The following is a 144179-nucleotide window of genomic DNA, read 5'->3' on the forward strand; positions in this document are numbered from 1 at the left end:
TGTAAGTCGTTGATCTTTGCGTCAATTGGTCACTGACGCGACGGTTTCTATTTTGAATGAAGCCGAATTTTAAATGAGTTGGCAAGAAGAATACCGCTTTATCTTTCCATACTTTTCGTCTGTCATTATGTATATCCTTGGCTCTTTTCTCAACACAAATCCACGATACGATTTCTGCACCAAGTCCAAGGGCGAGTCGCCAGCAATACAGTCACACCACAGTCGCTCATGAATCTTAAAAACGACGGCCGATACTTTTTTGATGCATCCCACACAGCGGCCGTCGTGCCATCGATTCACAAGCGACAGTGCGTCACACCTCGGCCCGCCGTCCAATAAATACCGCAATGCCATTTTTTCTGTTTGGCCTATGACAATTTTCAGACTTAGCATCAATTTTCATCGCCCGTGGTTGGGGTCATGCCCTGACCCAGTTCGGGAATTATTTAATGGACTATTTTTATCACCGAATTCAAAACATCTTTTGTCGGGAGTATTGATGGCTACCGTGGATCGATATCGTGACCGAAAATACGTCGATTGCCTACAACGAGCGAGAAATAAATTCATTCGATAAGCTAAACTATTTTTCCATCAATTCATCGCCTCGCTTTTTACCCAACTGAGATGGCCCGCAAGGAAATTGCTCATATTTATGTCGACAGAAAAAAGAGTCGTGTGACCGACACGTGACAATGGCTTGAGTTCACTTGATATAAGCCCTTTGAAGGCCGAAGGGAAATGAAGTTGTCGAAATGTTTGTGTGTCATTCCCTTTTTTGTGTGAGTGCCAATTTGTCTAATTGAAATAGAAGTACAATGGATGGGATAGAAGCGAGCAAATTTAGAGGTTTTGTCAGAGATATTTGGTGGGGCGGAGGTGTACGTAGTTTCGAACTAGATAAAGATTACGTGGTAGCAAATTGAAGGGCCGTATGGGTTGTGTGGATCAAATAAAAGCACATCTACTCACTTGGTCTGGATCAAGTTATCACTTCAGCCAGGATGATGGACAATTATTTATTTAACAGTCAAACCAAGAGAAGATAAAATGCCCGATTATCTCCATTCAGGATTTTCGGTAACTGGGACAGAGTCACTTCCTTGTCGTCTGCGCTTTGCTTTGAGAGTGACAGGAGGCGCTTTACATTTCAACTGAAGTTACAGCATGTCGTCCACCTCACACCTGTCAACTGGGAAGATACCGATTATGGCCGCGCGTCAAAACAGGTGCGGGGTCAGATAAAAGGGAGTTTTTTTACGCTTGACCACAAGCAATCTAGCGGTTCTTGGCCTTCGGCCAATTCGACAGTTGCCATCCCAACGATCTTCAGATGATGAAGAAAATTATCACATGAAAGGATGTTGATTTTTCCAAGAAAATAAACTTCAGATTTTTTTTTTTTGAGTCAGCTGGTGAATTAAAAGTGAAATATGTCAGAGTGATTTTCCTTAAATTTCATGTGGATATTTATGTTCGTAGAATCTTGCCTGCTGGAGGATACCTTTAACAAATGAAGATATTAAAATGTTACAATACCAAAAACGGAGACAGCTCACGTTCTGAATTAAGTCAACTTAATAAGGGTGAAGATTGAAATTTTGCAAGATTTACTCCACTTGTCCATTTTACGTAGACTGAATTCCAACGATTATGTAACATTTTGGCGTATGTATTCCATTCGAGCGTTACCTCAGAAAACAGGTCATGCCTTAATCATAAATGCTCATTCCGTTGGCTGTTACTGCTTTGCCACTACGTGAGGACAGGTTAAATTAAACAACTGCAGAATATAACACTATAGGAATTGGAAATTCCGTGTCTAAACCTTCAATTTCAAACCGATTCATTAAAGACAGTACGAACAAACCTAAGACTACTTTCGAAGCCTGCTGTCGGACACACGGCCATTGGTGACGCTGACATAATTATTGACTCTTGAAGTGTCGAACCATAGATAAACTCAAAGGTCCCTCAACAAAAACCAAATCATCAGAGCATTCAAAATTGTCACTTCACTTGCTTGAAATTTGAAATCATTCTGGCACATCTGAGAGATTAAATCTTATATCAGGGAAATTCTTAAAAATAAAGCTACTAAATAAGCTAACCAAAATTAAAACATGCAAACACGAGAACAACTTTTACCTGTCCAACTCAAGAACATATATATATATTATAATATATATATATATATATATATATATATATATATATATATATATATATATATATATATAAAATTATACATATGTTCTCGTGGGAAAATTACAGTGCTCGATGCTAAAGCAGAGCGTTATAAATAATAATGCAAATTACTTCAAGTACAAAGTAATAATATCTGTTACTTAAGTTTCATGCATCCTGTGTAAGGCTAAGAATCCTTTCACTTCATCTGTCTGAAGATTGCAGGTTGCATGAAACTTATGTAACATATATTATTACGTTGTACTTGAAGTAATTTGTAATAATAATAATAATAATAATATATATATATATATATATATAGAGAGAGAGAGAGAGAGAGAGAGAGAGAGAGAGAGAGAGAGAGAGAGAGAGAGAGAGAGAGAGAGGAGAGAGAGAGAGAGAGAGAGAGAGAGAGAGGATGGGGGGAGTGAGAGAGAGATGTGTGTGTCATCGGCCATATAGACAGATAAATAATTAGATACATATATAATACATACAACCATCCATCCATCCGTCCGTCCATCGTTCCATCCATCCATCCATCCATGCAAGCATGCATACATAGATACATACATACATACATACATACATACATACATACATACATACATACATACATACATACATACATACATACATACATACATACATACATACATACATACATACATACATACATACATACATACATACATACATACATACATACATACATACATACATACATACATACATACATACATACACACACACACACACATACATACATACATACATACATACATACATACATACATACATACATACATACATACATACATACATACATACATACATACATACATACATACATACATACATACATACATACATACATACATACATACATACATACATACATGCATACATACATACATACATATACTCATAAATCAAATCATCAATCTACCAATCCATACATAATTACTTATTATATTAGAGCATCGGGTAACTTTCTGTGCCGAAACCAGAAATCAGAACCTTTGATTCACCTCAATCTACCAACAAAAGAAATGAGTGCCGACAAACATGCACATCACAGTGCTGTATCCGAAAACAGATCCACACCCATCGAATCCCAGCAAATATGGTTCCTAATGAGTAATGTGGTGGCCCTTGTTTGATTTCAAAGTTTTCTGAAAAGAAAGGTTGCACTCGGGCTTTCATCTTAAGGGGTTTCAAGCTCAGGAGAATTTTTTACGAGTACTGGGAAAGCAGAGGAAGAAGAATAAATGTAACTGTTTAACGCCCTGGCCGGGGAATAATCTCCATATTGGGAGATGTGGGTGTGAGCGGATGCGCGCTTAATTGGCATGGCCAATCTAGTATAAGAAACGTATGCCCATCTGCGAAAATATTGTAGCATAACAAAAGCTTATTGCTTCTCTCTCGTTGGCTATTGTGTATTGATTTCAGTCCCTCGAATAGTGTATCATCATGAAGTCGACACGAAAACATTGTCTCGATAATGATTTGACGATTCAGGGTGTCTTGACGTCACTGAAGGTTGCGTCATCAGCGCTTCTTGCCGGCTCACACACGTTGTAAAAGTCCCACTGGGTCTATATCAAAAGATGTTTATGACTCCTTTACCAGTAATCTCTCTGTAGCCGCATGTCTTTATCTCTATACTATTGTTCCTTCTCTCTCCCCTCCCTCTCTTTTTCTCTGTTTGTTTGAACCTTTATCTTTCTGTTTGAACCTTAATCTTTCTATCTGTCTGTCTGTCTGTCAGTCTGTCAGTCTGTATGTATGTACATGTCTCTCCATCCATCCCCCTCCCCTCTCTCGCTCTTGTCTGACTTTATTTTTCTATGCGCTATGTCTATCTATCCGTCTGTCTGTTACTATCTATCTATCTATCTATCTATCTATCTATCTATCTATCTATCTATCTATCTATCTATCTATCTATCTATCTATCCATCCATCCATCCATCCATCTATCTATCTATCTATCTATCTATCTATCTATCTATCTATCTATCTATCTATCTATCTATCTATCTATCTATCTACCTATCTATCTACATACCTATCAGTCTCTGTGCCTCTCTTGGTCTATCTATCTGTCATACTGGCCATCTAATTTACGTATCTGTCCATCTATTAAGCTATAAAGATATTATATCTATCTATATATCTATATGCCTGTCTGTCTGTCTGTCTGTCTGTCTGTCTGTCTGTCTGTCTGTCTGTATGTATGTATGTATGTATGTATGTATGTATGTATGTATGTATGTATGTATGTATGTATGTATGTATGTATGTATGTATGTATGTATGTATGTATGTATGTATGTATGTATGTATGTATGTATGTATGTATGTATGTATGTATGTATGCATGGTTGGTTGGGTGAGAGGATGGATGGATGGATATGATGGATGCACTGTAATTTCCCACCTGGACATATGTATAATTCGTAATATATATATATATATATATATATATATATATATATATATATATATATATATATATATATATATATATATATATATGTAAAGCTTTCTGTCTATCATTCTAGCTGTTTTGCTTTCCAAATAGAAATATGCTATCACCAAAACTTATGTAATTTAGCGAGTTCTACTTTGTCCGAAAAACTGACCCTTAATAATTGGCTAGATTTATTACGCACGTTTTCAATAATATAATAGTTCATACATATGTTCTGTCTTCAAGGTTCATTTCAGGCAGATTTTTTTAATATTATTGTATGCATATGTATAACGTATATTATTGTAAAATTTAATACATTTCTTTTGACCACCAGTTAAATGATGACAATTTTTGTCCAGTTTTGGGTTGGAAAGGCGGAAAGTGTACTACGGTTTATTCAATGCACCATCGCTTTCGGATGGTCAGATCACTGATTAAAAATAAACGCCTTGCTCCAATACAGCAACACTAACTTATGCCCGCCATAAAAACAACAACCAAGGATCTGCGAAAATTGACACTGCGTTGGGATAATTACTCCCAAGAAAGTTTTGCTGTCGTTTGGCAGCATTTCAAATGAATTAGTCAGATAGTCAGAGCTCGCAGACTCTCTCACGACAGCTTAAATGACAACACGGCGTTAAAATGAGAAGTCTTTGTGTTTCCCTTGTGAATTCTTGTCTTGTCCATGTAACGTTTAACGGGAAAATAGATGTAAGTTTTGTTCTATAAAAAATACAAATGATCTTATTATTTTCTCTGGCGTATGCAGTGGTGAGACGCAAAGTATTAGCCTTGTGTACACAAGGCGTTGCGTACAATGTGAAATGCTATAGACCCCTTTCCGGCTATCCCATAATACATTGCTGTGGCTGTGTCAAACACCGTATACACACACACAGAACAACACAATTATACTGATTTTGTGTTGTTCAACCGAATGATATACAAGAATGACACAAATTTGCCATGCCAAAATTGCCTCGTGTATATTGTATCCATGGGCAACTAAAGTATAGGTCAGTGTATAACCTGCCCTAGTGTTCTATGAGTAACTTACTCTGTGTGTACCCTACGGCTGAAAAGTCCTACGAGTAACGCACACTTTGTATACCCTGGTGCGCACTGCATCATGGAACCGGTAAAAGAACAATTTGACAAATAAATAGTAGACACTAACTTGTCAACAATAACTATGGAAACCGAGCACAGACATATCGTGTTCACAAGTTGAACACAGGGCAATTAGGCTTGAGAGTTGAACGGGGAGGCATTTCTACTGACAGGATAACAACTCTTAGAAATGCATCAGAAGTTACGGCTAATGAAGATCCAATATTACATCGTCTGACACGTAATACACTTTCATAAAGTGTTTTGACCAAGATTAATATTCGGGGGGCGAGTGAGAAGAGTTCGTAAAGGCCCTCGCGCTTCAATTTAAAAAACGTTACCCTCCAATCAACTACTGACGCCTCTCCAAATCCAGGAAAAACCCATGCTGGCCGTCCTTGCCACTCCGAAAATCTCCGCTACTGACCTCTTCCCATCATATGAGTTGTCCTCGTAGGTAAACATCTGTAAACAACCGACCCCCCCCCCCCCAATCCCGCCGCCCGCATGCCGAACGTTTTTTCAAAGTTGCTCACACGTCCCCTGAAGATAAAAATATCCTTCCGCCCCTTTCCGGCCAACTTACCAACTGGCCGCGCGCCTGTTGGAAATCGCTTGTGGGCACTTTTTTTCACACGAACAGCCTTGAATTATTGGCTGCTTTTGCTCCATCCTGACTGCTTTGTCTGTTGCGTTACTGCAGCCTGTCACGCCACACATGTACATGAATCCGAAATACAGAAAGCAAAGATTTCTCCTTTGTTCTTTTGAAGACTAGGGAGTCGGAGACCGCTTTATTTGACATAACTGCGCCCGGTCCCCGATATGTTTTATTACCGGTCAATCACATTTGATGAAACGTCGAATATTTTTTTTTAATTGAAGTTAATCTGCTCTGTGAGTCGGCTTTAGCCGTCTTGCTATTGATATATGGCGATTCGATGTGGGTGACAAAAATACCGATCACGTGTATTACATATATGGGCACTGTTTAATAAGTTTTAGCATAGGCTCTTTGCGTTACAGAAAACACCTTTTGCTTTCCAAAGCTTAAGGAGAATGTCTACTTTATTAATTGCTGAGACTGCGTTTGGTATTTTGAATGACTGGTTGATATTTGTGTCGAAATTACAGGGTTTCAGCGATAAAAGACTCGAAATGCCGAACAAAATATCAGTGCAAAACTGAGGTGACTTTCTTGCAACGACATCGAAGTATTTCGCAAACAGTTTCCTAGCTGGAGTATCAGGCGTTTGAACTTCGTTTCTATGGCAACGCGATGTTTACTTTCCTCCCACTCTTCATCACCAAAACATCATCAGAGACGCGTCCCCTTCGCTCTTCGTTGCTCATTTCCAAATAGTCGCTCTGTGTTGTGAATCGGTTGGGCGAATGAATGTTGCATTGGCATGACATGTTTCAGTTGGTTACACTAAATCGAGGGTTGTGTGTTGAGGGTTGTATGTTTGCAGAGTGTGCGCAGTTGTTTGTTTTGTCATTTTGTTGTGGGCTATTTTACTTTATATACTCAAATGGAGGTAAAAGATATCGTTCAAATATTTCAATTTCTAAGTCCTTATCTGTGGTTAAAAGTTACGGTCTTGCCATAGAAAAGTATTGTTAAGATTTTTGTTTTCAGTTTGGCAGTTGCTCATCCTCTTGCGAGCTTTTAATAATGTTCGAAATCTCCTCGATTCCAGTCAAATCAAGTTAAATATGCACTGCTAGGAATTCATCTCAAATGTGGGTCGGAAAAAATATCGCGATGAAGACTCAATACAAGAGACTGCGAGTCAAACACCATGCTCATCCAATTAATTTCAATCAATGACGCGAGAATTCAACGGCCTTCGTTAGTTAATCAAACGCCGAGTCGACGCGTGACTGTCCAGCCTTCGTGAGTGACTGACTTTTAGCAATCGCTTTCAGGCCACTGGCTGAAACGAACGAGTGTAACCGACAATGAAATCACATTTCAGCTCTGGCTGGCTTCCCAGCTCCTCTGAGCGAAAAAAATAGACGTTTGACAGCTTGTCACAAATGGACGAGGGGGAACGAGAGCAGGAAAAAGGGGCTTTTGTGGTCGCGGCGGATGGTTGCGAGACTGGACAGAAAAACTAGGTCTAAATTAAACCTTAATTGGGCGCACAAAGCAGGCAATGAGCACAGCCAGGAACGTGGAACACAAAAGAGCGAGCTATCCACAGCGAACTGCAACACCGTGTATTACCATTATCCGACTCGACATATTCATTTCACATTGCGCATCGCCAATGCATCTCTCATCTTCGCGCCTTTCATTATCTCCGGTCTTGGGAGTGTTACGTAACTTTCTCAACAAGCCTGATAAGAGACTAAAGCCCCTAAGGTGCTCGACAGGTAATTTTATTTCGGAAATTTGCCAGATTAGCACAGATCTTTTTTCCTTCAGCTGTCAAATATAGGCGGACATTTCCTTTTCAGACTGCGACGCATTGCAAAAAAAAAAATAATCCTGCTAAATGCTCCACGAAAGAGGAGTCCGAGGCCATGTTAGAATTTTGACTCCGAGAAAACACAGTTTATCGCATGTGCGTATATCGCTGTGTAAATTTCACGTATGATGAAATAACAATTCATTTTTTGGGGGGAGGAGGGGAACCTTCGTCAGGAGGTTACGGAGAAAGAAAAATAAAACGCTTCACCGGCTCATTGTCGACGTCACCGTGTCACGAATTTGGGATGACCGGTGATTCGCGATGACATTTTGGCTTTTCGTCAAATTCAAGGCGGCACTTAACTTGGTACAGGTCCACAAAGAGCGACGAATGACTGTGCACATTATCTTTGCTTTTTATGGATACCTAAGTGATGCTACAAAGGTGTTTGTTGTGGCAACGATGTTTGTGGTACCAGTCGTGATGATGATGATGATGATGGTGGTGGTGGTGGTGGTGCATGGTGGTGGTGGTGATGATGGTGGTGGTGGTGGTGGTGCATGGTGGTGGTGGTGATGATGATGATGATGATGATGATGATGATGATGAAAAATGCATTTATTTTGTCATGATCGACAGAAATTCACGAACGTTTCAGTCAAATTCACGGAAGCCGTGCATTTTCAATTACAGTGAATGTTGGCGGCAGATTACAATGCCAGTTTGTCCTAACGACGCTAACACTAACGACTGTAAGAAAATATCCATAATTTTCAAGTATCAAGCAATCTCTGCCAACGTTAAAAGCGGGGCCATTGAAAGAAACTACTTCCGATGTTTATCTTTCGAAACCACATTACAGTACATTACAGGTAGAATAAAAAAAACTCATCTCATGCTTTTAAATTGAGATCATAAAATAGAAATCGTTGTTTCGCTTATTTTCCAACAAAGTTTACAGAACAACCCTTTTCTGATTTTCTTCTTCAGAAATGTCTTTATCTTTTGATTTCTCTGAAGGTGATATTTTGTTGAGGGGAGTGGGTGTGATTATTTTGTCTGTACCATTTTCTTGCCGACGTGTTATGTTGTGATGCATGTCTGTCTCTTTCTTCGTGTCTCTATTTCTGTTTGGCTGTCCCCTTCACTCCCCTGCCCCTCTTTCTGTCTCTGTTTCTCTCTGTCTCTCTCTGTCTGTCTGTCTGTCTGTCTCTCTCTCTCTGTCTCTGTCTGCCTCTCTCTCTCTCTCTCTCTCTCTCTCCTCTCTCTCTCTCTCTCTCTCTCTCTCTCTCTCTCTCTCTCTCTCTCTCTCTCTCTCTCTCTCTCTCTCTCTCTCTCTCTCTCTCTCTCTCTCTCTCTCTCTCTCTCTCTCTGCTTGTGTGCTCGTTAAAGCCAATTTCAGCGAAGGATCCGTACAACTGATAAGATCTTGTAGTACCTCCAAGTATGGAAAAGAACAAAATGACAAGATGAAAAGCCTCCGGGGATTTCTTTATTTATCTTTGTTGTCTGAACATCATTGTTGCGAAGAAACAGATTGAAGTGACCGCGTAGACAGTTCGACGGTTGCGGCTGGAACAAAAGACAAAATCCCACCCAGAAATCACGGCAAAAAATTACACAGGCAAGCCAGTTCCATTTTCGGTAATGAAGAAAATTGCAAATCAAGAATAAAACGTGCAGTCTCGGTTGGCCTCTTTCCGCCCGGTGCGTGACCAAGGGGGAAATAACTCACTTCCCAGTTCGGGGCCTCTAGCACTTGCCACGGACCTCGACACCTTTTTTCCTCAAACGCTACTTTAAATATCATTTCTTCGGAGGCATCGCTCGTTTCACTGGTATACAGCCCTAATTCATTGCACGTACATTGTTTGGAGTGCCCGACGCGTCGATTTCGTATAATTTCATCGAAGTCGGAAGTCTCGGATAGCTGCCCTGGTTCTATAACGCATTCCACATTCGTTAAGGCGATACACAGTACAAAGGAAAACTTGAACATTTTTCGAAGGAAAGATACTCGGCCTTTGCTTTCAGGTAGATTTTGAACAGTTAGAGCGAAGAGGAGTGTTGCCAACATGCACATCACAAAGGAAAGACAGTCTCTCATCTCGACTGAGCTCGGGCGATAAGATTAATTTCGCAAGTTTCCATAGTAGGCGCACAATACCTTTGCCCTCCAGTACCTTCGTACGCACACCGACGCGAATAAATATAGAGAAAATAATATTCCGCCATGAGAGAGACGGTGCGCCGACAGCTCCATATCGTGTACAGAGATAAAATTACACTTTGCATCGGCCCCTCTGTGTTTAAAGGTACCCGTTTCCCCTTTCACGCTAGTGGTTTGTCTCGTGGATTATACTGGGATGAACAGGTAAAGCTTATTGTAAGTAGGGACTCTCCATCCAACGCTGTACAATATACTTCATTAGCGCGATATGTAAAGAAACCGGCGAAATATCTAGGATGTCTGTGCGTGATTCAAAATCCCACCTTCACGGCCCGTGTAATTTTTCGCTGAAAATGATATATATTGTTATTGCTTTCGAAATAAAAAAAATTCATAAAGATACCGTTTTGACATGCGTGTATGACTGTGGTTGCGAACCGGTAATTTTTTTCCGCGAGTCCAATTCGTACTACAAGCCCCCTTTTTCTCCCGATTTTGTTTCCCTGGGCTGCCGGTTTTTTCACAGAGAGGGGATTTGCGATGCTGCCCCTGCACGTGAACACGGGTTTCTGCACCTTTTGAAATTTTCATGACGGTAAAATGGGCCAGGGAACCCCTGTCGTGATTATAACAGCTGCCGTGGTATTATAAGGACAGTCTTCGCGAGAGGGAAGGGTCGTTTTCATTTATCGACAGCAAAGCTATAATAGATGCGCGCCGACCGGGTAACATTGGAAGACAACCTCACGCTAGCGTTGTAACCCTGGAGACGCGTTTCGATGCGTTAAAAATCATCTACAGGCGACGTAAGGTGACCCTCAGCTCTGAATAATTTTATAAAAGTAGCCCCTCGCAATATTGTGTGAAAATAGAAAATATAAGGTTAGTCCACTGCCTTCGACCGTAGAGCGTGTTGCAACCATGGCCGTCCCGGGATGGTATATTTTCTTGGGGGGTTGTTAGGCTTCGATGGTGGAAAAGCAATCTTTTGTGTTTCGGTGGGCGCTTTCGAAATTATCCAAGGCGGACGGATCTCAGTAATATTCCAATATGGGACATCTGTGACTGACAGGCCGCCCGAGATTGGTGGCTTTTGTGTGCGCGGACCAATCAACGCCCTGCATCGGCCAGATGACACATCGTTTACAATAGGCCAGTCTGATTACAATGCGTGGCTCGGTTGCTCCGTACGTTGTACATATTCATTGTATTGAGTGGTTGCGAGCTATCAGGCCGTACGCAGTGTACTGTTCTCGTACTGCTACCGGGACCCATTACACGGCGCACCGTATAGGAAATTTTAGCGGTCGCCTTGGCCACATCAATCGCGACTCCAGCATCGCTCTCCAGGCGCCGGGACGCTCCGCGAAACCCCTTTCCCCTCCGAAAATGGAGAACGCCGAAACGAAGGCAGAGATGTTCGACCAGTTCCAGACGTGGGCTCTTCGAAATTACGGTGACAGTGGCAAAACCAAGACGGTGACCAGGAAGAAACACGATCGGATAATGCGATTCCTAAATGGCGAGGAAGCTCCCACGACGGAGAACGCGAAATTCCGTTTTTGGGTGAAAGCAAAGGGATTTAAACTGGGACCGGGCGAAGACACCGAAGCCGGGAAGGATGTCCTATACGTACCAGTCAAAACAACGGTAAAACAGAGTTACTTTTTTCACGTTTCATGTCCATGATTACTTTCAACCTTGTTCCGCTTGTTTACATTTTCTTATACCAGGTAGCGAAGGATGTCGAATATGAATGACACCCAGAGCATGCCAGCTGAAAGTGCAGCCTGGTGTCGCATTTTAGCGATGAAGACCAGGTCGCTCTCCCGCTTTCAGGCTCGCCGGTGACAGCAAAAAGCTTGAGCTCTCATCTAATATAACTGTGCCTATTCGCTCAGAGAATACGCAGGCTGGATTCAACTTTCGCCCTGGGCTAATATCCCGGCTAGTTCATTTACTAACCGCTGCAAAATCTTCAATAGGCAGAAATAAGCTTGCCACTCTCCCCTGTGTTGACCAAACATTTTTGCATTTCATACCGATTTTTCAGCGCGCCCAAGAACGTGTTTGCGCCCTTTGTAATGCGGTGGCCCACGTTTTTTCTCTGATGAAGTGTCAATATCGAACTATGTTTGTACGAGCACAGCGGGATCTGTTTGTTCTGAAAACTTCCACTTATGGGTTTTTATTAAAGTTGGAATATTGCGGAGAACTGGCCTGTCGCATTCGACCTATATATATTTATCAATAACAGTAGCTGTATTTTCCCACACTTTGAGTGTTGCATCGGGCAACGGGACCGTGTGCGCGTGTCAACCCCAACCCCGTGTCTATAGCTCTTTGCAAAAGCGCCATGTGTGGTACAGGCCCACAGACGTCACATGCTCAAGAACCACCGTAGAAATCTCTGTCAAATCTGTAGAAATCACATTGTGGGCTTTCTTTCCAAACAGAATGATAGGATGTTGAATTTTCGAACCTTTCTCACTTCAAAGATTATGGGATTCTGTCAATCATAAAAAATCTTCAGATTACATTATTTTTTATTTGGCGCGGAACGAATTATCCCGGCGGCGGCGCGCGACAGTGATGGGTCACCCGGTTTCGTAATCATATTAAAATGACGTTGTTGACCGGGGTTGTGTCTGATAAGGAGACTTAAGGTGGCAGGCCAACACAACGATGTGTCGTTTATTCCCATTTATAGAATACCTAATTAGTACTCTTTTTTAACCCTGGATGCAAAAGCGAGTAGCACACATAAGCATTTCTCTGGAGCTGACAGAAGAAGCCCAGTGCGAGTGCACGGTATATGACATTTATTGTCAGATACTGTCCATTATCGAGATGTATGCGTCCGACTTCTGTTTGTCCAGTGCCCCCCGTCAGCTGCATCACTTCATGTGTATGCGTTTTGTGGACACTGACCGATCGATGCGATTCGTCAGCGGCCCGTAATTCTGGCCTAATTGAAGGAAACACGAACTGTCCCGGGACCGACGTCGTGAACGTTTCCATGACCCCGCTGAACCGTTCGCTCGGTTCGCTGAGTAATAAATTTGACTCCGGTGCTAATTTCTTTGAGTGTAGCTGTATGGCGGCCGGGGATTATATTGAGCCCGACAGCCAGGTTTTCCCCCTTCAGAATGAGCTATACCTGAATTACGCGGGACGCTCTCGTCAGGTATTGAGAACTGGCGCCTCGCGTAATCTGTCTGCCGCGTGAAACGGGAATGGAAGGCGGGCGCAGACTGGAAGAAGTAGTCTACGGAGCGAAATTACCGGTAAATATTCACCAAAACCAACAGAAAAGTCGCCATCCGATGAGAACACACACTGCGCGTGTGCGTGAGTGAACACATGAATCGTGCCTAAACTAAGATCGACGACGACATTTTTATGTCCCATGTGAAAGCGAGTTTGGCGATATCAATTTATATACAAAAAGGAGAAACCTCAAAACTGTCCGGGCTATGTTGCAAATTGCTTCTTAAATTATGCACTCTTTGGGAGGGAATAAAACCGGAGTATAAGACGTCCCAAATGAAATTTGTGCATATTTTTTTAGTTTCCAATATCGACATGGCCGGCCATCTTGAGGTATGGGCTGAGCTTCGTATCATGCCACTTCGCCTCTTCACTCCCTAGTGTGATTTCGATCGAAGCATGAAATACAGAACCCCTGACACCGAAGTGCTTAATGGAAAAATACAGAACTGTGGATTCCAAACAAGTGCGCTGCAACGGGCACAATGTCGGCCAACCTAACATAAGGTTGGGACCCGAGTGCAAAAGACGAACCACTTTTAGTGAGTGACGTCTAGTTCTTTAAAAAAAATGAGGTTTTTTACCCATGTGCAGTTGCATTAGTTTGGAAGTGCTTTTGACAAAAAACCCGCGCCAAACACAAAGACTTTGGTGCGTTATTCTTTGTGGCGCGAAGTACCAAACTACAGCCTACATATGGCAAAACTGATTGTGGGAATTGCCGCTTCGTATAGTATTAGTGGAACATATATCAATTTTTTTGGAAATTTTTCCCCGGCCGTATGGTCGTCATAAATGCGATCCACTGGGTCGTTTGAACCACATGACTTTCACACGGTCTCAACTCACTTCTGTGTACATTATTTCCTCCCTTTTAAAACATTTGGGGGGAGAAATGACGTCACGTTGGAGGAACATTAGGCTTGCATGCTTCTCACAGAAGACTGTGTCGCTCCCTTCAAGATGAGAACGGGACCTGTTTTTATTTTGGATTTGCATAGCTTTTGAAAAGTCCCAAGCCTTCCACTTTGTTCACCAATAAGAGGCACTCTCGAACGTTTTGTGTATAAACGAGTCGTGTACAATGACGCACATAATCATTTGCTATTGTTCGGGCCGGCTGTTTGGGACCAGGAAATGAAAGCGAATGAGGTAACGGTCCCTCTTGGTAGACGCGGCCACCCCTCTATATAATAGACTATTCCTCGTCATCACTGATCACTCGACTACCGGCCGCAATTATTAGAAGCATTTATTTTTCTTTCCTCATTTCTGTATTGTTGTCCCCGTGCAACGTTTACGTTTATAGAATGGACAATGTATGAAATATTCTCTACCCTCAAATCTGAAAAAGGGACCTTCCATGTTAACGACGTCGAAAATTATGATTGAATTTAACGAGGTTGCGTGTAAGGCGAGAAGACGGCATATTTTATACGGGACAGTGCCCGCACGAGGCCCCTCAATGATGTAGTTGACTGGTCCGTTTCGAGTAATCAATATAACATGTTCAAAACCTCTACCCTGTCGTTCATCTTTAATAATCGAGTTGCGGCGACCAGGTCTTTTGCGGAGATTTGACCCCTTTTCCTTTGTTGGACGAGAAATTATTCGCGCAAATGTAATTTTGCTCTCTGCCTCTGGTAAAAGCGAACGCCGTAAGCCACTGACTGGGCTTTCCCCACTATCGCCTTATTGTCTCTGTCACGCGTGTGTTCAGTATTTTTATGCCGCTCCGTCTGATTTAAGCCCCCCTCCCAACACTGTTTCGCTGGAACTGAATCATATTCCGATGGGGTTGCCAAATATACGTATGGAAACTCCTTCAGTGGGAATCCCTCCGGTTTCGCCCGAGCTTGGAATCAAGACCGTCTCTGCATTATACATGAAAGAAGAAAAGGGGGAAAGGCGGGAAAAACACCTCACTGAGTAAACTATTCCGCACATCGAAAACGCAAATATATCAATTCAGTAGATTTTACGCACTTCCACCTATTTGAAACTCCCTACTTTTTCAACATAGACACGTGACTTGACTCATTTCGTCGCCGTCCGCAAGTAACACAAGAGTTGCCAGTGCGTGGTAAAACGAAATATAAATCTTCACCTTCGCAAATTTCGTACTTCGTCGTCACCAAGCTTCCAGTAGTGTGCCAAACAGGAATATATATATTACAAAGTAGAGGCCTGTTGGCGCCATTTTGGCTGGACGATATCGAGTCACGATTTGAGATTTCAACCTTTCGTAGTCGTACTTCACCAGCCCGCTCTCTGCTCTGGCGGCCTGTCGGGAAAATAAAATCCAAGAAATGGAGTGAACACATATTCAATGCTGTGGCGTTATATTTTCTTCTAGCGAATGAAGCTGAGCGCTCGGAGATTAAGTAGTAACACCGTGTCGGATATTCACATCGAGAATGGGGTGAAAGCATAGTAGCAGACGAAAACGAGATGGATTTTACAAATTCTGGCCGCTGGCAGAGAACGACCCATTTTGGAATACAATAGCATATAGCTCGCTACACGGCTACGTGATCACATATGCTGACATCACAGACTCAAACATCAGCACGAACTACATAAAACCAGAAAAAAAATACTCAATTACTGTCAAACTCGAGAATTTGCCATACCGTTGGAAATTTCCTGCTGGGATCGACATTAAGATCCACGAAGAGTGATGGGGTTTTATAGTTTTAATCTTGAGTAAGAAAAATCGATCCCGCTCACATTTGTAATTTCGAAGCACGTTCGTGCGTGTCCCAGTACCTGGTTCGCGATAGCTCATTAAAAACTTAATTGGCCGGTCGTATGAATTTTTTCAACCGTGGGCCTTGTTAAAAAGCTTTGTGAAAACCCATAAAGCAAAATTAATCACGGCACGCGAGACGAGATACCAGGTATAGGACTCTTGTGCTCAAGGGTCTTGTCACACAATCGTCCGACAGCGGCCGTAAATTATTTTATCAGAAAATTTACTAAAGCATATTTTGGACATAGATTTATACGGCATCTAATAGCATCTGATTTGTGCAAAATAGCGCCAAGAACAGATAATTGGTTTGTTGTCTATGCCATCAGTATTCTACCATTGTACGCCATCAATAATACTTCTCTTAAAAATGCGTTGACCCTAACCGGTATCGGTGGAGAAAAAACACCGGCAAACGTACATTTTTTCTGGCTGTGCGCAACTTTTTTCGCCATGACCTGGACGCCATTTTGGGACAAAATGACAACTCGCCTAATAAGTCATAAATCTTCATTGGAACAAAGGCTCAAGTAGTCCGGATTTTCTCGTGTCTTTAATGCATTTTTTTAAAAAAGGCCGATTCGGGGTCACAAGCCTGTGTGCATTTTAGTAGGTTCTTTCTGCCGTCCCTTTACCAAGGCAACTAACTACAATTTATTGCAGTTGGGTTAATTTCCCACGTAAGCCGAGATTGAGTCAATTTATGATGACTGTAATATGCAGCTCCGAACATATTGGTTTATCCGCTAAAATAATGAGACACACGTACTACAATGGAGGCCCGGAATGAAATAGCGCGGCCGAGAGTCCCGCGCAAGCAGAATCTGAAACCTCTTCTTTTCATTCGCAGCTGATTGATTTCTGCGAATCCCTTACCGTCATGCAGTGCGAAAACCTGCCTCAGAGCCTATACGAGCTTCAGCTTGTGTCACTTATTTTCACTCTTTACCACAGACGAAAACTTCGAGCTGTTTGGTTATCGTGCACAAGTATGACTATTTCACGCAATCATTTTTTAGGCCCGACACGAATAGATTATTCTTTTAGTGAGACCCGGGGCAAGATCGGGTTCAATAAAACTAAAACAACGAACGAAATTTGACCTGATTTTAGACAAAATACGGACTTCGATAAATTTCATTAAAACTGGCACAATTTAAATGGAAAGGGCGTGTCTCTGTATCGGTGTTTATCTGAGGGTGCACAATACAGTTTGCCCTGATAGTCGTCCCTTCACACATTCCCTCTTTGAGAATAACGATGCAACGGTAGGGATATTGACGTCACGGTAGATATGGTCCGCTCAAAAATAGTAAATTTGCGTAAGAATCGGAGAATGTGTAATTATAGCCTCATGGCCGGTCATTCGCACTCATTTTGACATGTTCGGTTAACCGGATGAGCTCTAGTCATATATCACATTTGAAATGTTTAAAACTCACTTAGCGCCTTTTGGTTCAGAAGTATAACAGCCGCATTGAAAATGTAAAACAACTTTAAAAAAAAAAATTGGAATTCGTAATTTATCATGGTATATTTTCCCGCGTTCCAAGATTCCCGTAGGCCAGCTTTCTCATCGAAGTCGTGCTGCGTTGACAACTAACGCCATTTACAGCATTCTGCCGGGTTGAACTTAAACAAAAAGTGGAAACACTCGTAAATGGAAATCGACTTCAGCGATATGAACTGATATGCCTCACGAGAGTTTGAGCATATTGATCACAAGGAGTGTATGCAAGCGCGGGTCTTTCATACCTCTTTCGCTGCAAATGGGCCACTATTTTTATGCGCTGATCATGCGATCGATCAACCCACCATATTGAAATTTTGTCTCTGACAGAATCTCCGAACGAAATGACAGCACGCTAATCTAATATCGCAGATTTGGGCTTCCATCGGTGATTTCTCAACTGGTCGCCCAGCGTCCCGCATTTGACTGTTTTTCCCCTCATTAGCGATGCGTGCCAACAGCCACGAGCCGCAAACCTAGAAAGCCGGGTCATTATCTCTAGGAGCAAGCGCGCAGTATCCCTGTTATTCAAAAGGTAAATTCGATGAGAGTGAAGAAGAGAGAAAGTCGGACGCTGTCGTTCTTAAAAGAAGTGAAGTCGGCCGTTCATGCCAATAGGATCCATAGAGAGTCTATTCAAGAGCAAATTTGCATGTGTATACACGTTTGCGTGGACCAGACTAGAAATCAATGCTGATTTCGTATTCCGCTGCCGCCACAGGACTTACCTATGATTCAGACATGTAGCAGGGCACAGGATCTGCCCCAATTACCGTTTTTTTCTTCCTCTCGTCCTTCCCGCCTTTCCCGGTGCCGCCTCAGCGACAACACCCCCCCCCCCTGCCAAAAGCCGACATAGATAAAATACCAGTAGGTAATTCTGAATCAAATTTCATCGCCTAAAGTTTGGAGCATTTATTGATAGAAATAAAAACACGGTAACACAGAGTGCCCCGGGATGTTTCGTTTAAATATCGGCATCGGGTTCAGATTTATTCTGCAACATACCCTCGGATGCTAAGCATGAAACAAAGATGTTATCGACACAGGGTCGAATTACTGAGATTATAGTTGTATTTAATATGAAATAATTCATATTACAATTTTTACATATTTTTTGAAAGGTGAATCATTCTTCAGTTGGGATATTAGATTGAAAGCCGGCGGGAAAGGCTGGCGATAAGGCCGAGTGTGAAGAATTGGCCTGGGCGTTTTACTAAGCCATGGACCGTACGAAATGCGAAAAACCGTTCAATAATTAACGTTGGGAGGACTAGCAGGCAAACCAATGTATAATCGGGCCAACGGAACAGATGAACTAAAGATAAAGTGAAATGCAATGTCTAGCACGTTCCATTCAGAGACAGGGATGTTAGCTATAACTACTACGCGCACATTATTGCACGTTATGAGCAACGTATTTCATATTTACATTTAATCTGTGAAAACTCGTCTTTGGGGAGTTTTTATGCGTTTAATAATCTCCCGATCTCAGGGGACTGGAAATCAGAGCAAAACGTGATGTGCGTGCATCGCGTTGGATCGCGAAAAAAGAATTCTGCATTGCTGTGGTAGCGTCTGCTGGAACGGCGTCTTGCAACCCCTCCCGCGTGCGTTTCGGGACCGTCCTAATCTCTCGCGGCGAGTGCAACTCATTTTCAGGCGACCGTACGGTTCAGGGGGAGTGAGTACGGAACCAGTTTTATAGATATTGATTGGAGCAATTCCGTTTTACTCACGTTCAGCCCAGTTGCTGCACTCTGAAGTATTCCGTCTCGGCGCCATGGTATGGTCCCCTCGGACAGCTCTCGACAAACTTAAGATACTCGAAAGATAGGGCTACCAACATTCTGTGTCAGAACCATTCACAGGAGAAATCCATGGAGTAGCTCTGTCGCTATTGCACGGGATGAGGCTGAAAGCGTTTTTATACATCGTTTCTATGCAAACGACGGTTCATAAAAGGACTCTCTGAGAAACGATATTGCGTTCGTTCCCCTCTTCCCCGCCAAAACCCCTCTTTCGCCGGGTTATCTTCTCGCCCAAGCCCCTAACAAGTCACGCTTGCCCATCATAAATCGGTAACACAGCGTTGTCTGTTTTCTATGAAAAACAGATTTTTCGTCATATTGCGAGGAAACAAAAGCCCGGAAGAAATTTTGCATCTGAAATAGTAGCTTGAAAATACGTATTTCGTGTTGTTTCTCTCCCGCGTGTGACCCACTATTGGCCATCGAACTTCACCAAAGAATAGGACATCCTGTGTGTACAAGCCGCATCTGCAGTGTGACAAAAAGTCTCTCTGATGACGTTGTTCAATTTCTATATGCAGAATATTCCTTTGAAATCCCTCACTTAAAATTAATTCTGGAATGCCTGTTTTCCATCGCTGCTTTTTATATGATTTTCCGTTTTCAAACTGCATTTTTATTTCAACAGTTTTAATGTCCTCTTCAGCTCGTGCACATGCGCAAACTTTCTCAATATAGTTTTCGAAATCTGAGTTTGTACAGAGTTTTCCCGCTCTCCTGACAGGATGCACTGACAAATCACGGACGACGTTTTGTTTTGACGTTGGCAAGCTCACACCACATTTTGGCAAACGTGCCGAGGGGAAAATGGCGGGAAATATCAAGTTAGACTTTAATGTGCGACGGTGAAAATACATGTATGTATTTTAATACCAGTTTCTTTTATAATTTTCAACAACGTTGTCCTCATTTAAAACTTTATAAGAGTGAAAACCCTGTATCAGGGCCGGATTTTTGCACACAAATTTACTCCCGCGAACATTAACTTAATACGGCACTCCAACGTTATTGACATATCTTGTTGATTAGGTTATCTGGCGATTAACAGCTCCAAACTAAGTACCTCATTTATCGAAAATAAGAGGACGAACGGCAGTCTTTGTTCCTCAAATGTTGCCGGGATAAGTGAACTTTGAATTTCTTCTAAAATATCCGTGCCAAACGAAAAGGGCGTGGAAGTGTTTCTGTCCGAATGTTCCTTGACTCACGGTTTGGGTAATGGAGTGGCGGAAACAATCGAAAAAAAGAACAAGAAATAAGCGAAGAGTTTTAAAATTGAAAATAAAACCGAGTCGCAAACTTGCAATGGTTAGCCACCCACAGTGCATTGTAATGCATCCGAAACCGACACAATTCGAATTGTGCTTCACCCTTTGAGTGCTGTATTTTTATCACCCGTGCAACATTTTACCAATTTTATGACTTTTCTGTTTTGTTTTGGTTTTTTTTTGATAAATTTTGACCTAAGGTATACCTCTTTTCATTGGCTCAAGATTTTATCAAAATTTTGTCAAAACTCTGAACAAAAATTGACTTGGGTATATTTTATAAAGGCAATAAAAATTTACTTTGGCGTTCAAAAGGTTAATCTCATGCCCGAAATGGGGACCGATTTCCCGACGGTGACCGACGAAAAATTATTTCCATTTATCATAATCAAAAGGCAGAAGCATACGACAGCTCTCTTGAAAATGTGTCTTTGCGCGCGCGCATGTGTTCTGCAATTTTACGCTGTTCGGAAAGTGCAATTCATGAACGCTCAGCATGATGGTATGTGGTAGAAATTGACTGTCCAGATTTATAACAGTTTTGGTGTCAACTAAATGGGGCCCGCATTTTATAGTACTTAAAAGATACCGATGCTTTCGATCCCAAATAAAATCGTGTGTTTCCAGGAAAACAGCTCCAAAATGGAGGGGGTTGATTGGAAAGTGTGTTTAATTTCCTCATTTCTTGTTTTTTAAATTTCTAGAAAATACAACCTCAAAATAATTGTAAATTCTCGCATTGCTTTTGATAAAGTAAAAACGGTTTAGATAAAACAGTACAGATTAAACGATTTAATTCGATTTACTGGGTTAGTTCTCCTTGTACTAAGAATGGCTGTTAAATGGCGGGAAAAAAATATTCCAAGGATTTTCAATTTGTTTTATTTCCTGAAATGCCCGGCAATATTCAAAGTGTTAATCTCCTCATGACGTCATCATGTTTATTTTCCATCTCACGTGAAAGTTGTTATCTGTTCGTTGTTCAACTTTTCACCGATGTAAAATTGTTCCTCGCCTTTACCCAGTAATGTGGTCACTCGGCCTGCAGTTGGTCGTTCAAAAGCACGTGATTTGACGCGCCGAAATCATATGAAACGAATGAGCATCGAAAATTAACGTTGTGGCGAACATCGCATACGATATTCTGGTAAGAAAACGTGACTTTGAAAAATTCAATAAAGCGTACGCATATGAAATATAGTTTGGAAAAACAGAGGTATATCGCCATTTAATTTGACTTTCGGACGAGGCTGGCTTGGTGTTTGCAGCTTCTGACACAGTGCAATACCCCTGAAAATCCAAAATGCTCCCTTGGTTTTTTTTTGCGATTTTCAGTGTTTTAATATTTTTTCTTTTTAAGTTTCTCGTTGCAAAACCGAATAAGAATTCTTTGGAAGCCACGTAACTTCATCGACATCATGCTGATGAAAGTTTTGATTTATTGGCTCGGAAGAAATTAGAAGATTTCCTTGAAGTTGGGCTAAGCGTAATCTCCACTTTGTTGTGGGTCGAATATAAGACCATGAATTTCAATTAGAAAATACGACTTTACAAAATCGAATTAAAACTAAATATAATTCTCGCCGCATGATCAATATTCAAGGTGAGACACTAGTATTTTGTGACGAGTATATTCTTGTTGGTGGATTTGTGCAATAGGCTAAATTTTTGTAATTTCCCGCGTTTTTTAATCACCATCCCGTCACATAAGCTTGTACATTTCATTTGTGTGATGTTTCCTTTACACGGTACAATGTCCCGTCATTATTCGTCAATTTCTAGTGATCTTATAAAAATATCCGTTTTGCACTTTCGACATTTGCCTCGTGATTCGCCGGCTAAATTCATCGCCATGGAAACCGACGCCTGTGGTGAAGCGATGTCTTAGCTTGTGTTTTGATAGTGTTTGCCTACAAGACACAGTCTTCTGCCCCGATGGCCGCCGCTTCGATGTTCGGTCCAATTGGCACACCAGTCACGTCACATTCAGTGTTTGAATGCATTTCCTCTGCTTCCAGGGGTCAAAAGTCATTTACTCTGCCAGCCTTTACGAGATCTATCTAAAAGTGTCATTATTTCTCGCGTTTCTAGGAGAGGTGCGTTTTGCAATTTCTGCCCCGCTGAGACCCGATATTTGTCGGCCGAGTTGCGATGTCTTGGAGTGCGCGCGCACTGTTTCCACGGTTACAGAGGTGACGAAGTCCAATCGAGTGCGCGCGTGACGAGCATTCTGAGCGTTCTCCCCTTACCGACGACAGATGAGGTAATTTTGAAGAATGTGCAGACGGAAGAGACTTTCATTTGAAATTGACTTTCGTCCGCGACCAATTTGCATGCTGAAATTGACCCGTGAGTCGCATTAATTTGTGTTGTGCGTACAGAAAGCCCGCACAGGACGACGAGCTTTGCAGAGCCGGCCAAGTCCAAGTATACGACAATTTCACGACAAAGGTGTTAGCTTTTAGGCCGCAGGGGATAGTACTCACAGTTCGTCAAGACTTGACTTGACGTTCATGAAAACGGCACAAAAAGTATACGACACTATCATTTTTGTACGCATAAGTATGGTTGTCACCGATGGGGTATAAGGACTTAAATAAAATCGGTAAAAATGGCTATTCTCTTTACTGAGATTACGCTGGCCAGTGAACACCATAGGTAGGCTTGTATTTTTTGTAATATCATCATTAGTGAGCGAGCCGTGCGAAGGCTGACCGACACCACTTAAACGCTCTCAGGCAGCGTTGTGAAAAATGGGAATGGAATTGTTGTCAATTTTCTGTTCCAATTTCCCCACTAACTTTCTGCATGAGTAATTACCGAGATCTGGCGGGCCGATCGCTGATCGATCAATGGGAAGCACGAAGCCTGCAAAGAACGATTCCAAAGCTCTTTGTGCGACATCGTATTGCGCGGCGATACGCTCTGTGTCATCCTTTTCAGAGTGAGAATGGAAGGAAATATTTACCAGACGGTCACCACCTTCGCCTGAGCAATCAAAGCGAAAGGGCAAAATTTATCGTGGAACTGAGGAAGCTATCGCAGTGAATGCGACTGAAAAGTTGAAGTGCGCAGTCGGATTGAAAAACGATTATCCCCCGCGCACTGTACGAGCGTCAGAGTCTTTCATGTTCTTTACATGAGCCGAACCAAAGATGGCGGATTAGCGGAAATTGGTGGGGGATTTAGGCGGGAATTGTGAGACTGCGTCAGGTGGTAAAAGTTTAATGAGATCAAACATACAGGCTGTAACCTGTTCAATGGAATAGGTATACAGAGCGGTTGAGTAAAAAGCCTGCACACAGCGGCGCCGGACGAAAAACCTAAAAGATCAGTCGCGGCATGGAAGGTAAAGTTAAAACGAAGGCGCTCAAGGTAGGAGAACGTAAGATTTTCTTATCGTTCGCGCGCGAAACTCTCGATCTCCACATTCTTTCGTATATTTTTAAGGAAAGAAACGTTCGCTGAGTAACGCGAGAAAAATCGTATCGTGTCGAGTCTTTATGTCATATATATTTTTTGTATTTCTCAAAAGACTATCACCGATAAATAATCAATATTTAAACATTCGTTTACGTCATTAAACATAATATATAAAAAGTATTGAGGCAAATTATGAAGAAACATCGATACGGGTTTTCTCTTTATTTCTTTTGAACAAAGGCGCACAGATACACACAAACAAAAGAATGAAAAGATGACACCAAGATCTGAAAAGTCTTCTCTCAGCTTCTGATGTATTCCGATCATGATCATATTAGCTGCATATTCTTAATTATTTACTAAAGATACGCGTATGCACGCTTACTTACAAGAAAAGCATATATATATATATATATATATATATATATATATATATATATATATATATATATATATATATATATATATATATATATATATATATGAAACGCTCTACTTTTCGCATCGAGCACTGTAATTTCCCATGAGGACATATCTATACTTATATATATATATATATATATATATATATATATATATATATATATAATATATATATATATAATTCATTTGTATGTACATATGTGTGTCTGTCTTTGTTTGTCTGTGTATAGTACATACATTTATCCGCAGACTTATACATATAGGCTACATTATCAACTGCGCTTAACAAGGGCATGATCAGAAGCCGCGTTACATCACCCAGATAAGCTCATGATAAGAAACTCGATATTAGTGTTATTGGAGGGAGAAGCAGTGTACCCCGGATGTCAAGAGGCGGATATGTTACCTCTTATGTGACGGAGAAGTACGTAGGAAGAGCAAGTCACATCAGAACAGGCGGACGATGAGGATTTGAAGATCAAAGGGTTATATTTTCCCTTTCATTTCCTGTATGCATGATGTCAACGAGTGGTGAACTCTGGTTTTCAAATTATTACTCAATATGTCGTGCATTTGAAAAAAAAATACGTGGCGATACGGAACAAATTCCCCTCCTTAGCAACGTGGCATATGTTACTTTACTAGGAAAACAATCATGGTTTTACCACGCATGTCACGCGCATGGTCATCGGATTCAAGCAAAAATCACCAAAATAAAAACTGTAGCCCCTCGCTTTCCTGGTACATATTGGTGCCTAAAAGTTTAGACGCTTGATTTCGTCGCCGGATCGTTTTGTATCGAGGAACTTGATCTTCAGCGTCGACTGCAATGATCAACGACCAGACGCTAGGTCACGTGGCTTATTCAAGTGACTAATGCCGAGCTGACAACTTGTATTGCGATGAAACCGATTAAATTCTCTCTATTCTCATTGTGTCGTGTTACAAGAATTTTCAAGTTCTAGCCCATAGAAAGGTGAAAGGGACTGCCTATTCTTTCTTGGGGCGGCTTTGAACTCTCCATTGAATCAAGTTGCCTAGCAACACTTTTTGTTGTTTGTCGTGTATCATCATGGGGTGCTGTGCGTCTGACGTCGTTATTGACACCTCCGTGATTTATTTTTTATCATTTGCCCTGGCAAGGCCCGTGCCGTACGATAACCCGTGTGAATGCCAAAGTTTAACGTCCGGTCATGTTCACGCCAAGTTTTAAATGTTTTGCCCAATACGGCGAAGAAATTCTTGGTTTTTTTTTACTCCTGATCATCAGTTTTCGGGGGAAAAATCTTCAGATGAATCGAAAACCCCCAATAATTGCTTCCTCAACTCTGCGCTAACTGCAGAAATATTCAATTGAGCTATGCATGTGGAAATTAAGGAAACCATATACCATAGTTCGGAATTCTGTCTTCCTCAGGGCTCAATGGGAGTGCCGTGGTGCTATACTTTGTAACCAACAATGAACAATGAATCTGAAACCAACTTCAATATTGCAATTCGGATGGCAAAATATACACACATGTATAAATTATTCTCCGACTGAAATAAACTAGCACCGTGAATCAATACACGGTGCCTTTGTCGGTCGTTTTACATGGCGAGTCGCCGCCGCCGAGGTCTTTGTGATGATAGTAAAGTGGGACCTAGGGTTTTCTAAAGAAAGGAATACGTGGTCACAGTGGTATGATTGCCGGTGTCACAAAGAATAGAAGTATTTTTGAGACTGCGCAGCGGGTTTGGGTCATGCGCATTCACGGCTACTTGTGTTACGCAGCGCGCGGTGCACTGGGATCAGCGAACAGTATAGAAACCATAGACTCTATACAAAGGGAATTTTCTAGGGTCTACGGTAAAACCCGGGCCTAATAGAGACAAATTGGAGGAATTAATGTGGCCTGTGTAAAAATCGCTTTTTTTGAGCCAATAGCCGTCGGTGTTGTCGGGAGGGTATCGTCTACGGTAGTTGCCTCGGGGCAAATGTATTCCTTAGCGCATTATCGTAATTGCAAGCTGTTCGTGAGTTTGTGGAGTGTGCGCACGCGCATTACGTTTATCACGCGGTAGACGATTTCCACACTGTTCAGGCAGACGGCAAGAAGTCAAAAGTTTGTTAGTTTTGGAGGATAAGTCTTAGAATTGTTGATTTAGTTTATGCCGCACAGTAGTTCCAAGCTACACGGTTGTTGCAACACCAACATAATTTGTTTTCAATCTCGGGAGCCGGAAAAATACAGCCGTGAATTTAATAAATCCGAAGACGTATTAACTGGCTCTTTACTCGAGGTAACACTCAAATGAATAACAGCAATCATAGGAATGCCTAATATACGCGATAACAAACATTTCTTAAGTTGAGAGGGCCGAGCATTCCAAATTACGTGTGTGACGCCACCTTTTTCGGTAACCGTTTAACCGAATCAGTTGGAGTATTGACAACCGGAACCGCGAGGTCTGTCCTCTGAGACGTAAGTAATACCGCGACAGAAATCTTGGACTCGCGTTAAAGTGATAACGAATTTTTGTTTTATCAATGGTCTTTATAAATAATTTGATAACGAGAAATCATATTTTTTCCACACAGGATATGTCAGTCAGTCTACGGTAACTTCTGCGTGCCTACGTTGGCGCGTGTCACCGTCCACATATTTGCGTCTTACTCGTATGAAGGTTAATTATCGTCTCGGGCGGTGGTCAGCAACCTGCAAACGCAATTCCGTGCTTCAAGAGGCAGATCAGTCATACTTAAACTTTTTAAGGGGGCCAGTCGCCATCCTTTAACTTTTAATTTGATTACGTTGTTACATATGAGAAGTAAGTTCAGCCAATTTGATTAATTTTCAGAGCAAACACGGGATGGTGCCACGCTATAGAACTGTAAGATTTGGGTCGTGATATTTATTTAAACAAAATTATGCTACACAGCTTTCCGACGCGTGCGTTGTTGTTTTTCTAGTGGTTGTACCAGCGGGGCTGATTCGACGTGTCCCGGTCGCCCACAAACTCAGAGGAATGTACTCAGCAATGATGTTAATGCGCCAACAGCCGTTGCATTTGTGTATTTATTACCTGTGTTCTTTGTTTTGTATGTAAAGTGCTTTCTTTTTCTAATCCCAAAAACTATGCAAAAATGTCCAGTGTAACCTTGTCGACTACTGAGTACAGCAACAAATATTTTTTGTTAACAGATAAATTTTTGTCGGGACAAGAATTTTTTTGTCAATGATAAAATTGCATATTTTGCACATTAAGGTAGAACGCGCCTCGAGGGCAGATACTCTGACCCTCAAAATTTCTATAATTCTTTTCTGATCTATCACTTGTAGGGGCTCATTTTAAAGGTCTTGAAGAAAGAAAAACATTCACGGTCTTATATTTTCGAAAATCCAAAATTTAGTTTCCCCCTTACAGTTAACACAGGGATCGCAGCCATTTTGAATTAAAATATCGCAAAATATTGAGTGATTTGTTTTTTTAGTTCCAAACTTTGCACGGTGAACCCCCCCCCCCCGGTCGCGATTTTTATTGTTGATTTGGTAAGACAATGGTTGGAAGTTTCAGTCAGGAAAGTTGGAGCAAAAGTTTAAGCCGAAGCGCATACTACCTTAACACGTCGTCCTTGCAAGGCTTACGTTTTCTGTTTCAACGTCCCTGCGGGAAAAGGAGGGAAAAAATGCTTGTATTCTAGAACAAAATATGATCAAATTATCATCAAAAGTTTCAGGTTTTGTCCTTGTGATTAATCACGAGTATAATCGTTGCAAAGCGCACCAAGTCTAATCAGATGGTTGCTTCTCATACCAGCTCTCCACATTGCAGAACTGCTACAGTCCGTTCTGAGAGGGGCATTCGTTAAGCAATGTGCCCGGAGGGTTTGCGCACCCTGGCTTCAATCCCATTCATGGAACTCTGTAGAACGTTTACACCTGTCTTGCGAAATCAACTCCAATTTTGAGCCGATCGGTACTCTCGCTTAGGAATTTTGAAAGGAATTTTAAAAGCGACTTGCATGTCAGTCTGACTGTCAGACGAGGCGCTGAATACACAGTCATAGTGCAAAATTAGTATAATAATTCCAAACTCATGCTTTCCACACAGTTACTCGCACTGTTGCAAATGTGCAAAACGTGTCAAAATAACAGTTGTGGTAGGGTTTTTTCATATGAAATGTATTCATGTGCAATTTCTTTGCACGCAATATAGAATGAAATACATACGCATGCACAGATGTTCTGTTTACTCACGATACATAAAAAGTACAAGGACCCCGATTGGATGAAAGAGTTTCAAAAGGGAAGATCACGTGAACAACGTGTCAGGTGATGAAGAAAAGTGACATGAAAAGAACATACGAAATATACATGAGGACAGAAGAGACATACCTGGTTATAATGAATTAATATCTTGAAAAAAAGAAGATTGTAAAAAATACAATTTTATACATTCCAAAAATACATATTGGAGACGGGGAACAGTATGGACATGCGTTAGTTGATTAAACGAAATATTCTAAAATGAGATGTCGATTAAAAATTACACACGTACTGCTACTGGCAGTGTATTCCATTACTGTGACGTCATAGAGACTGTGCTTTATCGGGACCATATCACCGTTTGCGAAGCATCCATGATACGGTCTTTGAAAAAAAGCTCATCCTGCGACGCGGAATGAGACCCCTCCGTCCAGCTCCCGTATGAAAACTTTGTACAAATTCTCTACACGTGTTTCACAGAATGATAGATCCATTTCCTCCCGTCGTGTAAGTTGTTCACACAATACCTCGCTGAATTCAACAACATCATGTGCACTTTATTTGACAAGCCCACCAATAACATTTGCTCACAAACGCATTTGTCAGAATGCCGTAATCACGCGATACTTCTGCGCTCCAAGCCGTGAATGAGAATTCTGCCTTGTTAAACAGTATACATATATTGCAAGTTCTTCGCAGAATCGTTCAATACGAGAAAGTTAAGAGATCGAAGGTTTTGTCTGATGGACGTTCAAATACGGTGTCGTCGCAAACGATGGGACGAAGAGGCCCAATCACGTGACGATTTCGACCAATGGCGAACATTCGCATTGTTTTTAAGGAGGAGTTCTTCCCCACCGCAGAAATAAGATCGTCTACAGCATCAACAGTGATCTAGCAGCGGATAATTGTTTAATATAATCCTCGACGGCAAAGCGGATCACTCGACTGGCTGACCTTTGGTGTCGCATGTTCTGGTATCACGTATTTTTACTCGAGTGCAGATTCTCCGCACATACCCATCTCGCCAGCCCCTGGTTTTTTTTTGAAGTTCGGCGCAGCATATGTTTTTCGATGAATCGACTTTCTCTGGGTTCCACCGTCCTCAAGTTTTTATATTGATCAAAATTGGCATTTGACGTCGGGCGAACACAATAAAAGTATTGATTTTTATAAAAGAACCGAGCGCAGCTGTGTTACCGCCAGTGTTTCCAACGGCGTATTGCGATACCAAACTGGCAGAAACCTGAACGCGATCCAACGATTGAAGTGAATGCAACTGCGGGGAAACCTTGAAACGAGATTACGATTGCGCCCTCTGTTCCCTGAGCGCTATTACGTCATAATTGCCCTCCCCTCTTGATTAGCTCTACTCCGAGGCAGGGCAAAGTAGCACGGATCAAGTTGATATCTAAAAGATTCCAAAATGAAAGGTGAATAGAAGGACCAGTAAACTTGCCAGTCTAGCCACGTGATTCGTTAATATAGGTCACTGGGTACCAATCACCTTTACCTCTACGACTCAACTTACTATTTTTTTCCAAGGTGAAATGTTCTCAAATGGTTTTTATTCGAGCATAGGTTTAGAGAACAGCAAAATGGAAATTACACAGCGATCAGTTCTGTTTGGCATAAGCTCCCATCTTTCCGTCATTTTCGGAATGGGATTGAGTCTATTCTTGGTTGGTCTTCAAAGAATCATTGTGGATGTTGGTATCTTTCATATCGTCCCAGCTGTATGATTTTCATGAATACTAAGTTCTGTCTTCTCTTTTTTTTCCGGATAAAATTTTAATCAGCGGCAAGAATTCGCATCACGATTAATGTAATTATAATCGGTCTCTCGACGCTACGATGTTTATTACTTGCCACAGAATGTATGAAAAAAGTAAATATGTATGCAAAATGTAGATTGTCAGAAACGCACGTTCATCGGAGTAAATAGTTTCCTTCAAAAGGGCCGCTCGTTTTATTTTTCAAAGAAAGAAAAACACAGGCAAACCGCCCCATGAGATTGGGAAGCGCAGTATAACGATTTCTTTAACCCTGGAAGCCCCAGGCTAACTCTGGAAACTGCTGCAGCAGATCGACAAGAAACGGACGAGCATGGAGTCGTTTTTTCTGTATTCTATTCAACATCAAAAGTAAATATTCTTGAATCCACCCAGAGCGAAATAATGCTGATTTCTAGCTCATATATGATTGGTGATTGTTCAATACAGAACGGGGCAACTGTTGACACACAGACGCGATAGATAATGTATAAGTATTTGCATAATATGCCTCGTCGGGAGCTACCGTCACTTCAGTTTGCCGTCTCCTCGCGTCAAAACTGGCTCGCTGTTGTAAGACTCTATTACACGACTCGCCGGCTTTGGGTAATCGATCCATGAAGAGTGTTGACGGCGAGTTCGTCACTTGCCCAATCCAATATCATATTGACTTAGACAGGTGATAATAAGTTGAAAATCGTCAATCCAGCTAATGGAACTAGCCTGGCTTGATCGCCGTTATAGGGCTGGCGATTCGCATCGACGGCGACTTTTGAAGCGGCGCGCACCCAGCTTATCGATAATCGCTTTACTTTTCCATACACGTTGATCGCTATCTCCCGCTAATGATACTTTTAATAAAACCCAAAAATGTTTCCTTCGGCTCGATGGTTACCTGGTGCCACGCTCTATCATCACGACATTATTTTTAATCTAAATTCATAATGACCATAATGCTTTATCGTTTCTCCGAATGCATAATTTTTTTTGTCGTGACCAATTTATCTTCCACGAAGTACGCACCGCTGTGTATCATAAAATTTCGCTGTTTACTACGTTCTTACCGACGCGACAAATTTTTGCAAAACAAATGCATGGCGCACATGCACAACCATACCATTACGCGCGCTAGTAGAGTATGCGTGCCCTACGCTCCCACCTACGTGAAGACACTTCAACTCTCATTAGAAGGATGACCGTTATGTGACCGGCGTCCGTCACTGTTGCTTCCGGCAAACTACATTGTTACTTTCGAAGAAAGCGATCCAAGGATGCTCCACTCACACAAGGTACTCAAAATAGTTGAAACAGGGCGTTGTAACATCGTGCTTGTACGTGTCTTTTCTTTCCCACCTGACAGGTAGACACTGATGTGTTAGATGCTACGTTTCCATGACAACGCTTAGCTGTCGACTTTTGCCGGTCTTTATGTAACCACGGAGACGCGACTCTGGACGTCGGGGGCTGTCATTCCAAGTCAAGTTTCCACGCATGAACGAATGTGCGAACGAATTAATGAAGGAACCACTCTGCTAACCATAAAGAGAATTTGAACAAAAAGCCGTCTATTAGGAAAAGAATCGGAAATCGAGTTGTAGCCACTTTCTCTCAATACAAAGACGCGGCGGGCCGGACTCAATAGTTGAGGCTTCTTTACGAATGTGTCTTTCGATAGCCTAAGATATTTGCGCGAGGAATACACACCTGAGCGCAAGAGGTCGGATATCACATATGTTTAATTGGATGCATCTCTACAGGGGGACGTTGGCTCGACAGATGAGAACACATTAAAATTGATTAGTTAGCTGGGTAAATTGACGGGGGCAGACGCGCGGATAAAGAGGTCGATCGATGGGCAGACAGGAGGGTGATGCTTTAAGCGTGCCCCGATCTAGGATAAAGTGGAAGGCGAAGCAAAGCCCCTATCTTGCGTTCAGCCTGTTGGTGACTGGCATAGCGCAAATTGGATTAACAGTGCATTGTGGGTATATGCAGGGGGAGAGGTGAGAGGTCGCGTTTGATTTCCGACGGGAACCGTCGAGCTGCATGGGAAAGGTGTTTGCAACGTGCATTAATGAGACTCTGCTATTCTGGAGCATGTGTGTAAATTTACACATCCCTGGGAGCCTGGTGGGATCATACACTGATTGGAGATGTCGAGCCGAGTGGGCAAGTCTGGGAGCGCGGGTCGCCAATATCGTAAAGTCGTGTCCATGGCAACAGGATGATCCGCCACCTCAAACGAAAATTAGCGTATACAGTTGAAGAAATTCACGATCACATATGGCATTACCCAAACACGCAATGACTAGAAAAACGGGTCGGGTCGGGGTAAAATTTCAGTGTCCAGCGCTACCTTGAAATTTGCAAAGTTGCATATGGCAGCCGATGACCGGCCAAGAGAATTCGGGCGTACAGAGGAAAAAATACCACATGCTTCCTTGTTATCATCAACACCGGTGCAGAACCTCTTACATTAAACGAGTCTTGTCTAAAATAACACGGCGACAGCTTGGTAGGAAAATTAAGTACCTAGTTTCTTCTTCCATATCTCCTTGATTACCATCTGCCCATCTCCTCAAGGTCATATGTTCCCTTGTCCGAGCTCAGAACCACTTTACAGCAGTATAAAAAAGAGGTGATTTTCTGACGCATGCTCCCTATTTAAGTCTTCGAAATCATCAACACATGCTTTAAGACGTTGTTTGTTTTATTAACGTTTGTAGTTATGATAATAGTAAAATAATAAAATGGCTGTCCTCTTATTCCATCGCCTGTGCCGTGATTAAAAATAAAAAAGACAATTATTGAAATGTTTACATGTTCAAGTGACTAGTATTTATTTAAGAGGAATGAATTATGTACTGGGATGGAGCTTTCATTTCATCTTTGTCAGCGTCGATTTCTGTCCCGTGTTTTCAATCGAATTTTCAAAAGTCCTTCATCCGAACACACGCTATCATGTGAAACGCATAGCTTATAGCTCAGAGCGATCTGTGCGGGTGTACATTCGAACCGGTAATAACGACGTCTGGGACGCTATGTCTGTACCGTATAAAATCATTTGAAGAAAAACCGGAAAATAGCCGTTCACCTATCGCCATTGTACGTCTGTTGGCGGTCTCGACTGAACGGTGCTTTACAGGAACACCTGATGCAATGTTTTCCTGGTTTTCGAAAGTCTTAGGACTGAAACGAAATGCTGTTCTCCTTTGTACACATATGCTGGCACGTTGCCAGCAGATTGGGAGCTAGGCGTTGTTGTTTGCTACAAAACACGAGGCAGAAACATGAGTGTAGATAATGACAAAGTTCTCAGCTCATCGCATAGTGATATTCGGGAAGTAATTACGAATCGCAGGGTATGGTAATGTTCAAATTATCCAGGGCGGTAACAAAATTCTGTGGGTACCGGTAAAATAAAACCAAAACGGCCCATGTTCGCTTCGTGAACGTAAATTAAAAATCGGCAGAAGGGCGAACCATACCACCAGTACAAATAACAGACTCTGCTATAAATTAAAAACTATTAAACCAGTGACATCTGATCTGTTTTTGAACCATTCGGACGGAACCGTTAAATGATTGTCTTCAGAATTTAATTATTACTGTATAGGGACCCAAACGTCTTTTTGTTTTATATTTAACTTTACTTTAGGCAGTTCCTATTGTGGGTTATTTTCACCAATGCACCACTTCATATGTCAGTTTGCTGCTTTGTGTAATGGTTATTCTAAGACTGATCCGTCGCGAATAGTCGTTGGCTTACATCTAATCGCACAACAGGACTAGCGCAAAAATCAATGACCTAGACGACACCTGTAGTATCTGCGTATTTTTTTTCAGAACTCTCTGGGTTCTCAAGTAATATGTCTGCAATACGTAATTCCTTTGACTAAATTAAATGGAATCACCAAATACATCGTTTTTGACACACACACACACACACACACACACACACCTACATACATACATACATACATACATACATACATACATACATACATACATACATACCTACCTACCTACCTACCTACCTACCTACCTACCTACCTACCTACCTACCTACCTACCTACCTACCTACCTACCTATATACATACATACATTACATACATACATACATACATACATACATACATACATACATACATACATACATACATACATACATACATACATACATACATACATACATACATACATACATACATACATACATACATACATACATACATACATACACACACACCTACATACCTACCTACATACATACATACATACATACATACATACATACATACATACATACATACATACATACATACATACATACATACATACATACATACATACATACATACATACACACATACATGCAAATATATAAGGATATAATAATAAAAGCCTGTTATGTGTTATATATATATATATATATATATATATATATATATATATATATATATATATATATATGGCAGAATATTAAGACAGAACGTTTTATAGGTATATTTAGACATCTATAAATTCGTTTTGACTACAATATGAGCAGGTATGTCAAGAAAACCGACCAGTGTTTTGCGGACAGAGCCGAAGTTTAGAAACGATATTTTACAGCAAGTACTCAACTGACATTTCTTCATCTCAGGCTCTGATTAGTGACACCTGGCCGCTTGACGTACATACGTAGCCCATACGATATTGATGTTTAATCTTGTGGCAAGTCTTGGAGTCTCCTGCGAGTGACACGCTGAAAGCAAAGTAGGCCAGCTACAAATGTAACACAAGTACCTGCAAGCTATCGTCAAACTATCCCGTGTTTTTCAACGACACTGATGAAAACTCTTAGCGAGGCTGAAGGTCAAAACCCGAGTGTTTTAACCTCAAACATGCAGGGCCGTCATTTGAATTGCAAATTGCTTACTTATAGCTGCAGGGCACGGCCCGACACGCTACTCGATCCATGCCAGTTGCATTAAGGGGACGGCATCTATGCACTCTAAACGAGGCCCGGACTGCAGATCAAATTATGCTTCAATGCTTGGTTAAATTGGGCAGAAACGATGGGCAAAAGTTCCAATTTTCGCAGCAATATCTCCTCCCTCGCCAAGGACAATATGCTCTCTGAAATAGTCCCTTTCAGGCGCTTTACCGGCAAGATTTAATTTTAGGGTTATTTGAATTTCAATATTTCTTTTCTTTCGCATTAAATCCCGGATTTTTCTATCAAAGAAATTGAAATTAATTCTCTTAAAAAGAGTTGCTGCAGCATGGTACAGTACAACGGATTCTCCACCACTGTTCCTTTATTCTGGACAATCTGAAAGGAAACGAACCTGTTCTTGAATATATCAACTTTGCAATTGAGATGAAAAAAACTATTTTCTTTCGTCGCTTCTCTATTCAGTTATGTTGGGGTCTTTTAATGATTATGTTATTTATATATCAATTAGTTGACCGGTTGGTTGGTCGTTTACTTGTCTACGATTTCTTTTTATTTACTTGCTACTTCATTACTTATACATACATCAATATATACATTTATTGGCTCATCCATTATTTTATTTATTTATTTATCATACAGAAAAAAAAACATCTTTAGTTAAAATAGTAAATTGGATTAGGTAGCCAAGATCCATAAAATACGGTAAAATTTACTCGAAAGTATTAAGAAATGCGAAAAAAGTCAAGGGTCGGCGGGGTTTTGTTGGATAGGTCGGGTTACCGGAAACATACATATTTTTTTATTTGGCTTAATTGAGAATGTATTTGTTCATCTTTTGTATTCGAAGCATGTCTTTCAAATATGATTATTATTTGGGGAATGTTACTTAAGCGTGTGGTAATACCTACAATGTTGTAACAATGTTTTAAAAAGTCAGCAGTTTGATTGAACTTTTTTCTCCTTTCTTCGCAGTCACATTCGGAGGATACTATTATCATCGAGAAAGGCTACAAACGTGTCGCAGTGGTAGAGGACTTTTTTGATATCATCTACAATGTCCACGTCGACATGGACGCGCGCGGGGGAAAACATGCCGGCCAGAAACGCACATACAAAGCCGTGAGTATAACAATCTTCCCCTTTATCTGATAATACTTGCACTACACGAATGAGCGACATTAAGGTAGAACGCGCCTCGGGGACAGATATTCGGATTCTCAAACTTTTACAATTTTTTTCTGATATACCACTTGTGGGGGTTCATTTTAAAGCTTTTGGTGTAAGAAAACTTTTCAACGGCTTAGATTTTCGACATTTGAAAATTTTACTTTTCCCCATAGAGTTGACACAGGGATGGCGGCCATTTTGAATTTCAAATGTCGGTAAATCTAGTACCAAAATTTGCATGACGACGCCGATATTTATTCTTTATTTTGTTAGAGAATGATTGAAATTTTCCTTAAGGAAAATTTTAGCAAAAGTTTAAGTCTTTCACTTTTCGAGGCGCATTCTACCTTAAGCGGGCAAAAATTATTTCATTGAGTGAAAACTTCCATCGAAGAGGTCACTCTGCCCGACTAGTATCTCGCACGGATCAGAAACTCTCTCACTCAGGACTTGCGCGGCATGGTATATCCCATAATACTTATTTTAATCATGGAACCTAAATAAATATTCAAAGCTCGCCGTTTCTTTCCTTTTGTTACAAAATTTTGATTTCAAAGTCCTGCTAAGAGGAAGAACGACCATTACGAGACAGTCTACCCATTCTTTGTAACCATGACAATACGTCGTTTTGGGAGTATTGAACGTGTCTACTTGATATACGCAGGCAATCTTATCGTTCATTGCAGGGTTATTTTTTGTCCAGTTTTTCGTCGCCATCGCGCCAATGCAAACGAAACTTAATAAAATATCTCGTGCGGCACAAAATTAAAAACCGTGGGTCGTGTAACAGTATTGATGAAAAACGATGCTAATCTGGGCGAGCAGAATTGGACCGAACAAAGGACTAACGCTATTAGCTTTACAGCCCGAACGAGAATTCACAACACGCCCAGAAAATTACATGGAGTACATTGACTGGTACAGTTGTCGTTCCTCTCAGATTGCAGAAAATTACGCTTTTCTTCCTCGTGAGGCCGTCACCAGGTTCTTAATGAGCTGCAATGAGTGTCAAAAGAGGATGCACTTGTCTCCAATAGCAACCAACGAAAACAATCATATTCTGGAGGAAGCTCCCGCCATCGACTACAGTCTCCCGATCACGACGACCTATCACATCCAACAACAAAAAAGAAAATTATCGGCAACCTACGAGGTGAGTACCCCCCAACTCCTCGAGGAAACTTGAGAGTCGCTTTCCGAAATGGGATGCAAATCATCTGGTCGTCCTGACAACGAGCGTCAGAGCCCCCTATACTCAACATGCACAGAAAGCTCAGCTCCGGTCTATTTGAAGTAATGCGCGTTGGATTAGCCTTGGTCCAAGAGAATAGCCACAATTAGTTGATTTTATCAAAAAACAAGTGCTACTCAAATACCGATGAAGAGCGAGACTCCCATACCCCCTCTACCATGTAATTTGTCAGCACTTTACGAAGCGGATAGATAACTGGGGAACGCGACTAGGCCGGTGAATTTTGTCTGGTCTATGCTGGGGGTAAAATAATGACGTCACAGTGATTATCTGGGGGTGGGGCAAGACACCTTGCTGGAGAAGATTCTAATCAAAGTGTTGATAAGAATGAAATATTTGCATAGCGGCTTACTTGTAATATGCAGCACAAAATCTACCGGCCACCTTGTGGCATGACCTTCTTTCGTCACAGATCTCCCTGAGAATATTAATACAGAATGGAGCATTTTACGATTGGTTTGTCTTTCCTTGAAGGTTTTATGTTGTGTGCAATTGATAGAATACTGTATGGTCGTGATGCATGGTAACAAACCGACTGGGGAATGTATGTAGAACAAAGAAACAACTTTCAACGTGAACTACAGACAGCACAATGACATGGCGGTAAAATCCACAACAGAGTACTTCAAGTACTTGGTGTCATGTACCGGTGACCCCTAAAGCGAGTCATTATTAAAAACAAATAGCAAAGGATAACACGACATAAAAAAGTCCCGTCAACTCGCAATGTCACGGTGATCGACCGCGCACACTTGAATCCGACTTGCAACTCTGGCACGATAGTTTGACTTGAATGGAAACTTCAACTTTTGTAAGACTCACAGGAGATACAGCCGCTGTCCTCTTTTTTGCGTCCCCTCGGCTGCAATTTTCTTCTCCCTTTTTGACTGAAATCCTGAAACGTGAGATGACCGTGAGTGGACGATGAAATTCTCTGATTGGGAACAATTTGCTTGTAATCGTCCAATGCGGCTGAAATTATCCCTCGTTCGTAAAGGGCTAATGAGCACATGAGACCGGTAAAAAAAAAACTAGCCTGGGCGCACACAACTGCTAATCAACCTAATTAACTTATTTAACGAGAAGTCAGTGAAAATTGCACGCTTCTCTCGCAACGTTCATCGAGATCTGACTTTGTCTTTTATTTCCCCCTTTTCTGTCTTCTTATTTCATCTTTTAATAGCGATCGGGTTATGCCGATAAATTATTCAATATGAGATACTGGATACTGACAAAGCAGTTCTTAATTGATAGTGTGTAATTCGATTATCCGATTTTGCTTCCCATGTCAGGGAGAGGCGGGAGGGAGAGGGGGGGAAAGGGATTGAGGGGAAGAAATGTGAGCGGAAGCGGCAGATAGCACAAAACACAAAGTATTTTAAAATTTGGCCTGTTGCTATATTCTTCGAGGTTTCTATACAGCGATCATACCAACTGACAACTGGGAGCGGAGCGTATGAAAGCGACGAAAGGGCACGATCATTGTGCTATCACTGAAAACCATCATTTATTCGCACACTTTTGTAACCATGCGGATAAACACCATCAGAATGGAAACTGTTACCAGGGTAATAAGAGGGATATAAATTAGTATAAATAGAAGTGAAGAAAAATCAGTGTAAACAACAGCAATAGATCATCATCATCGTCGTCGTCGTTGTCATCGTCGTCGTCGTCGTCGTCGTCGTCATCATCATCATCATCGTCATCGTCGTCATCATCATCATCATCATCATCATCATCATCATCAATCATTATGCATCGTTATCACAATGACCATCAATACTTAGTTGTGTTCCGTCTTACCGTCCCTATATGAACAGATTGTCGTGTATAACAGGGATCTTCCTTCTATACCCATCCGCTCTATACCCTCTGCAATGCACGCGGTCTTATCGTGTGCTCTTGAAGTCGCCATATATTCACGTGAAGCTTTTTTTGTCAGAGCGCAATTCGGCGGGCTCCGAGTGCTTTAATTCGCACTTTAGTTGGAGCAGCGCTGTGATTGGCTGTACATATCGCAACACTCGTTGAACACCCGGCGGAGTTTCGGATAAGCTCTGGCATAACAGAACTGCGATTCTAAGTATTTCTCACGTCGACACGTCACGCTCGGGTTTAGGAGTATTTTTCTGTGAAGCAGACAATGAAAGATAATGGTCATATTTATGCTGTGCATCAAGAATGTAGAGTTTTTTTGGTAAAATGTATGGAATTTGTAAATATGACCATGCCTTTTCCAAGATGACATTAAAGCCCAAGCATGCTAACTTTTGATGATAATTTCACCATTTTTATTTTGAATGTGAACCATAATTCCTTGTTCTTCTACCCAAAGAATGTTGATATACACAGTATCCAGCTTGTCAATTCAACCCCTATGGTCGTAAACTGCATTGTTATTGTTGAAAACTGACTTCTGGTCCGGACTAGAATTCAAATGTAAACAATAACCCTGCATTTTACACATATAGACGCTAAGTTGACATTCTTCGGGAAGTAGAATAAGAAGTTGCAATTGATTTATAAAATAAAAATATAAAAAAAAATCATCGAAAGTTAGCATTACTGTGGCTTTAAAACACTTTGTTTTGTTAACTTTGTTTTTTGGTTGAGGGATTCTGAGAAAGATCTGCGGGTCTACTGATCAGCTACGAGATTGATTTGTCGCTGCTAATCGATTTTCTCAGCTACGGGAACCAATAGGTAGACTTTTATCTTCGTTATGCGTGAGGGGCTTGCCAAAAAAAGAAAAGCAGAAGTCAAAGTAAACAATATTGTTCAAAGTACTTCAGCACCTGAAACAAAAGCAGTAATTTGAAGGGACGTTATAATTTTTAAAAACAAGTACAATTAATTTTTTTTTCGGTTTGGTAAAATACAAAAATGTTAGCCTTGCATTGTGTACAATCTGCAATCGTATTGTCGACAAATATTCACATCCGGTCTACAGTTCGGTTGACAAGTTGAACACAGGGTATCTTGATATGGTTTGGCGCGTAAAACGAGACACCTCGTCTTATGAGTAGAATATATGTCTCCCTCAGAATAATTCAGGTCCTGGGGGTCCTTTATAGGGCCACCTATATAGGAGTTAGAGGGTTAATTTCAAAAAATGCAGCTATTGCAAGTCAATATTTGATCCATGAAAAACTTGCAAATCGATATCGGACACTCAGGCACAGTGTATGATATTATGCCGCGCGCATCGACAAGTTCAGACTCAATTGGGGCCACGTTATTGACCAGCAGAATACTCTATATACGAGCATATTCGAGGCCCGTGAACGTGTATAATATTCAAATAGGTATTCATGGTATTTGAACAAGTTCTACCAAACGTATAAACTTGGATTCATTTGATCTAGACAGACAATATGTCATACATCTGAACCATCATCGCGCTTTTAGTATAAGAAGTATCCCATTTACTAAATTTTCACTACGGCAAACCAGCAGCAGACGACACACCACGACCGTAATGTAGCGAATAGAGCATGTTCACCATTGTACACACAAGACGTTATCTTGATATCAATATGCTTAATTTTTACACCTTTGAGAGGAGTGGTCGGCCTGACAGTATCTAGTTGTTTCATCGGCTTCTCACTTGTACAAATGAGGAGAAAATCCAAGTGTACGGATTTGTTTGAGTATGCCACATACAACTATTCTAGCACACACGTCACTATAAGCGAACGGCTCCGTTGTTGTTCTGTATATTTCACATTTTGTGTCCATCGGCCAGAGGGCACATCTGGCTCTCGCTCGCAGATCGTAGAAAAATTGATCATTTTTATTTTTCGGTGTTATAATAGGAAAACATGTCTCCGCACTGGACAAATTCCATTTATGGGCTAGGGCAAGAGAAAGCCAAATTCAGAGCTCGACCGCTCCTCAATATTTGGCTTTCCTCCCGCCCTTGTCCATAAAGAAACGATAATGGACGGCGGGTTGCCTCTTTTCCCTTGAATATGCGGAGTAGTCATCGGATCTGCTCACCGCATTATCACCAAACTCGTCCCTGACCCATCGCTTCGTTTACTCACCGCCCGTCCCGCCAATCACTGCCCACTGCGCATGCGATAGGGACGACCAGAGTTGGCCATTTTCCATCGGAAGCGAACTGAATTGTACAGTACAATCAACCGTTATTCTATAGAGAGCAGATTGGGTAATCCCTTTGAATATTAATACCGGATTAAAAAAGACAGCAATGGGATTAAGAGATTTCATTTTCAAGAGTAGGGTAATCCTGGAGGCGGACGGTGGAAAAACAGAGCGGACACAGACGGGGAATCGAAGCGATTCCCTGAAGGGCCACCAGCGTTTACTTTAGTCCAGACGCGCGGTACATAAAACATTTGCCGTTGACCATTGTTTTGTGAGTGTTATACGTTCAGTCAAGATGCCATGTCGTGTAGCACCATAATACTTTTACATCAAGTGGCCCGTTAAATCGCTTTCCTCAAATGTGCTTGATGTTTCCAATTAAAAAATACAAACCCCGAGAAAATTAAATCTCGGAAGCCTGGTGCTTGCCAGGGTCCTTGAGAATAATTCCCGGCACACGTATTTAGCGACTCGTTTTTGTTAGGCTTCTGTTAATCGTGCGATTTTGACCGTCCTTTGTAACTATAAGTATTGTCCGGGTTAACCAAATGCAAATTTAAAATTTACCTGTTAGCACAGTGAAACTGATAATGTCCGTCGTTAAAGGTATACATGTTCAGTTTGTTCCCGCGCAATGTCATCAGTTACACACTGCGCATTCTACCTTCAAGAGCATAACCAGGTCAGGTTAGGGTTATCGGTGTGGGACATCTATATACATTAAAATTTTTTCAAGAACTTAGACTAAAGAGGGAGTTATTTTAGAAAAAAGGCAAGCGAACAATTTGATTGAAAGCAATTCGTGTGGGTTTTTTTTACAAATTTTGATTCAAAAAACGTAAATTAATGTAGCCCAACAGCTGTTTGTATGACAAACGCTTTACCTGCCTATCTATGCTATAAAATTCGTCCCGTTCAGCATGTATAGGATAACCTGGCTTTATTTTGCGATTATCGGTTACTGGCATAAAGTTTATTACCTGTTTCACGTCACAGATGCTGATCATCTATTCAGGGCCTCCCAAACGTCTGTTGTCTACGACATGAATGCCTGTCAGTCTAGGTGGCGGCGTTTCTCTCGTGGACAACACCAAGTCTCGAAAAAAGCAAACTTCTGAAAGGTGTTCCAAAATGGCGGGCAAAAATGGTGGCAGTATAGAGAGTGGGCGGGAGATACTGGCGGATTTGAAATACGATCTGCCTCTGCACAATCGGTAACATTGCGTTGATCGTTTCCTAATGATCACGACACTAATTTCGGGAATGGCGGAAAATTTTTCACGAATTTTCCAAGTTGATGGGACGTAAAAGTTGGGCACAGGTTAGGTCACAGCTCTAAGTCATCGCACACTTGTTCGTTCAGCTCTATAATTGAAAGTGTCAGACAGTTTGTTTTACGGCTTTGTTCATATAGTTAGAAAACACGAAGGGAAGCCTAGCATAGACGTGTCCTGATATATGTAAATCATTTCCAGAACTTCCGAAAATACAGACACACGATTTTCAGAATGCGACAAATGTCATTGCCTTGTTTTGTCCGCGTTGTCGAGTTGTCCTGCCAGCTCAACGTCCGTAATTAGTTGCGCGCTTAACTGAGCCACGAGATATGTAACTTATATGTACAAATGTTATTATTTCGTTTCGCACAATGATTCATTCTGTCGGTCCAGTGACGTTATTCGGGACGATGGTAGTCGGTCTCACACGGCTAGCCACCAATGTAAATATAGCTATTCAACGGTGATTAATTCCGAGTCGCGCGGACGTGATTTGAATGGCAACCGAACGTTATTTGGGCTGTGTAATTTGCACCGCTATTCGTTCAAGATATCGGAATGGCTGGCTAAGTCCTATATTGTGGGTATTTGTGTGCATACGTACGTGCGATGGGTTCTAATTCCGCGCAAGGTGCTTATTCGAACTGGGTTGGTTTCGAAATCTCCACGCCATTGATGGTTGTTTTTTAAGTGCGTAGTTTCTTTAATAGCATCCGCGTGGCAGAAATCCATATCCCTGTTCATGTGGTACTACATGTAGGTTCACTTCAAAAATTACACCATCGCTTCTGGGCTGGATAAGCTTCGATATCCCAACACACCGACAATTTTCATTCTGCCGTTTTATTGACGACCTTGGGGGGGAAAACCAAGTCTCACAACGGAATACATGCACGTCCCTGAACTGACCATTTCACTTGAAGCGATCATGGCGTTGCCATAGTAATCAAATCACCTGTGGCAACATTTGCCAATACGGTTGTTTTTTTACAAGGTGAGGCACGGCGACTATATTCGGCCTGGTGCACCAAAACGCTAATAAAACCCAATCACAAGATGCGACATAGTGCTCCAACTAGAAAATTACGACTAGTTTCATAATGCAGAATTAGGTGACGGAAGGGTCCCGGCGCCTCATATCAAAACCGTTCAAGTTTCCCATCAATTGTGCCCTCAAGAGCGCCACGGGCGCGATGGGACTTTCATCAAGTGCAAATGAAAATTTAAACGCAACAAATCGTTCTTCATCTCAACAGCAGACCCCGTTGATTAAGAAATGCCCACTTTTCATCGTTTGCATGAATTAAATAAAGCGAGGAAATGAAAAATGTTCTCAATCGTTTATTATCTGGAGTTCATATCCAACGTCCGAACTGTGTTCGGCGTTAATCCTCTTCTCGTGGAGCACAAAGCATAGATGAGTGATTAGCTCTTTAATTCACATCCGGGGTTATTGCTGTTCCATATTAACTGCTAGCACCGAGCGATGCTGTTGTTAGCGCACAAGTACCCGAGACATAGGAGAGCTTTGTCCGGTCGCCGCTGCACGCATGCGCACTGCTCCCGCAGAGGACAAGTGGGTATTCGCTGTGTACAACTTGAAAGAATTGTGACGTTGGACGTCGCAGTAACAAATCGGAAAGACATACTCTGTCTTGAATACAGAGCGGGAGCAGAATAACGAAAGGTTATAAGCAAAATGTTTATTTGATGTGAAGGGGAACACTAGGCGGAAAATGTTTTAACAGACAACCTGTAGCCTGTGGGCCAGTGAACTATGCGATGTATCGGTACTTACTGATCTTTTCATCGTATGCCGTACTTATAACCTGCATTGCTAGTACCCGTGTTTTGGTGTCGAACAGGATAATTGAATGTGCGACCCACTCCAGGATATGGGTTCTAACGCCAAAATACCCAAAACTGTTCAGTGTCGTTCATAACGAATAAAATTTGAAAAATTCGAGGGGCTATAAATAGCAGTACGTCTAATATTTTCCAAAATCTTCCAAAGTATACCTTAAACATTGTATGGCCTTTTTCATACCTGTATGAAATCAGGTCTTTCACATTTGAGTAACTGCCACTTTTGGACTAAATGATAAAAACTACCTCGTTTATGTCGCTTTCAACACGGGTGGCTGGAACGAGGATAATTTGATTGTTAGGTCACAACCCAATTTTCCCGCGTCATTTATTTTGACGACAGGAGATCGTTACTGCCAGAACTACAGCTGCCGTGCCAGCGATCGAATCCACTCAAGGTGAAACTGTCTGCTGTAAAGATATTTCCGGGGGACATCAGAGTGTTTACCATGACAGTGGTCGCTTGATCTTGAAACATTTTTACATGTTTCATGAAATATCTATAGTTTGATATAGTTAATATAATTTCTTCCTAGATTTTCAATATTGCAGTAAATTATAAACAGGGCGAAATGCTCATGCATGTCCCTGTAAACGCGTAATCCATAACTGAGAGTAACACATCCAAACTTGCATTATAGACCCTCGAAGGTCACTCTATGCTTAAACATCTGAATACGATAGCAGTTCGATGGACCCTACATCCGTAATGGGTGCACAGTACGCCGATGTCGTAAAGAGACTCCAACGTCATCAGTCGTGACTACGAAGGAACTGTACGGAATGAATCTGGATGTTTACGAAGCTGGGAATAAACATGAATGCAGTGAACAAGAATGTGCCTTTTGGTTCCACGGCACAACTTAACGGAAGGGACTCGTTGCGTCATCGTGACAGCTACGCCGAACATTCACAAATTGAGGAAATCTGAAACTTGCTTTTGCAAGCACTGCTATAAAAATCAACTCTACGCCTCAACTTGGGGGTTGAATTTGGCGCGGAATAGTAAATACGCCTGGGGATATAATGTACGTGACAATCTAGTCTGATGTTAGTTTGTTGAAGCGTCTACACGACTAAATTCAACAACCAATATAATGTGCAATACTTGAAGCACATTGCACGTTCTCACGCCTGAAAAGATACGCTATCGAATTTTCCCGCTCAAACATGTCGATGTGGGAAGTTGGATTATTGGCGCGGAGCATAATTTTATATCGACTTCCATAGAAAATAATGGACCACGAATGAATGGAGTTCACTTTCAAAACTTGGTGACAGGAAAGTAGCCTGAAATTCTTCCCTTCGTCTTAATCAAATATCAACAACTCAAAAAGGGTCTCATTGCTCAGGGACTACGAGTAATTCGCGTGAGGTCAGTCCAAAAACTCTTAATGTACCAGTCTTTGTCCAAAAAGTGCGCCAATTTCCGTTGCGCGTGAATTGTTGGCCACGAAGCCATCGATTAACCGGTGTAGTTTGCACGACGAGAGAACATACGATACTATGAAGCAGAAAGAGGAACGGTTTCGATAACAGCGACGTTGAGACATTGTGGATGACCCGTCCCGTGTCTTTGTCTGCAGCCGATGACATACGCTAATCCCCTGCCGTAAATTACAATCGCCTGTTTTGAAGTTTGTGTAAAAAACGTGAGACCTTTGCCGAGTGTGTCGCTATGGTTACCTGGTGATGCGCTGTTTAAAGTGTCAGAGTATAGAATGGTGTCAAGATGACACAGATTGCAAGGGTGGGGTCGGTTAATCGTCTGAAATGGCTCGCTCAGTCCTCATGATGGTTTGAAAATCGTGCGTGGCGTGTTTTTTAGATCAGAGTACTTTAACAGGGCTCTTTGGGACTAGTTATGGTAATTTCAACACATGTTTGAAAGCGGCCTAATTATTCATATTTCCCGCGATGTTTGTATGGCCATACTGATGTCTGACGACGGTACGGGGATGTACATAGAAAGAGTGGATTACTTGCATGTAAAACGCCAGACTGAATTCCCGTCAGTAATTAGTGTCCGGTGGGTATTATCTAGAAACGCGTAATTATATCTTTATACCTGTGAATTTTGAAATTTTTTCAAAGTCATGGATTACCTTATTAATACACTTCTATTTTATCTATTAAATAACATAATTTTGAATATATGGGAGCTTTGCTATGGCGTGATAAAAGAGCGCGTCCCTTACACATTCAAAAAAAAATTATATAATGTGGGTAGAATGTTGTATTTATTTATTTATTTATTTATTTATTTATTTATTTATTTATTTATTTATTTATGTATTTATTATTTATTTATTTATAATTTCTTTATGTATTAATTCCTTTATTCATTCATTTGTCTAATATTAAAAAATGTCTATGATTCACCCTGTCGAAAAAATAACACTTTTATATCGTAATTTCGCGCTTGCAAAAATGTCATTCAGCACATTGTTCATCAGGTCTTAGTACACAGTTGCTTCAGCTCATCTTCAACTTTCCCATGTGATGGACTCGACATATAGACATCTGATAATTCCGTTTCTGTGAACTTTCTAACGAGTAGCTATTTCCCTGTTAGTTTATTGTCAAGACCTAAACTGTCAAGGAAAGCATCACAACGATCATGATTCTGCTTAGATGCACTTTAAGTTGTCGTCTGGTTGCAACACAGCCGGAATGCAAAATAAGAAGTGGCCCTTTCCAGGGTCGCGTTTGACATGGCCACGATGTGCGCCGAAGAAGCGCCGATCGTTTCTGATTCGTCGTGTCACTCGTGTAACATATACGCGTTCAAATTTCTAACATTTATTTTACTGCACGACCAACAACATCCCGCATCAGTGAAGTTTCCAGCGATACCTTGAAACAAAACAGACAGCAGAGCTATTTACAATTAGTTAAGCCGACATTTTAATCACATCTTGCACCTAAAAACTTTTGGATGGGATATAAGTTTCATGCGAGCGGATCCCTGTGGCCCAAAAGGAGGCGCTTCAGTTCAGGTTAATGACGAAGCCTATTTTTTATCAAAAATAAGTACCCTACAGAAAACAGAAGCAGAAGGATGCCCTTTCGATGTGGCGTCTTTAAACTGGGCAAGGGACACGTTTAATGACCGTTAAAATGAATTGTAAGGTTAAATTACCGAAAAGAATGGCACTGCACAAGATAATCTGGTACATGGACAATTTTTTGAGAGAGTCTAACATACCGGACAAAGTATAACCAAAACAGAAGACGGTACACGTGGCATATCATGTAAAAATTTGTTCATTTATCAAAATGATTGGTGCGACGCCAAAAATATTTAAGTTCGCTACGGTCGATATTTCCTCAGTCGGTCATTAATCGTTTCATTGCGATTTGATGAAAAATTAAAGGTCATATGTGGGCACTGAATATTTGTTTACGTATTTTTAAGTACAAATCGATGATAAATTGCGCCGAGAATTTGAAAAATCGGCACAACCAATAATTTTTTGGCGGGAAGGTATTTACCGCGCGCATGAGCGCAAAAGGTTTCAATTGTGTTCGCTCATCCATTGGAACATCACAATTATATGCAGGATTCTATAGTGCGGCGTCGCCTATTTATGGAAATAGTGCGTTCAGTTTTCTTCTCGGGGTAACTGACTGTTTCTTTGTCCGCTGGCCCAAACTCAATCAGGATATACTGAACCTATGGACGAGGTCACAACACATACCTCGTGTCTTACGGAGACATACAATAATACCAACAAAGAAATTCCAAATAATTCACAATTTTGGTGAAGCCCTAATCTGCAGCTTTGATTGGAAACTAAAGCATATGAAAATAACGCTAAATTGCTAGCATTATGGGAATTTATTACTATTTTATAAGTAATAAAATGTCTGGATAAAACTACTGGTAGGGAGGCATTGGTGTATCGGGTAACGTGATATTTTTGCAATTAATTTGTTACGAGTTTTATGTCGTGACGTGCGGCTGAACGTATGGTGGCAAGCTATCTATATTCAAATTTCGTCCATTACAACCATTATTGAGGTATTATAGGAGGACCATAATTTTCTAGGGCACTCATGGGTGCTTTTTGCCGATATCTGCTCTGGAGCATGAACTAAGAACAAAACGATACAAAATTGTTGTTGGGAAAATCGGAGTGTCCTGTCGTTTTCCCGCCTTTCGTTCACCCGAGCGACCGATAGAAAATTAAGTCTGGCATTTATGACCGAAGTTATATGATAGATGACTGTGGGTAAAGCATGACCTGATAAAAAGATGTAAGATCTGTGAAAAATGAGCAAATTATGATGGAATTGTGATTTTATTTAGATATTCTTCCGATTTGGACTTGTTTGCGATCCGATAAGCCGATACCAAGACGCCCTTTCCATTCGATAAAGATGCGTTCGATAAAATTGTGGCAATTTCATTGCTTAGCCTAATCGTAAGAATCTACATATTCTTAATGTGAACGGCTGTTATCACCCTTCAAGGTGCGTGTGTTTACATTTTTCCGTTCATAACTTAAGACTATCAGATTACTCCGGAAGTAAATTAGTTCACTGAATTACAATTGAAAGTGAAGACATCTGACGACACATGTTTAGTCTTCTTTATCACCCACGCCAAGCTCGATCAAAGGGATTTATTCGTTGAGTTTCAACTCTAGGGAATCGGAAATCCCCTCCCAATAATAGAACCAACCTTCCCCCCCCCCCATTAATAGAAAATTCCAAGTTGAATAGCCAATTTCTCTGGAGCGCCCTCACAGGATAAGATATTGTGGAAAAGCGTTTATGTAAATTATATACTGCGTTGATTGCCTACAAGGGCTATTCTTTTATTGGATTTGACCTACAAAGACGAACTCGAGAGCAGAAAAATATATTGTAATATAGTTAGAATTTTACACAATTGTGCAGGTTATCGCAAAGATAACGAAACTGAACCGACAAGCAGATAACACCTTATGCCATTTACTGAACTGAACACTTTGTGTCTGATGCAGTGCACGAAATCTGAAGGTTTTGTTTGTTATGGGAAGGAAAGGGAATGTTTTATACTTCAGAGAAAATGCTCAAACGTAAAACTTCACGTTGTTGGACAAACCTACAGATTTCCTCTTCGGCGTCGTACAGAATATTCCATTTCTTGAGGCAGTTACCAAAACATATTTGGTTCTAGCTTCGGCTATCGGTAACGCTACGACACGATCAAGTCACCCTATTACAACAATTCTGCCGTCTGTTACTGAATATATAATCGTTTGTGTCGTCGAAGGTGCGATTTAGTTGTCTTCGGCAAGGGTTATTCGTGAAACTCGGCCTGCTTCCTGAATATGTTATGTCGAAACATTCAAACAAAATAAAAGTTAGTGAGATATAGGAGCTGTGCATTGGTGTGGTGCAGTTTCATATGAGTCATGCAATTTGTTCCTAAGTTTGAATATAAAACCATGACAACGTCCCGCACTCTTACCATCCTAAACCGTGTACACGGATTCTTCACCACAGTCTCTCTCACGAAGCGCACTCACACCGCTACTGTGGATGTTGCCTGTGGCTACAAGACTCATGCTATCGTAGAATTTTATGTCGTTTGTATTGATTTTCCGCTTGGTTTTCTTCGTCGTGTCAAAGGTTTAGATTGGCGCCTTCGGGCACTCCAAACTAGAGGGTTGACAAATTCAAAATGGCGTCCCGTGGTACTCGGTCGCTGCAGAGCGTTCCGCTAGTAAACTAGGTGGAGCAAATTAGATCAAACCGAAGATTGCATTTCAGGTATATTTGCCGAGTAGCGCAAACCGAATTTCAACTGAGTGTTTCCTAATGCAGAAAGACTCTGTACTTTGCCGCTCAGTGACTTGGTAGCTTATTACTTTGTAGACGGTCTACAATTAAAAAAAGTCGACAAAAATGTTTGCTTTCATTCAAAGCGAGTGCTAGATTTAGTGCTTAAGGAGGGACAGCTGGGTATAATTTCACTCTTTCTAGATTGCTTCATCATGCTCTGTCATTTTGATGAAAAAATTTTACTTGGTTCTCATTATTACAGGAAGAGCGTGTAATTGGCTGCAAGATTACTTACTAATCACGGTTTCCTGTTTTATTTATTTCCTCTTATGGTATTCTTTCGGGTATGATGAATCTTGACCTTGGTTGTAATTTTGGCGCAAAATTAACCCGGAGGATTGCGATTCCGGTGATTACATCTCGTTCAGCTTCTTGGATGGTGTTGTAATTTTGAAAAAAAAGAGCCTGTGAAAGATGATTCCCCGGGGAGAGAAAGTCGGCACAATTCTATGCATAGATATTACGACGGAGAATGCCCGGGAACCAAAGTTCAGCCCCGCCAATGAATATGGTGGCGGCTGAGCGAGCAGACTATAGAAATTTTCTGTGACCTCTTGATTCCTCAAAGCCCATCTGTGATGTGAATTTATCCACCTTCTCGACTTCAATATTGAAAGGTAGAGGATCCCTTCTGTCAAACACATCACTTCATTCCTTTGACCTAGCGAAAAAAAAGACATGACCCTGTCTTTCGGTGGGCTAGCAAACCTTTTTAATGATGACCCAGTTCCGAGTCCGTTTGTTTCCTGTTCATGGCAAATTAAAGTACTTGGACGGATGTTTGTTGGACAGATGTCACAACTCTCGAATCGTTCACCAGAGTTCTGCTCGCAAGGACGCACCCAGGCGATCTTAGCGTTTGAGAAGCACGTACATAGGTTCCCATAACAAATCCTACCCCCTTGCGCGGCACTCTTATTGCTCGCTAGAGCAACGTGGCTCTACCTGTCTAAACGTTAATCACCTTTCAGGCAGTATCGCGACATGGAGTCTGATTGGCTGGCCCCTGACAGGCTCAAAACATTCAGTGAGTCCAGTCACCATGGAAACACCAATTCTTAAAAGCTCAAAATCGCGTTGTTTTCAACGGACGAATCGCAAGTTTGATCGGGATTCCTGACACTTACCCGTTCATTTGTGTCCTAAAAGTAATCAAACCTCGAATATTTGCTTTGGCATTTTTTACGCTTGTTGCTCGATAGGTTAGCAGTCCATGTTACGTCCATCCAATTGCATCCTTGAATTATTTTCAACACTAATTGACAGGTTTAATGCGACAGATTAATTACACGCTGGTCGGTGACGGCTGAATAGTCAACGACCACACAGGGAATTAAAGAAACCTCATAGATGCGAAGTCCTCAAAAATGAAGAAGTGCTCGAGTGCATCTTGGCCTTAAATATGTCAACAACCTTGTTTCCATAACGGAATAGTGCACAATTTTCTTGGCCTTTGTATGATAATTTCGCTTTTTTTCCAACTCGGTCTTCCGGCTTTGATGGCAACCTTCATCACTGACAATGTATATTAAGCTCACCAAGGAAATTTTCATAACATTAATCTTCATTTTTTGTCGTACCGATTCCAAGTACACATGATTCGGCTGTCTTCTAACTGTATGGGCGCCCATCGGCCGGTGAGAAACTTTTTTCTCGTTCAAAGTTAAATGCAGACAAATGAATATCTTCACTTACACAATTGGTGTTCGTCACTAATTTGCGTTTATCATACCGTTTGTGTATTTACACGCTTATCTATTTATCTTTATTCTATCAAGTACACACCAAACAAATTGATCAGTTTAAATGAAATTCGTCTGGCGCTAGTTGGCATCTAACCGCTAAGTTGTTCGGGATTGACTGGAGTCATTTTATGCCATCGCATGCGCAACACAATCACATGCGCAACACCATCGCATGCGCAACACATAGAAATCTAGATCGCAGAGCCGGGTTGACATATTTCCCACCAAACCTCAGCGACAAGGTTCAAAATCGGACGTCCGCGTTTCGACTGAGCTCAGTGTGTTTCGAAACAGGCCAGACCGACTCCTCGTTCATGCAGAACAGCATGGGCCTAGGGATAGGTAACTTAGTAATGCATGAAATATTGAATTGGAATTTCACGTTTTTTAGCTGGCAGCAAGCTCTTGACGGTTTCTTTGAGACGCACAATCTTGCGTATTCAGAGGTCGTTCACTGCTTTGGAAAATCACAGAGCCAAAGCGCGATCACGTGACGTGGCAAAGGAACAGAAAGCTGACATACAACGAGCGGCGATGTGTATCGTATTAGGAACTACATTCGGCTCCAACTTCTAGAGTTACACTTCGCATCCGGGAGCTTTACCGATGTACGAAAAATATGTTTGTATTACTGAGATCTCTGCAAAGAATGTGAAATTTTCGAAGACCTGGCATGATGGCGCTGTACTTAAAAACAATTGGAAGTTCATGCTGTGCACCAAAAAAATACTTGAACTGGCAGGGCTGATTGAAGAAAAATGTGCCTTTTCATATTTGTCGGTCGCCCGATTCTGAAAAAAAAATCGTTCGTTCCGATTTATATTAAAGGTCCTCGAGAAATTTCTCGAGAGACTATGTTTATTATCTGAAAGGTGAAACATCAAACAAGCAGCCATGTAATACGAAAGAAACGAAAAAAAATGTGTCCTAAGTCGAGTCTGAAGTGAAATTCTTGACACAAAAACACTCAGCTTAATACCTGCCATCCCACGTTCGCTTACCCTTCAAGGCTGATTGTTAATACTTCATAGCTCGGCTTGTTTATGCCAATCTGCCATGTTATTCATCCGAGCACCGCTTCGATTACTGGATAATAAACGAACACCATTTCCAGTCACCATGGCGACTCCACGGATGAATCGTAGGTTTTTCGCCCCTTAAATCCAAACTGACCGAAATTGTCATTTGCTCTCTTAATTTCTACGTCACTTTACGGCCCCGGTTTTTCCCATATTAGCTTAGCGTCGCATTACGCAAATCTCAAATTTTTTGAAGTGCATCACCACAGGTAGGTGTGATAGACACGTACACAGGAAGCATTGCTCGTATTCTGATATACGGTATTTCACAACTCTCGCTTGCATCTTGTAATTTCATATTTTTTAACCCACTCATTTCGACGTATTGAAAGAATAAATTTTCTTGGCGTCAAGATGCAACTTCCCAGACAATGTAGCGCGCCCACAGTGTTTGCATTGAAATGGTTTGGCTAGTCATTTGCCAACAGACAAAATAGAAGGGGGCTGATTTTTGGCGGGATAATGATTGCGCAGACGACACTTACTTGTTCCCTTTTCAAAAGGTGGGTACGGTGAATTCAGCTCGGTGTGCGCTTTGTATCGAGCCGAGTAACAAATCATGCGCATATGGTGGCATTACAATCGAACAAGATTAACGAGCGGCTGACAAAGCCACACGACCTCTGCAGAATCGAAATAGAAAGTCCTGAAATCTGTGGAATTTTTTTATTATTGGCGAGGATGTTAGCCCAACAGCAGATAGCGATATACCGTATAATAAATACGACTGGGATCGGTCGTACGCTATAGTAGTGGTTTATCGTTTCCCCTGGGCAATAACGAATATTAATAATCGCAAAATATATCATCGGTGGCCGCCAAAGGCTCATGTCCCATCATTCTAGAATTTAGAACCGAGAATTCAGATTTGAGCATAGCGAGCTAATATGGTTGGTTTTTGTTGAAAGCAATTTGACGATGAATTCGCTCCTGTGGGCATGTTGATATTTTGTTGACCTAAATGGTATTGACATATATCTCACCGGTCTGTTTTGTGAATGACAGATTATGGATGAAAGAGAAGGGAATCGGGCCGTTCGCTGGTGCCAATGCGTGTTAATTTTACACCTTAGAGTTTGAGACGAGGAATATTACTCGGCTCATAAATAAATCAACCGCACACGGAAATTTCCACACACAGGCGCCATAATCGCGCCCGCGAAAAACAGACACGCGCGCGCATGTGTACCAGTTGTACAAGCGGCTCATACGCCGTCTCTTACTTTGTCGGAAGTGTTGTGTAGGGGAACTTGGCGTTGTTTGAAGGAAATGTAGCTTTATTGATCAAGGTTGACCGCCAAACAGTTACGGGTCCTTTGATTTGAGTTTAAGTCAACGTGCGGTTGAAATTCCATGTTGAGTTAAAGGGCCAGTAGCTTTAACTTTCGAACACTTTCTTTCACTATTTTCGTTTTCAATGTCAACTACAATTACTTGTTCTACTCCCCAACCTATGTTCAGATACACTATTCAGCTTATCAACTCACCCTGTACATGTTTAAACGACATTGTTATTGTTGACAAATGAATTCCGGTCCGGACGATAATTCAAACGTTGACAATAACCGCGAATTCTACACGTGGCGTGCACAGGGTGTGTTGGCAAGCTGATGGGCGTTTAATTCAAGTTCTTTGCATTAGGTCATAAGGATATTTGAGATCAAGAACCGTTCCTCCAAGGCTACACCTGCGTGGAACAGCCGCAAGACATGTTATTTTGTCGAACGATCCGTGATCATCTACTGTCGGGTAAAAAGAGACATTTACAAAAAATGAAAAATAGGAAACAATCATTTGCTCTTTGCTTCGGGCCAAACGCAACTTGTCATCTCGAGTATAAATTCCCATGGAAAAAAGTCATCTTTAGATACATTGCTATGACTGCCAAGGTTAAAAATCTACAGCCATCTATTGAGATCTGCACCACAACTTAGAGTAAGGAGTTGAAATTAAACTCGCTGATATTACCCGTACTATTAATACCTCGAAGAAGAACCGTCGTCAATGCGCCGGAAAGCTCGTTTTGCGATGCGGTGGGAATGCCAAAATTTACCTCATCTGCTCTCGTCGCTGAACGAAAGCAAAAGGACAGAAGACCTTTTTTTGTAAAACTGACGGAAAATTATTGTTGACGGACCTTAAAGACTCCTCGGGAACTGACCCCTTGAGGCTGGCAATCTGTAATCTATTTGCGATGGAATAATGTGTGTTAAGATGGTAGGGCGTCGCTTCTACCCATTATTAGTGATATAAATTGCTATAGTGATTTGGTGCAGCGTTCAGAGAGCTTTGCGTGTTCCCCTGGGAACACATGGAATTGTGTCCGATTCGTTATTTTGGACCACGCTTGAGAGTTGGCCTTGCTGATTTCGCGAGGACAAGAGAGTTTTATTCTGGGTGTAAACTTTGTCATAGAGCATGCGCGCTCTCACTGGCATGATCAGTCCAAAATGAATCGCGAATGTGATTTCCATACCTCGCCTTAAGTTTTCCGTTTTCCGGCATTATGCTGTCGTTTGATTTAGTTTATGTGTTACCGAGCATAGGTGTTAGGTCAGTCGCAAATTGATGGCATCTCCCTCTTTCATGTCAGACTGTAAAGCGCAGGGCTTTAGCAGGTTAGGTATCAAGCCTCATGATGGCGCTGTCGCTGGACGATGGATTACCTCGCGAATGACAGAGAAGCCGGGGGCCAAGATCTCCTTCGAAGCTGGTACTTTTGAAGAGCGGACCCCTGCCGCATCTTCTAACACAACATATCGAGCTACCTTTGCTATGATCATGACAAAACATCAAAATTACTCACACTTTTCAATCAGTATATTTTTCCCTCTTTTTAGAAACGCTTTTGACAAATAACCGCCCCAGCAGCGCGCACGTGTTCAGATCAGTTGGTTGTCGGGCGATGGACGATGTAAATAAGTTGCTCTCCTCGATCACATAGATATATAACGACGAGTGGGAAATTGAAAAGTCAGATTTGTGTCACTCCAAAAAATATTGGCTCCCATCCTCATTAATATAATAACTTCCTTCAGTGCCCCATTAACTGTAGCCGATTCAGCTGCGCAGGTGTGCCACTGTAGTGAACCGCGCAGAATTGTACCACGATGTCGATGCACCATCCCCCGCCGCTGGAATGTCCGAACGCCACCGTGTTTGACTCAATCGGTTGCTAACCCCAATGTTGCTAATAAGTACACCAAAGTATACGATAGTTCACACAGAGCATAGTAGTACACAAAGATTTTACGCTCAAACTGAAAATTTTGGTATATATTATCATTCTTTATTCCTGTTTATGACGACATTTTCGGCGTACCCCCTAACTCATGTTGAAATACCCACCACTCGCACACACATGGTGCATGTATGTTTCAGTCAACTGTGCAATGTTTTCGTAGGGATTGGGGTCAGGACAGAAATTTCACGGACAACGCAACCTAATATGTTGAGTGTGTTCTTATTATTGACAATCCTTTCTATCCGTACTTGTCTTCCTCCCCAATTTATCTTTGACGATTAAAGAGACGGTGTCGTTCGAACTGCGCATGTCATATGGGACCTATGCGATCAATGTAAACACAGTATCCAAGGTATTGATGAAAGTTAAAACAGGTTTGTGATAATGTAAATCGTAAGTTGTTAATGTTGAGACTATGCATCAAGATATCGTGAAATGCATTGTTTGTAAACAAGAAAGATGCTTAGGCGCACTTCCGATGATCTCCTCCCTTTGAAGTCAAGGAGGGACCGAAATTTCATTGTCAACTACGACAATTCATCGAATATGCCTGGCTGCGTTCGATAGTCTTGTATATGGGTAGGGGAATTCCACATGTCGTTGGGAGTACACAAATGAAGTGTATAACTAAAAAAACCCGAGTTGCAGTTATATGCGATTTAAAGTAACACCAATCGCCGTGTTGACAAAAAAATAAACGAAGTCAAACCAACGCCGGAAAGGATATAGCCTGGGCGTTTCTTAAGATGTTGTGAGGCTGTGTTTCCACATGTTTGGGTCTTATAGGCAAGTGAAATTTGAAGACGGCATAAAGAACTGAGAAGGCTTGCAAGGTTAACGCCGATCTTCAAGCCTACCGATGGAACGTCCGTGAAAATATTATCAAATTACCGCTCGCACCCAGAAGTACATCGATCGAGAAAATATCTGTTTCACTGTCGCCATAAATTCAGCGAGAGACTTGTAAACGATTGGCGCAGATTTCCCAAAACACCGATGGGGTCGCTGTTAACTTTCGCTCCAGGAATCCACGAGCCTTAGTCATCGCCTTGTTGCACATATTTCATACCGAACGGACGACATGTTTTGACAAAACATCCGCTGGTTAGGCTGTTGAACCCATCGAAATATTTTTCTCGGGGTCATAAACATAGATACGCCTTCTGCTGGCAAGGATACGCTTCATCGTGAGAAACATGATAAGGTACAAAACAGTCACATGTACACGAAACACTGAGCAGATACGTCCTCGCTGAGCAAATAAATCGTTTGCTTCAACTGCAGAGGGCGCTTTCCAGCGTACAACGAACTTTTCTCAGGAAGACCCCACAGTCGTCAAAAAACGGTAGCGCAAATGTTCATTCAATATCGACAACATTTGCTTTGTCTATAGATGTTCATGTGGAGACGATACATGCAAGAAGAGCAAGATCAAATTGAGGACAGGATTTGTCAAATACAGCATGCATTTATTTTGCGCGAAGAGCGTCATGTTACAACTATTGACAGCGTAACAAACCGGTACAGGGTAAAGCGAGTTCATATATATATATATATATATATATATATATATATATATATATATATATATATATATATATATATATATATATATATATATATATATATATATATATATATATATATATATATATCATAGAGAACCCATAATGACATAATGATATATATATATATTTATATGTATATATATATATATATATATATATATATTTATACCACTCCAGGTCATGTGACCTATTGTTCTTGCCATCCATTTATTCCTGAAAACACGACTGACACCTATTGTTCTTATGCAAAATAAGTAATCAGTCATACTTTTATTCATATGTAAATAAGTAATCACCACACTTTAATGAAAGAAAATCATTATCATATCAATAAAAGTGTAGTGATTACTTATTTAAATATGAAAAAAAGTATGACTGATTACTAATTTGCAAGAGAACAATAGGTCAAGTCGAGATTTCTAAAGCATTCACACACATTCAATAACAAAATAAAGACAATTTGTTCAACTGATATGTTATAGCATCACATTTTATAATTCAATTTTAACTTTCTTTTGACCATGCTCAAGGTAAGCAACATGATTTGTTGATGAAGAATGTCCATCTTTAGATTCGGCGTCTTCTTGGGTTGGACCAATCTTGTCTGTTTTGCTACATTGTTTTGTCGTAACTTGAGAAACTGGTTTACTTACAGATTTCTCTGATTAGACACTAGATGGAGGTGGTAGTAATGTATTCGACACATGCTTTTGTTGTGCAGTAGACATACATTTGAGGCGCGTACACCGTCATCTGATCTGTGACCTGTTTGTTCTTTGATAAGCTGCTCATCGAATCCCTGATGGTACAGAGATGTTGCCGCATTCACCTGAAATTATCAAACAAAAGACATATGTGACAAATATCATGGAAATAAGTGCAGCCTTTTTGTAACGTTTGTGGAATAGGTGAAAGAAATTCTGTGATACTGCCGCACACACAACAAATTGTTTTGGTCAATGAATTTAATTTTATAACTTTACAGAATTCGTTCTGTGTATAAATATTTTAGTAAAAGAATAAATTACCTTGCCAGAATATCCAGTGTGCTCTCAGTCTGGCAAAGCCATCTTGTACATATGCTTTGTGTAAAGACGTATATTTCCTGGCAGGAGAACTTGATTATCCCTTGGCAAGGGTCATCGATAGTACAATCCCGTCCGGTGTTATCATCGCCAAGTACTTTTTTATATGTTGAAGTACACATCGTGGATTTTATGCGCTCCGTAGTAGCGGCTGCTCTTATAGGGCAGTTTGCCCGTGTAAAATCCACTTTGGTTGTTTTTACATGGCCGTCCATGGAACTCTGGCGAGTCTCTTGGGTCATCAGATCAGACAAGTTGACAAGGTCCATCTTGACCAGTCGAAAAAACGAAAATGGTTTTGAAAGCCTGATGCATCCACGTGGCAATCACATGCATCTACAGATTGAATTCCTTCTCGCAAGCCAATAGCCAACAAGATAGAGTAAGGCAAGCCATTTTATTTAACCAATCAGACTAAAACAGTTTCCTTCTCCACAGGTGCATTATACCACTCTGTAACCCTTATTCAAATGCAGATTTGCAGTTGTCCAGAGCCCTTGTCCTACTTGTCTGGGATAGGTCATTCTCCCCGGACTCGCATGCCAGGTGCATGATGACCTCTGTGAACCTTTCGACGTACAATGGGTCACTCAATTCCATTGTGGGTATTCAAATCAAAAGTAGACGATTTATTGACAGTAATTTTCAAATTTTAGAGAAGATTGGCCTGTTTTTCGTGGTATAAGTCGTTAATCGCACCTCGTAGGTGTGCTGTTACAGTTGTAATCACCACACTTATGGTCAGAAACTTGTAAACATCACTCGGCCTTCGGCCTCGTGATGTTTACAAGTTCCTGACCATAAGTGTGGTGATTACAACTGTAACAGCACACCTACTCGTGCAATTAACTATACATATATAGACACAAAATGTATACAATATGATATATATATATATATATATATATATATATATATATATATACATACATACATACATACATACATACATACATACATACATACATACATACATACATACATACATACATACATACATACATACATACATACATTGTTTTCTTGTAGCATACCATTGGGAGTCAATTAGAAATCATAAGACTAAACCAATGTATTTTGAAAAGTCAAAATAGATTCTGTTCCATTTCTCCATGATAAGGTTACATGTAAACGACTGGTTGGTTGCGGGGATCTAAAATGGTGTCACAGAAATATAAAGTTGGACTTCTCACTTAATTCTTATCTGCGATTCTTGATCTAAGATTGTTTTATGGTACAATGAGAAGCATAAAAGACTCACGCCGTCCTGTTAAAAACGCCCTTGAAAATCTTTTTTGCCAGAAATTACTATTCGATATTTTATCCGTTGCCATGCAAGTAGTTGCAATTAAATCGGAAGCCTAAGATTACGAAACTCAGCAAATCTACCGTTTGAAGTAAAAAATCAAATGATTTTTTCATCAATATGCTAAGCTTACCGTCTGCATTGGAACGATTGGCCAAAACATATAGCTGGAATGATATTTTCTCTGTGAAAAGGAGCAGGTAGTGTGTCGGTGTAAAACTGTCCGTTCACCTTGCTTTCCAAGCGTGTTGCTGCATGTTAAAACATGTGCTGTGTGAACACACCAAATGCCCGATCGACAACATCATCGCACACCCGATTACCCGTTCAATATGGAAAGAACAAAAACTTTTACGTATTCCTTTTCAGTAAAAATTGTGTAATTAAATCTCAATTTAGCTACAAATTAGGAAGTGTTGTCCATCGATCATTTGATTTTGTGCCGTCTTGAAAACCCTGTTCAATTGCATGCATAATATCAAACTTGTCTGAGCCTGTCACTTGTCCGCAGCCTGCAGTGTGTATGTGCAGTGTCCCAATTTACTGTAAAACGACTGAATTTTCGTCCGGGCCAGAATTTATTTGTAAACCACAACATTGCATATTGTGTGTACACAATATGTGATGTTTGAATGCATATTCGTTGGGTGGGAATAAGAAAATATAATTGTTTTCCGGAAGCAAAAACAGTAAATATTGTATGGAAAGTTCAGCTATCGGCCGTTCCACACTGAAGCTGACCGTACCGTGGATAAAAACATTAAACACGTGGGTCTTTAATGTTGATAGCATTTTATACTGCACAGTTGACTGATAAACTGTGCCTCATGCATCGGTTCTGTAGCTATCTGCTTGCCAATATTTTGTGCCGTATGTCCCTGCTGAGGCGGAGATAACTTTTGTTTTTTCAATATTTCTGTTCCATGCTTCGGCCATTTTGTCGAAGGTTTCCTGTAAAGCTTAGACATCTCTTGCACAGTTGTATGCGTGGCGTGCAGTCACGTGATGCTTTTGGAGAAGTTTTTTTAGGCTCAACATAACCCAAATGGACAGAGCGTTTTCACGGTCTGTACCATATTTTGCCACGGGAATTCATCGCCCGATATTACTTCATTTATCCGCAGTAACAAAGTCTTACACATTGTGTCGATAAAAGTAGGAAAAACTGATCCGTCTTCACCGCTCAGGGTATAAAAGCCAGGCCTTGCATGTCACAAAGCGATGGCGCAATTTTTTTCTGTAGCAGGATATTGTGACGACGCATCCAACATGTAATTCCGCATACTAGGAAACGACCAGCACAGCTTTGCCTTTGAAGCTCGAAACAGCCGGCAAAATATGGTCACCAGATTGCATATACCCTCAGATAAAACCTTTAGTCTGCCTCATGCAGCATGCACCTTCTGTATGTCACAGGGCTATTGTGGATCGTGGTGAAGCTAGTGTCTGTGAATTCCGTAAAATCATCTCAAAATAAATCTACATGTAAACTCAATGAGTCCGCGTACATGTATTTTGGGGCGATCTTTTCAACACAGGCGCAGGGGCAGAAGATGGGGTGTTCTCGTACCAGTTAGCTGCATTGTTCTCAAGGACATTAATATTAAATTGTCGTCGATCTTTTTTTTTTCACTTGTCTCATTTTTCATCCTAATTAAAACATCTTTTGAAACGGCGTGCCATTCACGATTAAAAACTTGCCATAGCGCCCGTATAGCCTCACGCATGAGCGAGGCATGCGTGTACGCAATATATGTGTCGAAATGATATTCTTGAAATTATGGTTTTAAAATGGAGGAAAAAAGTTTTAAGGAATGCCCGACAGTGGCCTTTCTGTCAAAAGTGCGGTTATGGACACTTAAGTTGTTGAGTTCCACTTGTCGGGTTTGCATATCCATACTTATATTACTTAAACTTTTTACAGACCTTCCAAACAGAATAGCACGTATTTTTGTCGCCAATACCTCGCACGATGAAATCTGATTCGATGCCAAGTTCTTATCTCGTTAACAAACGTATCCTGGCCCCCGGAGGAGATCACTTTACCCGCCGCATTTCAAGCTGACCCCATTTCCCGACAACGCAGTAGCACGCGACACTTTGTGGTGCGCATTTCCCGCCTATTCGGAACATTGAGTCTAGCCGTGCAAACCTTTGAAAGCATACGGGTCACTTTAATTTAGAGTCACTCTATAGGGGATTTGGGAGCCTTTTTCAACTTTTTTTTTAATTTCTGGTAATAGAATATCGCAAATGGCAGAGGGGAGTGAAAGAGCTATGTAGCTTGTTACACGGAGTCACTATTCAATAATAATTAACTTCGAGGGTGCATCCTGAACTGTCACCGTCGCTTAATGCATCGAGCATTCACCGTTAAAAATATATTTAAAAACACCCTTTTCTCTCAGACTTTAATTATGACCAGTTGCCTTCACACAGGCAAACTTTCGCTCTAGAGTAAATTTTTTGTACCGTTTTAGGAGCAGAATCCCCGACAATTACAGCCGACAGTGGCATCAATTATGTTAGTGCCGGCTCGTGCAGTTGATTCACCGGGCGAGACCTCTTTCTATTGACATTCTTACACAATTATTCCACGCATAGTTCCCCAACTGTCCAAGGACGTCGGACAACCTCCACTTACATGACCGATGCTCATTCCTATTTTTTAATCCGTGAGAGACCCACTCGGGGTGTTTCCGCAGCAATAATGTTTTCTCTGATTGCGTTAAAGGACTTAGTATGTCCTCGAAAGACTCTGTATTCGTGCGCATAAACACATCTGAAGGTTCCTCTGCAATTTTCATGTTCGATTTTCATTATTAGGCCTACCAGTTACCTGCCTCATCAAGAAAGCATGTAAAGATGGAAGATGATTTGTTAAACCCAACTTTATATCATTTTATGAGGATTGTTGCTAGTATTTCTTCAATTTTGCAACTCATCAAAACACGTCTAAGGTTCATGTTTTTTAAACGATTTACTTGAATACAATGTTGCGTAGGGGCGTAGGGATCGGGACGATTCATTAAAATACAAACGAAAGGACAAAAAAGATTTCGCGACAGTTTTATGAGTGTGCTTTAAACGGGGAGGGGGGGGGAAGTAGAGGGTGAGTGAGTGAGCCTGGCAGAGACAGGAGAGATGTGAAATCGCGAACTGCAAATATGTCATTTTACTACTCAGTTGAAACCTTCTGCAAAGTCACTCGATGGCAGTTAATGACTTTTCAAAACTGCGCAGTTTTTCTTTTCACGTGTGGGTTACTGATGATGAGTGGCCATGAAACCTCGTTTGTTATTTCAGAGAGAATGTATATCGATTATTTAATACACTGCATGGTTGCAATTCGGTACTGAAGTCCCCAGGTGATGTTCCGAAGGTCAAAGGTCAATCACTTCGATCATGGACGCGCGTCGCATGGTCGATATACCATATATCTTGAATGCTGTCCTTTCAGTAGTCAAACTGGTGATACTATTTGTTGTACGTCAAAGGTCATCATGTTTGTCACTATCGTAAGCTAAGTATCAACGTGATGTAAAAATGCCATCGTTTTTATTTCACAAACGCGAGGTCATTCGTTATCCTATTATGCTGAATCCCCAGCTGAGTGCAGACGACAGCCGAGCGCAACAAACTCATTTTTGGCGGGGGAACAGGGGTGGGTTGTTCCATCATCTTTACTGCGTCAACAAATAATTATGCCCCTGCATCCGCGTTCCAATATTGCGATAATCTCTCTGAACGTTGCCTTCGTGATCACACATGATGCATCGCTCGAGGGCGTATGTGTCGAGTTGTGAAAGAGTTGACCATTTTGTCTATGATTTGTGAGACACGTTTGACTGGCGTTCGAAGTACTTTAAATTTTAGATAAATATCAGTAACTCGATCTATTATGACACCGTTAAAAACAAGTTTTCAAGAATGCACGGAATTAAAACATGTGCTCCTGTTTTTATGGGAAATATGTCGCGGCCAATCACGAACGAAATCAAAATATGTAATCAGAACTTTAGTTTGGTGTCAATATTAATGCCCATCATGATTTGATCTGTCGCCCCTAATGAGATATTGAACGACGGAGAAAATTAATCTAGAAAAATGTCCTTTCCCATTTATTAATTTCGTAGAAAGTGTCCGTCTAGTTACAACGGGGCAAAAAGACAACTGCGACCCCGAGTCAACCATGAGCTTTACATTAAAGCTCCATTTACTGTAAATGTTTTCCAACATTTTTAGCCACTATGTTAAGTATAGTCTGTTGCTGTAGCGTCCTCTACAAGTCATGTTCCTATGGCTGATGTTCAATTTGTCAACTCATTGCCAGCCTATCAGAGAGTTTTAATGTCATGTGTGACTGTTTAAGTCCGGAATGGAACAGTTTGTTAACAATATCGGACGCGATGCATGTCATTTTACCATGTTCTCGGGAGAATAAAAAAGGACAAATCTACTTGTTTTATAGAACAATGCTACAAACGCAGCTGCCTTTATTCCCTTTTGCGAAGAAACACTGACATTAATTACCGTATAAACATTGCGACGATTGTATTGTAAACGGCACTTGCCATGCTGCGAACAAAAGTGTAAAAGAGCGCTTTGTTGAGCAGTTGTTTACGTTTTCTGAGTTTCCGAGGCGATATTTTTCAAGGTAAGGTCGAGGAACGGTACGATAACAGAACAAACTATAAACAGTTCTTGAAGCAGGTTGCCTCCAGAAGCGTCCAAACTGCGATTTCCACGTTGTTCCACAGAGGAACATACTGTATCATACTGTATATACTGCATCGCGTCCGATATTGTTAACAAACTGTTCCATTCCGGACTTAAACAGTAACACGTGACATTAAAACACGTACTCTCTGACAGGCTGCCAGTGAGTTGACAAGTTCAACATCAGCCATTGGAACATGACTTGTAGAGTACGCTACAGCATACACTGTATATATATATATATATATATATATATATATATATATATATATATATATATATATATATATATATATATATATATATATATATATATATATATATACGTATACAGTATGTGAATGACACAGAATCTGCTGGAAGGGGGCATCTTTACGAATGGCGGACCAGGTGTTTTCGCAGTAAAAGAGAACTCTTGAATGCATCCTCGTCCGCGCAGCGGTTGCTTTCTTCAACGTTTGCATGTTCATTATTTTTTCCGGTGGATATCTTATGTTTGAGAAAATATTATCTGTGGTACCGATTTTCAATAGTTCGCGATATCATTGGAAAGAGGACAGATCTATAGGTCGAAGTCCTCTGAGTTATGGGTTCTCAAATTACAGAAGTGACGGGAATGTTATTGTTTCCCTTTTTACGCATGCGCGGAAGAGGTTTTCTTTGTCATTCTGCGCTATCCTTTCAATGCAATTGGTTTCGCAAAAAACACGGGTTTGACATACATCCAAATGGACCGTCCTTTCCTAATGTTCAATATATTACACTTATTATACCAGATCACTCAATTTTAAATGGAAAACCTGTTGGTAATATCGTTTTCCCAATCTCTACGCATGGCATATTTGTTCAGACGGTCCGATGAAGGCCTAATGCGCGCGCAGTTTCTGATCATCTTTTCTCAGTCACCTCGGATGCACCGAGCAAGTCGGACGCGAAATTTGAAACTTTGCGCGCATTGGAGACCAGACGACACCCGGAGCCCAGCCATGCTGTAGGTGTCAAGCGCATCTGCCGGGCCATGATACGCATAACTCAGCCCTCGAAGGAAGGTACCAACGGTTTCTTGAACCTCGGCGGCCTGGACTCCGGAGAGCGCATGTTCCTCGTCATTCTGTTAGTCTGATTTTATAGACATTTTGCGGATGTAGAAATGAGCGACCACTCGAGGACAGAAGGGCGTGGGCGCACACACACACAAGTGCCCAAGTTCAGAGATTGCCATAAAGCCATTATGGTGATAACCGGGAGGGCACATTGTATACATTTTTGTGTGTGTGTATATATTATATATATATATATATATATATATATATATATATATATATATATATATATATATATATATATATATATATATATATATATATACATCATTTTCATTGTAACTCTAAGCGCCACTGAGCATGTTTAACTTTGGATATTAGGCGCTATACAAATTTTCTAGATAGATAGATAGATAGATATAGTACTTCAGATGTACAGATAGCTCCCAGTGTTGTTCGTAGCGTGGTTTGGTAATAGCGGATCAATAAATTTGCACACGTCTACTGATCTGCTCGTATATTTTCTGTTTATTTGTTGGTAATTTTGATACAACGTTTCGTCCTAAAGTAGGACTTCATCAGGTTGAAGATGTCTACAAAAGGAGAATACAGGCAAATACAGAATAATGTAAGGCTAGTGTTGATCTTCATTAAATGCTAAACGGACTTTATAGGCTGAGTAAATTAGAAAGTTACAAAAGAAACGATAAGAATTGTCATACCCTATATCTTTTATAACTTTCTATAATAACATTTGTTTTGGTGGCGACTTATTGCGACGTGTACGTTTTCTATAATTATCCCAGTGATAAGAATTTTAATACCAGTCAAATTCGCGTTTCCTTCACATGCGACGTTTTGAACTTAAAATACAATAGTATAGGCGCATTCATCAACTTATTACAAGTGTTGCCCGTGACATTGTTTATATTCGAGGATTCCAAGTCGTTATAAAGCAGGTTGTTACCAGCTACACATATTTCAAGCCATCACGTGACAATTTATGATCCCGGGATGATCAGCTGCCCTGTCAATAAAGAAACTTCTGATTCTAAAAAAAACTAAACCCAGTTCGTCGATCATTACGTCATTTTTCGACTGCGACTTTGGAAAAGAGCGCAATTATATCTTTTTTTAATAATTATGTTTCCTGTCGCGTTGGAGGGGATTATTTGTAACAGTTCTGCCCTAAATTCATGTGATGAAAATCACGATCGGACAACCTCTAAGGAGTGACCAGAAAATGTTATTTTTCAGATTTGCTGTTTGCAATACGTGGTGTATAAATATTGCGCATAGTTCGAATACAGCGGCACCGTGGCAATATGTTGTTCAAGATTAATTTAGTCTGAACTTAAGGTAGTATGCGCCTCGAAAGTAAAAGACTAATACCTTTGTTCAAATTTTCCGCAAGGCATCTTTCAATAATTCTCTTTCGAAATCAAGAATAAAAAACCGGGGTCACCGTGCAAATTTTGGTACTGGAGAAACAAATTACCAAAGATTTACCGATAATTTGAAATGCAAAATGGCTGCCATGTCTGTGTCTATGGAGACAATTGAGTTTGCGATTTTCGAAAAACTAAGATGGTGATAATTTTTCTTACAGCATCACGAGCTTTAAAATGAGTCCTCGCTCGTGGTGGCACAGAAAAGCATTATAGAAGTTTTAGAGTCCGAATATCTGTCCCCGAGGCGTGTACTACCTTAACCCTTCCGACAAAGATATCACAGGGCTGTCTGCACCACCATCCGGCTCTCCAATTGAAAGTCGACACCAGGTGTTTAGATGTCTGTACGGGTGAAGAACAGAAAGCTGGTGTTTTACACATGGAGCCGACGATTTAAAATAAAAAGAAAGCAGTAAATAAATATTTCGGAATTACCCTTTGCAAGTTCTTCGTCACGGACGCGACGTTCGTGATTTGGGCTAACATGTCACCACGGCTAAGTAAAACGAATTCAATTAATAGGAATTCCCATGCCATTTATCAACCGAGTGCTCGATTCAAACAGGAATCAATACTGCATGTGCCTATTTATTGCTCCGAGTGAATTGAAAATAACCACATTTTCGTGTCTTTCCCGGAATTCCCAATATGTGCACTGACCCGGCCACGCAGACTAAGCCCTTCCCCGACGAATATTAGCCCGCGAGTCTCTTGTAGTCGTGTGCTCGATATAAATTCTCAAAGTGAGATTAATGAAACGAGGTTAAGAGGGTCATATTTTTCTTCCGCAGTAATGTCTCTCGAATGACTTTTAAGTACCCGAGAATCTGGCCTTTATCGTGTGGGGGCCATGTTGGATTTGAGAACAGGTGTGTCCAGCCGAACCTTTGCGAGAGAAAGAGAAAAAAGTAATATCTGAAGATTCGGTTTGCATTCCTGAGTTCCTGCCAATTTAAATTGCTGTCTTGACTACAAATGTCTTCTCGACGAGCCCATTCGTACGTCTCTTTTGTCTTCAGAGAGAGGTAACTGGGTCTGATCAGGTTTGAGGCCGCGCATGCTCAAAAACGTTTAGTCGTTTGGCGAGCGCCGCGAAATCCGAGCACATACATTCATCGGTGTCGTCTGCAAATTGTTGTCCCGCTTACGAGATTGTGATTCCATGTAAAGCGATTTGAAAATTTGCATAAAAACAGAAAATATACAAAATATAAAGACACGCTCAGGTATTCTGTGTAATGTCGGAGACAAAATTCGTGCAGTGCAGTTAAGTTTATGCTTACAAAATGCAAATTTCCGTAAAATTACTTTCGGTACTGTCACTGAAATGAGAGCGCGATCTTCTGACTTCACCTACAGATCACAAGTGTGCAGGTACAACTTAATAAAGGTCTTGATAAAGGATTTAAACGTAACTGGCCATATAGGAATTCGAAGTTTTGTTAGCCTCTAAAAATAAAATCTCTCAATGATTTCATGCTCTTGGCTAATGGTTCTTTGGTATCACATTTGGTTTCACCATCTAAACTGACTCGAAGTATACCACGTCAATTGCAAAGCCGTGGTTCTCTGGGAATTCATAAAACACGGTATATTTCTGGCAGAATCACCAGTTAGGCCTCAGTCTGCGCGGCGATTATTGTGACGACGGAAGAATCTTCAAATGATCACAGCGATTTGCTAAAACAAACACTGATATTTTTGAGCTGTAGCGTCAGGAGGTAGAATTTGGTGATTTTGTGATGAACATTGCAAGTATGAAGTATTACACAGGTATGATGGGCGTGGTCTTAATGACGGTGACTGGCGAAGCCGTAGATCGGAAAAGTAATAAACCGGCAACCTTTCAGTCGGTCATGGTTCAATGTATGTAAGTATATTAAGACCTTTTCAACAGAGGCTTTTCAAAAGTGGACAATAAATATATTTTCTTGGTGACGTAAGTTTTGCAGATCTGATTTGTTCTTCCGTTCGTGTACTGCAACTTAAACCTACTATGTAGGAAATTTTGGCGGTAGTTTTTGGCGGACTACTTTTTGGCGCGACCCTTGATTCATCATCTGCTACTGTTCGTGATATAAATGGTCACTCAGTTGAGTTTTGTCGATTCCGTGCCTTTTATTCCAAAATCCATCCAAATCTTTTTTTAAAACACCAGCCCATACAATGCTTTGTAGATGCATTCGACAAACACGCAGCCGTTGCGTGACCGATGTTCAGCGCTGGCCTAATTAGTTCAGGAGAAATAAAGAAAACCGGTTGGATAATTCACTTGGTGGCTACACAGGGCATTTCCATGAAACAAATCACATTCTAAAGTCACGTGACAGGTACGCATCTCGTGGAGAAAATGGAGAAAATACCCAGCGGCAATGCGCATATTTACACCCATGGTGTGAGACACAGCATCAAGTTCATAGCCAACCTGGTGTGCCTTCAAATATGATCATGGACGCATCGAGATTTTATAATGCTTGATGATCCAAAATCGCATGTTTGAAATATCACAATGTCCGATCGATCTGCAAACGTCACATGGTGAACTAACTGGGCGATGGGTAAATCACAAATAAAACACGGTTGTAAACATAAGTAATTCCCAGCATCTTTTAGTAATTAACTCCCGCGAAAATTACACTCATGCGCAGAATCGTGGGGTCGATATATTACCTTGCCGTGCAAAGGCCGTTTTATAATCTGAACAAATCGCTTTGTATTTGCATTCTCGCGAAGTTATCTTTTTTAGCTATCGATGTCCGAACGTGTGTGGAGGTGAACGTGCAAAGAGTCATTAAAATACGTTATTAAAATACACATAACCTAATAGATGCCTTCATTGAACCTGCGGGAGAATACAAAAACACGCTCTGAAATGCAATGACGACGTTTGAGTTCCGTGGTATGGAAACATGCCTATTTTCCCGGCGACCGATGGAGAGTTTCTTTTGTTACCATAACAACTGGGAAAATTTGTGGCGGCTGTGGGTGTCGCTATGCAAACGAAGGCAAGGTGAAAACGATACCGCACGACTGGGAATACAATACGCGACACTGGCACCCGGTAAGACTGATTCGGTCTCAACGGGGCAGCTTTCTGTGCCGTACCTATTAATAAATAGCGCGCAGTGTGAGCCAATTTCGACCGGTTTCTCTATTATATTGGCGGTCTTTGATGACGGGTAAGCGTGCTACCGGTGTGAAAGCGAAAACTGGCGACGTCATCTCAATAAATAACGAGGGGGAACTGACACGTAGCTGCTGGCAGACTCCGTGGACCCATTTTTGGGTGATTCACTCTGCGACATTCCTCAGTGCCTTTAATGATCGATCGAAATTATTGTCGAACGCAATAAACCAGTCCTTATGAAAAAATTAGAAATTCGTCTGCACTGTGGTGTATATTGGGTCTAAGACTATCCAAAGCTTTACAAATATACCGACTGGTTGTCTTATAAGACACGGAAATATTTTGAAGAAGGAAAGAATTTTGGGTGTATTTTGCATTTCGACTTACAAAGCTGCTGCTATCTTCTGTCGCTGCGTCGTGTGGACCGTTGCCAAGTGGTAGGCCTCTTTCCTCGCAGTTGTATTATATTTGTCCCGCGTCTGTGCAGTTGCTATACTTACTGCCCTAGAGTCGTTCCAAGAGCCAAATTCTGAATAATTAATGGCGACGAACAATCTTTAATTCACTCTGCGCTATGGGTACCCTCGCGAGGGAAAAAAAAACAGCAGACGACCTTCGTCGAAGAACGAGGCCTGTGGAAAGCCCGCCACAACTATCTTTGTCTGCCCGTCTTAAAATTTCACAAATGGGTTTCAGATTATATGATTATAATTTGAAAAAAAAAGCGATAACGACATGTAGAGTTTATAGCTTTTCAATGCAGAATGGAAACCTGTACATATTCATTTTATGATTTTTCTAAAAATAGTGAATGGAACTTTTTTGTAATATTTTTTGCGATGGCAACTCTGGTCCCAGGGAAGGTAAGAGATATGCCGACAAAATATTGGTACTCAAAAATACATTTGTGCGGAATGAAAGGGAGAGAGGTTTGCCCAGCTTTTCATGGGATTATGAACCACCCGGTGCTTTTTACAACCGACGGAAAACCAACAACAGCCCCCAGAATGAACACAAAGACGACAAGTAAATTGAATTCGCAATAGGAATTGTTTGCGCAGGTATTAGGCATAAAACGCAACATGGAATATTTAATGGTAAGATTTCCCAGACCCTCCGAACACAAACTACAGAATGTCAAGAATTAAACAAAATATGGAGTTTTTCTAATTTGACGATGTCGCTTTGCAAAAATTACGCGTTAAACTTAAAAATGCAACTATTTTTTTCTCATTTCTGGCTCTTTTCTAAATCGTCATATTTTATGTCAGAAAACGTTTGCGCGCAAAGGAAAAGGATCGGTTTCGCCTGGGTTATGAGGGATCCAGGCGGTGGCGTCTCCGATACCACGATACGAGAGCACATACCTCTCTTTGACCATTTTCGGGATGGTATGTGATCGCAATGCGGGACTCTAAACATACGTGTCAAGCAAGAGCACGCAACTGCTCGCTCGAAAACTGATTTCCTTAGGTATTCGCCAGTGGCGGTTCGTAAAATAGAGATATGGGGCACAGGCTCACGCTGAGCTGACCAGCCCTAACAGAGCGGCCGTCGACGCCGCTAAAAATTGTGGCACGCACACCCCCCCTCATGCCCAACAGTGCGCAAAGTACAAAAAATGTTTATTTTGTTACGTTAAAAGCATCACTAGTTGTACGAGTGAAAATCGGTATCCCTTTTCTATATCAGAACGTTTTCGAACATGACCTCTCATCTGGTGTGCAGAGCGGCGCTGTAATTTTCTGACACGGATTTCTTGACGGGAACAAGTAGCGTCGACAGAGGTGGCCACACCAAAGGTGGAAATAGCGAATAGTGAGGTCATTTTTGTTATGTACTTCTCATAGGAGATATACCTTGAAATGAAACTTCACTCAGGTACCAACAAAACTGGCGTATATTCCCCGACATGGGTCTTATGCCCTCCTCGATTCGTGTAATTTTATTCCCTTGGCCCCCTTCTGTACCCCAATGACGTCACTCATGGAACCACTTGTACCCCTACGCATGCTCAGATGGGCTCAGACGTGTACCCCTGAACAAAAAACAGACACCATTGCATCGCACCGGCGTAATTAGTACATTTTTTTCGGAGAGCAAGGGTTCCCGCTGAACGACACCCCGACAAATTTTGGCAACCTGAAAAATACCTTCTCAACGACAAGCTTCGAGTCCAGACACAGAAAAAAAATTGCGACGGCAATCGATCGGAGCGGGCAGAGGTACATGGTCGTTCCCTCCTTGTCAACTGTGTACGAGCGCAGTGTACATACTGCACCTATTTTTTTAAAAACCTCCGATGTCAACCAAGTCTTCTCGACGGAGGAATCTGAAAGCGGAGGTAAGAAATCTCAAACACTGTCAGCAATTTCGTCGATGGTAGGAGTGAACAACGAAAAACCGCGAACCAATACGCAGTGTCTCTCGAAAAGTATTTTTTTCCTCGTCTTAAAATTGAGACCTCATTTGATATGCAAGCGTTGACCGCTAGTTAAGTACAGCTGATTCACCCTGTTCCATACTTTCACGTTCGATATAGATGATACCCGCTGCAAATATGGCGCCCGATACGGAGCCAAATATTACATGTCAGTTGACCACCATCCGCCAGTATCTTTAATCGAATTTAAGCGATTTTTGTTCCGAGTACAGGTTCGATAAATGTGGTTTCACTAGTCTCGTAATCGGCGGCTTTTGTCTTAACCGAATTACGCAGCGATAGGGGTTGCCATATCGCCAGTGTCGCGCAATAGCGGGGCCTGCATTTTCGCATTAGGGTGATGACGTTGCCTGCGCACATTATAATAATAAAAACCGCCGATGCTCCCCGAGTCCCAGTTGATATGCAAATATATTTATGAGCGAACATGATTACTGCGCTTTGTACCGGCGGCTCACAGCCTGTACAAAACATATTCATAAAACCTCCGAAGGACGGCCTTCATCCCCCACTCTATAAATTATGTAAATACAGGGACGAATTTTTTATGTTAATATTGCCGATTCCGCCTTGCCTCGTTATGTTCGTGCCGCTGTATGGGGCCCGTGTTCAGCTCAGGAGGTGGAACAAAAATTTGGAGAAAAAAAATGAGCACGGTTAATTTAATGTACAAACGATAGTCTATTATATTTGTATCATGTGTAATATTTTAGACTTTCAGTATTGTTTTTTTATTGGGAAATATATATATAACTGGGATTAACCCAATATTTAAATACCCACGCTGTTAAACCGATGTGACCTTTATTCGTCGTTTGCTATACCTTTCGTGTGTTTATTTGGCTGTGACGAGTGCGGTGTATGGATGCCGCGGTACCACGGCAAGTAAAGCCCACCTATAAGGGCAATACAACGTGAGCACCGAATAGTGACTATGTCGCGCCTGTCCACCTTCGATACTTGCCACTTGAGCTGTTGTATTCTCTGTTGAGGAGCCTGAGTGTCTTAGATTACATTTTTCCCGACCATGGAATAAATGCTTTAGTACGGAAATCACCTTCCTTGCTTCTCCTGCATATTTGTGATATCCCAAAGAGATTTCGGTGACTGGAATTTTAAATGGCTGGCGTTTATTGTTCTTTGAGGGAGGACAAGATAAAGAAAACGTGGACAATGGCTGATCTCAGAAAACGGTTTGCAGCCTTTTTCGGAAGGAGAATAAAACCGTGACTGCGTCGAAGACAGTTCTTCACACTCCAGTAATTTTCTGTGTGGGCACAGAGCTGATCTTGGCATGAAATTCACAATCATCAACAACGATCGCGATCGATCACAGCAGTTGCGCCAAAGCCGCCCGCAGAATATCATAATCATAATGCCTGCCGGCGCCCACCGAGATGGTCGTGAACTTTGACCCGGACGCACGGCCGCGGCGTTTGGCCTTTGTTCCCCTATATTGGTTGCGTGAAGTCGAAGACAATGGACTAAATTTATCCATTGTCTGCTTTCAGACGGTTAGATGTCAGAACCGTTAATGATCAGAAAAAAGGACCCCTAAGAAGGCGACTCTCAAAGTATTCTTAAGAGGTACAAATTCGGTCAAGGATGAGCACTCTCCTTGTTGACATTCTACTCTTCAATTTAGAGAGAAAATTAATCTTCTTTCCATGAATATTTCTGCCGCGACTCTGCCCAGTGGAAAACCGTCGAGCTGTTCTTAATATCTGCATTTTCACATTTGATTCATAACTGCGAGTATTTTTAGGGGTAGGTATTTGAAATTCGAGCATGTTGGAAGACGTACCTTCTCAAACCTACTACAGCGCGCCCCCACGTTCACGATTTACGTTGCTCATCATAAACTCGATGAATAAAATCTCACCGTGGCCGCTACGCCCGGCGTCGAACGGCCATTTCTAGGTGTACAGCGGCCTTGGATGTAGCACCAGCAGTCCGCAGTATCAGCGGACGCCGAAGGGAAGGGGGTTTCACAAGCATTCATGGCCACGGGCTTTTCTTTACGAAAGCCGTGTAACAAAGGGAACACGCGAAGCTAATTACACGGTATAGTTCGTCGGTATTGTGCGTGTCACGGAGGGTTAAAAAAGCAACACAACTCTCGCACAACAACAAAAGGCTTAGCGGGCGTTAAATTGTACAGAGGGTATACAAGGTGTTCTTTTCATCATTTTAAGCAATACTTTTGTCAGGCGGCACACTTTCCTATCGGTAACCACACTTAGACAGTGATAAATTTGGATTTAAGTAGGTCCTGCGTTCAGTGCGAGAAAAAAATAAAAAAATTCACTGTAGAACACTTCGATTAAATCTTTGTACATTATTTTTTTTTCATAATACACAGCTCTGGATAAAATACGGATATGAAAGTATACATTGCTTATTTGTGAGGGGTTACCAGTTTCTGCGTGCGCACGCGCAATAGGAACCAAGTTCCCTTCTGCACCCCAAAGAATACATTTGCTCTCATTGTCGAAGGTTTAGTTATTTAACTATCTATATATCTATCTATCTATCTGTCAGTCTCTCTATCCATCTCTATCCGTCTATTTATTTATCTATCTGTCAATCTATCTATTCAGGGTAACCGACGACAGAGCGAGACTTATCATAGGACAATGTAGGCCTACATGTTCTGTAATGAAGTTTCGGTACACAGATAAGCATAACAGAAGAAGAGAACAATTAAGCATACAAACATATTGCTGTAAGAGATCAAATTATGCCTAATTCATGGCAAATATAACTGATGCCCTCTGTTAATCTTTGTTGATATCTCTGAAAATAGTCACTTTTTTAAAAATATTTTTTTATCGAAGTTTGGATGCTTTGCGTTTAGGTATTTGGTATTTTAGATTTCGAGTCCGGCGTACAATATCCCGTGCCAGCTTATGTCCCAATCGCAAGCTGCTGCCACCGTGACCGCCAGGGGCATACACTGCAGCAGTTACGTTTGATTTCGTGGGGTCCTTATAGTTACAAGGGTCGCCGTCACAAGTGTGTCACAAATGCGAGTATCGCTCCTCCCAAACCGCAAAAATCTTAATCCTGGCAAATACATATACTAAATGAGAAATTTCAAATTTTGTTGTTGTGTCATCTTCGATGATGCGTTGTAACTCGCTGTTTTTGCTGTTGCCCCCCAACAATGGCAAACGGGATACAAACTATCTTCTAGGGGAGATTGGATTGGGGAGTCTTGGAGATTAATGGGAGTACATTTAACACTCAAAAATTAAAAGAACCTATTCGGATATAAAAAAACCCAACTGAAATCTTTGAAAGGGTCGGAAAAGGGAACATCGCAAAAGGATCGCAATCGCACCAGTAGATGACGCATAAAAAGTCCGCGAACCACTTTGAGTGCCCCATCACACTGTTATCATGGCCCTAGTTCTGCTTTCATCATTAGCCACGGTTCATTGTTTTCCCACTTGCAGTGCATAGCAGCCGCGCTCGCGATTTTTAGTGTCAGCGATATCCCTTGCATAGGGATGGACCATCATTTGTTTGGGGGTTTAGCGAGAACAATGCCACGCATTTAGTTTTTTTTTCGCTTTTCAGGATGTGATATATTTGCGGAGATGACAGAACACTGCACGGATACATTTATCCCACAATGAAGCACTTTTAGTGTTTCAAATCATGGGAATATTTATTCTTTTAAAAAGTCCCCTCTACAAATTTATTCAGAGTTTTCCCCCTCCGCCCCATGACGGTCGGTCCCTTATCGCGCCTGCGGGTTTTATCTTGTCGATTTTGTGAATCCCATTTGTTTAGACTGTACTCATGATATCAATTATGTATTTGTTGTACGCCTACATGCGTCTTTCAATCAAGCCTGATATGACTTTGCTTCCCTGCTGCCCATGTGGGCCGAAATTACTGAATTTAAAAGAATTGTGTATTCGTTCAGCTCTGTAAAAATTGCATCTCTGTTAAATATTTTTGTAAAAATATTGAATCTATAAATTGCAAAGGGTAAAAAATTTGACGGAATACTTTCACGATATTTCATTGCTCTACTACAAGTAGTACAACAGAACAACGCTTTTAATAGTCTGCGAATGAAATTACTCTGTACCTGTCGGCGACTAGCCCATGCGGTTGACGCATTGCAAACCGTCCGCTTTTCGACAGGAATCGTAAATTACTCGTGCCTTGCCCGCAACGCAACAAATAAACCCGTGAAGTCCTAAAAAAGCGTCACGATGCACCGAGGCATTGCAGCATCGCGAAGCACACCGGATGGTCAGTCTGAGCACGTCGACAATTTTACCGTCCGACAACAGAAATATCACGGGCGTACGGCGTATCTGATCCTGATTCCTATCGCGTTGTTCAAAGTACTTTTTTGTCATCTGCTCACACGTTAGAATTTTCATAACTATATTTTTATGTTTTCATCACCAGGATAACGAATCTCTGACCAGTGGCGACACAGAAGTTAGCGAGCCTAGTGTGAATTCAAGCGGCGATCTCACCGCCGACAGTCCGCAACCGATGGAATTCAAAAATGGAGGTTAGATGACGATGCTTTTCAAATTTTGTGTACTCTCCTGGAGCCATGTGTCCACATTTTTGTTGCATTTTCTGCTGCTTGATAATATATGCGATTTTTTTGTATGTATTTCAGACTGAACCTCACCTAGTCGTGACGTAAGGGATATATTGCATTTCGTGTTCAAATATATTTTGAAACGTATTTTCCAAACAGCTGAGCAGCCCCCCCCCCCCCGCCCCTTCAAGTCGCCTTCTCTCCTCCAATGACCGCTCACTGTTGCTCTTTAAACGCACAGGCTTGTGTTGGTTGCATGTACATATATCGGCTAGGTTGGCGACCCATCAGTATGTCGGCTGGGTTCGCGACCCCTCGGTATATCGGCTAGGTTGGCGACCCCTCGGTCAATACCTTATCCGTCTAATAATGTCAAAATAGCTGCAACATTATCACTTGTAAAATTTACGGCAGACTGTATTAAAAGTCAATTACACACGATTGCGGCAAAGAGCCACCAAGTAAAAGATCTATGACCGAATATAAAACAAGCTGCATAGCATCGAAACTTTGACTTAGTCGATGCGTTTGTCACTGTTTATAGCAACCTTTCTGTAGATATTTTTAAAATTTTCAAAACAGCACTTTCTTTTTTTCTGCTGCCAGTGTAGACATCACGAAACAAATAAGTTAATAATTTTGTAGCATGTTTACTTTGACATAGATCGGCATTTTTTCCTCAACATGTCGGCGCTGTTTTTCATTGTCTTCAAGCTGGGTTGCTGCCATTTATGTTGAAACTGTAAATCAAAACCTCTCTTCGGGCCATGGCTGCCGACAAAATCCTCAAAAAGAACCCGCCATAAACATCAACTTCTCATTAACCTAATATTCAACAAACCGCACGCCGACTTTTCACCCCCACAGATGACATCACGGTAAACGGAAGTCGGTCATCATCGCCGAATAAAACGAAAGAAACGTTATCAGGGGCACTCGCAATGGACATGTCAACTACATCGAACGGGGATAATTTCGACAGGTCACACACTTTGACCTTACGGAGTTCCGGGTCAGAGGTCAAAGCAGAAATAAATTATGAGGTGAGTTAATCCTTTTCAGCAAATAAAATTCATAGCAATAGGAAAAGTAGGTAAAAAATCATCGTATGATAGACATTTTTAAAAATTCTCCTCCATTTTAACGAAACATCATACAATTATCCTAGTGTATTCATCAAAAGACTGAATTTAAGAAGAAATTGGAAATCGTTCTTATTCTGGCAAAGTAGCAATTTCCGTTTTCACCGTTTTGAATAAATTATTTTCTCTGGGGTCAAAAGTGAACACAACCTGAAAAAGAAGTAAACTGGTGTCAGTGACAAAGAGTAACGATTTCCTCAGCAAGTCGCTGCTCGATTTACTTGCCGACCTTTAACCTTTTGTAACCTAGACAACAACACCGAGATAACATATTCAAAATGGGGGAAAAACTAAAACAGCAAAATAAACATTGTAAAGATACAGAAATAACCAAGAAATTGCCATGGTAGGTATGTGTGACTTCCCTATTAATATCATTCTTAATTTTTTTTTCCAGTCTAAGGTGCATAAATCACTTTTTTGTGTCATTTTTAATATTAATGCACAAATACTTATCAGATTTAATAATTTCTCGCTAGGCATCAACAAATGGGCATCTCAGCTACATCGGAGCAGTGCGGCAGACAGAAACCCCCGAAGACTTGACAGTCGGGCGAGATGATGACGACGATGGCGATGATGATGACAGTGACAAACTTGTCGACACACCGCCGCATGGGGTAGATCCAGAAAGACTGAAAGCTTTTAATGTAAGTGTAGGCAAAATATAACTTACATTCAAAATTCTAGATGGAATTTTATCAATTGGAGTTTTACTGTACAGTCCTCCTAAGTTTATATAATTTTTATCTCAAAAATAGATTATTATCAGTTTCCATATGCTGTCCTGTTAAAGGGACCTAAGCTGTAACCTACGGCAAGTTTTTCAGTATTCTGCTTCTGTATATCAAGTACCATGTCTGACCCTAATCTGTTTGTCATGCTGAAATTTCGAGTTTTCTTTTTGTCAACACGGCTTGTATGTATGTAGTGATCATTGTTTATTGTTTACAAATGAATTCTAGTCTGCACTTGAATACAAGTTTCAACAATAGTAATGTAGATTACACTCATATGGGTTGTGTTGATATGCTAAATACTTATCAATAAATTACAGTTTTGGGATTCAATGCAGAAAGTGTGCGTAGGGAAACCACAAAACAAAATTCTGAAAAAATAGCCAAAAGATACAGCTTATGGAGCTTTAAAAGAAACATGTAGAGATTGGAAATATGTGACAAGACAGCAACATTTTCCTCTGCATTTATTTCGCGAAAGATGTGTGTTTGTGGATGCATAGGGGAAGGACTCGTATTCACCTAGTGTTTCATTATAATTGATTGGGTAGTTTTGTTACACAGTTCCTGTTCATGTTGTCATTTCATCTTTCATAAATTAATGAAACTCTTATAACAGTAACATTATGCGACATGATGACAGTTATCTCACGTCGTTAGGTTTTCCCTTCAAAACTTGTATTTACAAATCACAGTACAGAATATTGATAAATGGACAGTTTCAAACCTATTGCCACGACAACATCCTCATAGTATTTAAAGTTCTACATTTATTCGTCCTACGGCCCCAAAGATGGGCCTCAACTCGACCCCTGGGGCATAACGCGATTGATAAATTATAGTTAATAGTAAACATTTGTGATGATAATTTTCTTTCGGTTTGGTTTTTAAATGTGAAATTTTTGTTGCAATCAGCTGTTTGTCACTGCCTTGGAAGTTCTCTCTAGTTGCCACAAAGGCTAAATTCATGAAGTTTGTGGAAATGAAAAAAATATTTTGGCATGTCTGCCTGTTGAAGTCTTCCCTAAGTCACACAGGAAATACAGTTCACTGACTGGAAACAGAATAATTAACAGCTAGTCATGGAACAAACGAGAAATCAGCTTTGTTCAGAATAAGTTAAAGACCCTGCAAGATCCAGCATTTCAACATTTAGTCATACCTAGAGACAATGTGGTGTATTTGAAAGCATCTTGTCGCAAATTCTATGTCAGAGCCAACTGTTCTTCATAGGTTTTGTTCACATTGTTAATTACAAGATTTTTCAGTCCTTCCGTTGATCACAAAATATCATTTCCTGTCTTTTTTGGAAGCTGGATGAAAACTTTGCTATAAATTTAGTCCTTCCCCTCTAGGACAACAGGATGTATCTGTCACTAATTTTAGCCAGATCTGCTTTCATGAAAACACCGCTGCCGAGTGTTTCCTCCATAGGTTTGGAATGAGTAAAGACAACAATAATCTTTGTCCGTCCATTAGGTTTCACTTCTTAGTCTGTGTGAAAAGCTGTACAGTCGGTGTTTTATTGATTATATGAAACAATGCCTGCTCAAAGGCATGAATGGCATTCTGTCTGGCCATCACTGATTTGACACATTTTCACTAACCTTGATATCATTCTCATCTTTTGGCATTTTTGTAATCATACTTTATTCCTATCTATTATCACTGTTCAACATGTTATTTTGACCTTGAAACTGTGTGTATGCCGGTCTTGTACCAAAACGTCTGTTCAACAAAAGAAACTGGTGAATTAACGTAGGCATTTCCTTCACAATATTTTGCATACATAATTTGGTAATTTACATAAATTATCAACCTTCACCTTTGACCTCATTCTTTTGTTCCCCTTTCTTATTCCTTTCTCCTATTGCAGATGTTTGTTCGTCTTTTTGTTGATGAAAACCTTGATCGAATGGTACCGATTTCCAAGCAACCGAAAGACAAGATTCAAGCCATAATTGATGCCTGTTACAGGCAGTTTCCAGAGTTACACGAGAGAGCACGCAAGAGAATCCGTACCTACCTGAAGTCGTGTAGGCGAATGAAGCGAAACAGGGATGCAAATGGTCTTGACGTGGTACGTAGGTCACGCTTTAAGGCATCTTCTGGTAAACAATGTGGCCATGATTTTTAATTGCCTGTGCAGTGTTTTAGAACATTGCTTTCCACTAGTTGAAGGTTACAATACCTTAAAGGGACAATGGCTGTAAATTGTGATGATATTTTCATTATATTTGTCCCATGAAACAAATACATTTTTCTTTTCTCCTCCCTAAAGTATGTTGAAATACAGTGTTCACTTTGCACATGATGCACTGAGTGGAATTTGCAAAGTTTTTGTCGACCAATGAATTATAGTCTGGTCTGGAATTCAATCATTAACAATAACATGAGACATACCGTAATACCGTACAGACTGTATGGACAAGTTGAACGCCAGGTATTTTGATGTGATTTTGACGGTAAAAAAAGAAACTCTTTTCATACACTGACCAAAAATAGTACAAAATACATCAAATTATGGCTGGTATGTTAATTTTTATCAGTCCAAATATTTCCTAAAACTATCTATACCTTTATAAATGCTGCCCCAAAATGCATATTGTCATCCCAAATTTTACCATTTTTTAGCTCACATTTGGTGTACCAATGTGAGGTTATCGTATAAGCTGAATCAGTCATTTGCATCTGATTTGCATGTCTGTATGTCTGTATATTTGTGGGTATGTGCGGATGTATGTCCGTCACACACAAAGGCTCCCATACCGCCAAAGCTACCATCTTAGTATTTGGTGTACAGGTAGATGCAGGGGTTGAGATGTGAATTTGTTCAAATGAACACATCAGTGTCAAAAATGTGCAAATGAGGTAAGAAAAAGTGAAATCCTGCAAATGTGCAGGAGGCATGGCAGTGAGAAACAGGCAAACTCCACTGATCTTGACTCATATCCTGTCATTGTTTATGAACTGTTACATATTAACAGACCAGCTGCAACCATAGACAGTAGATGGGGGAAGACCGTTTATACTAAACTAAGAGGTGCTTGTTTCTGCTATGAATGTTGCTAAAGTTGACCTCCAGTACCTAAAGTTAGACCTTAATTACTTTTGTCATTCTTGTTTTTCTGGTTGTACTGTGCAGAAATCATTGCCATAACATCAACGTAGAATTTTCCTCCACTGAACAACATTTATTGTTGATCATTGGTAACCCACACTGGTATATACCAATTCTGATCAAATTTGAGCGACGCCGTATAATTGCGGTATTTGTTTGTTTTTACAGAGACCAACACCACCTCATCTTACCTCAGCAGCTGCCGAAAGTATTCTCTCGGCAGCCTGTCAGAGCGAAAGTGAAAATGCAAAAAGAATGAGGCTAGAATTGGAGCAACAACAACAGCAACAACAAGTACAACAGGTGGGTATCTTTGTAAACAGTCTTGTAAACAACTTTGTAAATGGGTTTGTAAACACACAACCTACAAAACACACACATTCCAGGTTGAAAAAATTTGCAGAACAACTCCAAGCTAAATTAAAAATTTCTAATAAACTTGCACAGAGTAAAAAAGGTAGAAATATGAAGCTGTGCACTTCATTTACCTCATTGCTTGCAGAAATCTTGATTGATTTAAAACCTATGAGTTTTCTCACTGAAAATAAAGATGTTTGAGATATGTTTTATATCTGAACTGAGAAAAACTATCTGAAATCTTGATGCTAGATAATAAAGTACACCTAAACGGTTGAACACTTCAAGTATGGCAAAATCTACACATACAACAACATTATTTTTAAAATTAGACTTTTTAGTTAGTTTGATAATTTGTGTATTACAAAATGATTATTTGCTTGTTTTCATGACTTAATGTACAATAGACCAAAATACAGAAAGGAAACATTCAATCATACGATCAGACAGACGGAATTCATAAATTCTGAAATACTATTATTAGGCTCCATTCATGTATTGTTCTAAACTTAACAAAGTGGAAGCTTTGCTACTCTCCAATAGCCATCCCCCTTCAGGACAAATGGCCTGACCCCTTAAACAGACCTGACATGCCATTACGGCACAACGTTAAGTCACACTTAGTAATGGATCACTTACGCTCAATTATCAGACTGATAATCTGGTTTTTTCTCGTGTATTTTGTTGATGACAGGCGGAGATAGTCGCCACAACGCAGAACCATTACACTCATGATCTTCTGAGGCAAGACAGAAGACCAACAGAGTTCAAATTTGCAAACGGAGGGGTGTACGACACTTACACTGCCATGCCCCCTCCGTCAACTGCTCCACATCATGCAGGGATTATACAGCATGCACAAGCTTTAACAAATGGTAAGGCTGTCCCAACTAGTAATCTCACTCCTCCTACCTTTTTTCAAATGCACACAAGTACAACATCTTCAAATATTTCCATTGTTATTTTGATATGTTTTGAAAGAATACATTCATTTCTGTAACTGTAAACTAAATTATTCTATACAATTACAGCATTTCCATTAAAGTCACTCACTCATTGAAAATTTTCATATAACATACACGGTATATGGTAATAAAGGTCCCTTAGCCATGTTAAAGTGAGGGGGTCATCCTGTCTACAGCTGCGCACATGGAACCCACACAGTGGGTGTGTTGCTATGCACAACATATCCCAAAATCCTTTGTGCATAGCAAAAGGTTCAAGTTCTAAAATGGGGTCTGTACTGAAACTTTTGACTGCTGCTGAAGCAACTTCGTACCAACATCAGGGACGCAAGTGTATAAATGGCAAAGCTTCAAACCTGGTGAACTACAAATGTGCATCAAATGTTGAATTTGCTTCACATGTGCTCGGCATTCATCACCAATCTCTGGAAAGAGAAAAGGTTTATAAACAAGAAGTCGTGCAGCTGCAGACAGGATGACCCCCCCCCCCCCCCCCCCCCCTCCCTGTACTATATGGATTAGAAACACCATTGCACAGTTTTGGTGCGAGACATTTTTGCTGATTGATGATTGAGTATTTGAAATGTACTTGAGCCCCTATCTATCTAGGTGTGTCTAAAAATACATGTACTCTTAGATCACTGTAACATACTGTATCTGTGAAAGAAGCTTGTAGATGTATGTAGGAGTGTAATGGCTAGAAGTGCATCTTTTGTTTATTTTCATTTTGGTGCAGTAAGGTTTTAATAATAATACTGAAATAATAATAATAATGATGAACCTTAAGAGTTGACAGTCTGTCTTTCAAGACATCTTTATTTCACTCTCTATTGTTTGAAGAGCATAAAATTCACAGATATGGTTTGATGAAGAGAGGAGAGAGAATTTCTCTTGTATAAACAGTTACCATTGATGTGACAATGAACTTAGACCATCTTGGACAAAACAAAAACCTCTTTCTAATGTGTATTGTTTGTTTTTTTCATCGCAGGTCCAACCGACTTAAGTATGAAAAAGAATACAACTTCCAAACCGCAGCTCAACGCGTCCGAAGTCCAAACCATCAAGCAACTCATTGCTGGTTACAGAGAGTCAGCTGCGTTTCTCCTCAGGTCGGCTGACGAGCTCGAACAGCTGCTCCTCCAAAGCAACTGACCTTGCCATCCCCCTTTAGTCTGACTGGGCACAATGGAACGATCCAGCAACCAGTGCGTGTGTGTGTGAGACTATTCTAAAATATTTTTTTTGTTTTAGAATTGGGGAAGGAGCAAACCCGTCCTGAGGGACTCAATAATTAATGCATGCATAATAAATGCAACAACAAAATTTGAATTTCAAGTTTCTTCACAAATTGAGTTGAGTCTGTGGGTTTTGCCCTATAACCTAATTTTGGTTTAATTGCCTCGTTGTTTTTATATGAAACGCTGTCTAATTTATGAGAAAACGGGGGTCAAGAAAGGCGCAAAGAGTTCACTTAATTTTTTTCTATACCAAAGAACTGTCTGTCATATATTTTGTGTTAAAGTTACGTGGTGTATATTACAGATAAATTCCCTGTTTTCAGACTAAAATGACCCCTAACAGTGCAAAACAGACACTGTGATTTGAAAAAAGATAATAAGGTGCTCATATTGACACACTTATTCGTATTTCTCGTAGTGTACGATTCTATTGCACTGGCACAGGTATCTTGATTTAAAAATGTGGGAGAAAACGGGTTTACAATTTGTAGGATATACTCTATGCTAGAATTTAGAGCATAGTTTAGAAAAGCTTCTCTGAAGCAGCTCAACAAACATTCAGTGACTTCAAGAAAGTTATTTATTCCGAAGTCCAACGGGGTGTATTCCTTGTTCAATTTTAAGATTATGCACCAAAGTCAGGGCATCTTCAGTACTATTACAATTACTGGAGTACTGAGGGGAAATGCATGCAAACAAACAAACAAACAAATTCTGATAACCTGTGGGTCATTTTAGGTTGACAACCTCACATAAAAGTCACAGATAGTATATAAATAATTTCAAACCGTGATTTCCAGTTTGTAACACACTCAGCACACACGGTTTTATTGAACAGACAAAGGTGATAAAATTGACTGCTCCATGGCTTTTCGAGAACAACTACTGTAAGAGGAATTACATTTTGTTTTTTGAATTATCCTCCAATTGTTTATCAAGGTTAAGGGTGGTATGGCAGCAGTGTTGTTTGGCAGCAGTGTTGTTTCAACGGCGTTGAAAAAACTCTAAACTTTACAAGATCAATTAATTTATGGATGGAATCCTTTCCCATGGCTATATCATGAAAGAAAAAAAGCATGATTTGTAAATTTATCATTGCTTCCTTGGGGAATTGTGTGACAGAGAAAGTTATTGTTTTGACACATAGCCACATGGAAAATATTTGGAGTCACGTTTCAGTTGAAGCTATCCTGGCAGTCAATTGTTTTCATCTGCAGGTCAATATTTGATCTGCTACACAAGCAAATGATACTGTTTACCAACTCTGAGTCAGTAAATTTATTGTTGACCTGTTCGCCAGCTCTGAGTCAATAAAAGTTTATTGTCTCCCTCGAGAATACTGTACAAGTATCAACCACATTGGAAAACCTCATGTCTCTTTTTGGCAAAAAAATAGTCAGAAAAATGAGAGTATCATCAGCAAAATGGAGTGAAAACTAAAACAAAAAATGCTGTAAGACAACACTAGATGTAATATGGCGGTAAACTTCTAGGCATTTAGCACGGGAGAGAATTAGGAAAGCTGTCTGTCTACGATAGAAAAAACTTCACATTTGTTTCATGTGTTCAAATCTTTATACCACACTCACTTGTGTACACATTTTTTTGTGCAATATATTTATTTATTTGTATATTTTTTCTAGCATGATGTGCAATAGATTTTCTTCGACTGGTTTGTAAATTCAGTAAAAATTTAACATATATTTGTGTGTTTTTTGGCTTGCAAGCTAACGCTCTCCGGAGAGAGTCACGTACTTCTTGTTGTGTTAGTTAATACTCACTGTGTAATATTTTTAATGACGTAGTTAGATTTGAAAGAGATATTATTTTTCAGACTTACTGCTAGCGAAAGAAATTTCAAGCAAATGAAACCCAGCAGGTGAAAAGGGGAAATTTTTTTCATTTGCTTTGGGGAGATTGTAATGTATAATTTACTTACACTCGCACAAAACACAACTTTATTCAGCCGCTCTGTAACAACTCTTTGTCGATTTTGAAATGATCTTATCGTGAACTGAGTCAAACTCTGAGGTCCCATAATTGCAGTAGTTCAAAGAAAGTCACCCGATTTTTGCACAAAAAAGTGTTTTTTCAAGACTTGATTAGGTGGGTATGCAGACGATTTTGTACAATTCATGACCAATAGGCGATAATTTTCCTATCGCAACAGGCAAATTAGATGAATAATTTCTACTGTACTGTACTGACGGACTGCTTAACCCTTTCACCCCAGTTCCCTGTATACAGGTCCAACTTTACCATAGAAAACAATGGATTTGAGACAAACCATGGTGGTGAAAGGCTTAAAGGAACTTTGTGGCAGAAACAGTCAACAGATCCAATGTAGCGCCAGTAGCTGTAGCTTATTTGACGATTTTTTTTTCAAAATTTTTGTTTTGGATGTCAACAATCCAGTTCTTGTTCTACTCCCCATAGCATGTTGAAACACCCACTGTATAGTATGTCAACACGGCGTGCATATGCGTAAAATGCATATTTCTTGTTTACATTTGAATTCTAGTCTTGACCAGAATTCACTTGTCAAGAATAGCGATGCAGTCTACACATGTACAGGCTGAGTTGACAAGCTGAATACTGTGTATCCCAACACGCTTAGGGAGTAGAACAAGAAACCCTAATTGACATACACATCAAATATAGTGAAAAAATATCACCAACAGTTGCAGCTAGTGGCCATTTTAGGCATCTTATGTTTTAGTCAGAGAATTGTGAAACAAAACAAAGAAATTTAAAAATACCAGCATGTTAGTCTAAGTTTTATATCACGATTCAGTTTGATGAAAGTTGATTTTCACATATGCCTACCTAACCTTGTAATAATGATATTAGCTAAGTTAGGCATCAGTGGTTTCTTTCAAGCAAAGTTAGGCATAACAAGGTGAAATCTGGTGTACTAAACTTATATGAAGTATAGAAAACCAGTGCCACACTACCTGTGCATAGGATGTGCACTGTAAAGGGATTTACTTTACCGTGTTTCTATGTAAAACCCTGTTTTAGATGATTATCACCTATTCTATGCTATATGCCATTTTTGGCGCCATCTGTGTAAAAGATGTGGTAACACAACCACTGTGTGAGAGTGGCTGTTCACTGAGTCAACTTACAATCTCCAGTCAAAAAAAAATTAACGAGAAACTCTGCAATTTCATAAAATTGTTACAATTGAGACAACTGAGATTTGCTTGAAGCTGAAAACCTCAACAAGAAAATTGGTATGTGAAGGCATGCCAAATTCAAGATGCACATGTAAGATACTGACATCATTTCAAAAAGCCACTTGCTAATTGGCTGGTGCATGTATTCATGCATCCCACTGACCAATCAGCAACATTTTTACTAAAACATTCAGGTCAACCGTTCTCATCTCTTGTAAGTAATTAAAATTTTCAGGTCTTCGCATTACCAATCGGAATTTGGATTTTTTTTTGGCTTTCATGCGAAAAGAACGCTGCACTGCCTTCCATGGAATTCAAAACAGGACATTCTCAGTAAGGTACACTGTATAATCTTTAGAGATTAACAACTAGATCTCCTGTAGGGATAATAATTCTCAATTTTTAAATGCAAATTAGAATATCCTAAGACCCTTTCACAGAATAAGATGTAATGTAGAATATGCTAATCACTACACAGCATGTACCGCCATGAATGGTAGCAAGCAAGGACATCTGCCCGTTTACAATTTTGAAACTGAATAATTTGAGAATTACTGCTGTAAGATGAAAACAGTTACATTTTAGAATCCTGCCATCGTGAGGAAATTTTTGATCATTCAACATAATCACCCCTATTCCCAGTACACAGGTCCACATTTACTATTCACAACAATTGGTTTGGGCTAATCCATTGGTGATAAAAGGGTTAAACTCAGCCTAGATATTGAAGTTATGTTATCAAGGTTTAATTATTTGTCCATAAAGCAAGTTTATTTTTCAAAGCGGAGTCATCAAGACTGGCAAATGTTTACTCTCTGTTCACAATACAAGTCTGACCGTAACACCTTTTTACTTTCAGAAAAAGTAAACTGTTTTAATAATAGCAAAACTTTCAAGAAATTACAAATCAATCGTTGGACCAAATCAATGACACCACACAACAGAAAAAAATATTGATCACTTGAAATTTTACATTTTGAAGGTTTGAAGAAAATGGACCAGAAAAAGTGCTCTATAATAAGGAAAGGTTCAAAGGTCAAATTGAGTATAAGCAGTTGGATGCAAATGGAAAATTTCACCTCACAGCATTTCAGAACTGATTTCCTTTCATAACAAGATTCCGCATAATTTAGTGGTCGTATGATTTTGGAAAATGTTTCGTAAGTTTATTTCTTGTCACTGCCATGACATGCACTGCCATTCTTGTAAATGAAAAAAAAAGCTGCCACCTTGGTCAGGTAGCTGAGAAGTGTAGAAAAAATTGTGTTTTTTCAGACTTAACGGAAGCAGACTACTCTTCTGTGGCAATGTCTTTTGCACACTTTTTACCGTGATCACCCCCAATTTTCTGTACACAGGTCCGTATTCACTATTGATAGCAATGGATTTGGGACAAACCATTGTGGTGAGAGGGTTAAACCCTGGTGTGACTCATCTTGGCACAGAGTATACCGTGCTTAATCAAAGCTTGTCCAAACATTGGATGTTTATCCCTGCTCGCCCACTGTAATCGCAGTATTTTTCCTTTCAGTAATGGTGGACATGCGTTTTATCCCACAATGTACACGTATCCAATCCCGGCCCACATTTCCAAAGGTCCATACTTGTACTGGGTGTATAGCCCCAACTTTGACCCACTTGCTAAGGGTTTTAACAAACAATGACACCCATTTCCACCCACGATACCTTGAATCCCAGCCTGGTGTAACCCTAAGACACATGCACTTAATAGTATTTATACCCTTTTTTTCAAAGTCCACACAAGGTGCTGAGCCCACTTAAACCCACACAGGGCCCCATTAGTCAAATTGCACAATACATCACATAGCCATTTCAAAAAACTTGCAAAAAAAACTTAGACATACAAAAAAAAAGTTTTTTTGTAGAAATTTGGAATAAAATAAACCATGCATGGATGGATTGATTTCTATGGATATTAAAAGATGCAAATTTTTTTATTTAAGTGTTCTTATAGAGTTTAATATTAATATATCATAACCGACTGTATTTGAAAAGTATTCAAAGTTGACAATATTGTACTATGTTCCTGATCTTCTATCTGTACAACTTGTGTATTTATTTGTACTTTCCGCAAAACACAACGAACTCAGAAATAAATGAATAAATAAATAAATGTTTGAATTCTCTTCAGAAACGTATTGTTTTGTTTGTGTATGTGTTCAAGCCCCATTAGCTGCTGTTTTCAGTGTTCTTGTTCTGTGATGCGTTTCTTATCCTACTGGCCCAAAATGATGTTGAAATGCTTAGACCCTGCAATTTTTCAACACAGCCTCTGTGTCCAATGTCCAATAATCATTTTTGGCAGATAAATTTTATTCCTGGCCAGAATTCATTTGTCAACACTAACAACGCATAGATTAAAAAGTGTGTTGTGTTTGCAAGGCTAAAGAATACTTAGTACATTGATATATTTTCCGTGAGAAGGAAAATGAAATGTGCTCATTTTCTGGAACAAAAATAACACTAATATTATCAAAAGATATAACTATGGTCCATAAATGGTAGGGTGTACCTCGGGAACAAACATTTGATAAAGCTTCACAGGTCATATCTTGGCTCATTTTAAAAGTATTGTGGATGGCGTCAATGAAGTTTTCAGTCTTGTTTTGGTGAAAATCAAAACTTTGCTTTTCCCCTAAAGCGTTAACATAGGGATAGCCTCCATTTTGGATTTCAAATATCAGTAAATTTTAGGTAATTTCCTTTCTCTGGAGCTAAAATTTACACAGTGACGCCTTACTTCAATACTTGATTTTCAAAGAGAGCAGTTTACAGTTTGCTTGAGGAAAATTTGAGCTGAAATTTTAAGCTTTCAGTAACGAGGCACACAGTTCATTTCATGTCACTCCGTGCTTTTAGTGGCTTTAACTGGGTATGAGTTTTCCAAAAGAGGAAATCTACCGCCAGCTATTTGTGTTATTTTTGGCAAATTCTAGTATTGCATGGAAATGGTGCAATGCTACGCTGTTCCTCTGCCAAATAGTGTCCCATCCAGCATCACAGAACCATTTTTCTGCAAATGGTGACACTGAACGTAAATAGCAGTTCGATTTTGGCTCTCTACATTGTCTGTAAGGGTGTTCTTAACCCTAATGACTGCCATACAATGAGGGTAGAGACTCTGGAATGTTGTTTGGACAAAATTCAGGAAGGGATTGATCAAAATAACTGAATGTAAATAGCAGTATTATGTACTCTAAAAGACTACAAATCAAAGTAAGGGCAACTAACATAATGCTTGAGTATCCTGTAAGATGTCTCAATGACAGAGGAAAAGTAGGTCAGAAATTTTTTATTCATTTTTTTTTTCTATTATTTTTATTTACCATTTATTTATTTTTATTTATGTATTATTTATTTTATTAATTATTTATTTTCATTATTTATTTTTTAATTTATTCATTCATTAATTTCTGTATTGCCTTAAGTTATTGTTTCTCTATTTATTTATATATTAGTTTGTATATTGGTTTATCAGTAAAGTTTATAAATTTACCTCATTCTGTCATTCAGAATTTATAAAATCCATTCATGCAAAGTCTGCAGAAGAGTCATACTTCCAGTAATACAGAAACAATCAACTATTCTATTTTGCCAAATTATGCACCATGGAAAAAATTCTTCCACTCAAGTAAATTTAGCGAATTTAACTCATGGTGGTTACGTTTGTCAGATTTCATGTCAGATATTATTGCTTTGTCTTCTGCATTTCCATCGCAATAAAATCCAGACGGATTGAAAAACTATCAGTCCTCATAAATTTGCAACCTACAGCTGTGCTTGCCACTTTATCTAAGCTTTCAAACAAGTTCAGATCAAAACCTCTGAAGAAGAACACATTTCTTGGTGAAATTCTTCAAAAACTGAAATAGACAACAAATGCTGTATTGAAAAATAATGCTGACATGCCACTTCCGTTAATTCCAAGAGTGTCGATCCCATGTTGCTGCTAAATGTACCCAGGTCGCTTTGACCTTGTCCACACAACTCCACTTTACAAACATGTATGTACTCTTCGCATAAAGGGCCACTGCTTCACGCAAAAACTGATGACTCATCACCGAACAAATTCTCCGGTCATTGTCTTCTCAGTCAACCATCACTTCTGCTAAAAATTATTATTAATATGATGATCATTTGCATATGATTTGCATATGACCTTTTTTTGGCATGTCACATGATACATGTCCATTGTCAACAAAGGGATAATGTTTACTTTCATGGCCAATCAATCGTTGCCCCTTGTTTGCATCCCTACCTATCAGATATCCACTATTTTCCATCCTAAATTATCAAAGTGATATACAAATGTCATATTTTTAATCTTTCATAAATATAAACATTTTGCAACAATATCTCTCCACACCTTGGACGGGTGACCAATTAACATAACAATGCATAATTTGCATATTCTTTTGTTACGAAAATGTACTATTTTCTATGACTAGTATCAACATATGAATAGATTACTCCAAAAAAAAAGAGAGAGTTGACCCATCCCTCAAAATCCCCCCATGGAGGACCCTGATTGGTATGTTAGAATGCAGGTCAACATCCCGGACACATGTAAATTCACTTCAAAAGTATGTCAAGATAATCCCTAAACATACCAACAATTATGACAATCATTTTATCATGAAACATGCATCCATCATCCCTTCATTAACTTCACTTTCACAGAGCATGACAATAAATCTTCAGTAATTTCATCAGGGGTGGAAAAAAATTATATCATATCTTGTGCAAGCACATATCTCATAAACTACATACACACGACAGTCAGGACATGAAAACCAGATTGCATCGGCAGCTGCAGCGCTGTAAAATAGAAATACATGTAGCTGTGGGGGAAAGTACCTCTTCTAATATACAAGTAGTCTCCTTAAAATGCCAACGACCTTGGTTGACCGTCTTGCGACACCCTTTCAAAGTCTGATTCACAAAATACACCTGTCTCACTCTGCATTTTTGTCTTCTATCATCAGCATTGCAATGCATCCTGTCATTGGGATATTTAAATTCCTTTCCTGCCCGAACCTAAACCCAGGATGAGTTTAATGACCTTTGACCTTTCACACAAAGCGACCTTTAATTTTTTTCAAAGCTCATTTCCCTGTTGAGTGGAATCATACCAGATATTACAAAGGGGTGATTTTGTCTTGGTAATTGATACGGCAAATTAATATGCCGGTATGCTGTTAAGATATCTGATCTTAGAACAGGAATGAGGCCCTGGCAGATAAACATGCCTAGCCTCTGCCATATGAAGTTACGAGATACATGGGTGGGACGTGAACAAACACGCCATACACTGAGCAGGCCTGTGCTCAATATGTAAGGTTGTGAATAAATAACTCCTACCCAGAGAGGCCACTGCCCAAAACTAAAAATATACACATGTACATCACAGTTGTATTAAAGGCTGGTTTCTTCAAAAGCCTTACATGAATACTGAGCACAGTCAATGAAGGCTGCCCTCAGTGTCAAATTGATGACAGCCATTTACACTGCCATGGTCATGTTGAAGATTAAATTACAGAAATTTTTTGCAACCTCCACTAACTTCGTATCTTGCTGACAATGATAAAAACTACAAACAGTCTAGACGCATATACAGAAACTGTTTTTCCTCTTTTACGCGAAAACCAAAGGCATACCTTGTTAAAGAATTCCATCGTTAAATTTGTTTTCATATCAATTTTAATTCTTACATATTTATTCTCCAAAGAAAAAGCATTTTTGTTTAAATTTCGATTTTTTCTTTTTTGTGATTATTCATCCTGTTCTTGTATTTTACTTTTAGTGCACTTCTGTACAGTGTCCCTGAGTGATTATCATTTTGAAAATTGGGAAAAATAATTAATAATTATCTTGTTTTTGATAAGGAAGGTAGAGTGCAATGAATTGGAGGATATACAATATAGGTTGCAATATTCACTCACTGCATTTCATTCCTCAGGGGCAGACAAAGCAGCTGACCACGATGGTGGCATTTAGATTGTCATGTTCATATCCAAAGGAATGATGGTCCTGTATAAGTCAGATTATGAGAAACACCTGGGAATCTAGGCTATCTCTGAACTTTCATGCGATACACTGATGGGTCAGTTAATCCTTCACGTTTGTAGGCACTTGACATTGACTGCAGTTTCTTGTTCTACTTCCAAAAGCATGTTGAGATACACAGTATTCAGCTTGTCAACTCAGCCTGTACATGGGTAGACTGTATTGTCATTGTTGACAAGCGAATTCTGGGCCAGACTAGAATTTAAATGTAAATAATAACATTGCATTTTACATATGCACAGATACTGTGTTGACAACATAAGTAGTTGGTGTTCCGACATACTTTGGAAAGTAAAGAAAGAACTTGCATTTGACATACAAAACAAAAACTGTGAAAAAAATTCAACAGCTACTGGCCCTTTAAAGGACCTTTGATAATTTTATGGCTTAAATAAACAAACTGAAGAATAAAATTATGCATTACAAATTTTACACTTTTATTTAGAGTCAAAAGAAGGACTTGCTTTGATTAACTATGGTATATATACAATAAAAATACAACATGTAAGAACATTTCAGTTGACCTTTATCCTATGAACTTTGACCTTGTCTCCGGATCGGATTAGCCTTCTGAAGACAAAGTCCTCATAGACCGACATTTGCTGTCACAGCAAAATACTATTAGTACTCCTCAAACTCAAAATGCAACCACTGCTTTTTATGATTCATTGCACTATTCCAGAGGGGAGAGCAGCAATTGATTAAACTGCTCTGCTGCCAAATCCACCACTGGCACCAGGGAAATACATGGTAGAATGAATGTCCACACACTGCAGTGATGAGAACTGTTGCACATATAGGAAAAAACATCCATTCTTATTTGCTATGACAAGGAAAACTTTCATCATTAGGCTCCATAGTGACCAATCAGGAAGCTGCTCTCAAAATAAAGTGTGTATTGCTGAGCTGTCTTACACTGACAAGCAACACTTTTTTATCTTTCATGCCCACAAGAGCAAAGTGTGAAAAGTTATTTCAAAATATCAGCTGGCAAATATTTGACAATAAACCATTCTTCTCACTTTTGATAACCTGACAATTCAATTCGTACATCTGGAGCATCGTCGGGGAAATCATACATATCGGATCCCATCACCATCAAACGTTCACTCTTGATCTCAGCTGAACTGATCTGGTCCTTTGATTGATAATTTTTCTGTCAAGACATCGATATGACAACCCGAACATACCTAGCTCATCTCATCACACGATGAATTCCCTCCAGAATCGCCAGATTCTCCATGGCAACGGATTATCATCCCCCATCTCCATCCCCCTAGTTACCTGGTAACAGCCGTCAGCCGTTCATCACGAGGATTTGCTTCTCTGAGGTGTACGGTTCCATGGCGGCAGCGATTGCCGACTGGTAATCTGAGATGGGTACCAGGTTATGTTTCGGAAGCCGCAATTGATCTGCTTTGCTCAGCTCACACAGTTCTGTGATCATGTTTAAAGCCTCTGCAGCTGTTAGTGAGAAATAACACTAGCCTGTAAGTGTGTGAGATTCAGGCAGGTTTATCACTATTATTGAGATTTTTTATCTCTCCACTGATATAAAACATTCTCTCTATTACTACAGCATTGGCCAGCAACATGCTTATCAATCCTTCCACCCCTATCTCTCTACAATAGATCAATCCTCCCTATAAGAACCAAAAGGGATGCCCCAAACTATGACGGTGAAAGGACTAAACTTGATTAATACACGTTGAAATCTGGTTTATGGAAAAAAGCAAAACACCTCTAGAGTGTTTCAATAAGCTTCAACAAATTTAGATGTCAATAAATTCTCGTATAATGACAAAAAAAAATTCTCAATACTGGAGACAGGAACGTAAGCTAATCTTGTTATGATTAGAATATTAAACACTGTGTATCTTTCCTTGATATGTACAAGTATACACGTAATAAAAACGCATATTAATTCTGGTTAAAACAAAACCTGAGGTCTCTCATGTAAGTGAACAATGAAATGAATACGTCAGTATTATAAAATTACGTGCCATAAAAACCTGTAAAATCTCTGCATTTTTAACGTCTGAGTCACAGCAATCACCTTTCAAACTTTCAACAGATGAGGTATAGTCTACTGCATACTACCACACTCCCACACACAATTTTGAGCAGCTTCAGTTCTTCACTTATCAATCATCAAGTTTGAAAAAAGACAGAAAATGAGTGTTTGAAATTGACAGAAACGGCAATAAACCTTTTGTACTGACGAGGGGTTGCACCTGAAACGTCTGTGTGTTTTTAGTCTCTGCAGTTTGCAAGTGTTTTATTTCCCACTGGTCGGTCAGTATTTACTGTATTTGTTTTAACTATTGCAGTTTTTATCCTCTGCCTTTTAACTACATGTAGTATTGTATCTCCCGCTGGTCACCCTATATTTTACTACAATCTTTTGACGGTTTTGTTACTTTTCACAATATTTGTTTTTAATGAAATAACCTTATCAGATTTGTTTCCTCGCTGGTGTATTTTGAAATTCAAACCAACACGCTTTTAAATGTTGTGTTTTTAAGGTACAATGCATCTCAGGGACAGATATTCAGACTCTCAAACGTTTACAATATTCTCTTGTACTACCAATGTACTTATGGAGGCGGCTCATGTTGAAGCTTACGGAGTGAATAAAGTTTTCACTTGCTTACTTTCTGTGAAAATCAACTGTTCAATTTTCCCCATACAAGTAAACAAAGGGTTGGCGGTCATTTTGAGTTTCAAGTGTCCACCAATATCGGCTAATTTGTTTCTCTACTACCAAATTTTGCACGGTGACCCCAGATTTGTATTCTTGATTTTGAAAAGGAATGTTTTGAAGTTTCCTAATATTGAAAGTTTGAGCAAAAGTTGAAGTATTTTAATTTCAAGGGGCGGCTGCTAACTTCATGTTCAATATTACATGTAGCTATGCAGAAAATGTAGACATCTCAAGGAAAGAGTTACACATCACACATTAAATACATCATTACATGTGAAGTCACGACGCAGACTCCACGTAACTAGATGACAGAGGTCATAAGGTAACAGCAAGCAAATATTGGTACGGTGTCGACCTAAGTGTGGATTTAAAATTCATTCATCTCATACACACTGTTGAAATGCCACACTGAGTGCTTCTAAAAACACGTACAGACGTTTCAAACGCTGTGGTGCTTCATCATTTGTCAGAATGAGAATTACAAGTTGGAGTATGGCCACAAAATTTTTTCCAGAAAGAAAACTGTAAACTGCTACCCAGCTGCTGCACCCAAGAGACTCCATTCATCAGAGATGAGCATATGATTACAAAATTACGTACTGGGAAGTTTAATCCAATTTCTAAATGGGAAACTCTATCAGTAGAGCAGTCATCTGTATTTTATGGGTCTTTTTTGCCTTCTCAATATCTATAAATTGACCAGGCTGCACTTTTTGATTCAAAATATTGCACACAAACACGACACAGTAAAAGAACCATACACCCAAGGTGACACAAGACAGATGAGGAAAAAAGTGGGAAAAGCCGTTGTTTGTTTACTTACAGTTTCCATGGTGATCGTGCCACCTTGACATCCAATGCCCAACCACGCGTACATCATTGAAAATGAGGAAGCCAGTCGGCACGGTAACAGGTTGCCTGGACATGCCACCATATGTTACCATGGTACCACCGTGTCTGCAGACGAAAAAATGAGCAATCAATCAACCAACTCTGACCTTTGACCTTAGTAATTTTTTTATCATGTTGGTGTTTCAATGAAAACGAGAAAAAAAAATGAAAAATGTGAACAGAAATGACATTGAAGATGCAAACACCAAACATTTAATTTAGTTAAAAAAAATTTTAGTATTGGGCCAAAAACAAAGTTTTTTTTGATGTGTTCAAGGAAAACCTCAATATAGTACTCTGAAATACGTGGCTTACTTTATACTGGGCCACTAGTAGCTTGACATTTTGTAATCTGTATTTACATAAAGATTCCCAGCTAATTCAGTCCTAAATACCTGCCTCTCGTCTGCATCTCCATTCATATACACCAATCTGAACAAGCCTTCTCCACTCTCGCCATATCAATATTTGAGACATTGCTGAGATTTTTTTTTCATTTCATCCTGTCATAATTAAACCCACAAACTTTGAGCAAGTCTAGGCCACAACACAAGCTACATGTATAAATGAATATTTTTGCAGTTACTGAATAACAAAATTACTGTTTGTGGTTATCTTGAACCAAAGTCACAAGGGAGAAAAAGAATATAACACCCATGATGTCAAGGACAACAAACTTGGCAAAACTGATGATTAGTGGACACAAAGAAATTTTAGTTTGAATCGTTAGTAACCTAGAGAGTCCACTCATGCCATCACTTATTCTTTAGAGCCCCCTATGTGCATCCCTTTTTGTCCACAACAAAATGTGTATCCATTAATCTACAGTTGTCCCACTTATATCTTTTATTCTTGGCGTTGAAATACTCTCCCATTATGTTGATATGCGATGCAATGGATGCGTAACCGCACTGTGCTGTCATGTCACGGTTTGCTCTATGCTACAACTGAATAATTAATTTGGTGACATATTTTTAGTAGACACAGGAAATGAAATCACCACTTTCGTGACCTGTTTTCTTTGTAAAAAAAAATTGAAGTTATTTTTGTCAATGGTATGTTTCAGTATGCTGAATGAAATACTGGACTTCCTGGTAAAGCAGAAATCAACCCAGATAATTTCTGAAGAGAGAGGTTTTGTCCCTTTTAATGGTAATGTGGTCTGGCTCCTTCCTGCAGCACCATAGGCTTGCAATATTTGGGTAAATTCCTACTGCTGCATTCATAGGTTACTAATACTGCCAGACAGCTGTGACTTTTTTGCTAAGGGCAAGGTTACTGATAACGGTGTTACTACGGGTGACACTTACAAAGAATCTCTACATGAATCGAGTTGAGAACAGATGGCTGTTTCAAAACCAAACTATGAGTTTTCTGTGTGTGATTTTTGACATACATGTGAGAAAAGATGGCTTTTAAATACCAAAAACAAACAAACTTTATTTTCTGTTTGCGAATTTAACAGCATGACAGTGGCCCACATACATGCCACCTACACATATTAACAGAGGTTGTACGTGTATGTGTGGTTCTGTCCGAACATCGATCAGAAAGACTGTGAAACTGCATGGACACTCAGACAAAACAGCTTAGCTGCTTGCGCAAGACTAATGTTGGGACAATTGAAAATACTTCTCATGATTCCCCTTATACACCAGAACTTCCACTTTGGAAGTATAAATTCCAACGTAGCTGAAAACTGTACAGTCACAAGTCTCATCGGTCACCCTTACTGAGCGATCACCATCCTATATATAGTGGTCACTTTGTGGCAGTCCCGTAGTATTTTACATTTTAAAGGCGCTCCACATGACAGCTACCACTCTAAAGTGGTCAGCTGCCATGTGTAATTGCTCCAAATTTGGTACAAAACCTGTGTATAATATGGTCAGCATATCCGACTCTGGATGACCTCAGTCACAAAATGCCAAGAGTGACAGCAAAAAATGAGTTCATTTTGACCAATTTTATATCTGCATCACAATTGTTCCAGAAACTTTTACAAACTGAGTGGATTTGTGATCACTTTCAAGAGATTTACCATTTTGAATTTATTATCACTGTTATCTTTTCCTAAGTCACACACCACCCACACTGAAAGTAATGCCACACTCACCCTCTATAGTAAGGCCACCTCGGTTATAGTGGTCACTTTTTCTTGGTCCCTTGAGTGACCACTATAAACAGGTTTGACTGTATGTGTTAATGTACTGTATGCTGACAAACGGAGGAAAACGTCTGTGCATGTAAGATACTTATTTGGCCACTGGTGGCGCTGTTCATCGCCAGCTCCACTGTCTGACACTTCTATCTCACATCAATTATTGGGATGTTTTTATATCACATCAGCGATATTCAGGATGAATGATGTCAAAATAGTAATCCGTACATTTCACTTTGAAATACCATAAGAGAGAAAAAAAGTCAGAGAGGAATAATATCTTCAACTCAAATATTCAAGTTCCAAATCTGGCCGCTGTAAATATATTGTAAGATAATGCCATGCAAGTCATGATTAGTGAATGGAATATTGAGATAGTTGACTGCTATGGTTTGTCCACTCTCCTTACACTGCCCTCTATGGCAGAGAAAGACCATTGTACACTGTTACTTTAATATACACCGTATTAGGTCAGGGTGTTTGTGATGTGTCATGACCTGTTTTGCTGATAAAATAATCCATGGGATAGCATGATCTGCTTCACGGATTTCCAGTATGAAAAAAATTGCCATGTCTGGCATTTTGCCATGAGGCATATACTGCAGTCTTTTTTTGCAGTCTACAATAAGAGCTTGAGGGCAAGATTTGCAACCAGTTGATACCAATCGAATACAAAAAATCCGCTTTTGTATGTCAAGAGAATTAAAGGGAGTAATAAATATGTTTTGTTAAGATGTTAAAAAAAAATTTAAATTTTTTGGGTTGCTTAATGGAGAGAATGGTATCAAATTAATTACTATCTCAAGAAAACTGTCACAGAGGTAGAAGATCTGACAATAAATTTCAGCATTTTCCATAAGCTGTAATTTTTCATATTTTGCCAGTATTTTTGTTCTATATGTAAAATACAACTGGTTTTTTTTTTCACTTCTAAAATCACGTCAAAATACCCTTTGTTCAGCTTGTCAACATTACCTGTATTTCCAAATTTATAGTTTATAACTGAAGAGCAGTCCGGACAAGAATTAATACACCAACAATTAATTATTTTTGTTCACAATGCATATCTTGGAAAAGCTAATATTTTAATATCATACGCTTTTATAGGGATACGGATAAGAATAGGGATTTGTTTTATGAACAAATACAACGAAATGTTATCAAAAGATGCAGCTGCTGTTCCTTTCATGATCAAGAAAACGAAACTGCAAATGAGCAAAAGTCATCGGAGGACGACACACTTCATGTAAATCACACAATGATCGGTAGAGTGGTATGTCGTATTCACATGTCCTCGGCATTGATATTCAACACAGGTACAAGGGTAGGTGCTGTGGAGGGGTGGACGTAACTCAAAGTCTACAATGAGTGGAACTAAAGCCAGAACACTGACACTAATGTTTATTTATGGTTGCATTGCCAACGGAAAGCCGTGTATTAACCGACTTAAGTACAGGTACACTGTACATCATGGATTCAATCAGCCTATCCCTGAGTCGAAAAAAAAAACAAGTTTCTTGTCTGGATTAAGGCCATTATTTTCATTTATTAACATTTATTAACAAGTCAATAATAGGATTTGAAAAAAAGAAGAGCTAACCAATGTGAAAGGAGACGTTGTGTGACACCCCCCTCTGAAAATGCTGTTGAGTGTGGAGGGAATGCTGGGATCTATTGCCCTGAACAGACTGTAGAGGGCGATCAAAGCACAGTGCTGCAATTTCTTAATTTATGTTGCACCACCAAAAGCCTAGAAAAATATTCTCTATAAAGGATTTCATTTTTTTTGAAATCTTTTGTAATCGGAAATCATTGTCCCGTATGAATGCTTTCAACCATTTTATCAAAGTTGATAAATATATTTAATGGAACTTATTTAAGAAATTTCAAAAATTTCAACTGGAGCAAGACCATGGAAAACAGATCGACTAATATTCCAATAAGCACCAAAACTAGGAAAGTAAATTTCAAAAAAATGTTGTGACCTTTAATTTCTAACTATTTTCAACAGCAGAACTTTGAAATAATTTACAGAGCAAACAGCAAGTGAGCATGATGGCAATACAATGTACAGAACATACACATGTGCTTGTTCGTTCATACTTGCTTTCTGTACACCTTAGTTTTGAGAAAGATTCTTACTTTTTAACACGAAGAGGTAAATACAAAATGTTGAAATTTTGTATCTGACATTCCTCATCCCAGAGATTCATTGTTAACAATCCCTGATATCCATCTATCCGTCTGTTCATACATAGATAAAGAATGACAAATAGACAGACAGGCAGACCGATATACATGCATGCATGCATACATACATACATACATACATACATACATACATACATACATACATACATACATACATACATACATACATACAGACAGACAGACAGACAGACAGACAGACAGACATATACACATTGGTACCTATATACCCATACAGACTAGCACAGTTGAATAAATAAATACTGATATGAATCAAAACCAGAAACACTAAACTACATTCCTTGGCACTCTTTCCTTCAACTACTGGGACACATATGAAACTTACACTCAAGAACTACACACAGAGAAATACTTTCACAGCTTCAAGAAATAACTGCAATACTCACTCTAAATACTTCATTAACGTGATTGCAGCTTTCCCTCCAACAGCATTCAATGCTAGTTTGGGTTTTGGTAAATCCTGTAACATTTACAAAATGACATGAAAAATTTTTACTTCAAATATATTATTATTGTCTTCAATCGTAAAAAAGAGTTAGTCACTACTAAGCCACTTGTTCACACTTCAAGACATGGCGGAGGCATATTGGATTATAGTGTGGAAATCTTTGCATTTACTAAAATGTAACTTTTAATACATAAATTCAATTTGAGTCATGAAATTATTCATATTAACATATGAATAGAATGCTCCAAAAACACAAAGGGGTCGCAATTCCTAAAAGACCCCCTTGTGGAGAACCCTGTTGTATCAAACAAGCATTATGGTTTCATGACAACAAAGAGCCTTTGCAAAAAATAGAAGTATCGATGAAGTCTTCATCAAATCAAAATTACTTTAAAAAATGTGGCCAAGGGATTTATTCACATAATAAAGAAGTCCTCTACTAATTTTCCTTGGAGTTGTTGTAAGTCGTACAATAAAACCTTTCAAATACTGAATTTTAGTTTAGATTCTGTGAAGTATAACCTTTTGAACGGCAAAGTCAATTTTTGCTGTCTTTTTTTTTAAAAGTATGCACCTGTCAATTTTTGTCACATTTTTGCAAAAATTTTGGTAAGAAACTATAGCAAATGAAATATGATGTCCCTTTGGTCCAAAATTATCAAAGAAATCACAGAAAAATTCATCAAAATTTGTAAAATGTTGCCCTAAAATTTTGGAGGGAAAAATTTCAGCACTCAAAGGGTTAATACTTCAAAGCGACACCTTAAAAGACTTGTTGTGAGTTAGTGGCTTTAAAGTATATACCTCAGTCCCTTCAACATTTCCAGGTATTTTTCAGAGTCTTGGGGTGTTGAAGAATTTCCATTGAAATTTTTGATAGTTGAAAATAGAAAATGTACATCAAAAGTGTGATTGTGGGCTAATATAGAAATCCTAGCAACATGTTTTTCAAATTCAAATCAACAACTATGAAACTGAAAAGCCAGAAATCTTCAAGGATTGGAATATATGCTAATAAATATTTGTTTATTTATTTATTTATTTGTTTATCTATTTTTTATTTAATATTTCTTATGTTTTTAAATATTTGTAATTGATTTGAGGAATAAAAAATTTGAGGATAAAATGATTGTTGTAGTGTTAATAAGGCAGAAAAGTGTACAGTTTCATTTCCAAATATGGGGCTTCCAAAAAAGTCATTCACTGCGCTTCTATTTTTCTCAATTTTCGACAAGGAAATATTTTCCATGAAGTGTGTGAGGAAGGGCCACTTTGATGTCCCATCACCCTGGGATAAATCACGGAGCAACTGGAGTCTGTGACCTACACTGCAGGCAATCCCGTTGATGTATTGGGTTTTCCAAGGAATTGCCAGAATCAATCGACACGGAGGTCACGGAAAGGGCACCAACATACTCAAAGACATCCATCAGTGCCCGAACATTCTGCGCTCTTCCAGATATTTTTTACCTCAATTTTTCATCCATATAATTTTGAGGTGATTAACGAGAGGTGCAATTTTACCGCAACTCCTAAATTTGTATCTTGTGACATGTTGAGTCGAGGCACAGCGTGGCTAACGTGAGTTAGGAACCTGGGCGATGGCCAGGTAACACAATATTACTGCTACCTGATGAATGGGGGTCCTGTCTCTCTTACTGAACTAGTATGTTTGCATCCAGATTTCTTGCATAATAAATCAGTTATTCCATAGCCACTAGGATGATACTGAATTCTAGCATGGACTTAAATAAATCGTGTACTCTACATGTAATCTTGCCAAAATATTCACTTTGTGAAGTTAACTTCTATATATTATTCTTACCAATGCTTTTTGTTTTTGAATTGTGTCAGTTTGGTTTTTTTTAAATTTTTTACATAACATTATTTATTAATTAATTATGGGAATTTTTATTCACTGTGAAGACATCATGAAGTTGAAATATATTGTCTCATTTCAAAAATAATAGCATTTCACATTGACTGTATGAAATCCCTTCAGTCCCGATTAATCTCTATATCCGTGTCGCTGAAAAACGTTGGAAATTCGATGTTATCGATCCATGAATTTTTGTCTCAATACAACAGCTAGAACAGAGTGTGAAAATTGTTTAGAGGGCTGTACATGTGAATACATGGGTAATTTTGTCAGTGTGTATACTGTAATATTATGTTACTTTCACTTGTCCACTGTTTGAAATTGTTTTATTTTGTGTGCGAACATTGCAAATTACCTGATGAGTTTACTCGTTAACTTTTCAGCCGAAACTACTCCATTGTTATACTTTGGTGCGATAGAACAAGCTGTTGAATCCAGAGCGTAAATTTCTATTTTTTATTTCTCACTAATCTGCCATACCAAAGTGAAATATCAGTATATGCAGTGAAATATATCTACCTGCCCTTGGCTTCATATAACACTTGAACTCATAGACACCAAGTCAATAGCAACACATTACAGGCTTAGTAAAATCATCATATAGGGGATCACACCTTTCCCTGCAAGTTTGCACCAGCCATGAATGCATAATATGCTTTTTCACAGAAGTGTTGAGGCCAAATACTATTGTTCCCCCTGTCAAGGCTCTCTTCACCTTCTAAGTTCTACTCCCTCCCTTTCTGTTGAGCTCTCTTCAACTCTTACCCCCCCCTCCTCAAATGGCTAAGCACCTTACCCCCATTTCCATTTGCTAAGTCTAACTACTCTTCAGCCCACCTTCCATGTCTTAGCCAATGCTACCTCGTTTCTCTGTAACATGTCCAACCATGTGATGGAAAAATGGGTTAAACCAAAGCGCTATGGGGATGGGGGTGGGGGTTCATGGTTTAAAGTTGCCTCCTGAGCCCAGAACAAAGACATGACATCAATGAACAGATTTGAGACTTGAAAACAACAACATCACCACTCACCTTCATTATCCTGTTAAGCTCTCCTTTTTGACCCACACTATCAGTGACGACTTCAGTGGCACCAAGGTTTTTCAAGTGTGATCTGACTTCATCCAGGTTTGGTCTGAAATTTTAGAAAAACAAACACAAAGCTGAAAACAGGCGGACTTTTCATGAGTTGTGCAGTGTCAACCAAGTTCGGTGACTTGAATGACAAAACGCCATTGTAATATCGTCATTTTCTGGAAACTTTCATCAGAAGATATTGGTACATGTACAAGCATTCGTTTGTAAAATATACTCAAAAAGTAGTCTTGAAAAACGAGATTTGAATTGCAGATAAAATGGTACAAGTGTTCTTCGCTTTACAAGAGAACCTGTGAAAAAAGGCCAACTTGGCAGTTGTTCAATGTGCTTTTGATAAATATATCATTGTGCTTATTCACTGCCTTGTCAGCTTTCCAGTTGTTTGTTCATACATCTCAAAGTCATTTGTAATGGAATGTTTGAGAAAATTTACAGTGAAAGGAAATGACAATGCGCCAAATTCTTATCAGCTTCCTGCACCAGTAGGGGGCTAAAATTTGTCATCAAGAGACATCATCAGCATCACATTGAAGAGTAAAATGTCTTTCTATGTGATGTACATCAAAAAGTTTGTTGAAAACTCTTAACTTCCTCATCATAGCTCTTCTCCACTTACATGCATATAAAGATCAAAGTGAGACTTGAGTGGACACTGTGGGTCATCAGTATGTATTAGGGAGATGGTGCAGTGGCACAAAATGTGAAATTTTCAGAAGAGTTACTTTCAGAATGTGCTTAGGAATACAATTCAGAATAATATTCAGACACTCACTATGTGAGATAATATTCTGTATAGAAGTAACAAGTCATTGACATTGACATAGTCCCCACTTGTAATAGGAGTATTAGTCTTGATGGGGCAGGGAAATGAGGTCATTAAGAAGTATCACTGGAGTGTATATGTTCAGATCTATGGACACATAGGTCGATGTCATTGTTCCCATTTTGAAACAAGAGGCATGTCTAAGTTATGGTTCTAAATCGGGAAAAAAGATCAGACCTCTAGCTGTATTGGCCAGCCAAGAAATACATATGTGCATAATAAATGAGGTACAAGATGTGACATCTTAAGGTCTACTATCCTATCAAAATTGAAGCGTAAAGAACTTGTGGTTACTGAGTTATGCATATATATGCATATTCAAGGTCAAAGGTCATCAAGGTCACGTGACATTTTGAAAAAAAACCCATTGTATTGCTAATTAATCCATATATGCCAAAATTCAGACCTCTAGCTCTATTGGCTTGCCCACAATTATATATGGGCATAATTAACGAGGTAAAGCATGTGTTGTCATAAGGTCTCCCATCCTACTAAATATAAAGGACATAGCACTTGTGGTTACTTATTTATTGACATAATTGTGTATTTTACGTAAAAGGTTATTGAGGTCACATGACATTTTGTCAAAAAATTTCTATCCTATAGTCTGTCCCTATATACTAAAAATCATACATTTACCTCTATTGGCTTGCTCAAAATTAGATATGCACATAATTAATGAGGTACAATATGTGGCGTCATAAGGTGTCCCATCATACCAAATATGAAGGGTGTAGCACTTGTGGTTCCTGAGTTATGGACAAATATGTATATTTGAGGTCAAAGGTCACCGAGGTCACGTGACATTTTTTAAAAAAAAATTGTATTGCTAAGTTATCCCTATATACCAAAAATCAGACCTCTTGCTCTATTAGCTCGCTCAAAATTAGATATGTGCATATTTAATGAGGAACAATATGTGGCATCATAAGGTGTCCCATCATACCAAATATGAAGGGTGTAGCACTTGTGGTTACTGAGTTTGGGACAAATATGTATATTTGAGGTCAAAGGTCACCGAGGTCACGTGACATTTTGTCAAAATAATTGTATTGCTAAGTTATCCCTATATACCAAAAATCAGACCTCTAGCTCTATTGGCTCGCTCAAAATTAGATATGTGCATAATTAATAAGGTACAATATGTGGCGTCATAAGGTGTCCCATCATACCAAATATGAAGGGTGTAGCACTTGTGGTTACTGAGTTATGGACAAATATGTATATTTGAGGTCAAAGGTCACCGAGGTCACATGACATTTCGTCAAAAAAATTGTATTGCTAAGTTATCCCTATATACCAAAAATCAGACCTCTAGCTCTATTGGCTCGCTCAAAATTAGATATGTGCATAATTAATGAGGTACAATATGTGGCGTCATAAGGTGTCCCATCATACCAAATATGTTTGGTTTTTTTTTTGTTCCCTTTATCAAGTGATAAGTGATATTTATTCAGTACTACAGGCCATTGGCCTTCATGTACAATGTATCTTCACAGTTTATAAAAGAACATGCAGTCACTTGAGATGATATCTCACATAAACAAAAATCATCAAAAACATTAACTATGTTCATCAAGAAGATTCTGGCGCTCATACCAAATATGAAGGGTGTAGCACTTGTGGTTACTGAGTTTTGGACAAATATGTATATTTGAGGTCAAAGGTCACCGAGGTCACGTGACATTTTGTCAAAATAATTGTATTGCTAAGTTATCCCTATATACCAAAAACCAGACCTCTAGCTCTATTGGCTCGCTCAAAATTAGATATGTGCATAATTAATGAGGTACAATATGTGGCATCATAGGGTGTCCCATCATACCATATATGAAAGGTTTAGCACTTGTGGTTACCGAGTTATGGACAAATATGTATATTTGAGGTCAAAGGTCACGTGACATTTTGTCAAAGCGTCTGAGATATCTGCGTGAACGGATGGACTCACATGGATGGACTGACGGACTGACATGACCCAATCTATGAGCCCCCTGGACTTTATCTGTGGGGACTAAAAACTGTGTCACTGCATCCTTTTTGCAATATGAATACGATGAGAAACTCAATTTTTATTTTTCTTGGCCTTATACATGGGAGTCTATGGACTGCCTTATACATGGGAGTCTATGGACTACCTTATACATGGGAGTCTATGGACTGCCTTATACATGGGAGTCAATGGACTGCCTTATACATGGGAGTCTATGGACTTCCTTATACATGGGAGTCTATGGACTGCCTTATACATGGGAGTCTATGGACTGCCTTAAACATGGGAGTCTATGGACTGCCTTATACATGGGAGTCTATGGATTGCCTTATACATGGGAGTCTATGGACTTCCTTATACATGGGAGTCTATGGACTTCCTTATACATGGGAGTCTATGGATTGCCTTATACATGGGAGTCTATGGATTGCCTATACAGGGGAGTCTATGGAGGCGAAAACTAAAAGTCCTCTAACACGGCCAAATTTGATCACATTGTGAAACAAAACAACGTGCATCTGTATGAGGTAGAGTACTATCCTTTTACCAAGTTTGAACGAAATCGCTCCAGGCGTCTCTGAGATATCTGCGTGAACGAAAAAAGTCATAAAATATGCAAATGAGCAATTAATTAATAAGCCACACCCACCAAAATCTAATCAGATCTAAGTCTCATCATGATAATACCAAATACCAAATTGCATGACATTGGACCTAAGGGTTCTTAAGTTATGAGTGGAACAAAATCTGTCTATGGACGGACGGACGGACGGACAGACGGACAGACGGACGGACGGACGGACGGACGGACAGACGGACACACACACAGACATTGTGGCGACATAGGACACCTTTGGTGCTTCGCACCACGGTGTCCAAAAATGAAAATATTTATACTTTTGCAGAATTATCCAGAAGACGAAACACCAAGATCTGAGGCTTGTAAGTTTATCAGTCACACCATAACAGTGAAACCAATTGACTGTTTTCAACCCTCATTAATTTTCTATTTCCTTGCATATTTTATTGGGAAGAATAAGTGTAATAATTACTTTTGCACCGAAGCTCCCTTCTAGTTTTCATAGGAATATTTTTATCAGCATTCAAGAAGACTTCAAAAGATATACGCATTTCATCTCTGTGTGTAGGCATGGGGAATACTGTGATGGATTTGGGGCTAGAATATGCAACAGCTGTCTTAAAAGCTAGACTCGCTTCTAATCCAGTGTGTTAGATATTTCCAATCCCTTACTCAGGTAGGGGACTGCCCATGGATGGCACAGTGTCAGCTGATTCCATTGGTTTGCAAGTAGAAATGCGAAAATTAAATCCTTGTAAAACTGTGATTTTCTTGAAGCTTTCACAAAAGACTAGAAATGAAAAGTCGTTTTGAAAATCATTTTCAAACTGTCATGTCACCATGCTTTATTTCAAGATATAATGGCAAGATTATTCCGTGCTGTACTAAGACCCTGCGAAAAAAACACTAACCCTTTCACCATTGTGGTAAGATACAGTCTCAATGTTTTAGTAAAGTTAGACTTCTAGAGAGGGAAACTGGGGTGAAAGAGTTAAGCCTGCACAAATAAATGGTGGATAGGTGGATGGTTCTCCATTTTGACAAACTGAACACTAGGGGGCGCCTACATTGTTGAAGTTACATTTCTGTACATGATCTTTTCATCCATATTTGGCTCATACTCCAACATTTCTCAATGATGAAATAAGGAAACCATGACCCACATACAGTGATAAACACAAACTGTCACTACTAGGTTAAAATGGTACAAATCAACATATTAACACTGGTGTTATCGAGACAATCCGACAAAAATCATGTTTATGATATGCTTATTGAAAGGATCAAGTGTGTTTAAACAAACGACATGGTACATGTTATACTTTACTGGTTTTACTGTTTTCACCCTGCTCAGCTGCAAATCTCTGTGATGTCATAGGTCACCAGGGGATCAGAGTTCAAAAGGGGTAAACAACTTGACCGGTTGAGAAAACAGGGATAAAACTTTCACCACAATGGTTTTACCAAAACTCATTTTTATCAATGGTGATTGTGGACCTGTCTAAAGCAAATTAGGGTTGAACAACAAATATGCATACAGAGAATGAGAGATACGATAAAATTCCCCCCCCCCCCCAAAAAAAAAGAAAAAATTCTGCAAATTGTATGATATTGTTGTCTGTTCCTTTGATGAGGTATAAATAAAACCATTTTAATGAACTGAAATCTTCCTTACCTGTCACGGATGATGTTGACAGTTTTAATGCCTTTTGCAGCCGCTATTTGAATAACTGCCTGTCCACAGCCACTATTGGCTGCATTCTGAATCATAACATCTCCTGTAAATATAGAAAGTATTTCAAAAAATAATTCATCAATGCAAATCTATACTGTCTTTGGCTGGTATAGGTATTCATTAAAACAATCCTGGTGCATTTCCTACAAATCTTGTACTTAAGCAGCAACTTTGTGGTTTTCACGTTTTTTTAGTGTTGATAAGTTAGAATGCGCTTCAAAGGTAGACATTTGGACTCTCAAATTTCTACAGAACTTTAAAAGGCCCACCACTTGTTGGGGCCTATTTTAAAGCTCATGGAACAAGAACAATTTTCATGGTCTCATTATTTGGAAAATTGAAAATTTCATATTTCCCCACAGAGTTAGGACAGGGATGGCGGCCATGCTGAATTTCAAATATCGGTAAATGTCAGGTAATTTGTTTCTCCATTACTTAATTATGCAAGTAAACCTTGATTTTTATTCATTATTTGGCATGAGAATGGTTGAAAGTTGCACTAGAGAAAGTTTGAGCAAAAGTTCAAGTCTTTCAGTTTCATGGCGCATACTGCCTTAAACTCCCTCACATTACTCTTTACCTATAACAGCAGATGTATATTATCATCTTCATACAAATTACATGAGGGCCAACAGTGAGGGAGTCCCAAACAGCGCCCTCTACGGAGATGCAGCAATACATGTAGCCGGCCATTATAAACTGGAGAAGTAGTCTGGCATTGAACAAAGGCATTGTACATGTACCAGTTTTTAACTTGATGCAACATTACAATTTTTGTCACATTTTGATGACCACTGACCAGAAATATAGCACAAACTGGACAGTTCAACAACTATGTGAGTTGATTTTGCTGGTTGCAAGTTTGAATCTCAAATATGAGAAGTCCCACCCACTGAATTTGAAAAAGAACAGATTTCACATGAGGTTTGGTCAAAAACAGACACAAGAAAAAGTAAGTGCGTAAGTCACCAAAATGATTCCCTGAAGTGTTTAATACCTGGTTTTAAATTAATTAAGTACTCAATACCTGGTTTTAAATTGACAAAGTCCTTCAACATCCGATACGCAGTACAATTATTGACTCTGAGAGTTGCAGCAAATAGTGTTGGGGTCCCTTCAGGCACTTGCAACCAATCATCTTCTGAGCCAACAACATGTGTACACCACGTACCTACGATATAAATAAATACATAAATAAATAAATACATAAATACATAAATAAATAAACAATTTTTGAATATTGAGTGAAAAAATTATGTGACACACAAAGACAAGAACCTATGTTCTCATTTTTGATTCTCTACATTTTGAAAATAAGCAGTATGAGATGGTTTTCATGACACCTTTGATGAAAAATATTGCTTTGAATAAAGTGAGTTGCTTAAGTGCAAAGCCACCATAAATGATTTAAAGTTGCATTATTACTTATGCTTGTCTACCAGAACTGAAGCATAACTATTGCACTAACTATAGTAAGTTTTGAAACAATGTCACATACTCATCGTAGAAAACTACATTTATACAAGCTCTGTAAGAATGTAAAGAGAAAAACAGTAAATCTCGTAATATTTACAAAGTTAGCACTGGGATCTCTAAATCAGTTTTTGTTAAAGGCCCGATAGCTGTATCTTTTAGCATTATTTTTTGTGATTTTCTTCCAAACTAAAACAAGTTCATGGGAATGTACTCATTGAGGGATGTTTATACAAGTAGAATAAACTGTTAACTATGACTGCATTTGCAATTTTGAGCAAGATAAATAATAAATGTTTGCCCAAACATAAAATGGTGCCCTCATGCAAATAAAGCAAAAACACTGTACGTCATGCATATATGCATGGAATCTTCACAGAAACAACAGAGTAGTCCAATATAATACATAGTGCTGAATGTTTTCCACTGGGACACCATATACTATGTTTTCTTTGTAACATTACCAATTTTTAAAAATGGCGGGAAATCAAAATAACGGTTAAAATTTAAATTTACTTGTCCGATTTTTCAGTGGTAATAGACTATATCCTTTAAATTTGTAGAATTTAAAGAAAACCAGAGAAAATAGAAAGCCTTTTTCAGGTCGACAGATTTCAAGAGTTACAGCTACAGGGGCTTTAAGTATTTTTCTAGCATCCTACATGAGTTGGAACATTTTCAAAAACATTTAATACCTTCACCCCTACAGCAAAGTGCCAAAGTCAAACTACATAACAGTTCACAATAGGGTCAAACCAAACCTTATGGGTAGCAGGGGTGTCAGACTCAGCATACACGTACTTTGCATGACTTACCAATGGCATTGACCCCAGGAATGACAATGGTCCCTGGTGTGAGTTTGGTGACTTTCTGCCCGACATCAACAACCTCCCCGACACCTTCAAAACCAGCTATTGCTGGTAGGTCAGGTTTAATTGGATACACACCTAGGAAACGTATATACAACACAAAAATACACAATGAAATGAAAGTAGTGAGTTTTATGGTAGAAAGCGCCTTGGGAACAGATACATGTATTTGGACTCTCAATTCTTACAATTCATTTCTGATCTACCACTAGAGGGGGCTCATTTTGTAGCTCTTGGAGTTAAAAAGATTTTCACCATCTTAGCTTTTCAAGGAGACTGCAGTTCTGCTATACTGGTAGATATGTGCTGTGTGAGGCACATACTAGTGGTTATGCACAATGTTTCAATATGAGATATACACTGACCATAATGTAAGGAACCATGTTTGTGTATGAGACACCAGATGACATGTGGTGTAGCCATATCAGAATCATGTTCGACTGCAAGGATTCAAATCAACAATAAATACTATATACAACGTATGAATCTGCAATAGTATCCATGGCTGTGATAGCATCTTGGATACTTGCAACCATGGCTATGGTAGTATCTTGGACACCTGTAACCATGGCTTTGATGGTATCTTGGATACCTGTAACCATGGCTATGGCAGTATCTTGGACACCTGTAACCATGGCTTTGATGGTACCTTGGATACCTGTAACCATGGCTATGGCAGTATCTTGGACACCAGTAACCATGGCTTTGATGGTATCTTGGATACCTGTAACCATGGCTATTGCGGTATCTTAAATACCTGTAACCATGGCTATGGCAGTATCTTGGATACCTGTGACCATGGCCATGATAGTATCTTGGACACCTGTAACCATGGCTATGGCAGTATCTTGGACACCTGTAACCATGGCTATGGCAGTATCTTGGATACCTGTAACCATCGCTATGGCAGTATCTTGGATACCTGTAACCATGGCTATGGTAGTATCTTGGACACCTGTAACCATGGCTATGGCAGTATCTTGGACACCTGTAACCATGACGGTATCTTGGATACCTGTAACCATGGCTATGGCAGTATCTTGGACACCTGTATCCATGACTCTTATGGTATCTTGGATACCAGTACCCATGTACAGGTACCAATGCATCATCAGCACATACCTTGTATCGTGTTGATATCTGCTGGATTGATGGGCGAGGCCAGCATTTTCACTTTGACTTCATTGGGTTCCAATTTCTCAGGAACAGACAGACTGGATTGCCTTTTAAAACAAAAAAAATACAAGTTAGTCTATATTTCAGAAAGTATCCATTCTATTCTTCATGACATATCTCTGAAATTTAAAATGGTAGCTCTCCTGTGGGTACCTGTCCACAAGTAACTTACAATGCACAGTACAACAGTTGCATCACTTTGTATGACGGTATCAAACGAGAAGAGTTCTGAGATTTGCTCTGCTACAACATGACCATGAGTATTTATGGAAGCTTATCATTTTGATGTGGAAGTTTCTGTTACTGTTGGGTCAATACAGTCCCACCACTCCTGTATTTGTGTTCGAGAGTGGGGCTCCAGGCAATACACACAAGGTAGTGAGTAGGGTAGAGCTAGTGATCACAGCAATAACTCACATATAGCAGCATGGGCTGTATGAAAATGTAGAAATTAATCTCTAGCTGTATTGATGTAACCAGCAGTGTTCTCCAAAATATTTGTATGCGCTGGGGAAAACGATGGGCTGCATCAATGCTGGAAAAGGAACGCCAATTGCCATGATCATGATGATAGCAGCATACTTCTTGCTTGCTACGATCCGGATAATACGAGAGTGATACTACCAGGCTACGGATCGCAGCAAACATCTTGCAAGTACGTTGCATCACCTTTTGACATCCATGGTTGCATGGATATTAAAACCTCTTTGTACGTTGCATCACGGAGGTAGATACCTGTATTACGGTCCTACTAATTACTGCCGTCGCTGCCCGTCAGGAAATTAACCTTCCAATTACTGTAATCTGTCGATATATCAATACCAAGACCACTTATATAATAGAAAGCTACAAAATAAGAGTCTGTTTTACTCCAAATGCCCGAGTCCTGTCTCAGAACTAACGTGAATATTGGAGCGCTAAGTTCTCTACTCGACGGGCAGTGATGATAGGCAGTGTTCGGACATCGATTACGATCAGCGTTGCCACTCGTTCGCAAATCAACGTTGTTGGGGTCTGGGACGACAATTTTGTTTGGTTGTATAGTAAGTAATGTTTTTGATATGAGATATCAACTGATTACAGTCGTTGAAAGGTAATTTCCCGACGGCAGTGACGGGCAGTGGTCGGACGTCGACGGGCAGTATGTATGGCCAATGGTGATGCATGTACGAACACACACATTCGAAAATCAACATTTTCGGATCTTGGAATATTATTTCGTTCGTTTTTACAAAGAGTAGTGGTCTTTGGTATTGAAATATCGACTGATTACAGTAATTGGAAGGCTAATTTCCTGACGGGCAGTGACGGGCAGTAATTAGTAGGACCCTGTATGATACCCTTGATGGAGTTCAATTTTTTTCTGGTTAGATTCTTCCACAATTATTTCTGAATTGTCCTGTCGTTTGTTTTCTATTTCCCAGTCTTGATCGATTTGCAGGCCCAGTTCTTCTGCCAAACCTCAGCATACCCCAGTCTGAGTTTCACAAGCTTGACACAGAACCTGCGACCAGTCACTCCATGGAGCTAGGAAGAGACCTACCTCCATGGTCACTCTATCCATAGAGGGACTGCGAACCTGCGCCTGCACGGCGTGGCAAATAGCCCAGCACTCGCGACAAACACATATGACTTCCGTCCAACCAACAACGCGGGGGCAAAACCTCGAGCTACTTTACCGCAGCCGCGGTCTCTCCACAAAACAGTCCTGCAGCTGGCTGTGGTAATGCCATGAGTATGAAATCAATGGAGAGTCCCGGGCAATAATTATTTGGACGGGGTGAAGTCAGGTCGGGTAGCTAGCTAGTCGCCGGGTACTTACTGAACAACTTTCGACGGATCTCCATACTCGGCATACCGTAACGCACACGGTTCTCGCGTAGTGCTGTACTTGACTGTGATCGCCGTGAGGAGACTTCGCTTTCTCAGTAACAAGCTAATACGGGAAATTTGAGCGACGAGTGATCGCCCGCCGCACAAGCGTGTTGCACAGGGCGCAGACATCTTGAATACATGAAGGTTGCGTTATTGCTAGTGCGCCCTCCCCAACATGATTTGTATTACTTTGTTTTGCATTAACGCTCACTGAATCGTATGTGTTAGACCTGGGACGAATATACCTAACAGGGATCGGAATAGTCTCGGTTACCCAGACTCCTCTGCGCTACTGGCGAAACCATGAAACCATCTCGTTTCGCCAGTAGCGCAGAGGAGTCTGGGTAACCGAGACTTTAGGTATACTAGTCCCAGGTTAGACTGACAGATCCGTCGCTCGAGGTCGCTCTCTAGTGAAAAAAAAGATCTTTCGCTCTACGTAACATGTATGCTTGAAAAAGTCTAGTGATATTTTAGGAATGACCCAATTGCATACTTGTTGTCAGTTACTGAGGTTGAATTCAAATAAACTCTCACATGAACAAGTAACTTATGAACAAGTTTATGGTACAAGTTTTTACTATTTTCATATTTCATTTGTAGTTTCCTTTGTTTCAAGAAAAACATTACGCAATATCGACATTGAGATACTTCTTATCAGAGAACCAAACAGTGACCATGACGCCCCTTGGTCCATCCAGACTGTAAAAAAGAGGAATTTTTAGATGCACGAAAACACTAGTCAAATCCTGCTGACCTATTAGTCTACATTTACACTGCACTGTCACGCCAACCACAAGGACACCCAAACCAACACACACGCCGCTAGGTACCACAAAGGCAAAATATTGAATCTCAAGAAGTCATGAGCAGTGTTTTTATACTTTTTATTACATTTAAAGTCTGTCAGCAGTAGTTGCTTCCAGATATTAAATTCTGAAAGAAGACAAGCACATAAAGTAATCGGAACACATATAAACTACGGCAGGACCATATACGCTAGATGTACAATAACGTATCTTGCAGTGACATAAGGTACAGAGAATATGGTAGATTATCCGAAATGATAGAGTTTATGTCCTTCTGCGATTATGGCAAGCTAATAAAAATCAGTTGTATTTGATCAGCTGGTTTTCTTCTTCTTTTACCTTGACCTTTGCATTCGTCTTTCGTTGGTCTCCTTACAGACTCAGGGACATACGGCGTGAAGAAATATTTGGATAAACATGTGAATAGAAGATATAGACCGAGTACATCTCCACAGCTAGATTTTAATCATGCGAGTTTATGACAGCTGTGACGCCTAATTTGCCAGTGTAAATATCAGCTTCCACGCATTGAAGTGTCCAAAAATACACAGCAGGCAGACTGGATTTACACCCTATTTTAAGAACTGTGTATTAACATAGTTTACAGCCTGAAATGAAGTCACTATAATTAGGCAAATTATGAACATTATGTTAAAACATACCCACAGGTCGCGGTTACTGCAGAAAGTTATCGCGAGTTTATTGTAAATTTACAAGATACCGTGGTCACAAAATGGCAAGAATATATAAACGGATTGCTTGAAAGCTGACATTTTTCTTGTTTTCTCGACGTCAGGGCAATCAAAATGGCATCACCAGGTGATATCTTACTGGAAAACAAGCTAACTATCATATTTCCCCATAAATTATGTATTTGACAGTCCCCACAAATGCATATATGTGACAAAATATTAATGTACAATTAGAATACTGTCACCAAGAAAGGCTTTGTAAAACTTGCGGTGACGAAGCATTTCGTCCTATTGCGAAAACACAAAATCAAAATCGACCAAAGACTGGGTGCCGAATCAAGGAACACAGCTGTAATTCCATCTATGGACTTACAGCTTGTAGAAATAAACATAATTAGTGGCATTCATATTACGTGATGTTGATGTTGGTGACAACTTTCCCGACTTAAAATCGGATTTAAACATTCTGTGCTATCTGTGTGATGCTCATTCGGGGTAACCTGCAGCCCCATTGATGCAGTGATTAAATATCACGTGACATTTACATTGTAAAAGGGTCAAAAATCTTCTGACAGAAGAGAGACAGTCAACCCTCTTTGATGTAGCCGTCCACAATGCGCGTGTGTCCGCGGCAACTTTGACAGTCCAAACATGCCCTTTTGGGATGCGTTACACGCGATTTACAGATGATGAATGAATGTGTGTTTTTGTGATTATCGACTGTCATAATGTTGAAAGCAGAACGATATGAATAAATCGGCATACTTTCATATATTTGCAAATTTTGATGAGTGTATGTACACATGTTATCTGTGAGTCATTCAAAGTAGAAAATGGGAGTAGAATTCAATAACTGGAACTGTCATTATTGTCGATAATTGGAATTAATACTGTTAAAGATTGCAACCAATTTGAATTCAGTGAATTTAATTCGATGATGCAAGTATATGCCATCACTGATTTGTAATTTGGCATTTGTTTATTAGAACAAAAAATGGGTCAAATTCTATTTTGAACTGACCGGAAAGCAAGGGTCACGTGATCATTATAGTCGGGTCGGAAGGTAGGGTTCCCATGCACCCCATGGATGTATTTTTTTAACCTACATTTTTGTAATCCTTAGGGTCTATATTTAATGAATTTTGATGTTCCCAAAATCAAATAGTGTCCCATGGGGTTCATTTGGCGCCATCTTTGCCGCCATCTTGGCCGCCATCTTGGATTTCAACAATGGGTAAGGGGTCACGTATTTACCGCTCGACGGAAACAGAAACAATAAAATACTATAAACGTTACATTTTTAGAAAGCCAAGATCATGGCCTTTTCATTGATATATAACTTAATTGGGATAAATTAATATTCGAACGTCGATTAGACTTTATATCGGCCATTGACCGTAAATCGTAAAATTTGCTAAATTTATTATTATTATTATTATTATTATTATTATTATTATTATTATTATTATTAAAAATTGTTTAAAATGCGCTACACGTACGTCTCAATGCATTGTACATAGCTGGATAAAATAATTTAAAAGTACAACCACACAGGAAAATTAAAACAGAAAATTACACATAAAACTGAGTAAAAGATGGGTTTTCAAATTGCGCTTAAAACTATCTACACTTCTCGCGGTCTTAATTTCAAATGGCAAATCATTCCATAGTAAGGGTGCACATACTGAAAACGCTCTCTGTCCATATGTCTTGTTAAAATTGCCACGGGGCTGGGTTAAACATAATTTGTCACGTGATCGCAGGTCTCTAGTTGGTACATATAAATCTAATAAATCTCTCAGATAAATAGGTGCATTTCCATGGATAATTTTGAATGTTAGCAACAAAATTTTAAATCTGATGCGAGCCTCTACCGGTAACCAATGTAAATCTTTGAGAACGGGCGTGACATGATCGAATTTGCGTGTACGAGAAACTAACCTCGCCGCGGCATTCTGCAGACACTGTAGTCGTGCAAGTTGTCCTCTAGGGATACCAAACAAAAGACTGTTACAATAGTCTAAGTGGGACGTCACAAATGCATGGACTAGTTTTTCAGTTGTAGATCTGTCAAGAAGTTTACGAATTTTAGCTATTCTATGCAAAGAGAAGAAACCATTTCTGCACAACGTATTGATATGGTCAGACATGCTACCATTTCGCTTTACTTGATAAAGAGAAATCACGATGAAAATCACGTCGGATGGAAATCACGTCGTTAATTTAGGAGCACGTCGCAATCTGATGATTAACTAGCAGAACATGTGCTTCTATCACTAAGGACAAGTCATTAGGACTAAGCCAGTGTTTGAACATCCTGATCTTTGAGAGAGTGACAAGAATTGACGGAAGCTCTAAATTTAAAGTTTTACTAGATTTCAAGGTGTACTGAAACCCAGGGAGCAAAAATAATGTATGTATGCTTTGTTTCCACGATTTATATTTGATTGATTGAAAGTTCTTTTGTATTTCGTTTCTATGGGGAAAAAAAACAAATTGGCCAGCATCTGAGATCGAGCTGAAGAACGATTTTTGATCAAGATCTTACGGAACGTTGTCCACTGCACTCCAAAGCATCAAATGTCAATATCAAATGTCAATATCTTCATATCAAAAGGGATGTCACAAGGTCGGTTAACACACAACAGGCATAAAATAAACATACACATACAGATACACATACATATATACATACATATTATACATATACACATACACATACACTCACATAAGGCAAGGCACAAGGTCAATCAGAGAAATATGTAGGAGATTCCCACGTAATATGAAGAAGTGATTGTAGATATTTATAAAAGGACAACCTCATCCTCGCCCAAAATGTTCATCCACCGTAATGTATGTATAATGATTTGTGTATTGAACTTTAACAAAGCTGGCAAGTTTAAAAAACACCCCCTCTGGGCCTAAGCTTAACCTCTGAGATACATAATTCAAAATAAATAGCAACCCTTGCAGGAGAAACACATACAGTTCGGAAACAACGTTAACTTTTCGGCACATTGTAGAGCTCAGAAAAAGATGTTCACTGAATGCCAGAGTTTGAACTCACACATTACGATTGGAGATATCACTCCTTTCTGTATAACCTAAAGACAACTTCATGTTATGTCTAAGGACTTTCCGTTTAAAAAGTAAGCTTATTGACGGATGATGCAAAAAAGTCAGAATTTAGCAGACCATGTGTTGTGTATCCAGCATCGGGGCCAGCAGTGGGTTGGGAGCATCTACCCTGAGACGTATACGAAAAGTACTATGCAACTTTGCTAATGTAAATGGCATGATTTTGAAACAGTTACATTTTATGGAGATTCTTAGAAAACATGCATTAAATTGATGGTTCATTTAAATCAAAAGAAACAATAGTTACTTTCACTCTTCGCTTTTATGTCGATTGAATGCTGGCTTAACTTCACATTAAAATGTGTGTCCAGTAAACATTGAAACTTTGTGCAATGTTGAGAAATTATTTCAAATTTTCAACAAACGTAAGCGATAAATTGTAAAAAATATAGTATATAGCCAGAAACATGTCGTGGCACAACGAGGCTGGGAAATCGGCAGAATGTCGATTTTTGATTTATGATCGAAAGTGTACGTACATCCGGACGTATTTACATAATAATTGGCCGACGCTACATACTTCTCGATTAGATTCTCAAAAAATTGCTGGTGGAGGTTTGACCAGGCATTTAATTGAGAAACGTTCAGCAGTGGAAAAATAGCCAAGACTGTCACAGTGTAATTTCAGTCATTTACATACCGATGACATTTATCTTTCCCCTTCCTAATGGTACAGAAAAGATATATTTCGCAGTAAATGAAAACAAATACAAAGTTTCATTTTATGATTTGGAGTTGTGTTTATGAGTTTTTTACCAAGATAAGTCGCAATTGTGTTCGCTGTATTTCTTCTTTCGGAATTTTCACTAGAAATATGTGAACATAATGCATACAATGAGCAAAAACGGAAGCCGAATTTAAAAGTGATCTTATTTTTGGTGAAGACTATGGTACGGTTCTCAGTGAACTAGTTGGGTTCGTGTATCTGACACACAGCATACAGACAGTAAGTTAAACATATATAAATGTGTCAGCTAGAAAGTATGAATGTACAAAGCAGAAGTGTGAATATTTGCTGAACAGTGGCACATAGCTGATATGAAATCATAGCCTCTTTTGCATATTAACAATAACAATATGAATGTAAATAAATGAGAGAAAGTAATTCTGGCCAATTATCAAAAAGGTTTGCTTTCAGTATTTTTAACATATACTTTTAATAGAAATACCACTAATATTGCCAGGGAGTGAGTTTTAATGGTAGATATAGTTCCGCATATAACACAATGTTTACTTTGTGTCTACTTTATACCATCAAATTTTACGTTGGCTTGGTGCCATATTTTCAGTGAAGTTCTTCTTGAAAACACTTTGTTTGTTTGTTTTTTTTTTTTTTTTTGTTTTTTTATCTTTTATTGTAAAATATCATCCCAACTGACGGGGGAAATCCCCATATACAACAAATCTGCTCTTTACATTAATCTATTAATTCTCTCAAAAGCATGTAGTATGTCAACTTTTAAGTGCATCTCTTTAAGTAGATTGTATCTTACATTGAATTCGTTTTTGAAAACAGTCTCGATAGGTACATTTACATTTGCAATCCAGTATTTATGGATACTCCATTTTCCAACTAAAATTAAAAATTGTACAGATTTTCTATGTGTGTCAGTAACGGTACTTACTTTACACTCTGTGAAAATAATATTTGATGGTGATATTTCAATTTCTTTCCCTACAAATCTTTTAATAACGTTTTTTGCTTTGGTCCAGCATCTTACAGCAATGGAACAATTTAAAAATCTATGTTCCAAGGAATCTATTTCTTGGCAAACTGAACAAAGCATTGTATCTTTTATCTTCCAAAAATATAAATATTTGTTACATGGGAGTAGACGGTGCAAAAGCTTCCATTGGAACTCTCTCAGTTTAAGTTCATTTGTAATATCATACACATTTTTCTACAGATGATAATTTTGAGGTTTCTGCCAATGATAGTAAAATTCCCCTGAACAAATTGACCTGTAAGACACTGTATTCCATTCTCATACGAAAGCGTACAGAACCCCCTATGTACCAGCTTTTGAAATGGTTTCACAATTTAAATGTAACTCCTAGAGAATCAGAAATCAACCTTGAAAACACTGTTTTAGGTGTTGCAATAAAGCAGAAATTATAGCCATGGCATAAACAAAAAGGGGCATTAGTTATAATTTTTGCGACAAGCAAATGAAAAATGTAATTCTTTGCGAGCTTTCTATGCAAATGCTGAAGGCAATTTACATTTGGTGCAGTATTCAGTGTTCAATCTGCTGGTAGATTCTTTGCTGGCTCAGGATTCGCTAGGATATACAACCGGAGAGGAAAGAAGCTCAATAATTAAGTGCATGGATATTGCTTGTTCTGTTGACCGCTTATTGATGTATTGTACGATGACTTTGCACAGGCGCTGTTCTTACTGAGTAATGAAGAACAACAGGCAAATGTTGGTGAAAAATTGCAACACAGTGACTGACTGACTGACTTACTGACTGATGATAATGATGATGATAATGATGATGATGATGATGGTGATGATTGTGTGATGATCTATCTTTACACTATACAATATCCTTAATAAACAGGTTTTCAGCTAAGAAAATGCATGGTGCTAACAGCACAAAAACAGTATCGTGATATTGTAACACTAAGAATTATCCTAATGTATTTTTAAATCACGAATGTGCGAAGAAAATATGATCTCTTATATAAGGCTTGATATCATCACGATTATTTCAGACCGTTACAGACAATATGCTTTAATCAGCAAGAAACTGTTATCGCCATTCATATATCTAGTACAAACATATGATGTACAGAAACAACATAGACCTTTCAACACATTTGTCAAACTCAGAAAGAGATGTTCACTGGATGACAGAGTTTGAACGCACATATATGATATACGTAATTGAACTTTGTTCAATAGAATGGGAGACATCATTTCTCTCGTATAAGCTAAACACAACTTCATATTATTATCTCTAATGAAGTTCCTGTTTCGTTGAAAAAGTAAGCTTCTTGCTGGATCTTGCAATAAGTCAGAATTTAGCCGACCATGTGTTGTGTGTCCAGCATCGGGGCCAGCAGTAGGTTGGGAGCTTCTACCCTGAGACGTATACGAAAAGTACTATGCAATTTTGCTAATAAATGGCATATTTTGAAACAGTTACATTTTAAATAGATTCTTAACAAACGTGCATCAAATTGATGGTTTATTTAAGTCAAAAGCAACTGCATGTACTTCCACTCTTCATTTTTATGTCGATTGAATGCTTGCTAAACTTTACATTAAAAATATGTGTCGAATGAACATTGAAACCTTGTGCAATGTTGAGAAATTATTTCAAATTTTCAACGGACTGTGGTGATCAAGATAACGTTTTTAATTAAACCAGCCAAAAAGTGTCGTGGCACAACGAGGCTGGGAAATCGGCAGAATGTCGGATTTTGATTTATGGTCGAAATCCGTGCCTTTTTACGAATATACGGACGTATTTATATAATAATTGGCCGACACTACATACTTCTCGATTAGATTCTCTAAACATTGCTGGTGGAGGTTTGACCAGGCATTTAATTGAGGAACGTTCAGCAGGGGAAAAATAGTCAAGACTGTCACAGTGTAATTTCAGTCATTTACATACCGATGGTACAGAAAAGATATATTTCGCCGTAAATGAAAACATAGACTCTCGAGAAACTCGAGGGTCTATGATGAAAACAAATACAAAGTTTCGTTTTATGGTCTGGAGTTGTGTTTATGAGTTTTTTACCAAGATAAGTCGGAATTGTGTTTGGTGTATTTTCTTTAATTTCTTCAAACATTGAAAGAAATAAACGCGTAGTTAAGTCTTAGTTGCGGCCGGACACAATTTTAATGTTTGGGGTTTTTTTTGCATTGTACATACGGGATAAATCTAGGATTATCGCTGATTCTTTGTCTCGACTATAGAAGTCTGTAGATTCCAGAAAGCTAAATTGCAAACAAGTCTTTGCATCTCTCTCATTCTGCCGTGGTTCCTGATACCTTTCAGTTTATGGTAGGATGTGAATCAAAAATGAAAGACTTTAATTTTTATTCAAACTGTCCTCAATGAAACTTTCCACTATGTTAAAATCGAGAATAAAAATCAAGGATCACAATGCGAAGTTTGGTACTAAAGAAACAAATTACCTAACATATGCCGATATTTGAAATCCAAATTGTCGTTGCCCCTGTGTTAAGACTACGGGGAGGAGTACAATTTTCGATTTTCGAAAAACTATGGTGGTGAGAAGTATTCATAGTCTAAGAGCTTTGAAATGAGCCTCACAAGTGGTAAACACCAAAAGACTTGTAAAAATGTTTTTCTAAAATTCTTTCTCCCGAGGTTCACACTACCTTAACTTGGCCGTAGCTGTCTACCTAGAAGTCGCCTCAGCACTAGATCTTACAGGTCCTACAACAGCTCTGTGCGTATACGAAAGTCTGTGTCTATGAATATAAACACGGTCGCTCCATCACATGTAGAGACCATGACAAACTCACAAGTGTTATGCAAAATTCCACCGCCGGCTTCACAGGATATTCTCAATCCTTGGCTCCTCAATCCCCAGCGCAAAGGATTTCTATCTGTCGTGACTCCACAGGCGTATTATTTTCACAATTTTTAAGCTATTCTTCAGACATTAATATTTTTCGAGTCACAAACAATAATTGCTTCTAACCGAATATGTGGACATAATACATACATGAGCAAACATGGAAGCAAAAACATGTTTAATTTATACCGTCAAACTTTACGTTGGCTTACTGCCATATTTTAAATGGAGCTCATCCTATGAACAGTTTCAGATGTTGCAATAAAGCGGAAATTATAGCCGTGGCATAAACAAAAAGGGGGCATTAGTTATAATTTTTGGCGACAAGCAAATGAAAAATGTAGACCTTTACGAGCTTTCTACGCAAATGCTAAAGGCAATTTATATTTGGTGCTGTAATCAGTGTTCAATCTGCTGGTAGATTCTTTGCCGGCTCAGGATTCGCTAGGAAATATAATCGGAGAGGAAAGAAGCTCAATTATTAAGTGCATGGATATTGCTTGTTCTGTTGACCGCTTATTGATGTATTGTACGATGACTTTGCACAGGCGCTGTTCTTACTGAGTAATGAAGAACAACAGGCAAATGTTGGTGAAAAATTGTAACAAAAATGACTGACTGACTGATATGATGATAATGATGATGATGATGATGATGATGATAAAGGCTCACACTACCTTTACTTAGCCGAAGCTGTCTAACAAGCAGTCACCTCAGGACTGGATCTTTCAGGTCCTGCAACGCCTCAGTGCGTACGACGAAAATCTGCGTCTATGAATCTAAAGACGGTCGCTCCATCACATGTAGAGACCATGACAAAATCACATGCAAAATTATGCAAAATTCCACCGCTGGCTTCAGAGGATATGCTTAATCCTCGGCTCCTCAGCGAAAAGGTATTCTATTTGTTCATGATTTCGCTGGCGTATTACTTTTACTTTTTTCATTATTTTTAAAGTTAGGCCTACTCTTAAGACATTAATATTGTTCAAGTCACCAACAATTGTTTTTCAACAAAAGAGCCCGCCAATTTCATTTGAAATATATGTGAACATTATACAAACATGAGTAAAGATGGAAGCAAAATTAAAACGTAATCTTATTTTTTATGAAGACTACGGTACGGTTCTTAGTGAGCTACTTGGGTCCGTGTTTCTGACAAACAGCATACCAGACTGTAATTTATACATACATAACTGTGTTAGCTAGAAAGTATGAATGTACAAAGCAGCAGTGTGAATATTTGCTGAACAGTGGGAAATAGCTAAGACATGAAATCATAGCCTCTTTTTCATATTAACAATAACGATGTAAATGTAAATAAATGAGAGAAAACCGTCAATTATTAAAAACGCGCGCTTTCAATATTTTTAAGATATAGTTTTGTTAGAAATACCTTGATAGTGCAAGGGAATGAGTTTGAGTTAGAGATATAGTTCCGCTAGACTTGGTTCAAGTCGGTGAATTTCTAAAAGTTTAATCATTTGCAGTAATTTCTCATGTGCCTCTCCTTTTTTCATACAAACCTATTTGGAATTTGGCAGCCAAGGCAAGGTTTTCCAAGCGATTGAACGCGTTACCTTTGAGTCTGCGCAGTCGTGACTTAGTTTCCGCCGGATTCACCGACTTGGACTTCTTGCACAGTACCGGCTAGACGGACTGTGTACACAGTGACGTAAAGCAAATACAAAATGATTGACAGCTGTCCCCTAGTTATTCTGGCCGATAAGGAGTTAACGCATCCACTTCGATATCGAGGACGTTACAAGCTTAGCAAATATGGCATAAATTTCGCAAATCGACCGTGTTTTAAAACTGACCGGTTGACCATCGCAAATCATGAGAGATTACGAGAAAAAACTTGTCGATAATGATATTCAGGGAAAACATGTGTTCCCAATCGGCAGTGGTTTAATCACCGACGTTCGAAGTCGCCCACGTTGTTTTGATTCTCATCTCTTCGGACAGGTAAGAGAACAGGCTAAAATTGTATTTATTGCAATATCCTCCACATATTGCTCAAATGAAGCAGCAAGCCTAGAAGTTGAACGAATGATTCCGGGACTGAACAGACTAAAAGCTGTATACATGTGCGACAAGAAATTTTGATATGACTTGCGTAGCGGAAGGCTTATTCAATTACATTTTCGGTGATGTACAGAGGTCGTGCTCACTTTGGTGCGACTGATCGCACTCGACATTTTATCAACGACGCCATGTGAGTTTTATGAACATATCTTGGGGGATCGAAAGGTAGAGGGTCTATGCGCCTCCCAACATGACAAAATACGATGATCTAATCCTATAAATAATAGATCAGTAAATACAAACATCATCTCACGAATAATTTATAGCAATGCAGAAAGCCAAGTCTGTGATTTCGGGAGAAACTCCCTTGTATAGTGTTCACCCCACTCACGCGTTTAACATTCAAACAGAACACAAATCATCGCGTTTAACCAACTCAAATATTCACAAATCACAGACTTGAACCGAGTCTATTGTTCCGCATATAACACCATATTTAGTTTGTGTCAAATTTAAACCGTCAAACTTTACATTGGCTGGGTGCATTTTCAATGGATCTCGCTTTCGGAACACTGCTTTAGATGTTGCAATGTTGCGAAAATTATAGCCATGGCATAGACAAAAAGGGGCATTATCATTTATAATTTTGGTGACAATCAAATGAAAAATGTAGATATTTACGAGCTTTCAATGCGAATGCTAAAGGCTATTTACATTTGGTTGAGTATTCAGTGTTCAATCTGCTGGTAGATTCTTTATGATTCTTTAGGATTCGCTAGGAAACACAACCGGAGAGGAAAGAGGCTCTATAATTATTATAAGTGCATGGATATTGCTTGTTCTGTTGACCGCTTCTTGATGTTCTTAATGCGTATCACGAGCAACAAGGAAATGTTTATGAAAAATTGCAACAAAAATGACTGTCTGACTGACTGACTGACTGATGATAATGATGGTGATTGTGATGGTATTTCTTTACAATAAAATCTGCTTAATGATCCGGTTTTCAGCTAACAAAACGCGTTGTACCAACAGCAACAAAAACTGCATTATGAAATTGTAACACTATGAATTTTTTATGTATTTTTAAATCACGAATGTGCGAAGAAAATATGATCTCTTATATAAGGCTCGATATCATCATCTTGTCAGGATGATTTCAGACCGTTATGGACAAAATGCTTTAATCAGCAAGAAACTGTATGTTATCGTCATTCATATGTCGAGTACAAACATATAATTTTCAGAAACGACGTAGACCTTTCGACACATTTGTCAAACTCAGAAAGAGATGTTCACTGAATGCCAGCGTTTTAACTCACATATATGATATACATAATTTAACTTTGCTCAATCTAATTGGAGATATTATTTCTCTCTGTATAACCTGAAGACAACTTCATATTATGTCTAAAATGTGTAATGAAGTTCACGTTTGTTGTAAAAGTACGCTTGCTGCTGGATGATGCAATAAGTCAGAATTTATCAGACCATGTCTTGTGTATCCAGCATGGTGAGAGGGTAAGATGGTTGGCCCGATGGGTGGCTTGATGGATGGGTTGATGGATGGATGGATGGATGAATAGACGGATTGGCAGATGGATGGACCAATGTATTCATGTATGGAATGATGGATGAATGGTGGTTACTTGGAGTGAAAGATGGAAGGATGGATGGATGGCTGCGTGGTTGGGTAGATCGTTGGTGGTTGGCTGAATGGGTGGGTTGACGGATTGTCAAACTGAGATTAACATGCAAAAGACAGGTGATAAAAAGCCACTTCATACTCCTACGCATGTGTAAAGTGAGGTGAGGAGTTAGTGTCAGAAACTGTTGTCCCTCTCAAGAAAGCATAGGCGAGAACACGGCCGTGTGAGGGCGTTTTGGGTACCTGGGCAAAAAATTAGGGTCCGCCTGAGCGGGTAAACAGTCCCCAAATGGCCGAATTTTTCCGTTTTTTCTGTGGAAATTCAAAAAAGTCAACTTTCTAAGCATGGCAAGCCTGTATTCAAGCAGATATTTGACCTTTTTTCCGACATAAATCCACTAACTTGGTCAATATTTGAGTGAAAACTTTAATGCAGTCACAAACTTAGAGTGTTGCATTCCTTTTAGAAGACATTTAGCTACGAAACCACCATGCATCTTGCCCTGATTAACGGGGACCAAAAGGGTGAAGAATCGCATGTATTAAACTGCTTATTCCAGTGTACATGTAGGGTCAATGGCTGGATGGAGATGGAAGGATGATTGGGTTGATGGATGGATGCATGGATGGATGGATGGATAGATGAATGGGTAGATTGGTGATCGAAGGATGGTTGGCTAGGTGCATGGATTGGGGAGGGATGGATGGATGTGTCGCTAGATGGATGGAGGGATGGATTTGTGGATTGATGGGTGGCTGGTTGCCTGGCTGCCTTACTGGAGGGATTGATGGTCGGTATGTTGGGAGACTGGATTGATGGAAGGATAGATGTCGGGCTGGCTGGCTAGCTGGCTAAAGGGATAGATGGATGGATGGATGGACGAGGCATGGATGAACGGCTCGATGAATGGATGGATAGATGGATTGCTGGACAAATGAATAGATGGATGGCAGGATGGATGGATAGGTAGATGGAGGAATGGAGGACGGAAGGATAGTGGAAGGAGTGGCTGGTTGGCTAGTTGGGTGGTGGATTGATGAGTGGATGGGTGGGTGGATGAAATGGATGGATTGAGGGATGTGCGGAATGAGTGGATGAGTGGATGGATGCTTTGATTGAAGGGTGTATAGATGGCTTGGTGGCTTGTCGGATGGATTGATTATAATACTGACAGTCATATTACCCTCTCCTAGCTGAGGCAACCATAGATTTAAGCTTGCAATATTACAGACTAAGTGGTACTGTTTCGAGCAAGCTATAGAGAAATGAACTACTGGTCTTCTACACTGACTGCAAATCGATGACATTTTCTTAGATATTAAGTTACATCTTTGTGTGTTCTTAGTATTGAAGTCAATTTAGACTGGGGAAGAGACGACAGTTCTGTCAAAGTGTTTCCGTAATACTGCTACTTTTCGACCTCTAAACTCATTTGAAAAGATAAAATGTTGAGTCTAATATGCAATAGAAGTTAACAAGACACACCTAAACAAGCTAACAATAAAGAACGATAATGGTGGATTTTTCTGACTTTATTGATATGCACTGCAAGAAAAAAAAAACAATTGTGTTCACACTTCTCATCGGTAAACGATTTCTTTCCTTTGCTGTCAAGGAGGCAACACATCCTTCAAGACTTTCTTAGCTTCTTACGCTGATATTTACGACACCTTGCGGGACGTTATCTCATTGACGGAACATCAAATGTGACTTAAACAATCAAACACCACTGATTAATTATAAGTACATTATGAACACTTACAGATACATGTGTAAATTATTATATTGAATAGAATGCGGCTCGAGGACAATAGACATTTAGACTCAAATTCTGACAATTCTTTTCTGATCCACCGTTTGTGGGGGCTCACTTAGTTGAAAGCTTTTAGAGTAACAAAAAAATTCACCGACTCAGTGTTTAGAAATATGAAAATTTCATTTTTTCATGATTGAGTTGACAAAGGGATGGTAGCCATTTTGAAGGTTTAATATGGTGAAATGTTTTGGGTAACTTGTTACTCCTCGGATACTTGGTTTGGTGAGAAAATTAATAAAAGTATCAACAAGGAAAGTTTGAGCAAAAGTTCAGGTCACTTTCGAGGCGCATGCCACATTAAGTTGTATAACAGGTGATTTCGAAAATAATCAATTATTGACAAATACCTGTGCCATAAATTATGTGCAGTTTGATTGTTGGATGAAGAACTTAATATTTCATTCTTATGTCCTATGTATATTGTATGATTAAAGTTACGCCCTACCACTATTACTTAAAACCCTGCCTTGTACAACGACAGTACGGCGTGGTGATCGACACACACGGACACAACACCAGCCGATGCCAATGCAATCACAGGAGATACTGTGGATGAGTCTGCAATCTTGTCTGTTAGAAAAAAATGATTTTTAAACGAAAGGAACATGTTTTGTGAGCCTAAGACGATATCTCGATAAAGCTAATTTCATAAGGAAGAAACATTGTGGAGGCAATTCTCAAAATGAGAAACACAGGGGAAATCAAATGATCAGAAATCGCAACATTATTTTAAGGTAAATCTACTAATGTACAATGTCACATTGGCTCAAGAAGACTTAAACATCCAGAAAAATATTAGACACTGGAAAACATTTTATGCTGTATATACGTGTTTGAGTGAGTGTGTGTGAAATTCATGAATCCGAATGGGTGTACACATAAGTGAAGTTGGGTGCATACAAATATATGTCCTTGTCATTTGAAAGCTTATTGGTTTGAAACTTTTTCGTGGAGAACAGTTTCCGATATTGAATAATCAAAACGAGAAATTTTCGTCTCACCATTACAGCTAGAAATGAAAGCTTCCATTACTTGAAATATAGTACTAAGAAAATATTAGTCAATATACCAACCATGGAACAAAATGTGGCGTTCTAATGATTAACAATACAATTAAACGTGCAATATAATTTCAAAGTCATCGATGGATTTTATGTAAAAAACCTTCAAAAAAAGTCGTAACAAACATGTTATTTACGATTACGAAGTGAAATCAAACACGCATATGAATCCAATATAGCAAATTCGACTCTTCATTCAATTGCCAATATTTATCACAAAAAACGGGACAGTAGAACATGTCCTTTCAATTAAACTGGAAATGCCATGACTTTAGGCCACCCAAAACACTCTCAATTGACTGATTATCAAGTCTTAACCCTTTCACCACCATGGTTTGTCCCAAATCCATTGTTTTCTATGGTAAAGTTGGACCTGTATACAGGGAACTGGGGGTGAAAGGGTTAAATTAAAGGGGTTGCACAAGCAGTACCAGTTCTCTCAGCTGTCTTAAGCGGGTCAATATTTGATGAGTATTCTTTGAAAATACTCATCTTCGATATCCAGTGGACACAGAATAAGTCGTCTTGACCACACTTTGAGCTGTGAATAGTGAAAGAATATGAAGCTAGTCAAATCTCATATTATTGTGACTTCTTTAAAACGAATTGAATTTTTTGTAATAGCATGCCTGCCCTTGTGACGTTGGCGACTACACCGTAATGAGATTCCTCCTCATGCAAACATTTCATCACTGATCTTTACATTGATAAAGCTATGCACAGACTGTCCAAAATAAGTCAATGTTGGTCAGAGTTTTTGCGAGGGCTATCTCCAATGAAAAGTCCCGAAAAGTATAGTCACTGATAATTAATGTCCTATTTGTGTATTTCTGACTGAGCTTCTTCTCTAAATTGACGGTCCCTCATTGTCCGGTTTTGCCATATGCTTTTCGTCATCCGCTATGAATTAAGATGAAAACTTTTCTGTACTCCCATGTCAATGCTTCAACGGTTAAAATACACAGTATGATATCCTCTTCTGTTCCCCCTCCTTCTTTGAAGCTTTGTTTTGGTGTGCGAATGACAGTCTCTCTCTCTCTCTCTCTCTCTCTCTCTCTCTCTCTCTCTCTCTCACCTTTTATTGAAACTCCGTTTTTACACATTGACAGTCGTGAATGTGGTCAGATGATTGCATAGGCACACAGTTGATGTCAGTGTAGACATTGAAGAAACCTGGAACCGCAGCGAATTTGAACGATTTACTGTGCGTTAGAACACCTACTATTCAATAATATAAAACTATTGTATGTAGAAAATTTGTTGTGTTGCAAAGAGAGAACGCAAACATCCTAGTTTTAAACCTCAGTCATATCTATTTACATGTTCATAATACATAAACACAAACTATTAGTTACAGTGTGCAATATAAAATTGGCAAACGTTCGAATCACAATACAACAGGATCAATATTAGGCATGAAGTATCTATCATTTCTGGTCATAAAGGCACAGAGGATGGCCTGATGCACTGTATATCAATCACGAGTAAATGAGAATAAATCATTTTCGAGCAATAGAAGTCAAAGTAATTACTTTAATTACTTAATTAGTACAAAGTAACGATATATGTTACTTAAGTTTCATGCAACATCCACTCATCATATTTCTGGCTGACGATTGCAGGATGCATGAAAGTTAAGTAACATATGTCATTACTTTGTACTTGAAATAATCATGTTTTTATATAACGCTCTTCTTTAGCTTCGAGCACTGTAATTTCCCACGGGGTAATATATATATATATATATATATATATATATATATATATATATATATATATATATATATATATATATATATATATATATATATATAATATGTTGTGCAAGTTTTGATAAAAAGCATTTTCAATGTTCTGCAGGTTGTTGCGCAAATTTTATTAAATATTAATTCTATTGTCGAAGTCACAAAATTAAGGTTCTTCAAATGATAGTGTACCTGGCAACCATCTGTATTCCATGTATTAGTTCGCTTGCCCATGTACGTACAAATGATCTCCTTAACAGCCATCGAAAACTTCACTTCCCGTTCTGCAAATCGAATTCACAAAGCCTATTTTAGCCAGAAAATTACGAAAATACTAGTACTCGACAACCGTACATGAATTCATGAAGATATTATGTATAGTGAAATAGATATGATAAAGGTCGCAGAAATTCGATTTGAACGTGTATGTTACTTACTCCTTGGAATAGTGAAGGTCAAATAGTAATCTCCAGTTGTCATAAAGTAGTCCTCGGGAATGAAAATTTTCGAATGGTTTCCACTGAACTGGACACCAACAGAGAACTGGTATCCACGGTACTGATTCGAATACTTGACTACGTCATTAAATATATATGACGTGGCATTTCCATAGAGCGGTTCCGAGTTTTCAGACATGATGACAACGGCATGATCCAACTCCGACACCTGGAAAGGAAATGCAGAGGAAGGTAAAGCAAGAATGACATACAAAACAGCATTAAAATCACATATTTAAGGTTTTAAAATCCAAAGCAAGGGTGTAGTAAAGGCACTCGTAACATAAATGTAATCTCGAGTATGCTGTCACCTAGCAGGGCTCGAAATTAGCGGTAGTCCCGCGTCCACAGACTACCAACTTTTCTCTGGGGCTACCAAAGTCCATGAAGTGGTAGCCCACACGGACTACCAAAGCCTGGGACATGAAATACTTGGCGTGCGATGTCCGTCACTTTCGGACGAGCTAAATGCAGTCAACATGCAGTTTCATTTGTTTGAAGGAAATATCCTTTCATCTGTAACACGATTGGAACTAATTTTGAATTTGTTGAGTTGCTTTTCCGTGTGCAGTCTTTGCATGACAGTTCACACCATGCTGTTGATCGACAGCATACAAGACGTACGTACTTGTGTCAAGTTTTAGAGTTTTGATGCTGAAATTTCACAAAACTGTAACTTCTATATCAAGAGATTATGTAATCAGTTTGATTTGAAATAGTAATACAAAACACTGTCAGTTAACTGAGTTTCGCTGTCTTATATACATCTATGGTTGTCGATCAGTATCAATGAATTACGTTCTGTATAGAGAGACTCAGGTGTAACAAGGCATACCAGTTCATAAAGATCATGAGAATATTTTTTTGTTTACTCAATTTACAATTTCTTTGGACATATAAGCCGATTTTGAAAGTGATAGAAAGTGTTAAAATATACATAAATTAGCATAAATTAAGCGTTCGTGACACATAACATGGGGTTTCTCGAGTTTAAGCCCCTAGTTTTACTGCTATTTTGTGTTGCTGAACCGGGGCTTATACTCGGACGAGTACAGTATCCCTAAACTAAAATATTCATGGGCTACCTGCCATTGTCACTGGGCTACCAACTTCAGAAAATGGTAGCCCAAGTGGACTACCAGGGTAAAAAGTTAATTTCGAGCCCTGCCTATGTTTCGGATTTTAGACTAAACATCAAAAAACAAAACTTTAGGATGTCTTCTTATATCAACCCGCTTATCAATCTACCTTCCTACCTCGCGACATATTTTTACCTTCCTACCTACCTACATACCTATGCGACTACCTAAATACATACCTACCTACACACCCACTTACCTACCTACCTACTTACCAACATAAATATGTACATGCACGCATTCATACAGTTAAGTACGGTACAGTGCAGTACAGTACAGTAAAGTACAGTACAATACAATACAATACAATACAATACAATACAATACAATACAATACAATACAATACAATACGATACGATACGATACAATACAATGCAATGCAATGCAACGCAACGCAACGCAACACAACACAACACAACGCAATGCAATGCAACGCAACACAACACAACACAACACAACACAACACAACACAGTACAGTACAGTACAATACAATACAATGCAACACAATACAATACAATGCAATACAATAAAATGATAAAACAATCTTTAGAATAGACCAACCTTGAAAACTGTCCCGTAGTATAGAGACCGTCAACTAATACATGTTTTTCATCGACGGGAAGGTCACTCACGAACATAATTTGAATTTCTTCCGTTGTATTGATCACTTTATGCATAGAAAAAATATGCATGATATATCAGGGATAAAATGCAAATAAACTAAAAAAATATTTAAAAATATAAATATATTTAAAAAATGATGGACATGTTGGTTTTGAAATCCCTGCGTGAAAATATCAAAAGTATAATTTGTTCCGATCCTCACTTTTAGTTAACCTATAATACTTGCGTATGAAATGGCCGATCAGCAAAAAACATTTTCGTCATAAATAACATTAAAATTGCTGTGTTAATCATGCCGCCTTTTATTTATATTATAAAATTTCGCATGTTTTTTGCACTTACAGAAACTGTAACAACAGTTTTGTCTGCCATTTCTGGCATTATTTATCCATAAATATGGGTGATATACTTCTGCTGTGCACACTGCATTACAGAATAAATTAATATTTCACTTTCGGGTGACAGAAGTAAAGAGAGTAATAGGTTGCATTACATTTCATTTGCTATTTATACCTTCTATTTCATTGCCTTCCCTGTCAGTGAACGACAACGCCAGCACGTCATTTTCCGAAGATGCATGTCCACCATTATCTCTCTGCAAAGATCTCCTTTTGAGACGTTTCACCTGTGTGAGATAATGATTGAGTGATCAGACATAGTTGCTGTTTCTATTGAAGTGTGCTAAGCCAGCAATAATACCACAAAGTACAGATATTCTACCTATCTCTGATATTATAACATGAACACCGAGATAGCTTTTAATCATGATGTTAATTCGCTTCCGTACAGATTTCTGCTGTTGCAATTGACAAAATACAAAAACTGATACACATGGGCTTCATCATAAATAGCTTTTTATTTATTTCTTCTATTACTGACTGTGTATCAAAAACTGATCTTGCTGACAAAAATTATTCTTTAAATGACATCGGAGAGATAATAACCATTCTGGAATAAATACTATGTTGCCCGCCATGCCCTTAAAACAGTATCTTGTATTATGTACCATAGATTACCAATATGTTGGCATCGAAATAAATTTGTTATTTTCACAGACAGAGTTAATATAGTCCCTCTATCTTTTGCATTTTCTCAAAAACTTAAACTTTTCTACCTATTTTAGCTTTTGATTGAGCTAAATATCACTATTTTTAAATATTTTCATAATTGGTAGCTTTCAGCAAAATATTTTACGTGTTTTGCCAACTGCAAAGCATTTCGAAAACAGGTCACGTGTCATTAAATAATGTTTACATAGAAAACCATGGTTAAGAAATCATCTCACGCTAAATTATGCAAATTAGCTAATATCCCGTACTACTTTCTATTGGTGAATAAGCTTACTGTCACCGGTTAGCGGCTGCTGAACAAACAATAAATATTAAATTGAAGTGAATTGTATATCTGTGGAGGAAAATCATTATTACGATCAGCAGAACTATATTACTTTCGAACATTTGGAATCACAATCTTATTATCGAAGTGAAACTAATATCTCGGCACGGACGGAACAAAAACCTGTGACTACGATGGAAGCGGTATCTGCGAAAAGTACGATAAGCCGCTGACATCTGATTCATAAGACGTCAAAGTTCTCGTCAGAGTTCCAAAAACTGAAACACCGTTATGAAAACCCGTCCCGAATGAGGTGTTTTCAACGACTGACTTAGGACAATAACAACGGAAACTCGTAGACTCGAGAGCATTTCCACCAGTCGAGCTTGACCCACGACCGTGACGTAAATCGTGCTAGATTTTACGCCAGCGTACGGACAGGGCATACGGAAACATAGCGCTGACGAGTATGAACTAGATTCGGTATCCAATTACCAAATCAGTCGCCAACGTAGATCAACAACGGCAAATGAACAATATTGAGTGGGGTTGATAACAAAGTCAACCCCTGACCGAGCACATCGACAAACGATAGTGCATTACCAGTGTCGGCCATGAAAATGTCCTTTACCATTGCCAGCAATGCGAGTGATAGATCTGCTCCTCAGACAACGCGGCGATCAGTATTTTGCAATCCTGGCAATGGTGTAGCCAGCGAGTTCAAAACCAGGTACCCGTGTTACTTTCCAACACTCAAATCACCGGAGGAGTCTTTAACTTCACATTCAACATTGTTGCCACAGGAAACAACTCTTAACAGCGTCTTTCTTCGCCAGATGTCCGTGCACCACAGTGTTTCATTCACCGTAGATCTGACAGCCGTACTCGGACTATAATAAGTCTCATTTCGCTCACAATTTAAAGTTTCAGTCATTCGAATTTTAATTCAGTTGCTCGTGTTACCCTAAATACCAATTTTGTTCACATTTATTATAAATATTTAAGATTTCTGTCCTGAAACATGTTTATTTGTGTTTTTGTTGTCTTAGTCGAGATGGAAATACTACGGCGCGCCAAATGTTTCAAAAATATTTATCGTCATAGAGTAAAAATAAACTGTCAAATTTTCTTTCTAAAAAAAGTCTTAAACGTGTATGGATAATAAAGAAAAAGTTCTTTCGTCCATATCATTGCATTTTATTAATGTACCTTTTCATAAAATAGCATTCATTTGAAAATACGTGTCATTAAATATTTGAATGTGTCTGTACAGATAAAGATGACGTGCAACGACTTTCTCGATTGAAATAAAAATTCGATAGAATTACGGAAGCAAATAAACGAGAAAAGTATTATTGCAAAAAAGGGCAGAATGTTGTGTAATGCTTAATTGTAAAATATTCTTTTAACCGTAATGAGAAGATAAACTGTTTACAAATATTTGGAAATACCACACTCCCATACTTATTGACGTACATACACGTGTATTTGCTATAAAGGTGCAATAAATGCTGATTATAAGGGAAAAAAGAAAATAAAATCAAGCACACACAAAAAAAATATTGAAATGATTAAAAACAAAACCACAAATAGTACTTACACTACTACCAAAAAACAAAATGAACCACCATCAGGTCTGACTAAAAAAAGAAAGAGAATCACAACTGAAAAGTCGACCGAGATCGCGCCGGCGTTGAGGCTGAAAAGAAACCAAAACGAGGTTACCCCCCCCCCAAAAAAAAAAACCAAAACGAGGTTACCAAAAAAAAAAAAACTCAGTAGAAAAAAAAGAGGCCCGTTCGAGAAAAGAAAACAGAGTGGGACACCCCGCAGAAAAAGCCCAACATGAAATTGTCAACGTCATGATTGTTACAGTTTAATGCCAGAGGGTTTTGGATCATCACACTCGGATGTTGGACAAGATATTTTGGGTATTTCAGCGATAACTCTCAGCTTCTAGTCTTCAATATCATCTCATGGACGTCCAAGTTACCGACACGTTCCATTCTATATTAAACAGTTACAGGTGGACAAAACACTCGTGGTGGTTAGTCGGCTGCCAGCGGTCCCCTCGCTCATGGCGTGCCTCAATATACACTCGAGGTGGTAAGCCAGCGGCCGGCGGTCCCGTCGCTAGTACAGTAGGCCTACACGCCGGCAGCCAGCGATCCCCTCGCTGTACAGTGTAGGACCGCCTCTCCCAAACCATAGACATTCTAGGCCCAAACCATGGAGTCCTACCCCAACAAAACGATGGCTAGCCACTAGCCCACGGTTACGTGTGGTTCCGATACATAGTGGCCGCCGTGTTGGTATGCATAGTAAAATTGCATACCACGCAGCGGCCGCTATGCATCGAACCACACGTAACCGTGGGTTTAGCCTCTGAACGGAGTGTGACAAAGGCAAAAATACTCAGGCTAAACACTCTGTTTAGATTCGAGGCAACGTTTTCACTAGTGCATGTAGAACGCGAACGCGCCCGACTTGACAAACACTGATCAAGCAGCCGCTACTTCTCTGTATACTGTAGCTCCGGGTGGCAGGGCTGTGAGTTACCGGCGTTATACGGCCAGGCAGTATAACGCCGTTAGCGCACAGCCTAGTCCTGCGTACATGTCGGTGTGTTCCCTGCGTTATACGGCCTCCACTACTGTGGTGGGGGCCGTATAACGCCGGGAACACACAAACCTGTACGCAGGGCTACTCACAGCCCTGCCACCCAGAGCTATGTATATAGGCTACTTCAGAAATATCGTAGCTCCATATATTGACTGTGTGAATATAAAGTTTTCAGCAATGGGGATCGACATGTCTTGTATGTGCCGGTCGAGCCCTGCGAGTATAGCGAGAATGTCTGGCGTTGCGAAGGCCGGACACTCTCGCAATACTCGTAAGGCTTGTGCCGATCCTGAGGGATCGCGGTTGCATTGCGTCGCTCGTCATGTCGCGACCATGGAAACGATGGACATTCTCTCTACACGCTTCAGATTTCTTCAAAACTATTTATCATGATTTGGGTGATCTTTGAGGATAGACGAGGAATTATACCAAACAACGAGGTGGCTTATTATCATGGTATTTGAACTCGATGTATCGAATCACACGTAACTGTGTAGAAATCATGAAACGGCGATGACAGAGCGGCTCGGTGGAAGGCCTGCAGTGTCCCCCTTATCATACCGCGCCTTAAAGCATCCATATGTTCGCAGTGTTGCTATGAAGGGTCATGGGTTGTACGTCTCGCTCGTGATCTGACCTGTGGACTGCCTGAAATTGGCTCAGTTAACTTGACTCTCTTGAACTATTCACTGTTAACCTGGACGTTCTTCAGGTGATATTGACCACTTCACTTCATCAAGTACGGTTTCAAGTAGCTCTGCTTGGCAGGGCCCAGCCAAACAGAGCTAGGTTTCAAGATGTCAAAGTTATCACTGAAATGCTCAATTAATATTTCGTCAAACATTGTAGTATGTGGTGATCGGATTCCCAGCTGTTGGGGATTCATCGATCGAAGGAAACGTGAACCATGAGTTTTTGAATAAATTAATTGTAATTTCGCGCGTTTTGTTTTTTTTTTTCTGTGGCGAGTGCTCATTTTTTTTTTTTTTTCTTTTTTTTCTTTTTTTTTTTTGCTGTGGCGAGTGCTCATTTGTTTTATCTTTCCACAGGCCCACGCTTTTTTTTTGTATTTGCTGTGTTCATGGCATTTTTTTTTTTTTTTTTTTTTTTTTTTTTTTTTTTTTTTTTTTTGGTAGATGATGTCCACTTTTGTCTAGAGCCATCACTGCCGAATTTTTTCTCTGATTTGCTCTCTTTACTGTCAAAGCGGCTGGTGGTTCATATTATATTTTTGATTATCTATAATACGTTTTTTATGAGACGTACTGCTTTTTAATTTTCTGAAGTACATAAATATTTTATGTATGCATGGCTTTTTTTTTGTCTGATTCTTTTATATTGACTTTCTGTATGTGGTTCACATTTTAATTTTTTGTAATTTTTTTTCCGAGTGGTAGTAGTGATTTTTAGTGATTTTCTTGTGATTTTTGTATACGTACCACTGTATAACATATTTTACTTTTTTGTTTTGTAAAATCAGCACTCATTGCACCTTTTACGCGAACAATTATATGTGTATGTATTCGATAAGTATAAATGTATGACTTTTTCAAATCGTTGAAAATTGTTTATTTCCTAATTACGCTTTAAAGAATATTCTCAAGTTAAAATGAAGTATTAAATGACATTTCTGTCTTTCGATTTTTAATTATACTTTTCTTATTTATTTCCTTCCTAATGACACCGAGTTTTTATTTCAATAGAGAAAGACAGTTTATTTTTGCACTGAATCGATAAATATTTTTGAAACATTTGGCGCGCCGTAGAAATACAGTGGAGTAAACTCGGTACGCTGCATCAAAATATTTGCATAATTATGAATAGAAGAAAGTTTCCCTTAGCCAATCAGTGAGCTCACAGCTGATGAAAATAGACATTATATGGAATCTATATGCAATCTAGCCCTTTCGCGATCAGCTGGGGTTTTTTCGACGGCGATCGACAAAATTGGGGAACATATGTAATGATAACTGAATCCCATGGCCTTGGAGGGCGCTTTGTGGCGTTCCGGAGGTATTTCCCGAGGGATATGGTGTATTTTGCCTGTAATTTTCCGGCAGAATACAACGTATCCCTCGGGAAACACCTTCGGAACGCCATAGAACGCCCTCCAAGGCCATGGGGTTCTGTCATAGTAATACGGATTTTTAATTTACAAAATACACCTACTATTCTGTTCAATGAAACTGCTTCCTCTGTTAGATTGAAAGCAATTTTTTCATATCCTGGTACAATAAACCCATATCCAGATCCTACTTCTATAGAAGAGTTAAACAACTCGCTTGCAGAGCCACTATCCAAACGTAACAGAATTGATGACGTTTCAAGTAACACGGGGCCAGTACTTGACTCTTTGTTCAGAAGAACGAACGTCGCAAGTTTGTCTGCAGTATTCAGCAACGCTTGTATAAAGACATCTGTCTCATCACCAGTGCTGTGGACTTCAGGGAATGACGACAAAACGGCTGTAGCGACGACGTCTATTGCATTTAACACATCTGAAAAGAGGCACATGTTAAAAGAGGGCACGGAATATAGGTAGGCATTATTCGTTACAAATCGAATCATCTTGCTCGAATAATCATCTTAAAGTGTTAAATTGATTTTGAGAGTGTCGTCGGGAGGGGATTTCAGTAACAATTATTTTTCCTATTAAATGTCACATTTTGTGATGCCATGCATAGTAAATTGCTTGTCGACCGTGGTCAACCAGTTCAATCCATTATTTGACTGACCATTATGTAAGACATAGTCTATAACGATGGGATAAGATTGGAACAACATAAACTGTCATTATATTTCTACAAAAAGCATGCACAGTCAAGGTTCTACCCTGGATAGTCAGGTGGCAACAAAAAACAGCAAGATCGTTACACGGTTGACAAAAGTGCCAAATTTGCTACAGAGGTTCTCATATATGTGTAGATCAAAATTAGCTATTGCTCCAAAAATTTTGGTCATCGGAAAGGCTCGATGACGTCATAAATTCAAAATGGCTGCCATTTTATTGCTT

At 39.5% G+C, this 144179-nt stretch overlaps 2 protein-coding genes across 4 annotated transcripts; one reads left to right on the forward strand and one right to left on the reverse strand.

The window, feature by feature from the left end:
* Positions 1-11588: 11588 nt before the first annotated feature.
* Positions 11589-91584, forward strand: LOC139133402 (nucleolar protein 4-like). Of its 2 annotated transcripts, XM_070699969.1 has the most exons (11): positions 11589-12019; positions 36764-36910; positions 37899-38111; positions 78543-78651; positions 79555-79730; positions 80309-80479; positions 82443-82646; positions 83856-83990; positions 84739-84919; positions 86001-88463; positions 88552-91584. In XM_070699969.1, exons 1-10 carry the CDS (start codon positions 11759-11761, stop codon positions 86162-86164), a joined length of 1761 nt encoding a protein of 586 aa, XP_070556070.1. In that variant the 5' UTR covers positions 11589-11758; the 3' UTR covers positions 86165-88463; positions 88552-91584. The 2 variants fall into 2 exon arrangements, with proteins under 2 accessions (XP_070556070.1, XP_070556071.1); XM_070699970.1 differs by lacking the exons at positions 11589-12019; positions 36764-36910; positions 37899-38111 and adding an exon at positions 73685-74012.
* A 3548-nt stretch (positions 91585-95132) lies between these two features.
* On the reverse strand, positions 95133-117599 carry LOC139133405 (enoyl-[acyl-carrier-protein] reductase, mitochondrial-like). 2 transcript variants are annotated; one of them, XM_070699971.1, is made up of 9 exons: positions 117394-117599; positions 115518-115618; positions 114342-114473; positions 113081-113224; positions 111994-112096; positions 106860-106962; positions 103888-103961; positions 99044-99177; positions 95133-96980 (listed from the first exon to the last, which is right to left on the reverse strand). In XM_070699971.1, the coding sequence occupies exons 1-9, from the start codon at positions 117573-117575 to the stop codon at positions 96814-96816; spliced, it is 1140 nt and encodes a 379-aa protein (XP_070556072.1). In that variant the 5' UTR covers positions 117576-117599; the 3' UTR covers positions 95133-96813. The 2 variants fall into 2 exon arrangements, with proteins under 2 accessions (XP_070556072.1, XP_070556073.1); XM_070699972.1 differs by lacking the exon at positions 95133-96980 and adding an exon at positions 97530-97656.
* Between the last annotated feature and the right edge of the window lie 26580 nt (positions 117600-144179).

The sequence above is a fragment of the Ptychodera flava genome, chromosome 5, assembly GCF_041260155.1.
Source record: "Ptychodera flava strain L36383 chromosome 5, AS_Pfla_20210202, whole genome shotgun sequence".
Classification (NCBI taxonomy): Eukaryota; Metazoa; Hemichordata; class Enteropneusta; family Ptychoderidae; genus Ptychodera; species Ptychodera flava.

Coding starts and splice junctions, on each gene's coding strand:
- LOC139133402 (XM_070699969.1), top strand. CDS start 11,759: ATGGAGAACGCCGAAACGAAGGCAGAGATGTTCGACCAGTTCCAGACG. Junction 82,647..83,855: donor ATGCAAATGGTCTTGACGTG/GTACGTAGGTCA, acceptor TTGTTTTTACAG/AGACCAACACCACCTCATCT. Junction 83,991..84,738: donor AGCAACAACAAGTACAACAG/GTGGGTATCTTT, acceptor TGTTGATGACAG/GCGGAGATAGTCGCCACAAC.
- LOC139133405 (XM_070699971.1), bottom strand. CDS start 117,575: ATGTCTGCGCCCTGTGCAACACGCTTGTGCGGCGGGCGATCACTCGTC. Junction 115,619..117,393: donor GATCCGTCGAAAGTTGTTCA/GTAAGTACCCGG, acceptor TTGTTTTAAAAG/GCAATCCAGTCTGTCTGTTC. Junction 99,178..103,887: donor ACGTTAATGAAGTATTTAGA/GTGAGTATTGCA, acceptor TTTCGTCTGCAG/ACACGGTGGTACCATGGTAA.